Genomic DNA, 133,689 nt, shown 5'->3' on the forward strand with positions numbered 1-133,689 from the left:
ACCAATTTTCATTGGTTGTATGACATGTAATAACTGGACTATGATAATGAGTTAGTTTATGTGTGATAAAAAAGAACAACTTTATGTATAGTTAGAGATCGAATCTCAACTATTAGATCAAAAATGGAATGATGAGATTAAGAATACATAGGTTATTTTAAAATCGTTTTTAGTTCATAAGATGGGTATAAAGTTGTATGAACTAATTGTGTTATTAACTAAATCAATCTAAAATGACATAATTGGTATTTAAAAATGACTTTTGTGTTTGGTTATTCATGAGTTATGTACTATTAAGATTTGATTTTTTTAACAATTATATAAATTTTCCCATTTTGATTTAGGTAGTATAGATACATTACCAATGTACTTGTAAGGCTTACATAATAAATTCGTGGGATGTGATGTGCTCTAATTAGGTTAAGTTTTGTTTGTCAAATGGAATACTTTATTTTGGTAGTACAAACTCAATCACCACCACCCTTAGTGTAGCTGCACATGAATATAAGGTAATAACTCGAGTGCTGTTTGATTTGGTGGGCTCACACTAAGATTTTGCCTCGGGCCATAGTATCAAGAGTGAAGATTTTGTGTGCTACTTACCTTGACTAATTAAATTGAGAAATGCCCTTATTTTCCAAGTATTTCAAAGAAAAGAAGGATAAGAAAATATGAGAATTTTTTATAGTAGATATTTTAGTAATTTAGTACTACATATTTTTTAATTATCACACATTCTTTAGGGAGGAAATATGGAATAATGGAGAGAAATTATCCACTGCTCCTGAAATTTGTATATTTATCACCGCACTCGAGAAATTTTATGTATATATTCTACAGATGTTGAGAAAGAATAAAAGAAGAAGTGAAATACAAGCATTTTTAAGACACAGAGCAGTAAGATAAAGAGAGTTAGGGGAATAGATATGCAATAAATTGGGTTCAGTGTTAGTTAAAATTGGGTTAGGTTAAATTAATTATGGGCTGTATCTAATAAGATATCTGATACCATACGTGAATCGCTATCAAGTCCAATCTATTGAGCCAGATATTGTATTTATGGGCTGAGTTATTTTTCAGTTGAGCCTTACCATAAGTTTTTATTAATCTATTTCATCAAATAGTTGGGCCTTTTACAAACTTATTACTTTGTGTAAAGACTAAGATTAAATTGAGCTATTTAATCAGTATTCAGATTCTAGATTTGAATTGGATCAATTTATAAATTATCAGAATATATATGATTTTATTTATTAGAGTAACTAATTTTTATTTTAAATCATAAAAAAAATTTACTTTCATAAACAATAATTTTATTCCCAAGAACAATAGCATTTATTTAAAAATAATAATATTTATTCATAAAAATAAAAAAACTTTTATTTATAATAAAGATAACAAAAATTTTTTGTACATTAGAACTTTACTCTACTTCATAAATAATTTTTATTCACATGAAAAATAACTTTTGCACATTAGAATAATACAAAGTTTTATTCAAAGAATACTAATTCCATGCGTTAGAGTGATAAATTTTATTCATCAGAATATATTTGTATATACTTAACAATAGGGATGTCAATCAGGCAAACCCCGTTCAGGTTGGGCAGCCTCGGGTCACCGGGCTATTTGAGTGTGGGCCATTGGGTTATGAATTTTTTGGTCATAAATTTTAATACCCCAAACTCTTGGTAGTTTTGTAATCCATCAGGCTATTCGGCCTAAAGCTTTCGAAAATAATCTCTTGTATCAAAATTTTCTTCATAAAATGATTTTAAATTTTAGATACTCTTTTTCTTTTATTTTGGAATCATATAAAATCTTCAAATTTTTATAGTTTTCTTCAATAATACTTGAAAAAAGCCTTTCATCTTGATCAACTACAACATAAATTAAAGCTTGTGTTCGTGTCATTATTATGACATTGTTAAGTAACTAATTCTTTATGAAAATAAAAAAGCATATCTTATAAGAATCATTATTAAAATAAAAAATATATTGAGATTTTGATGGGTTAGTTCTTAATTTTGTCTTGATTTGTGATGGTAAGACACGATTAGTAGATGATGAGGCGGTGCAATAATGAGTTGAGGTGGAACTTGAAAGCTGATATTGTGGGATGGTGTAGAATGAAAATTGAATAAGACTAATAATTGTGTAGAACGAAGATTGAGGATTCAAAAATATAAAAAAACTCTTAAAACTTAATATTTTATAATTAAAACTCGCAACCCATCGGGTCGACCCAACTCGTTCGGACCAACCCGTTTAACCCGCCAACCCATTCGGGCCAACCGTTTAGCCCGTTTGTATTCGGGTAATTAAATTACAACCTAACCCACTCATTTTAGTTTCATTGACCCATTCAATTCGATTGAATTGACATCCCTACTTAACAATGATTTATTCACAATAAATGTAACTTTTATTCACATGCATAGTATTTTTATTCGATGACGAAGTGTAAAAATATTGTAGCATCAATCATTTATTCACAATAAATGTAAAGTTCTGGAATATTACTTTAAATGCTCAAATTAATCATACATACATTAAATTCTACGTACATAGTGCCCTTAAATTTTTAGTTTGACCGAACCGGTCTTATTTGAACGGTTATTATTAATCATCCAAATCCAGTATCGTACAACACGTTGGATCATCTTATTTAATTTAAAAGTTTTATTTAACGTCTTCTTCTTTCATTTACAAGTTTTGTTTCAAAAATTGTACTGTTAATTTTTAGTTTTGATATAGGAATACCAAGTTTATATCTTAATTTTTAATAAAAAGCATTAATTAATAATAGAGTTTCTTTTTGCAGCTCTCTTCTAAAACATAGTAATCTATAAAATATTGTTTCAACTTTTTTCCCATTAAATTCGCATAAACTTTCTAATCTTCAAAATTTAATTAAGGACTTAAAAAATTAAAAAATTTAGAAAATAAAGAATTAAAATTAAAATTAGAAAATTCTTAAAATTAAAGCCGTAAAATAAATTGATATTAATATATCATATATCAAATAACTACTTACATATATATTTTAGAAATAATAATAGAAAACATTAACTATATTACTTTTAAATATTTAGTTGAGTTAAAAACATGTGATAATTTTTTTTATCGAGGTTCGATGTAACGTTACAAAAAATCAAAAATTAAAATCAAAATTATGAAAATTTTAAAATTAAAACCGTAAAACAAGTACTATTATTATATATTACTCCCTCCGTTTCGCGGTAGTTAAAGTCATTTCATTTTCTGCACTCGTTTCGAAAAAATGATAATAAATAGTTTAAGTGGAGAGAGAGTAAAGTAAGTGAGAGAATAATGTAAATAACAATCTTATCTACATTATTCTCTCTCCTACTTTATTTTTTCTCCACTTTAACTATTTATTATCATTTTTCTAAAACAAGTGCAGAAAATGAAACGACTCAACTACCGTGGAACGGAGGAAGTATTAAATTTTAATTTGTTGCATGATATAGTGAATTGAGCTAATAACTCTAATATTTTATAAATTAATTGGGAAAAATATTAATTATATAGATTTAAGATATTAAATAGTAAGAGTTAAAGAACATGTGTATATATTTTCGACCGAGGTTCGACTATAATTTTCCAAGAATTAAAAATTTAAAGAAATAAAATATTTGGAAAATAATGAAAAAATTAAATTATAAAATTCTTAAAATCAACCGTAAACGCATTTAGTAGTAAAATACTACTCCTCATATATGAAATTTTAATTTGTTGCATGTTATAGGGAGACGAATGATATGCTATATATCCTATGTGAGCACCACTCTCGTTTGATGCACATTTAGTGTTGTTCGTTTCGATTTATATGTTTAGTTTGATTCTAATACATTAAAAAATGTTATTCTAATTTTTATTTCACAAAAATGTCTTGCAGAAGAAGCATTTTAAATTAATCTTGAAAGGCCGATTACTGAACAGATTCGGACCTTTGTTTTCTTCCTCCTCTCTTTTATGGATTGGTCTTTTGTCCTACAATATATCAAAATGAGTGCATTTTTCATCTAAAAATGTGTTTTAAAACAATACAATATAGGACTACAATTTGATTCACATCAACACGCTATCCCTCACTATACAAATAATATCATTAAGTTTTTATTGCCTATTCTTCTTCTTCTTCCTTACGACGACGTGGAAGCCGTTATTTGATATGCAAATTACATAAACTCAAATTCACTACACTACTAAAAAATTGGCCTTTAATCACACGTAAAATTGCCACTAGAAGACTATTGTTGTGGCACTTTGCCTATAATGGCACTTGATGCAAGTGTGGTGTCGGTGAATGTGATTACAGGTAACGTGTAAGGATACGTCTTGTGTTATGGCACTCAAAAAAGTGCGATGAAACATGGCGTGTGATGTCACTAGAAAGTGCCACAATATATTTTCTTAAACTATATTAACTTTTAGAAAAATTTACTATATACCCCAATAAATATATATTATTACAATTTTCCCTGCATTTTATTTAATTTACTTTTTTCACCTACAAATTTCTTTAATTTATATTTTTATCCTTCAAATATTTATAAATTAATTTTAATCCTTCAAATACTTATAATTTACGTACATTTTTTTATTTCCAATGTACAAAATTCACTAAATTATTACTAATCACACAAAATTTAATAAACTACTCACTCAAATAAAATGACAATTATTTGAATAATATTCAAACTATCAAATGATCTCACACAAAAATGTAACGTGTTTGAACACACAAACTAAACAATATTTAAGTATTGGTCATCTACTCATCTTTGACTTAAACTACACAAACAATACTAGAACTAAAAATTATGTAGTCCTAATCTATTTTAAAAGTGCGTAACATATTTGGAGTTGTTTCTTTAGAACGTGAGCCTCTCATGCCTGCTGAAAGAGCGAAGTACCTCTCCCACGCCACATGACCTACAACATTTTAGTTTAAAATTTCAAGTTAATAAAATAAATAACAACAATATATATGTATTAGGATAAAATAACAAAGGTTTGAGATAATACATCACACAAAGCTCAAATTGTGAATGACTTTACCAATACCATTTTCTTTACTTTGTTTTCAATGAATTTTAAATCACCAATGCAAGAAGAAACGAACCTTGCAAGTATTTATCCATAGACACATATAGAACCTGCATACTCACTTTAATACTCTTCTTACCTTTCTCCCCCATAAAGTATTGTGCAATATATAAAATAGATCAGGTTAAACATTAGTACTGGGTGCATTTCTCAGAAAAATTAAGTTTTCACTACCTTCTATTCATTGAATATCCGACAAACACACACACACATATATAGCAACAGGCATGACATAATGCAATTTGATCCGTGCTTTCACAGAAAGATAATGCAAAAAAAATTTGTTATAAAATCCAAAATTCAAAGCAGAATAATATAGCCATTGATAATTAGAAAATATGCATTATACAAGGCAATCATCAACAAAAAACATTATCAACTTAACAGCTTAGAGTGACAGAAGGGGGAAATGTTAAGCCTCTCTATTAACGTGAGACCCATTTAAAGAGTTCATTTTCATAGTAAAAGGAATCACTAATTAAAAGAGTTTGAATCTGCTCATGAAAATGGGCTAGAGTACCTTCTCAATCCCAGGAAGCTTAGCCACAAGCGAATCAGATCTTTTAAGGCGAACACTCGAAGCATGTAAGTCTGAGGAGCGAAGCCTGCATCTGCTTGATAGATATTCTTTATACATCAAATAAGGGAGAAATCATCATATCCGTAGATAATATATATAGAAAGTCGGAAATCAATAGAAAAGCATAAACCAAGATTGATCATACGAATAATATATTAAGGTTAAGATATTAATTAACTTTTTGATTCTAACTAATATTTCCATATTTGAAATCAATTTAGCTATCTCAACATACTGTATAATTGCATTCTAACTATACACAATCAAATATAAGTTCATAACTTGACTAATGAGTCACAATCAGTACCTAAGCATATATATTCATAAGGAACATTTACAAAGAAGAAATCCAGGAACATATATACAAGCAATATCCAATTAATTGAACAGAACATATATTATATCATTGTTTTGTAATTGCGCAGAAACTTGTGAAGATCCTTATTTTGTCACTAGAATTGAAAGATCGATTTGTATATGAAGTGAGGAGTCACCTTCTTAGAAGTAGTTTCAATTTGTGGAACCTAAAAACAACAGTTCCGGGGCGGTAGCGAAAGGGCTTCTTCACTTTGCCGGTGGTTGAATCTAATTTCCTTGCAGCCTTCACAAATTAAACACAATCGAAATGTTTAAACCTTAAAAAAAAATTGAGACAATCAAGCGAATATCTTTTGGAAGAACAACGGGCTTTACGTCTTGCTATTGCCATCTCTTGGAAGCAGATTGCAGTGTATAGAGAAGAGAAGAGAAGAGGCAAATTTCTCCGCAGATGTTTGAAATTTTTGTGCAAAATGAATTGAAAGGCTGAAAAGTTTGAAATTGAAAATTTGGGGGAAGAGTGGGCGGCAGTTTCATCTCATTTAGGTTTGCAGCTAGTTTGCCGTTTATTTCTAAGTAATTTCTGAAACCAGATATATTATTAAAATATAAAAACTAGTCCACAAAGTATTAATAAATGAAATAAAAGTCTATAAATGTGTATATTATATAATAAAATAACAATAACAGTATTTAATTTAATGCATAAAGATATCACTAGTTTACTAGTAAGTGTAGATTATATTTTACGAAATTAATAATTTTCAATTTTGAAAAAATTAAGTTTTCGATGACTTTCTTAATTATTCAAAGTTTTCTAAAAGTATTCGTAGTATGATACACTACTACTTAATTCTACTATATAATATAACTATCTTGCGTATAATTTAGAAGAATTATTATTTGTGTAAAATAAAATTCATAAATGAAAAGTACCAATGCAGTTTAGGTCAATATTATTTTTTAAGAATTTTATGTTAAAATATTAAATTTTGTTTTACTAACATGTTTCTTAATAATTTCTTTTTTAAGAATTACATACGAAATTAGTGACTTTACAATGATAGATTGTTAGGGACACGATAAGTGTGAGTAAAGGAAGATTATCTTGGCATTTTACTAGAGATGTAGTATTAATATATGATATAAATGCAGCAAAAGGATGGTGTGGTGATAGAGTATTTGTCATGGCACCTTTAGTAAATTGTCATAAGTAAAGTGTGAGGATAGGCCATTTTTCTAGTAGTGCTAATTTACTTTTTAATTTAAGTAGTTTGGTAAGGGATAAATGTAATTTTTGAAAATTTTGAAAGAAGAAAAAAAAGGAAAAATCTTTGGGTACCCTTCCCCACTCTCTATTGTTTCCGCCTTTGATTGAATTCATTTTGATTTTTGCAAATATGAAATAATGTGGGAGAGACTCATGAGATGAAGAAATGAGATATGAGAGATGAAATAATGTGGAAGATAAAAGATGAGATATGAGAGATGAAATAACGTGAATGAGAGGAAGAAAATCCAGACGTTCATATATATCAATTTGGAAGACATTGAGAGAGATAGGAGAGAGAAAGGAGAGATAATGTGTGATGAGAGAACACACGATGCTTATCTAAACCATCATATCTAATCTCAAAAGGTAAATATGTATTATGCTAATTGATTTAAAAATAATAAAAATATGAACTGATTTTAAACGTGAATTATCTATAATATTCAATTATGTACGTAGAAATGATGTACGTTTATCACTACTCATTTTAAAAATTGATTGTGGCCTGTTAGTACATATAAAAATTAAAATGGATCGAGTTGAAAACTTAGTCAGTTTCAAATATATTACCTTTGTGTTTGGCGGAGCACATATATACACACTATTGGCTTAGCGGCCTAAATATTAATCATGATTTTATAAATTAAAAAATAATACTACCTCTGTTCGCTGAAGATAATCCATATTTCTTTTTTATTTGCAAAGCTACATAAAATTTCATGACTTCCAAGAAAGAGGTCATCTTCCTTGAGACGGTGGGAGGAAGTAAAAAATATTCCTTACAATACAAACAACGAAACTTTTTAAAATAATGAACTTGGAAATCGTATTGTCTTTATGAACACTTCTCTCGGACTTAGTTTCGCTATCTTACATTTTATGGATAACTAGTATCACTCTCGTGCGTTGCACGACCATTCTATTTTCCTCAACTTATTTTACACAATAAAATAATTTTATTAAATGATAAACAATATCATCATACGGAATTTAAAAGCATAAAAATATGTAATAAAGATTCATTATATAAATATATAAAATAATATATATATATATATATATATTGCTTAGTAAATTCAGTAAAAATTCTCAATAAATAATATGATCAACAAATTAGAATTAATAAAAGAAAATATTCCTAATTAAGAATTATTCCGTCTCCATCTTCTCTTCTATTCCAGTATCCATCCTAACGTTTTTTATCCGCTTGTCTCTATCTCCAATAGCCTCACCTTTTCCAGTCATAATCTCCAGCACTTCATCTCCCCTTGCCGGTGTCATCTTTTCCAGTCAGATTGCCTCCATCTATGTAAGAACTTTAACAAAAAATAATAATAGTATTAAATTCGATGCTAAATTAGAAAATTGTTTGATGGGAACATGAACTTATGCCACAATACAATAGCAATGTATATATATTAAAAGCAAAAACAATATCGTTGAAAATTTAGAAAAATGCCTAAAACCAAGCAAAATTTTTGCAGAAAATAAAGCACCAAATGGGTGAATATTAAACTATCAACTATCATATATTTATAGTCCAAACAAATGAATTGGGGGATATTCTAAAACCTTTCAATTTCCTCCATTTATGATAAGGAATTTAATTTTTTAATGAATTCAAGTGGACAATGGACATGTAACGGCTCATGCAATTACGTCTAAATTCATTTTAGCAGTGGTATTATTTGGTCAAAATCGGAAGGATTTTCCACCGTAACTGCCTATGAACATGAATGACATTCATGTGTAAAGTTCATGCATTCTCACAATAAATAAATTATCATCATTATTAGAAAATTAAATTCATATCAATATTTGCATTTTTACATCCTATATTTATAAATATTCAAATCTATATTCAGAATTCACAAATTTTCAAAAATCTACAAATTTCATTTCTACTATAATGGAGTACAATAGGAACTCCCCCACCACAAGCGGAGGAAACACACCCACGTTTCCCACCAGAACGGAGGGAAACTTTGCGGGGATGAATCCCCAAATGGCGGGGATGGCGGGGATGGCGGGGATTACTCCCCAAATGTTCTACAATATGTACAATTGGATGAGTCAGATGGGTGGGATGATGCCCAGGGCAGCGGGGATGGGCGGTATGCCGCCAAATATGGCGGGGGTGGGGGGATGATGCCCGGGGCAGCGGGGATGGGCGGAACGCCGCCAAATATGGCGGTGGTGGGTGGGATGATGCTCGGGGTAGCGGGGATGGGCGGTACGCTGCCAAATATGGCGGGGTTGGGTGGGTCGATGCAGCACAGGAGCCCGAGGACGCCTAGGGAATCTGGCTATCGCCCATATATAGATTTGTTGGCCAATGATTCCCCTAGTACTGTTCCGGAGACTCAGTATGCCGGCATCGAGACTTTCTCTTTTGAGGAGCTGGGGCAGGAGTTGGGGCTATCGCCGATCCGTGAGACTCCCGATGAGGCGGAGCCTGCTGCAAGGGGCAGGGGCAAAGGCAAGGGCAAGGCCAGGGGCAGGGGTAGGGGCAAGGGCAAAGCCCCGAGCTCTTCCTCGCACACGGGGGCAGAGAAGGAGGAGGGTGAGGATGAGCGAGAGAAGAGGTCGATTTGGACCGTGTGGGAAAATGCCGTGCTTGCGAAGGCCTGGGTCGGTGTAGTCGAGGATCCCTATGTCGGGGCGACCAATATATATTGACCGATTGTGGCATCGCATTAGTGAGGGCTACCTCATAGTCAAACCGGCTGGGGCGAAGCCTCGCACTCTCGTGCAATGCCGGAAACAGTGGGATCGGTTGAGGCCTAAGCTCAGTAGTTTTGCCGGCCTCTACCAAAACAACATGCGCATGGCAACCAGCGGCATGTCTGAGGAGGATGTGAAGAAACGGGCCTTGTCCCAGTACCCCGACAAAGAATTGAAGTTCAAAGAGTTTGACCAATGGGAGGCCTTTCTCGTGGTTAGGGATTCACAAAAGTTTTGTACGGGTGTCGACTCGGGCTGGAAGCAGGCGAAGATCAACTCTTCCGGTGAGTACAGCAGCAGTGCTTGGTTCGCACGAGCTCCCCGAAGCCGAGGAAGTGTCCCCGCTACCACGATCAGACTCTCGCCGTCGTCGTCTCCCGATGGGGCAAAAGGCTGCGCAGCGGATGGCGAGGGGAAGCGGCAGTGGCAGCGGGTCCTACGAGGTCGAATAGGAGGCCTTTGAAGCCCCAGATGTACACGACCGTCTCGCCCGCGCGCAGCTAACGAAGACCCTGATGCAGAGCATGCATAGGTGGTTTAGCACGCACGATCCTGTGTACAAAAGGATGTGCAAGGATGTGATCGATGCATGTCGGCGCGATTTAGGAATGCCACCCATTGATGATTATGGCGTCGAGATTGGGGGCGGGGACGTCGGAGGCGGCAGCGGCACGGGCGACAGGGACGAGGACGAGGACAAGGAGGAGTGAGAGCCGAGGGTTGTGTTTCTCGACTTTTTATGATTATGTAATTTTTAAGTATTATGTAATTTTTTTTAAATTATGTAATTTTTTTAAGTATTATGTAATTTTTTTTTAATGAAGTATTCGAATTTTCCCGTATTCCGTGTAGACATTTTAATTCCGTAAATTTTAATTCCGTAAATTGAATAATTGTGAATTTTAAATTTAGTGCGGGAAGTCCTAGTGGATATCCTAGTGGGAAGTCTTAGTGCAGAGGAAGTCCTAGTGATGTGGCATTGGAATGAGAAGTCCTAGTGATAACGTGACAGAAAGTTTTTATGGGAAATTCTAATGGGAAGGGCGTCACTGAAGATGCTCTAAGTCTAACCCAACTAACACCTAAAGCTGCCCAATAAATTGGACTTATTCGAGCCTAGCCCTACACCGGTTTTATAAATTCCTTAATGTTGTTCGTGAGCAGGTTAGAATCTCACTAGATCTTAAGCGGATTATAAATTTCATAAATAAACTCTAAGATGATATTCAACTATTAACACTAAAATATCAAATTAAATAGTGATTTCACTTCAATCATTTACACTAAATTTAAAATTTAAAAATATTTTTATTTGGCCGGCCACTACCTACTTTTACTCACAAAAGTTGAAAAAGTGATTTGGATTTATATGTAAACTTAATAATATGTATATTTTGTTCAAAAATCTAAATAAAATTGATTTTAGTGTACCATTAGTAGAGCTGGGAAGAAGCACCAAAATATCGAAATACCGGTCTATCATACCAAAAAAATACCGAAAATATCAAATTTTTGGTATATCGTGATTTTCGGTACGGTATGATACAGTATGAATTTTGATATACAGCGGTATACTGAAATTCAGTGTATACACCGTAAAATATAAATATAATTATATATAAAATATGTTATATATACTTTGAAATTATAAAATCTATTATAAAATATAAATATAGTTATATATAATATATATTTAATATATTTTTAAATTATAAAATATAAATAATATTCTATTTGCATTGATGTTGAAAGTCAGGTATGCCGAATTACTGTATGGTATAAAAAAAGATGGAAATTCACTATATCAAAAATTCTGGTAAGATAAAAGTATGACATTTCACATACCGAATTTTCAGTAAGGTATACCGTACCTATCCGCCCCTTAATATTAGAGCTAATTGCCTACTCTAGATTATTTGAGCGGCTCTGTGAAACAATCCAAGTCCATGATAATGAGTTGGGGTTAATGGGCTTAGATAATTGCGTCTCATTGCTAAAAAAAGATTGGACGACAAATATCAACGCACACGTGAAGAGCGCAAAGAATCAAAAGATTATCGTATCTCGTATACCTAGACAAATAGTAGTTGAGCACTCCTATTATATATTAGAAGGATTAGGTTGGTGTGGGGTAATTGAATTAAATTTAGTTATTAAAAATTATAGTCAATTGTTTCCGTTTACGTTGTACAGGTATTTAATTTCTCTTTACTAAAATGAAGGACTGATCTTTTATAATTCAGCTACTATACAGCTTGCATTACAGTTCATTTCTTTTTAAAAATGAATTATATATATAACTTTATATATAGATCATATTTGTGCAGCATCCCAATTAGTGGATAATTTCGAAATGAATAAGTCTTCATCCAGAGGAAATTTCATCACTATTCTTAGCATTGATGGAGGAGGTGTTAGAGGAATCATCCCTGGAGTTATGCTTGCTTATCTAGAATCCCAGCTGCAGGTATACATTTTTTACATCTTCTTTTTCATCTATCTATGTTTTATCGTTAACTCTATTTATAATTAAATGCAAAGTTTTAACAACATAGCTTTATACATATATATGCATGCACAACTCATAAATTCATGTTTCCTTAATATTTTTGTTAAAAATGCTGAAATTTGAAACAATAATCCTGTATAAAGTTATAACGTGGTCAATCAAAATTTGCTCCTAAATATAAAAAAAAATTAATTGAATCACTTTTTTTAAATAGGAACTAGATGGTGAAGATGCAAGGATTGCAGATTACTTTGATGTTATAGCAGGGACGAGTACGGGCGGTCTTGTTACAACGATGCTAACCGCGCCTGATGCCAACAATCGGCCTCTTTATTCCGCCAAAGACATCGTCCCCTTTTATCTCGAGCATTGTCCCAAAATATTTCCTCAACCAACGTAATGTCTCTTTTTTAGTAGTTTCAAATTCAGCATATAATTGACAGTGTATGGAGTCTTAACTAACTTTTCTCGATGTGTCTTTGAAGGGGGGCATTTGCAGGGCTAATCGGAACGTTGAAGGGGTTTATAGGGCCAAAATACGACGGTAAATACATACGCAGTCTAACGAGGGATATTTTGGGGGATTTAAGGTTGCATCAAACCTTAACCAATGTTGTTCTTCCTACTTTTGACATCAAGAAACTTCAACCTGTCATCTTCAGTTCTTATACGGTATATTCAAAATTATTGTTGCTCCATCTTTTCCTTACGTTACTTAATTTTACCTAAATACTCAAATTCCCAATTCAATGAGATAAAAATAGTTGGGAAAAAATACATAAATATTTAACAATATAATACTTAGGAGTTTGATGCAAAATTAGAAGGTACTGTTCCAAACCTCTTAAGAAAGAGTAGTATTCTTTTTAGCTCGGACTTTAAAAAAATAATATTGTTAGGATTCTTGTATTTATCTAATAAGCGCAGCGGAAATAGCATACAAGAATAACAGATCTAGATTCTTAATTTGTTGTGTAGTTTGTATCCACGTTTGTTGAATCTTGCAAGTTTAATCCACTACTATCGACATCCATGTGTATTCTAATCCGTCGCAGAAACTATTCCCGATACAATTGCTCTGTAGAAGAAGGCTAGGAATTCTCATTTCTCTCTCTCGCGTTCTCCACAAAGGAGAGCATTAATAAGTGAATAGTGAAGTAGATGAAAGGGCCAAGTAGATGAATAGCCACTTGGGCTTTAGGATTGTACGTTTGGCTCATGAATTAATATAATTATAGTCCAACTATATTTATTTAATCCATATTAATCTAATTCTAATTCTTTTCATTGTTCACTAGCTTGATAGCCAAATCAAAAAATTGGCTAAACTAATTTATATGTCCTCAGTAAACATGTGCCTACATAACTACAATCTCTTTATAGTTAAAAAAAATGTGAATTACTAGTATTAATAGATTGTATTAGTTGTAGCAGGCACCACAGAACTCTGCAATGGATGGCTTATTATCAGACATATGCATTAGTACTTCAGCTGCACCAACTGCCCTTCCTCCCCATTATTTTGACAATCAAGGCCACACATTCAACCTCATTGACGGCGGCGTTGCTGCTAATAATCCGGTAACATCGATCGTCACATATCAACTTTAATTTAATCATATTATTTTTTTATCTTAACTACACCAAAATCAATAAATTCAAACACAATATGTTCAGACATTAGTTGCTATTTCGGAGGTAATAAGAGAGTTCTCGGAACACAATGTGGACGAGAGGATGGATTTAGGGCGCGTTCTGGTAATATCATTGGGGACGGGGGCCAGGAAGAATGAAGAAAAATATGATGCTAAGAGGGCTTCGGAGTGGGGGGTGGTGGGATGGCTGTATGTGAATCCAAGTCCATTGCTACAAGCTTATAACCAATCTAGTGGAGACATGGTTGATTTTCACAACGCTGTCGTTTTCGATGCGCTTCGTTCACAACATAACTACCTTCGCATTCAAGTATGTTCTTTTTTATGCATGTAGTTATATAATGCAAACTCTATACATTGTAAAAAATTCAAACTATGATCTGAACCGTTAGAATGTTGATAATGTGTTGACATTATTTGTTGTTATTTGTCAACTGTTAACATTTTCTAACGATTTAAATCATAATTTGGAGTTTTTACAATATTTAGAGTTTGCATTTGATTACATCTTTGTCAATGAAATAGTACTACAAAATTAATACAGTGAAAATAATTTATCCAAAAACAAATTAAATAGGATGAAAGTCTGGTTGGGGACATAGTGAATATGGATATGGCAACGAGGGAGAATTTGGAAAATTGTGTGAAGCTTGGAGAAGAGCTATTGAATAAGCCACTTTCAAGGATGAATTGTCGAAATGGAATCTATGAGCCTGTTGAGAATGGGGGAACCAATATGGACTCATTGAAAAGGTTAGTGTTTATTTTCTTCTTTTAATTATCCTTTTATTGTTGCGATTTAATTATATATGGATTATGCAAATGTGCTAGTACTACTTAATAACAAAATTGTGTTAATTTTGCAGGTTTGCGAAATTGCTCTCCGAAGAAAGAAAGTTAAGATTGTCAAATTCTAGCTGAGAAAAAAAGATTCGTTCAGTTGTGTGACAAAGAATTGCATTTTTTTTTGTTAATATTTTGAATGTTTCTGGTATTGTTTATTTGAATCGAAAGTATATGTATTATTATACCAAAATATATTTGTGTAATTTATGAATTGTGTAAGGTTTGAATATTTACATACCAATTGTTCATTGTAAATTTAAAAAATTGTTTGTTTTTATGAAAGACATTCCGAATTATTAATACCAATAAATACTTTTTAAGTCTTAATTATGCAAATTCATGTACTCCCTCCCAGTGGCGGATCCAGGATCCGAAAACGGAGGGGGCGGAATATATAGTAGTAGTTTGATTTAGTGCGGACATGGCTATTTTTTTCGCTGTTCGGGGCGACGCCGGAGACAAACGGAGGGGGCGGATATGGTAATTTTACTTCCCGGTAAGGGGAAAATAGTCGCACGGAGGGGGCGACTGCCCCCTCTTGCCCCCCCTAGATCCGCCACTGCTGATTTTATAAAATTATTTGGAATTGAAAGTGGTTGGAAAAAATAGTAGGATGTGAGTCCTATTATCATTGTCCACGTCACTAAGACCTAAAAAATTTAATTTAATGTTCAAAATCTCCTCCCTCCCCTCCTCAAGGTTTGCCGTCGGCAACTAACCTTTTTTTCTTGCCATATTGAGCAGGAGCGGAGCTAGGATTATAAATGAAAAGGGGCAAAATTATACTATGAGGAAAATTTAAGAATAAAAGAAGGGGCAAATATAAGGAAAATTGAAAATTTTTGCAAAATTAGACAATAGAATAGTATAGTTAAACCTATTTGAGGAGTGGCATTTGCCCCTGAAGGAACTGGCAGCGGAAGCGCGTTCGAATTTCATAATTAATCGAACAAATAAATCACATAATAATCAGATCTATTTAGCAGATTATTTAGACAAAATCTATTCGCGTAATTCTCACATGTATCATGCTCATAACTTGAATTGATCATGCTTTAAGTATATAGAAACCTAAAACATGATTTTCTACGGAGCAGAAATAATACTTTATTAATTCTCCAAAGAATTGATGATGGCTAGCGACTTCTCCACGTGATGCTTTGAATACTAGACCCCGGATCTTCTCTCTGGTTCCCGAACTGTATTCCAATATCAGTGTGGGCTGATCTCACCGGAATACTAGGACTTAAATAAAGAAGACAGAAGAAATCCTACTCTTAAGAGGAGAAAATTTCGATCCCTACTAAGAGAGGAAGACGAAAATTTGAGCAATAATTATTATTATTTTCTGTCTCCTTTATTCTCCTATTTATATTAAGTTCCTTTTGGGTCCAAGACAAGGATCTATAGAAGGTTTTGGATATGTGCTCATCCAATTTACTTTTTACTAATTAAATTGAACCCACAATTTAATATAAGTTTTAATTGGAATATTACGAGCAGCCACTACAGAAGTAATATTGAACTCTCCCCATCCAAATCCAAAATTATAAGTAATCCGGGTTTCCGTTTTAACTTTCATTTCTCACGCTTAAGATAAAAATGTCCATTAATTAATCAATGTCTGCTATGGACTTAATTAATTAATTTCTTTTTAATTCCAAGAGTGGACTTAGCATGAAACGCTTATTTATTATTCGTAGAGTTATCAAACTCAAACTATCTAGGTCCCGAATAATAAAACCTCATTTCGCGCTCTTCTTGATAACATTATCAAACGAGACCCACCTCGCGCACAATTCAATATAATAGCAATCCTAGCACCGCTAGATATTAATCACCACTACCCAATATATTATGATTATTGGGTTACGAAAAACCCGCACCATTTGATAAGTCAAAGTAATGCATAATCAATACCGTATGCTCAATGCTAACCTACATTGATTAAGAAACAAATATTTATCAAGACCTCGCCTTTCAGTAGATAGCACAAAGACAAATCTTGCTGTTAGATCCGTTCAGTGCTTTACCACACCAATGTCATCTTATTTCAGTAAGGCTTAGAAATATGCGGACTGACATTGCAACCTTTACGATGGATAGTCTAATTCCATGTAGGTCGTGAAATTCTTCTTTTTCTTTGTTTAAGACTAACCGTGTTACCTTAAAGTGGTCGCCCCACAACCGGTCTACTAAAACAAAGACTTAGACTTTGTTAAGTTAACTTGTACATTTAATCATGTAATTAACATCTATTAAATGTAAAACATAACAACATTATGACAAAAATAATTTGTTTTATTGCTTAGAAAATAAAATAAGAGTTTTACAGTATTCAATCACTCGAAACGTGATTTCTAGTATACAAACTCTAACAACCCCACCCTCTTATAAGGTGTCTCCGCCCCTGATATTGAGAACTACTAATGTTTTTTAACCATAAAAAGCCCAAACCAACAATCGATTAATTCAAATGGAGCAAGCATAAAAGTAGTGACACTACAACATAGGGGTGCATTATATTGCAAACTTTATAAGTTGTTAACTCTGCTAACTCAACAAAATTATGTATCGATATTCTAATTTCATCGTATTGACTTTTTTAATACACTGCTTTGATGAGTTAGCAAAATTAGCAATTTAAGTTAGCAATGGATCACACCTATACTTACTTATTTCCACCATCTAATTTTATACATATTTCCACCATCTAATTTTCTGCTGAGTGAATTACATTTTTAGGCTCTATACTTTCAGCGACGAACATTTGCGGTACCTATACTTGCAAAATATCATTTGTGGTATTCAGACTATACTACTTGCTCGTTTCAGGTGTTTTTTCACTTTTTGACCAATTTTTCAGACAAAAACACCCCCAAAGGCCTAGAGGGCATTTTTGTACATTACTTTAGGCGCCATTTAGCGAGTCTTTGATTTCCAAGATATTTAATTACTATGATTTAGGCAGGCATGTATGTTCTGTACTTAATGATTTGGCGTAAAAGTGGAGAAGAAGTTATGGGAGTGGAAAGGTAGAAGAAATAAGACTTTATAAATAAGAGAGAAAATTTAGGAAAGAGAAATGAAGAAATAAGATTTATATAGAAGAAGAAATATGGAGGAAAAAAGAATTCGTAGACATAATAGAAGACATAGGAATATGAGAGTGGAAAGGTAAAGAAATAAGACTTTATAAATAAGAAGAAAGAAAAATTAGGAAAGAGAAATGAAGAAATAAGATTTATAAAGAAGAAGAAAGATGGAGGAAAAAGAAGAACGAAAAATAAGACTTAATAATGAAGAAGAGACGAGAAAGAACAAAGGAAATAGAGGAAGTAGGAATTTGAAATAATATACACGTATTTCAATGTCAGTAAATGACGCCTACTTTTAAAGAGTAATGTACAAAAATGCTCTTTAGGCATTTGGGGCTGTTTTTGTCTGAAAAATTGGTCAAAAAGTGAAAAAACACTTGAAACGAGCAAGTAGTATTGTCTGGATATCGTAAATGATATTTTGCAAGTATAAGTACCGCAAATGTTCGTCGCTGAAAGTATAGAACCTAAAAATGTACCCTTTTCTGCTTAAATACAAGTCTACTTTTAACAAATTTATTTCTTGGAAGGCCCAATGGGTTAACTAGGCACCATTAATAGTTTGCAACTATGCCATTTAATTCATTTTATATCTTACCTATCGTGTAGTAATTTAATTCTTTTTGGTTTCTGGTACAATTACTCATACATCTAAATGATGAGTTGATGACAGCGCTGTAATAATGAATAATGATCACAACAATGTCGAGAGCATTGTTAAACCAGAAGTTAATTACTGTTCTCATCACAAAAACAATAAAAAAAAAATTGATAAAATAAATCTTAAGTCTGCAAAGACATTTGAATATAATTAAATCTAATTGCGTCCGTGATAATTCGTCAAATTGATTGCTTCTGATAGTTAAAGTCATACTAATAATTAACTATAATGGCACTAATACGAGTAATAATAATAATATAATACTCCACTAATAATAAATAATAATTGTGAGGATTATGGGATTCCAGTAGTAACGCGCACGCTATATGAGTAGAAAACCATCTTTTACTGTATGATTCATTACTCCACTATATTAATTAGTAGTAGTACTTTTTTCTTTAATTAGGATTCATTACTTACGTTTATGATTAGTATAAGCAAGCATCATTCTCAATCATTTGAAATTTTCACCTCGACGGATGTGGGCGTGTTTACTTTGATATAAAAAGGTTGAATTAACACACGTATTTTTAATTGTACTCCATTCTTTTCATATACTACTATCTAGGAGGATAGCTAATGTTTTAGGTAAGATTGAAAATTTAAGAAAATAATACTTACTTTTTTCCTCATTTTCACTCGATTCATAATACTATTGCGGATTTTGGTGAGATAAGATTTAACTTATTTCTTACCGTGTTCTCCTTAATTAAAGTCAACATAAAACATCAGATTATGTAGGTGAATAAATTGGTCAATGTTATAAATGACATCGCTTATAATGTGTGTAAACTGTAAACGGCGTTATTCTGTGTGTTATATAGGTTTAAATTTTCGCCAGAATTGTCGTAAAAATTCATTTCTAATTTTCCTAGAATTGTCGGAAAAATTCATTACAATGCATGAGTTTATAATTTGTTTGACCAAATTCTATATTCGTGGGAATACCAAATTCAGCAAATGTTTTTGATTTTAGGAATTAGTAGCCTAAATATTATAAGTACTCCTTTCGTCTCACCCAAGATGTCCATCTTTTCTTATAGTTTGTTCCACTTAAAATGTCAACTTTCTATACTTCTCCCTTCTCTCTTTATTAAAATATTCAATTACTATTTTAGTAATTTATTAGTACAAGATTTTGAAACTTTAAAAGAAACAAATTTCACTTTTAGTTGTTATTTCCTTTGTCTCACAATAAGAGTCACATTTTATCATTTCGGTTCGTCTCATAATAAGAACCACATTTTATTTTTACTAATTGTGCATTAATTCATATACCGTCTCAAATATCTATATTTTTGTGGAACGAGAGGAGGACTAGTATTAAGTTCAGATTCATGAGAATTAAGATGCATGCACTCCTAAATTGTTCAAGAGTATGCCATTGTTTATACCATAAATATTTGTAGTATAATAACCGTTCGAAATAAGCCAGGTCATCATGCATAAGAGCATCCACAGTGGTGGAAAGATCGTCTGTCCTAGTGGTCGCCACATCAGTATTTCTTAGTCCGGACCTCCCTTTTGCAGTGGTTTCGCCCTACTGTCCGCCCTATCAATTTAAACTCATTTTTCATTTAATTTTTAGTATTGTTTTTTTTTCGCATATTATAAATAGTAAAATTAAATATTAAATTTAATGCAAAATACATTACTTAATTTAACAAAAGATGTTAAAAATTTTATATTTTATATTTAATTTTAATTTTTTTGTTTTCAAATAATAAATAGCAAAATATAATATAGTACTATAAAACACAACAAATTTAAATAAAACACTTCCATTACTTAATTAAATTTACATTACCATAAAAATATAAACATGCTTATAGGAAAGAAAGTATAAACAAAAAAAAATTGAATAAAATGAGAAAAGTATATAATAAAAGTCAAAATATTACCAGAAAAATATAAACATGCTTATAGGAAAAAAAGTTAGTATTAAAATGAGAAAAATATAATAAAAGTCAAAAAATTTCAAGACACATCTACCACTAGGCTAAACATAAATTTCGTATTGAAATCAAACAAAGTTTTACATAAACCAACAAAAACTCTCTTTTTAAGTGTAAAACTAATTGTCCCACATAGAAATCACAAAAAAACTTGAAGTTAAAAACCTATCTATAAAACTACCATTTATCACATCGAAGTCACAATAAAAGTTGAAGTTAAGACTTATCTATAAAAGGTTTACTCAAGCAATGCACTTGTTCATCTAGTGTGAAGGATTATATTCTACAAAATATAATCTTTCACTAATTCACATCTTTCAATATAGATAATTGTTTATAGTTTATAGTTTTAATTAATTTAAAACTCAATTTTTATAACTAAAAATTATTTTTTATATAATAAATTAATTTTTTATCGTCGTTGTCCGTGCTTCTGCAATGGACGGATGAGGAAACGGAGGACGGTCAGGCACCCCTTTATTCGCGACCGAATTTTCAGTCGACTCACTCGTCCGACGAGCTGCAATGGTCGGATGATCATCCACCATTGTGGATGCTCTATATTTCATGCATGGAAGTGCCAACATGACACATCTTCCATACACATGGAAATATGGAAGTGGTTTGACGAATTGTTGGGGGTTAATGAATTTTTGATTTTATAGATAATTTTTTAATCAGATAGAGGAATTATTCGAAAATGCCCTAGTGTATTCACAGTAATATAAGTATGTAGTCCTATTTGAATTATAAAATTAGTAGATATTAATTCAAAAAGAGGGAGATTATAAAGTGGAGGTGGGGGGAGCAAATGGAGCAATAAATGAAAATGAATGGTAAAGATGAAACGATAGTCGCAAAGTGGAGAACCAAACAGCAGCACTCACCACCTTCCCGAAAACGACTTCTCCATAAAGTCCAGCTCCAGTGTGTGCTGTAAAGATGGAAGATTGAACAACCTTTCATTGACCATACCACATTACCACCCACCCAATTCCAAACAATCAGAATATTTCAAAATTCATCCATGACATAACCATTCCTCCTCTGACTATACTACTCCACTCCCTCCCTTCTTCTTCTTCAACAATTCTCCCCTCCTCAACAATGGTGATGGACGACGACGATCCCCACTTCACAATGCCCCCTCATTTCCGCTGCCCGATATCCCTCGACATCATGAAATCCCCTGTGAGCCTCTCCACCGGCGTCACCTACGACCGCGCCTGCATCCAGCGCTGGCTCGACGCCGGCAACAACACCTGCCCCGCCACCATGCAGCTCCTCCCCACCAGAGACCTCACCCCCAACCACACCCTCCAACGCCTCATCCAGATCTGGTCTGACTCCTCCAAGCCCCCGCAAACCATCTCCCCTGACCAAGCCAATCAGCTCCTCCACCGCCTCCACGCCCACCTCTCTCTCAAATCCTACTCTTTGCTCGCGCAAAGCCTCTCCTCCCTCACCTCCTTCGCCGCTCAATCGGAGGACAACGCCGCCTTCTTAGCCGCTGCCGCCGCCGGGATCCTGCCGGCGATGATTTCCCTCGCCGGGGAAGTTAGGGATTTGGTTGTTTTGGAGAGAATCGTTTCGTTTTGCAATATATTGCTCAAGCATCTCGATTCGGAAGGATTGAGGTCAAAAATTGATTTGGGGAATTTCGATTTAAAATTGGGGGTTTTGCTAGGGTTGAAGCAGGGGAGGGTGGGATTGAGGAATGCGCTGGTGAAATTCCTCGAATTTCTAGCGAAACACAAGTGCGTCGAGATCAATTCGAATTCGATTTCGGAAGACGATCATTTCCACCGCGAATTGCTCAAGTTGATCTCCACCAGCTCCGATTCCGAAGCTTCCGGCGCGGCGCTGAGCTTGCTCATCCGGTTGGCTCAATCGAAGAGGAACAGGGCGAGAATCGTGCGCGCGGGCGGGGTGGCGGCGGTGGCGGCGGCGATGGGGGAGAAGGAGAAGGAGATGGGCGCGGCGGCGATTGAGAAGGCGCTGAGGCTTCTGGAGATGTTGGCGGGGAGCAAGGAAGGGCGGAATGAGATCGGGAATTGCGTGGCGGAGGTGGTGAAGAAGCTGCTGAAGGTGTCGGGGGCGGCGACGGAGCACGCGGTGGCGGTGCTGTGGAGCCTGTGCTGCCTGCACGGGGACAAGAGGGCGGCGGCGGCGGTGGTGGAGGGGAATGGAATGGGGAAGGTGCTGGTGGTGATGCAGAGCGGTTGCTCGCCGGCGGTGAGAAGGATGTGCGCCGATTTGCTTAGGGTTTTACGGTGTGGATCAAAGACTTCTGGTATTTCTTGGTATGATACTAAGACTACTCATATTATGCCATTTTGAATGAGGGGTTTTCTTTTTTATTTTATATTAATTATTATTATTATTGTTGATGGGAAATATATAATGTAAATGTGTGCACAAATTTTGTTGACAAGGAAATAGATTTGATCATATGCTCGTATAGTTATAAAATTCATGCAGTATAAAATAAATAATGTTCATGGATTGCTCAAATTTTAATGCAAAGTTCATTAAGTAGAAAAAATACTATGAAAAAAATAATAATTAAAATATTATTGTTAGAGAATTAAATTTACTGAAAGAAAAAATTATCAAATATTAAAAGCGATAAATTTTATGGGATAAACTATATTGATGTAAAAAAATTCACCCAAAATAAGTGTTATCATTTACGCGTTATACGCCACGTGAAGAGAAGTAGCGACTACGTGCCTAAATTTTAAGATCAGATTTTTCATGACCCGCAATCAAACCAGATCCACCATATGACCTGTTAGAGGATAAAACAGCTAAGCCAAAGTTTGTAGTTTTTTTACCACATATATTACTCATGGGAAATAATCTGGGAAAGTTAATAATTTAGGGACAAAATCTAGAGATGGAATATTTTATATTGGTATAAAAATTTTGAAGTTTGAATAAATAGTCATAATTTCATTTACATTTAATATATTTTGTCATATATGTTTGGGAAATAATTTGGGAAAGTTAATAGTTTAGGTCATCCGCATCCATGTCTCTTATCAGTCTCTTAACCGTCAGCTCTTCACTATTCATGGGCTTCACTGTACTTTTCACCCCATCTATTAACTAAGAGACAACACATGCATCCCTCCATCTCTTAACCATCTCATCCCTTAATTATCATTCAATTTCATTTTTTATTTTTAATTCCAACAAATTCAATTAATAAAAACACACTTCATTAAATAAAATAAAAATTACAATTTAAAGGCCTAAAAAATTAAAAAATACATAATTAAAATCCTAAAAAAATTAAAAATACATAATTAAAATCATAAAAAAACAAAATAAAAACACACCATTAAAAAGATTTGAGTGAGAATAGAAAGTTTTTTATGGTGGATAATTTGTGGGAATGATTTGGTATTTATAGAAGTGATTGGAGGCTTTAAAAAAAATTTAAAAAAAATTACAAATTTGAAAAAAACGGCTATAAACGGTTAGTATAATTTTTGGAATTTTTTATATATATTTTTTTTAATTTTTGAATTTTTTCTGATTTAAAAAAAAAAAATCAATTTTAACGGATATAAACGACGCCCACTCGTGGGTCGGCGAGTAGGCGTCACGCAGAACCACAGCTCGCCACGTCGCCAAGGCGCGTGGCGAGACGTCTCGAGGCCGGCCTCTTCGGAAGGAGACACGGGGCGAGATGTCACGTCTCGTCGAGACGAGATGGAGGCTGCATCGCCGTCTCGATGCGGTCTCGTCTCTTCGAGACGTGATGCGGATGCTATTAGGGACAAAATCTAGTGACAGAGGGAATATTTTATATTGGTATAAAAATTTTGAAGTTTGAATAAATAGCATAGTTTCATTTACATTTAATATATTTTGTCACATATATTTAAACGTTGTAAGCTTTTTACCTAGTGAATACAAAACATGAAATAATAATGAAATTTTTTATACCAATGTGAAAAAATATTGAAACATTTTGTATCTCATGTGAGCATAATTTAATATTATTTAAATAAAATTGACTATAAATATTAGAAATGTGAATGAAACTGGTTGTACTATTATTATGCAAATCTTAAAATTTTGTATCAACATGAAATAATGATAAAATATTTTGTATGAATACTATGTTTATCTCTAAACAAGGATAGTGAATTGAGTTAGATAATGATGTGAAGAGTCAAATTAAGGTGTCGAAAGGGTTTGCTCATGACCAGCCAATGGGAAAATTAAGGGGCTAGGTTTGGTTGGATTGATTTTGGTTAATCCGTTTGTAACACACTATAATTAGGCCTTTTTTAACGCACAATGTGCATGAGCCCTAATTTGTTATAAACCCCGCCTAACCAAGGACCAGCGTTGACCCAAGATGACTCACTCAAAAAAAACTGTCATTTTATTTAAAGTAAATAGTCATTTGTAGAGGGAGTTATAACCGGAACCACTAGTTCTGATTCTGAAAGAGGGAAGCGTCCACTGTTTAGGAATCGCCAGTTCCAATTGTAAAGAGAGATCCGTAACTAGTAATATATTTGACGGTTTCGGTTTCGGTTCGAAATCGCCAATTTTTGGTGGTTTTTTTAAATGTTTTTAAAAATCATTTTGTACGTTCTAAATATGTAATTATAACTTATAAAATATATTTGAACAAGATAACATGCAAATTAAATTGAGTTGGAGTGGTACAATGTACAATTTACAAGTGTTAGACTACCAACATAGTTTTAAAAAAAAAACAAAATGGGGAAAAAAGAAAAAAAAATTAAAAGTATTTCAACTTAAACTTTTAAAGTTAGACTATTCAAATATAAGTTGAGTTGCCTCCGTATCCACAATTTAGAGGAATCAAAGCCTACAGAATTCTCGTATACCTGACTTACTTATTCGAATCAAATGTGTTCGCCGACAACTGCCTCACAGTCATTGTGTATCACGATCATCGTCATCGGGTCCTATCTAATCATCGTCATCGGTGAACTCTCTGTCATCATTCTCTGCGCGAGTGTCCCAATTTGGCTCTTGTTGTCTGCTTTCTCCCAATATCGAGTAACGTAGTACTTCCATGTTTTGTGCAGAGAGTCAGCTCCTTTTGCCATCTAAGACACAACCATCAATGCTAAAATCTTGCTCAACATTGACAGTGGAAGTGGGAACGTCAAAATCTCATTGGCCATTTTTGCGCGTATGTGAAACTCTTCCTCATACGTTGACCACCAATGAAAGACATTGATTTGTTGGTTAGGAAGACCTACATCTTAGAGAGCGCAAACATATCTAATTCACTAGTAGCTTTAGTTTTAGAGTTTTAGTAGTACTGTTTTATAGATCTTGTAATTATTTTGCTACATTGGATCTACCAAATAGTTATGTGGCGAATCCAATACATGAGAGCACAAGAGTCGAGACTATACTTTTTTTTTAATAGAAATAAAGATGTTTAATAAGTCCTAAACATGTAGCTTAACATGAAATTGCAGATCAAACCCGGAAAATAAGCACAAACATAAAAACCAAACAACTAAATGCGATCAAACCCTAAAATTATTGAAGCTTGGGCTTCTTTGAAGGAGCGCCATCGTCGTCATCTGCACCGCTGTTCTCGGCTTTCGCCGACGGGCCAGTCTCGCCACCATCCTTGACTTCCGGCAGGGCAGCCTCGTCTTCATCCTTCACCACCCCTGATGGGCCAGCATCCTTCACCACCCCTAATGGGCCAGCTCCAGCAGCGGGTGGCCCCATTCTCTGGTAGGAATTCCCATTGCATGTGCCTTCTCCTCCTTGTAGATAGACAAAAAGAGTCCTAAAGCCCTCTCCATGGCACCTTCTACGTAAAGATCCGGTGGGATATTGTTCATTTTTTTCCAAACCTAATCGAACCAAGTGTAGAAATTAGCGGCGGATGGATGATCTGGAGGCAAAGAGTTGGATGGGGCGCAGGTTGGCCATCTATGACCTCCTCCGCGTCCACGACCTCCACATTGTTGCTAGCCTGACCTTCGTCGGGGCCAACATGGCTGCCCTGATCGACAGCGGCCTTTCATTGTTACTAATCTGGCCGAAAAGGGGTGTTGGGACTACTGCAGGGGAAGACAAGGAAAACAAACAAATCCTTAACGGATCTATTTAGGTGATTATGCATTCGATTCCAATTTCATGCAATAAACATAGATCTATAGATATAACACATCAAAAACACATAATCATGCAATTCGATGTAGATTTGATCGTTATCTCTTGATCCGTCAAAGGATCGTAGTTGCTAGCTGCACCACCCGGAGATCCTTGGTTTATCGACCACGAATCTTCTGTACTATTCCATTGTCCTTGATCACTCATCCGTGTGGGCGGATCTTGAATAATCAATAATAGTCTTGAAGAGATCTAGGGAAAACCAATCACAAACTCGATATTGTCTTGATCTAATCCTATGAATTAGGATAGCACAAGAACAAAACAAAAACCCTAATTCTCCCACGTGCCAAGGCACAAAAATCAAGGCAAGGGGAGAGAGAGAGAGCCGGCGACGGCTACTAGGGTTTAGGGGGGAAGAGTGTTGTGTTGAATGGTGTGCTAGGCTTTTCCATACTCCTCACTATTTATAATAGACTTAATGGGCTATAAGGGGATCCATGGAATGATTTAAGTGTTGGGCTCACCCATTAAATAAATTACTAATTAAATCAAATGACTCATGATTTAATATATTATCAGTGAATATTATTTTGTTCCACTAAAGAATAATATTCCACTCCCACTTAAATCACCAAATTACAAATAACTTGGGTCCATTTTATTTTATAATATTTCCCGCGTTTAAGATTATCTTGATCCATCAATTTAATTCTTTCTTCTGCTATATGACTTGAATTAAATTAATTTTCCAATGAGTTTTCTAGTTTGAAACTTTATTTATTATTCGTGGAATAAATTCCAACTGCGCATATTTCAAAATAATAAATTCATTTTTCAAACACCTCTTTGGGGATCACCCTTTTAGGGATTTAATCATACCACACTGGGCAAGCGAATTCTATGAAATAATATTCCAATACCTTCATGTTATTCAATTACTACCACCCAAGATATCATGAACTTGTATTACATACGAACTCTCACATATTGATAAGTCAAAGTGGCGTATGATTGAATAAACAATATTGATATTAATACCATAGACTAGAAAATACTAAACTTTCTGAAATATATTCTTACAGTAGATAGCAATAAAGAATACATTTCGTATTAGATCCTTTTAGTGCTTTACCACACCGGTGTTACTAATCTCTTCTTAGGTAAGAGAGAATTATCACAAACACCGCAACCATACCAATAGGTAGCCAAAGCCTATCTAGGTTGTGAATACGTTTTTCTTCTTACTAGATCTGGCCAAGTCCCCTACTTGGAAAACTCATGAGGAGATTCATCGAATTTCCCTACTTGACCTTCTTAGTAAAAATCCTTAGACTTGTTTATCATATTTCAATAATAAACTATTATATTATATTATTTATTCTCATGATTAGGTAAACAAGTGGACGTGGCGTTTCTCGTATGCATGCACAAGCTGACTGTACAAAGGCATGTACACTCGAAGCATCTTTTAGTATACAAATCCCAACAAAGGGGCCTTGGTTGTTGCCCTGACAGAAGGCGGCAGCTGGGAGAAGACCGGAAGCGGCGTCAGATAAGAGGCCGGAGACAGTGGCAGGGAGGTGGCCGGGGACAGTGGCTGGGCTGAGGGAGTCGAGACTATACTTGGTGAAAACTATTATACCGAGTTTCATATTCCACAAAGAAAGTACTAAATGAGTTATCTAACCTATGTTCGCTTTCTACTAAGTTTGGGAGTCTTAGCTCGAAAATTTGGGGCGTGAGGGGTGGGGAAATATACAGAAACATCGGAATACCGGAAACATGGGCTTCTTTGAAGGAGCGCCATCGTCGTCATCTGCTGGAGCTGGCCCATTAGGGGTGGTGAAGGATGCTGGCCCATCAGGGGTGGTGAAGGATGAAGACGAGGCTGCCCTGCCGGAAGTCAAGGATGGTGCCGAGACTGGCCCGTCGGCGAAAGCCGAGGACAGCGGTGCAGATGACGACAATGGCGCTCCTTCAAAGAAGCCCAAGCTTCAGTAATTTTAGAGTTTGATCGTGTTTAGTTGTTTGGTTTTTATGTTTGTTCTTATTTTCCAAGTTTGATCTGCAATTTCATGTTAAGCTACATGTTTCCGGTATTCCGGTGTTTCGGTATAATAGATATAAAGATGCTTAATAAGTCCTAAACATGTAGCTTAACATGAAATTGTTCAGTAATTTTAGGGTTTGATCGTGTTTAGTTGTTTGGTTTTTATGTTTGTGCTCATTTTCCGGGTTTGATCTGCAATTTCATGTTAAGCTACATGTTTAGGACTTATTAATCATCTTTATTTCTATTAAACAAAAGCATCTTTATTTTCCGGGGACAGTGGCTGGGCTGAGGGAGTCGAGACTATACTTGGTGAAAACTATTATACCGAGTTTCATATTCCGCAAAGAAAGTACTAGATGAGTTATCTAACCTATGTTCGCTTTCTACTAAGTTTGGGAGTCTTAGCTCGAAAATTTGGGGCGTGAGGGGCGTGAGGGGTGGGGAATTATACCGAAACACCGGAATACCGGATTTATCGTATCGAAAAAATACCAAAAATACCGATTTTTCGATGTACCATAGTTTTTGGTACACAGTATTAGATTTCCTATACCGAATCATCGATATATACCGACGCTTCGATATTCCGCGGTATACCGATTGATTATTACATATATAAACATATATATAGGGGTGATGTATTCATTCTCAACAAGTGAAACACTTGCTATCTATTGGATCTTGTGATCTACTCCCTCCGTCCGCCATTAGGAGTCTCATTTATGGGCGGCACGGGTTTTAAGAAATGTTAAGAAAAGTGAATGAAAAAAAGTTAGTGGAATAGGGGTCCCACTTGCATATATTAGTTTTAAATTAAATGTGAATGGAATGTGTTAGTGAAAGGTGGGACCCTATTACCATTTATGGTAAAAGTGAATCGGGACTCTTATTCGCGGACGGACTAAAATGGAAAAACAGGACTCCTATTCGCGGACGGAAGGTAAAACAATGCCACATGTGGGGGGGAGGACGCATGTCTCACTGGCTCGCCCGATGAGCCAATGAGTTTTTTTCTCGCCTGTTGTGCATGCTCTAAATGGAATCACACTTCACGAACTCATTACACCCACATTTTTTAGTATAAAATTAATATATACTCGTACAAAATAGGATACACATTACACTAACTTTTTTACCCATTTTCTTCATAATGTGAAAGAATTTTTTAAAGTTTGTATCAAATCAAAGTATACCATTTATTCACGGAAGAAATGAAATATAAAGTATAATTAGACTATAAATTATTTAAATCAAAGAAAAGAAAAGAAACTTATTGGCTCGTGTCATGTGTTATACTCCCTCCGTTCATCATTAGGAGTCTCATTTCTTTGCGATACGGATTTTAAAAAATGTTAAGAAAAGTAAGTGGAAAAAAGTTAGTGGAATAAGAGTCCCACGTGTATATATTAGTTTTAAATGAAATGTGAGTGGAATGAGTTAGTGGAAGGTAACACCATATTACCATTTATGGTAAAAGTGAACCGGGACTCCTACTCGCGGACGGGGGAGTATGTATTTCTCTATTATCGAGAATGTGGGTACAAAATCATAACGTTATTATAGAGAATATACAAAGTTCTACATAATTTTCTCACCTTTCTAAAAAGTATGAATATTTTGGTCTAGCACTGTTTTTAGGTTTGACTAGTGGAGATACCTTCGAGCTAATGTATTGAGATAATACTACTCCCTTCATTCCTGAAAAGTATGAATATTTGGTTCGGTACGAGTTTTAATATATAGTTGGTAAAGTAAGATAGAGTGATAAATGACATTAATGGAGAATAGGCTCCACATCATTAGTAGTGCACTATAATAGGGATGTCAATTGGGCTAACCCGCTCGGGTTCGGGCCAATCCACTCGGATTATCGGGCTTCTTGGGTGCTGGTTATTTGGGTTGCAAATTTTTTGGGTTATAATTTTTCGGCCCTAATCTTAAATCTTCGGGTTTCGAGCTAACCCACGGGATATTCGAATCAAAAGTGATCATATGTGTTAGGAGTACTTTCTATCCAATCCAATATTCTAACTTATAAAAAAACAGATTATCGCAAATAGTAAAGTATTATCAAAGTGGTCAAGAGAAAAAAAATAATAATAATTGAAAATTGAAACAAAATACATAAACATATTGCTTAATTAGTAGCACACGTGAATCTGACTACAATTAAATGGAAATCTTGCATTTCAAAGGAGTTGAAATTATATACCACCTAAAAAATAAATTCTAAGTAGTTAACAAAAGATACTATCTCGTCTCATAAAAATACGAAAATGGAAATTGCACATATTTCTATGGGACGAATGGAGTAGTATATATAGTAGTATGTCAAAAAATAAACTCTATGGAGTTGAATGACATTCTACTACATCAATAGCTTTTGAAGCTTCAACTAGATCATTGTCTTCGAGAGGAAAGACATAATGTATCGTTTAATATGAGTATATATTAATAACATATATACCATATATACTTCATATCAATGCTACGTTTAATATTGATATTACCATATATACTTCATATAAGTATATATCCAAAATTTTAATTATATTTTTATTTTAAATGCTCAATCCATGCAGGGGCTAACCTGCAACCCACTCGGGCCAGCGCACATAACCCGCTGACCTGAACGGGTCAGCCCGTGTAACCCGATTCTGCATTTGGATTGCGATTTTTCGGGCCTAACCCTATGATTCTTTAATATTTATGTCACATTCATTTACAACTAATAATCATATTATTTTTCATTTTGACCTAACTAAAAAAAATTAGTCTTCTTCTATTTCTGATAATATGACACATTATTTTTTCGCATTCTCTTTCTTATTTTTTTCTGTATCCTATTTATTCACTTTCTGCCACTATTCAATCGTTTTTTCATATTGCTCATTATTATGATTATTGATGGTCGAATATGTTTCTAAAGTCTTGTATCCATTTTTTTCTACTTTTTTCCAAAACGTTGGTATTTATAAAACTTGATTGAATTTATTCATGTAAATATGACGGTGTGCTTTCCATTGAAAATTATGGACACGACAGTCAAAACAAAAAGGAAAAGAAGAAAGGGGAAAAATTATCACCTCTCTTAAAAGAGTTAAAGGTGAAGAGCGCCCACTAGCATATTAATAAGTGTCTCTTTTTGCTTTTTCTTGATTTATGATTGTGATAATATGATTATGTACTATAAATCGTGAACAATAAATAAGATTCCCATATTATGTGAAATCATTCACACTCAGATTATTATGAATACTCAAAATTCGTAAACTTTGTTGATTTAGTAGAGTATAATACTACTCCATATATTGGGCTATTTATTACGAGTGGACACGTACGCCAAAGATCTGATCAATTAATTAATTATCAGATATTCATATAGCACGGAATACATGAGTTAATTATGACTATTGGATAATTAGCGTACCAAAAATAATTAATTGTTTCGATAATTTGTTGCTCATTATCTGATAATGTTCATAAATTATTACTACTACTTAGTAGTATAATATTTATGACTTCAAAGCCAGGGGCCTCGGGCCACACGGCCCAGCGATTTAAAAAAGTTTGTAGAAATATTTTTGTAATTCAAGGGTGATAGTATAATATAAAATAATTTAATTATTTCTTTTCTCTTTTTTTATCTTACTAATAATATAATAAAACTCGTATTATTTTAAAAGTTTTGACTTAATGAATCGTTTTAAGAAATATTCCAATTTTATCAAAGTTTCATCTTTATCTGTTAATGGATCTATTCATGCAATCTCAATAATTATCCAAAATAAAAATGAAATTGATTTTCAAAAATCGAAGTAATATCAGTGAGTTCTTTAATTTTTTTTTTATTTTGAACTCTCTTTTTTAAGCATGTACTACTAGTACTATGCTACAGTTTAATTTCCGTGATTCTTGTTCACCTAATTCTGATTTTGTAAGTAAATGAACAATAAGAAAAAATATTACTATTTGAATAGCTATGTTAACATAGTTTCCAATACTATTGACATTTTGTTGCCCGGATTTCGTTATTTCCATTTTCAAGACTTCAGTCTGGAAAATTAATAAATTTTGTATTCCAAATGTAGGACTCCTATTTTCTACAAATATTGATTATAACTATAATATCTTTACCCTTTTAATTTCTCAAATTTTAAAACCAAAATAATGAACAAACACAAACACAATTCCTTTTTCTGCAATAAATTCCAACCCAAAAAAAAAAGAGTATGAGAAAAAGGCATTACGTGCACACACTGCAAAACAAGATTGCCACCTTACCTGCAATAAATTGCTGGAATCTGTCCTATGAATATATATGATGGAAATCAAAACTGTACAAAAAAATCCCAAATGATTGATCATGCCATATTGGCACAGTAAATCATCATGAGAAATAAAAGTAGTGGTCATAAAAAAGAGTATATTTTAATTTCATGTATATATAATGCCTTGTCCACATACACAATACGTACGCCTAGTATACAAAATATGTACATACATAGCAACAAAACTGGATCATCACTCAAAGTCAAAATTTATCCTACCGAATTAATTAATCAATTAACCATCGGCTTGCTTTGGATCCAAACAAAGAGACTCAAAATCATAACATTACTTCAACATATATAAAATAAATCCTAAGGTTCAAGAAAACCCTTGTAGACTTGTAGTGTATTGTAACCAAAGCTCCAAAAAAAGTTAATAATAAAAAAAAAAAGGAAGCATGTACATTAATAGGAGGCCTAATTTAGGGAGATCTCCAGCTTTGCAAGCCAAGATCATTGTGCTTTCTTGAAGGAGCAGAGGCAGGGATCCATCTCTTTGGCATGAAATTCAAGAAATGGCCGCTTGAATTTGGCTTCACTTTGAATGCATTCACTGATCTTGATGATGCGTTGCAATGGCCAAGTGCCAAGATCAACAACACTAGCACCCTCTTCCACCTATTCATTTTGATGAGATTTTTGGTTTGGGCTAATTGGGAGTTTCTATTTAACAAACATGGGTGGTTTGTTTGCACAATCTATGCATGTGTGTCTACTAGAGAGAGAGAGAGAGAGAGATAGGGATTGGTTTGAAGTTTGAATAAATGGAGAAAAAAGGAGTCCTTGTTTCTTGTAAAAGATAGAGAGAGTTGGAGAAAAGCTAGCTTTTTGAATGAGTCTAACTGGCTGATTACTACATGGAGGAAATAGGGGCATGAATGAAATGATTAAGAGAAATGGGAAGGTGATAGAAAATATATGAATTTGAAAAGGTCTTTTTAATTTTCTTTATCAAATAAAGAAAGGGAGGTATGGTATGTGACTATGTGTATGTGTTTGTGATGCTATGGTTAGGTATTTAGGGGTGTGTTATGTTTATGGTCCCAGTCATATTAATGGCCAACCAAGGTATTGGCCACTGTTGATTTAGGTCCCTATAATAGGGAAGATTGTCTCCCTTTTTTTTTCTCTCTTGCCACTTTTCAACTATTTATATTGTTTTTCTTTATTTGATAATCTATATGAATAGACATGATCCAGAGTGATCCTCTTTTATTATAGAATATTGCTTTGGACATGTAGTACAATTCTTGATTGCTTCAACATTAGTTGTTCCGAATGACCATTAAATACCACTACTCCATTATTCATACTATATTTTTTTATTTAATTAAATTAAATTATTGGATTATTGCATTTACGCATTCTCCCTGCCTTATGGCCCATTGGGCGCCTTTAACTCGGACTTGTGCTCACAGTCGTGTCCTCACTCAGACCACTCGATCCTCTGTTGGATGTGCTCTTTGACTGCTCTAATCCGGCCCGATCCTCGTTGTCCGGCCACTTTTCACAAGCATGCACCTTCAATTCACCCGAACTATGAGGGTTGAGGACCTTGAATGCCCATATGATATTTTGTACTGTAAATTTAATTGTATTGGGCAAATTAAAATCAAGATTTTAATACTTTGATTCTTAAAAAACCCGTGCATAGTCAAAATGGATTATTAATTCTGACCATTGCGATATCGCTTGTTGGTTTGGCTTTGAAAATATTGTTTTAAAAGTTTTATGTATTGAACGCATTAAATAGGTTAGTACTATAATGAAAGAAGTAGAATAGTGAGTGCATATATATTTATAGAGGATAGGGGGATGGTCAATAAACGTACAATTTTGAAAGGACTGCTTTGGGTTACATAGAAATACTATTGAAGTACTGCTGCAGAAGCCTCCCCTTTATATCAGGAAACAAGCTGCCCCATGCCCAAATTTTTCATTCCTGTGTTGCTGATGTTATGATTTATAAAATCTATGCAACCATAAACATGCAAAATCGTCACTTTCATAAAAATATGCATTATAGTAGTAAGTAGTATGTAGCCATGTTTGCATTAATGACCTACTCCTATTTTTAATTTCTTAGATGTGTACGTCTGTGCATTGTTATTTTTTTATTAGATCATTTTTCGTAGTGGTAAGTGTCAAGCAACATGTGGCCGGTGTTAGTCTCTAATAGGCATAGTTTAGAGATAACATGATTCTATTTTGAATTTTATGGTTAGTAAAGCTACAAAAGTATTGTAAATGGAAGCTGACTTAATCGCATTTAATTGATTTCTTTCTTATTGCTATTCTAAATTATCTGTTTTATTTTTCCTTCTTCTGCATTCTCCCTCAAATTTAGTAACGTGATCTTCGATACTCAACTTACAAAAGTATGGAATCTACTTCAGTAGACCGTCTACCTTTTAAATATTCCTTCTTTCCAAAGAACATCTCATATATAAATGCATCATTGAAGTATATCACATTTCGAAGAACATCTTCAAAATATTTTCTCATGTGTGCGACGCATATTATCTTTCTCTATCGGTCAATATTGCTCCTTCGTCAATTTTAGTCCATGATTCATCGCAATTGTTCGATAAGTTGTCTTAAAATTAAACATCTATGTCAAAACAAAGATGTAAAATCTATTCTTTTAGTAGAAATTTTTCTGTGTCATGATCCATTCATTACATACTCCCTCCGTCTCATAATAAGAATCACATTTGTCATTTTGGTCTGTCCCATAATAAGAGTCACACTTTATTTAGTTAGTATGTCCTACATTTCACCAACTCACTTCACTCCTATTTTATTATAAAATCAATATTAAAAAGTGGATCGCATATTCGACTAACTTTTACAACCTACTATTTTTCACATTTCTTCTCATGAAATCTTTGCCATAACAAGAGTGAGAAAACTAAAGCTAGAACAACAAATTACTTGTCAAAGATTAAAAAGCACATCATCATACCAACTCCAACATCAGATTAAATAAAAATAAACAACACATACAATTCGATCAAGAGCCTTGCCACCAAGGGTGATGGCCTAACACCTAACACCTAGTCTTATAAGCCTATAGACCACCCCCACCACACCCTCCCCTTCGATTTTTCAACATAAAAACAGCCCCCACTCCCCACCCCACCCACCTAACACCTACTCTAGCCTCTAGCTTCATTATTCCGTATCAAAAAAAATGCATGGTGATATCGCTGCATTGCATAACACTGTAGATTATATATGTCCCAAATGGCACATTTATAGCAAAGTTGGAAATATCAATTTTTCCTTACAGTGAGTTGGGGCGGATATTCACAATTTAATAGTGATGTGACGTGATAAATTAATACTCCATCCGTCCCTAGATAAGCGAGACGCTTGTTTTTCGCACTCATTTTGAGAAAATAATGTATAACATAGTTGGAGTGAAAAGAAAGTAAAATAAGAGAGAGAATTGTTGTTTATTTTTGTCATTTCAGTCCGTCCGTAAAATATTATCCACTTTGCTTTTTTTGCATTTTTGATAAATGGAGCTCAATTTCTATTAACTCATTACACTCACATTCTATTATAAAACTAATAGCGTTATATAAATATTGAACTCATATTTCACTAACTTTTCTACTCACTTTTCTTCACAGTTTTTAAAACCTGTGTTGAATCAAACACGGACAAATATTTTGCGGACAGAATGAGGAATAACGATAAACATTCAAATTAAAGTTTGAGGTGTTATTTCTTTGCTTTTAAGTTGTGTCATTTTATTAAGTATGATATTAATAGCAATTTTGGAGCGAATTATCACTATTCTTTATAAGTTGCTTAAAATACGATAGCTAATAGATCGTCACATATTTAAAACTATTAACTCCTAGTTCTTACCCACATTCTGACGTACTACTATATAAGTACTACAGTAGTAATTTTCCATTATCTGCATGCGAGATAGAAAACTATGAGAACCATCCTCTCACCTAAGTTCTAAAACGCTAGAAAATTATTTTCTTCTCAAAATGTTTAGAGTTGGCTAGCGCATACATTCTTCAATTAATAATTAGCATTTAATTTATTGAAACTCGAAAAAGTCATCAAATTGTGACAAAATTACTCTGCAAGCGCCACCCGGTCGGGTCGGGTCCAACTCACCCGATCGGGTCCAACGGCCTCCACCCGCTTACACTACCTAGACGGGTCATTCCTTCTGGCCCGCTGACACTTCCACCTGGATTACTCCAAACATTTTCCGAAGTCATAACCTACCAGAAAGGCTTATTGTTCTCGCCCTAATACGTGGTCATTTCTATCATTTCCGCTGCTTCACCATTGTTTTAATTATTTCTATTTACCCTATGGAAATAAACCCGAAGCAAAGTGTATTGCAGGATGCCTAGCTGCCTTCCCGCTTCTTTTCAATCTCCCAAAAAGCAACTGTTTTTTATTGGTTGCATGCAATTAGATCTTCATTCATATCCTCAGCATGGTTTCCTCTACGGCATACTTCATGGGTGGGAATCTTCGCTTCATCGGAAATTTGGATGTTATCGAAACCTAGGGGCATGGGCGGATCGAAATGGAAGGGACAAGGCATGAAATTAATCTTTAAACATTTTGCTATTGAAATTTATTGAACATAAATGATTGTAAAAATGCCCCTAAACTCATAACTGTATAAATATAAGATCAATGATCATGTGCTTGGAACCTTTAAGGTAACTACATACACTTCGAAAAATTGACTCTCAATTGAATATTCTCATACATATGAATCTGCCCATCTCAAATCTTTCTGCAGCAAGGCTTAATGCCACAGCACGTGCTTCCCTGCACTGAGTAATGGACCGTCTTTCCATCAACATGTCTCTGACTCAAACCAGCTCTAGTTCCTGAGGACCATGCTGAAAATAGAGCATCGCTGACTTCCTGAGAGAACCCGTTACCACTAAGATCCAATACTTTTAACGATCTTGCCATTTTAACAGAAGAAGAAAGCTGCTGCATGGGCCAACTTTCTTGATGAAGAATCATGTTTGGGGATGCGTGCTTGCTACTTTCTCCAGGACCAGATGATGTAGCTCGCGGCTCTTCTAGCCCATCTTCACTGTCAGCAACTTCGAGCTGGTTTTCGCTTGGGTCTAAGGCAGACATATCTTGAGGCAGAGCATCAACTAGCTCCGGTGAAGCAACATTCAACGGGTCGGGATCGGTTTTGGCTGCTGGTGAAGAGTTATACCCTTTTTCTGACGGTCTGCAGTTGATTGTTAGAGCTTCAGCTTCATTTGGATTGATATTGTCAGCCAGGTTGAGTTCTTCAAGAGTGCGATTCTCGGATAGGGCTTGAAGCATGTGAATGACACCTTCAAGACCTAGTTCACATTTGCAGACCACCAGAACCCTTAAACAAGACTGCGGATTGCGGAGTAAGGATGACAATTCATTGCTTCCCTGTGTTGGTCATTCACTCCAGAATCGTTAATACAAGAGGAGTAACCCAAATACTAAGAAAAACATATATTGTAGGAATGCTACAACTGTATATTAGTCAATCCATTTACATATGTTACAGAATATACACGAAGCTAATTTTCTTTCCTTGTAAATACATACAAAACTGCTTTATAACTTCAATAATACTCCTTACAAATGATTACACAAATATAGCTATAGAACAATTGCATCAAAACAACATCTTAGGAGCTTGCGTTAACAGTGAGTTTTATCAAAACTAGCTCTAAGATACACTAAAGCTTCAAAAAGTTGAACTGGGGAAAAGGCCAGGGGCAAGCTATCTAGATCATAAGAGCACTTTCCTAGGATTTTGTGGGGAATTTGTAGCAACATTTAAAAACCTAGGCATGTAAAGTATCCACCACCATCACAGAAGACAGGCAGATGGCCAAGGTCAGAAATAAAATACTTACAGAGGTCAGTTCATGTTGAACGAAAGTTGCGAATCCGGTAATCATTAAGTTTTATTCAAATTTCACAAGAGACAATGAGGTGCAAGAATGATATTAGCTGGTAATTTATCCAAGATTACCTTATTCACAAATAAAATTCAATGACAATACCTCTTTTCCTGATGTTTATGTCATTATGTGATCAGCTATTAAACATCAACTGGCATTCCGAAATAAACCCAAGCCAATAACTCAACTGAAAGGATACCTCTTTCATGATTGGATTTCCACCAAGATTCAATTCAAGAATACCACAAACCAAGGATGCTTCATCTTTGAGACCAACAATGTAGTCACAAGTAAGTGCACAATTTGATAGATCTAGCCTGACCAGTTCCTGAGTGTCCTTGGATAATGGTTTGATCAACTGTAATGCACCTTCCTGAAAGCATCCTCAAATTATTAGATTATGCATAAAGGTCAGTATCACAGTGAAACACCCATAAAAAATTATGGAATACTATTATGGCCTGCAGAAGGTTCAGTCTAGCAAATTAAACCTAGCCAAACTTCATTGATGACGAGGCAAAACAAATGGTCTAGGCAAGGATTACAGAGTTTGGTCACAAAGATAAAAGGTCAAAGAGATTTCTTTTAACTTTTATTACAGAGAGCAATTGCATAAATTTATAAAGATGCATTAATTGCGAAGCATGAAAACACATTAATTATAAAATTAATAAATGATAGTTCCTGTAACCTGACACATAAAATGGATGAGTAACTCACAGTTCCAATGTTAGTATGTCCCAGTAGCAACCCAGACAAGCAACAATCCATGGCAAGTTGGCAAAGGCTATCAACTACTGGCTTGCTGAGCTTTATCCCATTTAGACTGAGCACTTGAAACCTAAAAATACCATATCGTTTGTTATCTGCATCAGACAATTTATAAAATACAAGAAAGTGGGAATGAGTAGATAAGCAACGTACCAGTTGGTGGCACTGAGTTTTTTCAGAAGATTAATTACTGCATTGCCAGATACAGGGTGATTGTGTCCTGTTGAGCAATATAGAGTTTTCAAGTTTTTGTTCAGTTAAGTAAATCATAAAGGTGTCATGAAGCCATCAATTTCGTATATAGAACCTACCTATAAAGAGATGCGTAAGTGCCGATTCAGAATCCAAAGATTCAGCAACTTTTTGAATTGTTCTTGATGTAACAGAACAGTTCTCTATGTTCAAACTATAAAGAGCTGCAAAAACAGAATTCACGTATGACTAATGGAGGATATAAGAATCTCTACAAATCAGGCGAAATCTTTAGCATTCAGATTTAAGATATGTTTATTTGAGACATCAGAACTCAGGTATCTTCTCAAAACATGAAAACCCCAGTCAAAGACGATCTTACTATAATACTGATTTCACCTTTGCAGTTTCGGAGGATGGTTGAGATGTAAGAAGCACAAGCATCAGTCAAAGGGTTTCCAGATACATTGAGAACTTCCAGTCGTGCATAGAGCACGTGGCATTCACAAATCTGCGAAGGAAATGGGCAATAGGTTTAAGGGAAACACATAGAACTGATGAAATAGCCTGCCAACAACATAAAAAAAACTAGATTCCAACAAAACAATTCCATGGAGAATAATTTTCAGGTAAGGTTTAGCAGTAACATAGCTGATAGGATCCTAGCTTCGGTTATTTGGCAGCCAAAAGGACAGCACGTGGTCTCAGCTCAAGACAAGATCATGGCGCAAGAAGACCCTCGAGATTCGGATGATGCGGTCAAACTTATTGGCTACCTGAAGGCCGAAGTCGCAGCGTTATGAAGGTGAGATATTCTCGGAGGAATGAACAGGTGCAGACGTTCCGTTTGGAGAAATCTGGAATGGGTGAGGTGCACAGGGCCAAGGAGTATGTGTTGGCTGAGAGACATGACTGAAAAGTTTAGAAGCTTTGGAGTCTTATCTTATTTTGGTTTCTTTAATTTTTTAATTATAGCTTTTGTAAGTTTGTAATAAAGATGAGTATAAGTAGGACATATCTCCTTAAGATATCAGAGCTTGGAAGACCTTTGAGACTTGTTTTGTCTATAGATAGGCCTAGGTAATGTTTGAAGAGTAAAGTCCATTTCGATCCCTCTACATGGCAGGGTTTTTTTAAGTCCTAAACTATGTGTTATCATCGTTCGGGTCCTGTACAATATGACTCTGGTCATGTTAGGTCATTTTTAGACAGCCATTAAAATTTTAATGGTCTCATAGTTGCGGACCATAACCAATTTACACATATGTTTAGGAGCAAAAGTGGACTTTACTCATTGGTGGTCTCGCGCACCGCCTGAAACAACCGCAAACATACTGTTTAGGACACAAATCCAAAAAAAGGTCATATGTTGACGACCAAAAATAGACTCTAGTCATTTTTGAATTATATAAGTCTTTTATTTTTATAATATTTTATGCAAGTTCTTGAGTGTAACTCTTGAATTTTCTTTGTTATGATTCTTGTATAAAAGTGTTCAATTCATAATAATTTTATCAACTTATTAAACGAACTTTCATCGCTCACCGCCACCATTTCCCCCCTTGTTCATTGCCATCCGAAGCTCCAAGACGTTAAGTTATCAGTTCAACGTTTCCTGGCTGAGTGCAGAAGCTTCCAGCCCGTATTCCGTTACGCAGGCTGACTGTTCGTAGATAGAACACGCCCACCGTTCAATCAAATTCCAGTTTGTATATGTTGGTTTTAAACCTCAGAAATCAGCTTTCATTGTTCACCCGACCTGCCATGAGGAAGATTCTTGGGCTACATTCCTAGTCTCCTAACGAGGATTGTGATCAATTGCTGTAAGATGATTACATCAAATCAAGTGCTTCTAACAGTAGCCTATAACAATGTCTAGGAATTTTGAAGTATAAGCATTCTGAAATGACTTTTCCTTTTTGTTTAAAAGAGTAAGAGGCAGCTTTAAAGAAAGGTGACAGGTTTTGGTGCATGAGCATACAGATGTGTTCGCTAAACCATTTGAAATACGTAAAAAATCCTGAATATTTGTTTGATAGTAAGAAATTCAAGACCTGAAACAAAGCAGCTGGACCAAGACAATTGTTGTGCAGATTCAATATAAGACCACCATAATTTTGTCCTGATGACATGAACACTTGTCTGAGGTTCTCAACAGTGAGATTTCCTGCAAAGGTATATTTCCAATTACAGTAAAACATAAGTTTTTTAACAAAAATATTTTCAGTGCCCAACAACGTGCATCATAACATTTTTTTGGCACTTTATTTATAAAAATGAAGATCAGGTATTCTTTTGGCAATGTCCAAAGATTATAGATCAAGCACAGATCTCATTTACCTAATAGATTATGAGACAGGTCCAAGCCTGCAAGTGTTTTGTGCATTTGCAGAGCATTCAACAACGGTGCTACTGATACATCTCGCAATTGGCAATCAGACACTAAAATTTCATCCTCCGATACCTAATAAAGAGTTAATAAAGAAACTGGTAATATTGGCTTATTTGTTTAATTTTATCTAGATCAGCAAAATCAAATGCTCATTTCATCAACCCGCCCCCGCCTCCGCCCCCCTTTATTTGAAAAAAAATGAATGTAAAGGTTACCTCTAAGTTGTACAATCTCCGCAGCACTTCCAGATTAGGCTGTTCAGATAGTAACTCACAGCAGTCTATGTACAGTTTCATCACAATTTTTGGTACCATAACTGATTAAAATGGGATGGGACATAAAAGATCAGACACTTGTTATAGCACTAAGACAATTACAAAAGGATGAGAACTTTTGTCTAAGGTTCGGTTTAAAACTATTCTGTGCACATTAGACCATGCAAAAGCATTCAAATGATTTATTCGAGTCACAAGATACTAGCACCAATTGTGCACTATGATATTTACTATCAGATACAATCTGTAAGGAGTTCTGAATTAGAATTTAGAACAAGCTCGAGCAAGCTCTTATCGTGGTCAGGATGAACTTTAAACCCATATTAGGTGAGCAAATGAGGTGTATTAGGTAACACCTATACTTTTTTCCTATTAATAAGGACATGATTATAATCTGATTATTGGACCATCGGCATAATGGCATATATGTATCTATGAGTAATGGTCATGCTCTAAGATGTATAATTGTTTAAACTCTTTCCAATTTAATTAGGCTTGCAATGCATAGCAACATTTGATCCAGACAAGGAATATGTGAGGGCAATAGATGAATGAAATGAAAAGGAACCAGACAAAATGCAGGAAACAGTTATTTTGAGCCTAAAGATTTACCACCAACAGAAACCTCGACACAGATCTTCTCTGGAGCAAGGTTGTTAAAGTTGTATAATGTTTCCATAGATCCAAGAATTTTCTCACCACACTGCATATGTTGAATTACTGGCACCAGTCCTGCTGATATGAAACCAAACAGGATATAAGCAGCCTATTTAAGCGAATCCTCAACCTATGGAACAAAAACTGTGATATAGCAATAATTATTTCAACAACTGCACACATAAAAGTTGGTTATGCGAGTAGTAAAATGGTTCTCATGCACAGGCTTATAGTATTGTCCTTTCTGACAATTAGAACCTTCATCTTTCTGGATAATTGGCATAAAATTTTCAAACATCAAAGATTTCAGATAATAAGTACATTTATCGAACAAGCTGTGCCTTTGACTGGATGACATACAAAGAAGTTACTAACATAAAGCAGGATCAAAAGACAGGGCTTTCGCTTACCATAGACCCAACATTATAATATATGGTCATACAGAAAATGTAAGAAATTAAACTAAAATCAAACCAAGATTTTGTCTGTACCTCTTGACCTCTTTTCTTGTGAGAGCTGTAAATAATAAAAGCATGCCAAATCAACCTTCATCTGCTCTATGTTGAGTTTACCATCAATTAGATACATGTTTGGGTCCATGTATACCAATTCTTGATCAATTTTAAACAAGATATGCTGCTGCAACACAGTATCCAAGTGACAACAATTAGTTAGAAGGATGCATTTGTAACACTCCAAGAACAGCTCATTGTTATAATCAACAACCTAACCCTCTAGACATAACATTCACCAATTACGCATTACATGTACATTTATTAATGGTCCTCTCATGAGATACAAAAACGCCATTTGCTATGAGAATCCGGAATTTTGAAATTCAGTCTAGGTCCATAATTTTAAACATTGAAAACGTAAAAAAGATGTAACTGTTTATTATCACAAATTTACAGCCAAAAAACATGGAGTGAGTATAGAAAAAAAGGAAAATAAGCAAATTTCACATTTTTCTTAGGATACTCACACAAGATTCATCAGAACAAACATGTCGACCCTTGGAGATTTCATTTTGCAATAAGTTGGAGGAACCAATGGAGAAGCTGTTTATGTTTCTGTGAGTTTTTGAATCGCCTACATCAGCACAGGATCCAGTTATTCTAGAATCATTGGCGTGGTTGGATTTAGAACCATTGGATTTGTGTGAGGAGGTGCTATGCTGAAGATTGGCAGGAATAGATTCATCAACTGTACATCTCGAAGCAACAGGTGAAACATCCTATAGAACACCAGAACTAATATTTGAGGTTTGATCAACTGAGAGAACGAAGATATTGATTCAGTTGTAAGAGTTTATTACCTGGACTTGAAGAGAGGGAGCATCCTTTTTGTTCACTGCAACCGAAGGGACAAGATAAATATTTTTTCTCGAATAGATGACTTAAGATTAAAATAAACATGACCACTCCACGAGGCTTACGTTCATCAGAAGTTGCAATGCCTTCCACGAAACACCTGCTACTTATTCTGTCTGAGCGAATGTTATCATCATTTTCTCCTTCATCGTCAGACAGAATGATGCGTACACGCTTTCGGTTAACTGTAAGACTACCAGAGGATCTGGATAAGCTCCTTGCAGGAGATCCACATGGAATGGAAGAAGCAACAGGTGTACTTCCACAAGTGGGTTTTTTCTTTCTCTTGCCTTTTGTAGATCTAAGTAGGGACATCAAAGTAATATCTTCCTCCGATTCATCGCAAGTGTCATAAGATTTTACTTCATGAGCATTGGCTTTATGTTCCTTTGGTGAAAAGCTACCATCAGACCCATCATCTGCTGATAGGTTATCCAACTCTGTTTGTGTCTCGGAACAGAAATCACCTGGAGAACCTCCTGGATGGATCTCAGCATCTTTGGATTGCTTTAATTTGTCAATTAAAATTTTTGCCGACCTGGAAACAAGCCATAGATTATTGAACACTCACATATTAGCTGAAGAGAAGGTTGCATTTGCAATAGGCAATCTTAAATACACATCAAGGCATAGCATATTCCCAGTGAAGTTTTTTCTAACGCTGACTAGGACTTGTGTCCAAAGTTGCAAAATAGGTAGCAGAACAATTTACCTTGCCTCGTCAGCATCATCAAAGCGAATCATGTGGCTGTAGTGCATATTTTCTAGGGCAGACAGCTGCAATGAAGATAAGTTTCCTTTAACAGCAATCCTGTCATAAAGAATAACAATCTTCAGCAGAAATGAAAGATTTACCTTTTAGTTACAAATCTTTCATTGTTAGGTGGAAATATTGTAACCAAAATATTTCGAATATTCTGTTCAGCCTGCTAAACATGTCAAGGACATTTAGTTCCGATATGTAAAAGCACGCCAGCGAAAATGTGAAAAATAAGGCTAGCTACCAAAGGAGAATGAAGCAATTGCAAGTAACTGATTGCTTTGGTGAGGCTACAATTGTCAGCAGCTTAAATCCAGTAAATTAATAGGTAACACCTCACAACTAGATATCTCCAAAGGCAATAGGGAATTTTTCTTTAAGATAATTACCTGTAACCCTCTCTACATGCGTCCAAAGCACCTGAGTAATCCCCAGTGCAGTCCAAAACATCCCCGATGTTTATCTTTGCCAGTGCTTGCCCCTGATGGCAATATTGTTTTGAGAACAAGTGCCAAAAGACATTTCAATTAGGTTGCTCTAGTTATTCAGATTCAGTAAAAGCTTCATTCATGTACTAATCATTAGAATCAAAACCTAATTCACAATCATTGTGCAATAAAAGAATGGAAGAATTGCAAGTTTAGTTTGCAGACTCCACACTGGAAAAATGAAGCTACTAATTCATAGGCATCACAAATCAAATCACCTCCAAGTTTCCAATCAAACGGTAAGATTCCCAGGCTTTTTGATACCATTTAAGAGCTTTACTGAATCTCCGGAGCTTCTGGTATGACTCCCCAACAACCAGAAATGAATCACTAAGTTTCTCCTTGTCACAAAGGTCATTTGCTATCCTCTTCTTCCTTTTACCATATTCACCAAGCTAAGAACAATTAAACATTTAAATATTAAAGACAGAACTATATATTAAGGATTATTGCTAGGATGAAAAAATTGAGAAGTAAAGGCAATATCCCTTTCACTGTTTATTTCAATAAAGGTTATTTTTCTCCACTCTGAAAAAGCTTCTGTTTTCAAGTAGGCTACAATGTTGTAACACAATCAGGACTAAAAGGTGATCATACTATTCGTTATGAAAACATTTGATGCATAAATGATGACAGTGAATTAAGAGTGACCATAGCAACATACTTTTAGCCAAGCAAAGATCATCCTGGATTTCTCGACAAGGCAATCAAGGGAAGAATTCTGTTTCAGTAGAAATTTCCGTTCGCTCTCTGTTCCTCTGGCCATTTCTGTATTCCTTTCGAGCTTCTTAAGGTTTAACTCTTCAGTTCTTATTTCACTCATCACTCGCATTGCTTCTCTTACAGTTGTGATATTTTGATGTATTTGTTCAGTCAGCGCAACCTCATCTTCCAATGTCCTTGCCAGTTCAAGCGCCTTTTTATAAGATGCAAGGGCTTCTTCATAACTTTGATTTCTGTAATGCAGCTCCCCGTGATTAATATAACCTTTCGCTTCCCCTTGACAGTGTCCAATCCGCTTGCAGATAACAATATCCTTTTTAATGTGATCACGTGCTTTTTCCCATTTCCTCAGCTCCATGTAAACATTTCCGAGGTTGTGGTGGAGCCTACTGCGTGTAGCATCACCCTCAGGGACTTCTTCTTCCTGACATATCTCCAATCCTTCTGTAAGAATCTTCTCTGCTGCATTCAAGTTGTCAAGATCAATTTCAAGCATTCCAAGGTTATTATGGGCATCAATGTACTCCTTTACAAAAGAAACTTTCTCGGAATTCGACTTCTTCTTTATAGTTTGTGCAAGTTCCATGGATAGTTCAAAATACTTCTTGGCATTCCGAATAGACAAGTGGTCATCGTCGGACTTCAAAAACATTTCATGGTAAGTTCGTCCGAGCTGCGTGCTAGCTCTTTGTTGCTCAATGAGGTCATCTTCATCCTTGGCAAGATCGAAATGCTTTTTCTGCCAAAATAGTAAGAAGAAAACCAAAATTATACTATCACCTAATTCTAATGTCAAATAACAGATTAAAATTAATCCCCGTTAGAAAATGCCCAAAATCAAAAGCGAGATATACAAGCAAACCATCACTTGTATAAACACCATTCAACAAGAAGCAAACTCAGAAAAATTAAACAAGGCAAAAAAGGAATTTTGCATCGCTCTTGAAATACCTGGAATTTTAGGGCTTCTTCGTAATCGCCGAGACGGAGGTGGAGCTCGCCGAGGGACTGACACGTGGCGAGCAGCTGCTTATGGGGCAGGTACCTAATGGAGACCTCGTAGTCCTTGCGCAGCCACCGGAGAGCCTCCACGTACTCGCCGCGATTCTTGTGCAAGTCGCCGATGAAGTTCGCCCAACGCGCCTCCTCCTGGCGATTCCCCTCCGCCTCCGCCGCCTTGTAAGCCCGCTTCGCAACAATCAGCTGCTGCTGCTGGCTCGACTCCTCTTTTCGACGCATTTTGCTGGAGAATCGTGATCAATGACTTGTATTCTGATTGCCAATTCGGTCGGCGGATTTTATTCTAGAGTATTTGTCAAGTGAAATTTTCCCGCCAACTATTTTTAGATTTTTGTTTCTGTGGTAATTGTGGTTTGGAGGTTGGAATTCGAGCAATACAACTGTGTATGTGCCCCAATGAGAAAATCTTACTCCCTGCAACCCCCAAAAAATTATGAACTTTGAATTCAACACGAATTTGAATAAGTAAAGAAAAAAAGTAAGAGAAAAAAAGATAGTGAAAATAATGTTAGTGGGAAGTGTGGTCCACATTATTATACTATCTCCGTCCTATAAAAGATGTCACACTTTCCTTTTTAGTTTATCCCACAAAAGATGTCACACTTCTATTTTTGGAAAAAGTTTTCTCTCACATTAATATAAAAATTATATTTTCTCTCTTCATATAACACACAAAACAAAACCTTCTAAAATTCTGTGTTATCCCACAAGTGTGACATCTTTTGTGGGACAGAGGAAGTAATAGTCGTCAAAGAGTATGGACTTTAGATTCGGCACGAATTTTAATAAAGAAAGAAAAAAGTGAGAGAGAAAAATGGTAGTGGAAATAATGTTAGTGGAGAGTGTGGTCCACATTATTATAATGGTATAAGTGTCGATGGTAATAATATAAGTTGTAAATAAAATGATTTGCATAGGTAGTATGTGGTTTGAATTTTTCTAAACTAGAAAGTTCATACTCTTTAGGGACGGACGAAAAAGGAAATAGTTCATATTTTTTGTGGATGGAAGGAGTATTAGTTTATTCTAAAGAGATAATTATATGATAATTAGTTATAATTATTCTTTTTAATTAAAATAATCTTATAATTCAATTTAAGATTATATTTTTGATATTTTTTCATCCATGAAACTGAACACCACCTAAATGTATTATTCATCTCGTCTTTGAAAAGTATGAACTATTTCTTTGTTAGTCTTGAAAAATATGAATTTTTTAATTTTGAAATAGTTAAATAACATATTACCCTTGCACATCATTTTATTTACAACTTATATCATTACACCATTTTATTAATGATGTGGAGTCCACTCTCTACTAACACTATTTACATTACCATTTATCTCTCTCTTACTTTACTAATTATATATACAAACTTGTGCCACAGTAAATATTCATACATTTTAGCGACAGAGGGAGTACAAACTTTGAGAATCGGCTTTAATACAACATTGATAAAATAAAAAGACAAATAAAAAGAAAAAAATTGGAGTGTTGTGAGTGAATAGTGAAACCAAACTAATATAAAAAAAAGGACTTTTATTTTGAGACGGTGGGAGTAAAAAATAAAAGAGTTAAATAAAATTGTGCATGTGTATTTATTATGGCTTGTTTGATTGGAGTGAAGACTGATAATTTTGGCACGACACGAAAATCCATTACGAACACGCACAAAATTAATAGATTTTGGTAAAATTTTATTGAAATCATATCTGTATCGGGTTGAGTCATTTGGAATTTGATAATTTTGGGATAGGTTTGAGTAACCCATTCAAAAGTAATGCTCCCTCCATTCACCAAAAATAGTTCCATTTGTGGATAGCACTGATTTTAATACAAAATTGGTGAAGTATGAGAGAGATTGAGATAAAATGGGTAAATTAGGAGAGAGAAAATGAAAATAAGGATAGAGTAAGAAAAATAAAGATAAAAAGTGAGTAATAAATTGAAGGTAATTTCTAATTTTAGTATGAGACTAATTTTGATTGACGGACAAAAATGGAAAGAGGAGACCATTTTTGGTGGACAAAAGGAGTATTATTGCTTTCTTTCTTTTTTATAAAAATATACTTTAGTTTTATTCTTTATATTTGAGTAAATTTGGTTTAATCGTGTAAATCATGATCAAAATATTATATTGTGTCGCGTATGAATCGTATTCAGGTTTGAAGTTAGCAGGTTGGGTTCGTGTTCGGATTGAAAATTTCTTCAACAGGTCGAGTTTGGGTTAATGCTTATTGGATTAGGTCATTACCTAGTGATGCTTATTTTAGAGTACCTGGACCAGTGCATGCAAATTATCAAGTTTAATTAATTAACTCTAATAATACTACAATACTACAATTACAATGTCGTAGCAGTGTTTCAAGTGTCGATCCACAGGGAGGTGAAAGATTGTTTACACTTAAAAGCATACAAAAACATGTGAAGATTTGATTTTTGATTTTGAAAGTTGTTGACAAAATAAAGCTACAAGTTAGGTAAAGAAAAGACTTTCAAACGGGAAAACACGCCACTCCAAGTTGCTCACTAGATTTGTATTGTTCTACACCTTTAACAATTAAACATATGAAAGGATTACAACATCAACCTAATCATATACATTGAACATGTACACGATGAGTAGTTCACAATTAGCTAAATACATAACCTATGAACCAATTTTCAATGTCTATAAACTCCTGCGGAAGCGCGGAAAAAATAAACACCTACTATAATCACCTATTTAATCCACTATCAAATTATCCTTTGAACAATTCTAATTCAGTAGCATACCAACAACCGAACATTCTTGAACTATGTTAAAGAGACAATAGCAAAGGAAAGAACAACACTACATTATTAGCCAAAAACGTAGTGAATAAACATTAAGCACATTGTTGGTAACAAGCATATGAATTCAATGGTGTAAAAACATCGATACAAAGCCTAGATTACAACTTGGAGAAACATAGAGAGTTTAGCCTAAAAACATGGTGGAATGCAACAAAAATCGTAGAAAGCATGCTCTCGTTGAGTGGAATTGGGATTTGGAGACGGATCGTCGGAATGTTGGCCATAATTTCTTCATTTTCTTCTTCCTCCTCTCTTTCTCTCCTTTCATCTAAGGGTGGGAAATTATACCGAAATACCGGAATACCAGACTTACCGTACCAAAAAAATACGGAAAATATTGATTTTTTGGTATACCGTAGTTTTCGGTACGATAACGGTATTAGATTTCCTATACCGTGGTATACCGAATCTTCGGTATGCCGGTATATAAGCATACCGAATCGGCAATATATACCAACGCTTCGGTAAAGTTCGGCTCTTTCGAGCCTCCTCGCCTCAGGCACGACTGCGTCTGCTTGTTGGATGGTGACCAACTGAGCTATACGAGCTTGTATGAATGCCCCCGTCATGCCAATACTCAAAATTGGTCAAAATCACGTTCCGCACCTTCAACTTTTCAACGACGTCACTCGTGCCTGTGATACCTCTAATACAATCGACTATGTGCGTGGTGTCGATGATCATCCCGACAACAACCTTGATCATCCTTCAACTTTTCAACGACGTCACTCGTGCCCGTGATACCTCTAATGCAATCGGCTATGTGCGTGGTGTCGATGATCATCCCGACAACAACCTTGATCCCAACATCCTCTAAAACACTTGAATGTAGAAATGTGCATTGGATGTTACACAACTCGTAGTACTTCACTCGGCAATCTAGATGTACTTCTCCGTTGATTGATTCGTCAGCAACGAGGATGTTGTAATCTTCGAAATAAACAAAATATTCCCTCCGTCCCAGATTAAGAGTCACTTTTTGCCATAAAATTTCGTCCCAATTTAAGAGTCATTTTTAAAATTTTCCATATTTGGTCATACAATTTTACCCCATTCTTCATCAAAATTACATAAAAATGCCATTATTTATATTAAAATAAATCAAAACAAAAATCAAAAGTCAAAAGGAGCCCACCTTCAACCAACTTCACCATCTCACTTCATTTATTACACACTATACCATCTCACTTCATTTATTACACACTCCATCATCTCACTTCATTTATTACACACTTCAACTTTTTCTTAAAAATCGAGCCATAACAATAAGTGACTCCAAATGTGGGACGGAGGGAGTAACAATTAAGTGATAGCTTTTGGATGAAACACACTGAATTAGTAAGAGTACCTTCTTGGACTAGATTGTGTCTCACAATGTACACCTTTGAGAAAGAAAAAACAAAGAGTTAGATTTGAGTTCGTGCAATTCAGAAAACAATAAATGGAAACAAACCTTAAACTTGCAGAGATCAATAAGTTAAAAAACTAAGTAATCTTGTTCCAACAATGCATGTGAAGTCGAAAAGGCTCTCCATCCTGCTCCACTTAGAGAACTAGTATCCAACGTGTAACTCGTTTCGTACTGATCGACATTGTCATCCACCAAGACTACTTGGCTATTGTGATTATGGGTGGAGACTTATACCGGAATACTGGACTTAACGTACCGGTATTTTTGGTATTTTTTCGTAACGGTATTAGATTTCCTATACTGTGGTATACTGAATCTTCGGTATACCGGTATTTATGCCAGTATATACCGGCATAACGAGTCGTCGATATATACCGATGCTTCGGTATACCGTGGTATACCGAAAGTTTGGCTCTTTCGAGCCTCCTCGCCTCATGCACGACTGCGTCTGCTTGTTGGATGGTGACCAACTGAGCTATACGAACTTGTATGAATGCCACCACCATGCCAATACTCAAAATTGGTCAAAATCACGTCCCACACCTTCAACTTTTCAACGACGTCACTCGTGCCCGTGATACCTCTAATGCAATCGGCTATGTGCGTGGTGTCGATGATCATCCCGACAACAACCTTGATCATCCTTCAACTTTTCAACGACGTCACTCGTGCCCGTGATACCTCTAATGCAATCGGCTATGTGCGTGGTGTCGATGATCATCCCGACAACAACCTTGATCATCCTTCAACTTTTCAACGACGTCACTCGTGCCCATGATACCTCTAATGCAATCGGCTATGTGCGTGGTGTCGATGATTATCCTGACAACAACCTTGATCCCAACATCCTCTAAAACACTTGAATGTAGAAATGTGCCTTGGATGTTACACAGCTCGTAGTACTTCACTCGGCAATCTAGATGTACTTCTCCGTTGATTGATTCGCCAACAACGAGGATGCTGTAATCTTCGAAATAAACAAAATAACAATTAAGTTATAGTTTTTGGATGAAACACACTGAATTAGTAAGAGTACCTTATTGGACTAGATTGTGTCTCACAATGTACACCTTTGAAAAGGAAAAAACAAAGAGTTAGATTTGAGTTCGTGCAATTCAAAAAACAATAAATGGAAACAAACCTTAAACTTGTAGAGATCAATAAGTTAAAAAACTAAGTAATCTTGTTACAACAATGCATGTGAAGTTGAGAAGGCTCTCCATCCTGCTCCACTTAGAGAACTAGTATCCAACTTATAACTCGTTTCGTACTGATCGTCATTGTCATCCACCAAGACTACTTGGCTATTCTAGTTTCATCTCTCTTTTTTCGTCCATGGATGTCTGAAAAATCCCCAAAATTGCATTCCAATTATTTGAAAACTGAAAATCAGCGGTTACTGCGTCAACGCACCCGACCACGTGAATTATTGAGCATAAAATTCACCCGACCGCGTGGCTCATTTTCGGCCTCTCCTGTTTCTTAATCACCCGGCCGTGTGAAGGTCTCTGAAATTGTAGGAACGCCTCAAAGCTTGTTTCCATGTTCATTTTCACCATCAATTCCGCTTCATACACCAAAAACACACTTTTTGCAAGCATCCCGAATTCAATTCTTACTATAATTGGCATAGCACATTTGGTATAACCAACACATATATGCATCATTACATAAAACCAAAACAATTTATGGCAAGACAATATCATTTGCATAGATAAATATTATCTCAAAATATTCCATACTTTTCATTTGTATATAAGTTCGAAAGTTCACCTTAGGTCCTTGCAACTTTGATTCAAAAATACCTCCTCCTTAGGGTATTACTTCCTTGCGAATGCCTTATCTCAAGAAAAATTAATAACAACTATTTAGCTTCAAGATAAGTAAAAGTAGATGCCATGCACCTAGGATCATATCACGTCTCATTCCTTAAAAGACATCAACTTAAACCATTCAACTAGGAGAATTAATTCTTTTGCAAGGAATACATTAATCGGGAGATTACATGACTAATATAACCATAAATTACTTTACTCCAATTTTGCTAGAGCACATATTAATCTAAGGCACGTAATCTCTAAAACTACTCTTCAACATAGCTTACTAGTTAAATAATTCAAATCTCAAGAATTAATTATGCTCATCAAATAAGTTGGACTAGACCAATTCTAATATTTAAAGAAAGACTTGAGCTCTACTAATTTGATTTAAAAAGGATCCATTCCATGTAGTAGAGAGTAAATAAAAGAGGCCCAAACTTAATTAATTCAAGGTCCAATCTTTTAGCCCAACAAGGAAAATAAAACATGAAACCCTACTCACTTTATACTCCCTCTGCGCCTCTCCCCTCCCCCAACGTCTCTCTTTCTCAACTTTCTCTCGCTACTGCCTGAAAACGGCGGCCACCACCGGTTGCGCAGGCGCTGCTCCGGCCACCGCCGTTGCCATTGCTCGGAAGGTAAGTTTATCTCATTTTTGAATTTTGTAAAACAAGATTCTAAATTTTAAATCTTTGCTTACAATTTCCATAAATTAAGAGGAATTGAAAACTCATTAAAAAGGACCGAGGAGTGCCGCCCCTTTGCCGGATTTCGCCACCGTCGCCAGGCTGCCGCCGCCGCCGCGGGTCTGCTGGAGAGCAGAATTCCAGCCAAGGTATGTTTATTTCATTTCTTTAGTTAAATTCCTACTTGGGTGGCTTCATATATTTGTGATTTAAGAGGCTACGATTTTTCCTATTTATGCATAAAAGTTGAGATTTTGAAGAAGTACTAAGCATGCTTGTATTTTGAGTTTTGGGATAGAGATATGTACTAAATAATGGCATGCTTTAAAGAAAGAATTTGGTAGGGAACTTACTTAGATAATGAGAAAACTTGGTGAGTGAACAAAATGCAACTTTCCTTTACTTGCTAGCTAAGCTCTTGAAGCACCTTCCTCTAAGCTTGAATGTGTGGAAACATGGATTTTTGTGGGTGGAAAAGATACATTTATGCAATGAAGCTGATGAGAGATTGTGATGGGAAAAAGGTTGAGAGAGATGTTCTATTTATAGTGAATTTCTTACCATGTGATCTTGAATGTGACTACAAGAAACATAAAGCTATTCTCCTCAAATTCATCATACTCATCATGATGTTGGAGACTTTATTCCTCTGATTCTAATCAACTTACTATGCTAATTAATTCATTGTTGGAGCATGCATGGGGAAGGGTCTATTCTTGCAAGATTTTGAAAGATGGTAACGCGTGTGTGCTTTGGTGTCACCATCAATAGAATGATGTCAAAGTTGTTCTTTCATGGACTGTTTACTCTTTGACTAAATAAGGAAGTAGAGTGTAGAAGTGCTTTGTCTTCTAGTATGACAAACTTATTTTCCTTTGACTACATGACATGGTTTGAAGAGAAATAGTGGGCATTCAAGAAGAAGGAATGGCTATTCGAGAAATTGTAGAGTACTAATACTAGAGAGTTGATAATTATATTCACATGTATTGCTACTGTATTACTCATGTTAAAGAGCATTATCTCATATATGTACATGGACACTTAATATTCTTCTACTATACTTGCTCTTGCATAAATCATTCCTCGGCTTGTATTTATCATTCTAGCAAGCTTCCTTTCTCACATCTTAGTAATTAATTGTTCTTAACATAGGTAAAAATGCAAAGCAAGAAAATGTAGTAGTTTAAAGTACTACTCTACTTTATGGTATCATTCACTTTCTATATGAAACTATTATTAGCATTAAAATAAATGTGGGATGTTACAACTAGTGTCGTTTATTTCTTAAGGTAAGGAAACATGTGAATTGGTGCTGCAACATTTCATGATAGGTAGTCAAAGTCTACCTAGGCTGTGAAATTTTATATCTTTTCTACAAAGATCCGACTGTGTCACATCATGTGAACGTCGTTCGCGACCAGTTTACTATGCAGAAGAATTAAACTTGTTTGCTTCTTATACACTTAAATTTTGAGAAACATCTTACAAATGTATAAGCAAACACCAGTGCGATAAAATTACTTATTTTTCATCTTGGGTTAAAAGTGGATTGTAGATTTATTGTATACATGTATATGTATCCATGGAACATGCTTGAAACATGCTTTTCAGTATACCAATCATGATATAAAATTCCTTGATTAGTGATTAGCTGCGGGAGAGTGTAAAATCAACACGATCCCTAAAAGTATTTGAAAAGTAATTATGAAATACGAGTCATGTGGAAATCAACCCGAACCAAATTACAAGTAATTTTTCCTCTTTATTGTGTTAATCTCAAGTCTTACCTTCTTGAACTGTTTGGTCTTTTTTTTTATTCAAAATTCAAAATCAAACAAATTTATTGCTTTTTAGTAGTTTTAAATCGCTTTAACAATAAATCTCCTCTGTGATTCAATACCTTTTGTACTATATTCCACGTCTGTATACCTACAGAAGCAATATTTTTAGAGATTTATTGCTTGTATTTTGAATCTAAATTACGCCATGAAAATGGCAACAAACCATATTTCATATTTTCATCTTCATTCCATCACCTAAGCTATGATTGATGCAAGAGAAACCGTAGACTTCAAGATTCAACTTGATTGGTTCTTTCTAGTTATTTATTCTTATTTAGTACACCCCTTGTTCCATAGTAGTAGTGATACGATCATGAAATCCATGCATCAAAGCTTATACTTGCAGCTAGCTTCAATCAGAATTCTGCCCATCGAGATGACATCCAAAAGCTCCGAAACTACCACCAATATCTTCATCTTCGAGAGAGCTTCGCGTGAGTATTTTACACTCCCCAATCAGAGCCCGGAGGAGGGAGTTATGGCAGTTTTACTGAAGCCGCACAGTGCAGAATGCGCTACCCGGGGGGGTGACTTTAAGCCGAGCGGGTGGATGCCCGAAGGCATAGTTGAGGCAGAAAGTTCCACCCGGCCGGGTGGCTTTTGGCCACCAAATTCCACCCTGGCGGGTGGCCACCCGGAAGGCACAATTGAGGCAGCGACGTCCACCCGGGCGGGTGGTACTTGGACGGCTAAGCTATCTGGGCGGGTGGCCCACGCAGAGACTAGACTTTTTGGGCCTTTTTCTTGGAATTTGGCCTCCAACTATAAATAGGACTTTATCTCATTTTCTTCTTAGATTGTGATTGAATTAAGATATCTCCTTTGTGAGTTTTTCCTCTTTGAGGAATGTATCTAATTTCTTCTTTGAAGGTTGTTTGTTTACATCATTGATTGATTCGAGTAAAGGTATGCATAAATTGGGTGTATCCATTGAGTAGTGGAGCAAAGGGGTGATAGAGCTATTGAAAGTTGCCTAGGGTTGTTTCCATTCTTTTGGCCAAGGTCCTATGGTCATAACTCTTTTATCTCATCATTATACACATGCTTTCCATTCCTAATCTTCCATTGATTCTTGTTTAGATTCAATTTTTGTGGTTGGATCTCTATTTATATCTTTATTGTTCTTGATAAATTAAAAATCAATCTCACAAAAATATCTAGATCAATCATCATAAATGGGTAATTCATTGGGAAATGGAACATAAATTACATGGATCCTTATCAAGTAGGAGTCATTTTTTCCATTTTGGTACGTTATACAGTAGTGGACTCATTTCTCCTTTTAGTAAAAGTCAACACATTTCTTCTCACTTACTTTACTCATTCTTATTTGATTCTCTCTTCTTCTCTATACCTTTTTTCATTTTCTACTTTATTCTATCTTCGTCTCCCTACATCTTACTTCATTCTTCCTTAGTTAAATCACTTAACATATTTTTTCGTAAATCGCGTGCCGAAAAGAAACGACTCCACTACCATGGAATGGAGAGAGTGATACTTTTCTTTTTATAATTGCTACATTGTCTATAAGTAGCTAAATAATACTCCCTCCATTGCAAGTAGGTGAAACATATTCCTCTTTAGTACGTCCCAACTTAAGTATGACGTTTTCTTTTTTTTTGCAATTTGACTTACATTTTTCTCCTACTTTATCATCTTATTTCTCTTATTTTATCATCTCTCTTATTTTATTTTATTTTTCTTACTTTAATCTCCCCTTCTCTTTTTACTTTATTTTCCATTTGCATTTAATTGAGTATTTTTTACTTTATTTTCCATTTGCATTTAATTGAGTATGATATGTGAGTTGAATTATTGTGTACATTGCGCCTCTTTGGTATCGCAGTATGACCACAAATCCACTGCCGCTGGATGAGCAATTAGTGAGTATATTCACGTACGTTTCAAGCTTAAGAGTTTTATAGTAGCATGCTTAGCCAAGAAAATAAATAATTATTCTATGGTCGGAATATATTGCATCTTGATAACATCAAAATATTCCATCCATTTTCTTTCCAAAGATGGGAACTAGTCGGAGGGAGGTTTGAGCGAGAAATTTACGAATATAGGTCTCAATTTGCTGATATTTTGAGATTTGAGATTAAATTTGCCGACTTTTCAGAATATTAGATCGAGACATACAAATTTTTTACAATAAGGGTTTTTTAGTTTTTTTAAAAATCTTTGTTCTCTTCTTTTTTGTTATTCCCTTCCAACATTTATCAATTGACAAAATTACCCACTTATAACCAATTTCTGAAAATTTTATTGCAATTTCTACCGCCCCTACATTTTTAAAATTCCACTCATCTTCACTCTCTCCATATATTTTGTTTTGTAAGCATACAAATCTCTCCATATACTCCTTCATCCGCCATTAGGGCGTGTTCACCTTGTTTGATAGAGGAAGATGAGAATTAAAACATGATAGATTTCTGGCTGAGGGGCCCACATGATTAATATCTATAACTAATGTTCAGTATACAAGATATATGTCATGTTTAGATTTATGAAAAAATTAATGATTATTATCTCCTTTATGAGTGGATCAAAAAGCCCACACTGCATTTGTTCAGTTGGATCTCGTCAAAGCAGGTCTGAGATCGAGAAGAAAGAAGAGTACGAGCTCAACTCAACTGAAAACGGGAGCTCAATCAACTGCTCGATGAGGGATGGTCAACACGGCAGTCCTCGACGATTTCTTGATGGTCATTTTCGCCGGGTTTGTGATTGCCGACGTTCTCATATTCGCTAGAGTTTCCGTGGTAGAGAGAAGATGGCTGCTGTTGCATCAGATTCTCCATTTCTTCCCACCATCTACTATCCATATGCCTCTTTCCTTCAACCCAATTTTTTTTCACCTTCCAAGAAAATAAATTAAATTAAATTAAAACAACAATCAACATTCAACACTTTTCTGACTATCAATTTGTTGAACTAACAAGCAAAATAGTTCTTGAATCCACCAACATCTACCACTGTGGACCTGCTGCAACTTCTGTGAAGACGATTGATGGCTTTTTGCTATTTTTGCCCTAATAAAAAATCTCAGTGCAAATTAAAAGAGGGGCGAAATCAAAATTGACTGGTAAAAAATATAATCTTTACTCCATTTCTGGGTTTGTGGGCCCAGGCAAGCTTCAAAAACCACCTCTTTAGCAAGATTTTTTTTTCCGGCTATTTCGAAGATGAACAGTGAGGGCCCAACCCATTTCTAGGGCCTTCAACAATTGAGTGAATGAAACTGAACGGTGGATTTAGCTCAGATATGAACCCTTTTCTTGGCATATCTAATAAACTGAACAGGCCCTTAGGATTCTCATTTCTTGGCGGCACGAGTTTTAAGAAATGTTAAGAAAAGTGGATGGAATAAAGTTAGTGGAATATGAGTTCCACTTGTATTTATTAGTTTTACATGAAATGCGAGTGGAATGACTTAGGGAAAGGTGAGACGCTAATACCATTTATGGTAAAAGTGAATAGAGACTTCTATTTGCAGACGGATTAAAATGAAAAAATGAGACTCATATTCGCGGACGAAAGGAGTACATACAAAAAAACTAAAATTCAAAATTAAAATTCATTTTAAAGATATCATAAGTATATAAATTAGGTATTGTTTCAATTATTAATGTTTAACTATTGTTTGTTATACTTGATAACATATTTAATTTGATATTACGCATTAGGCATAATATTAGTTTAAAATTAAAGAATTTTTTTATCATTTCTTAGACTAAAATACACTAATTCTTAATATTAAAAATTAAAAGCTACCAAATTATGTAATTTACTAAAGCATAACTAATCAATATTAGTACTTAATAGGCAAAACTAATTCGTATCATACTTGTTAACTTAGAAAAAAACGTGTGTAGTACTTTTAACTAATCAATAAATGTGTATAATATTAATATGGGCCAAGCCACTAATTAGTTATTACCACTAATCAAATATCAATAGAAATCAAATTAGGTTATTTTACTGTTTTGCAGTACTGTTGCGAAAAAGGCAGAAAAAAAAAATAAAAAATTAATAGAAATCAAATTAGGTTATTTTACTGTTTTGCAGTACTGTTGCGAAAAAGGCAGAAAAAAAAAATAAAAAATTAATAGAAATCAAATTAGGTTATTTTACTGTTTTGCAGTACTGTTGCGAAAAAGGCAGAAAAAAAAAAAAAAAAAAAGTACAAGCGAAACAATTGTGGTTTTCTCCTGCGATACACAACAGCTGCATAAATTTGGTCCTTCTACTGCGCTGCTTTGTGACTGCGCAATGGTGGCGAAGAAAGGGAGCAGGGGAGGAACGGTAGGCGATGATGCAGGTGAGGAACTGTCACGCGATCCTCTGCAGGCCATCCTCTTGGCCGATAGCTTCGCCACTCTCTTCCGCCCTATCACTCTCGAACGCCCTAAGGTAATCCCCCTTTTCTATCGGTAGTCTCTTCTACGCTTTGATTATTGATTTTTCCGCGATTCGTACCTGAGCATACCTCAATTGAAAAGTTACCGTGCATAGGGTTTGAGATGGAAGACATTGTTCGGTTTGAATTCGTGTTGCCACCTCTAGGGTCTTCGTTTCAGTGACTTTTGAGGATAGAGAGATGAATCTGTTTTACTAGCTCGTAATGCGAAATATTGTTTGTAAGCACTAGGAGTTAATGTGTTTTTGCAGTTGTGTTGGGGTAGGATAATACTTGAGTCGCCTTTGCTTCTGTCTTTTGTTGATTTTTTATGTATGTTCTAAGGTACTGCTACCACTGGTGAATGCGCCTATGATTGAGTACACCTTGGCGTGGCTTGAGTCGGCTGGAGTTGAGGAGGTTTTTGTGTTTTGCTGTGCTCATTCCAAGCAAGTGATTGAATATTTGGAAAAGTCCAACTGGCTCAATCAGCCAAACTTTTCGGTTTCTACAATAGAGTCTTACAATGCCATGAGTGCTGGAGATGCTCTACGGTTGATATATGAGAAGAATGTGGTATGTTGTGCCTACTACTTGTAAACTTTAGTGATTGCTTCATATTGGCTCTATTAATAGCTTGTGAATGGACAGAAATGTACTTTCATTTATGATGCAAATTATAATTCTTACAACTTGTCCTTTATAATTTTACTTGGTTTGGAATCTGTCTAAAATGGAGTTATTTGAAATGATTTTCTGAAGATTAAGTCTCACTTCCTTCTCTAAGAAAAAGGGTCTAAATCCCCCAGGTAAAAAATTTAGTTTAGTCTAACTCTAACATGGATCACTTTTATATCGATGCATGGGCCTTATTTAAATAGGAAAAGGTTGCTTCACGTTTTTACAGTGTATTTCTGTCTTTAAGTTTGAAATAATCTAGTTTATTATGTTTGGTTCTCTTTGAAGGTACATGGAGATTTTGTTCTTGTAACTGGGGATACTGTGAGCAACATGCCACTAACCCAGGCGCTTAAAGAACACAAAGAGAGAAAGAAAAGAGATAGCAATGCAGTAATGACTATGGTAATCAAACAGTCAAAGCCGTCTCCAATAACACATCAATCTCGTCTTGGAACAGAGGAGCTGTTTATGGCAATTGACCCTGAAACGAAAGAGCTCTTATATTATGAGGATAAGTCTGATACTTCAAAAGGGACTCTCACTCTGGACAGGACTATGTTGCTCGATCGTTCTTCTATATCTCTTCACAATGATAAGCAGGTTCATATCTTTCTTTAAACAACTGTTTGTTTCCACTTTAAACCTTATTTACTGCAGAACCTAAAAGTAACTAAAAGAAAGGTATGAAAGGATGTTTATCCTATGTATTAGAATAAATGACTAGTAAATAAACAATAAGCTCCGTCTTTGAGATAATTACACGGTTACACCTATCTCTAGTTCTCTGCTGTTTTCAATTTCCTGCACATCCTTACTGATGCTTATAATAATCACACCTATCTCCATGACTAGTCAATCACCGACGCTTATAATTATTATATTGGAGCACATTCGGACATGGCCGCTCAGAAAGTTTGTCAACTGACCGGAGACATAGTTATGCTATTTCTCTTGGATTTCGTCTTTGTTTGCCTCACCTTCAATGTAGGATATATAGATACTCCTAAGCACAATATCACTGGATTTCCGTGTTTACAAATTGCAAGTTATTTCATTTTAACTCTCTTCTTATGGTAATATCAGTGCTACCCATCTAAGTCTAATTGGTGAGAGTTTCTAATTGAATATTAAGTGAAACACGTGGAAAATTGGTGCAATAAAGAAAGTTTATAGGTATTTCCTTTCCAGGGATGAGAGCTCCAATATGTTGAACCTAGCATTGATTGGGATTCAGTGCCAATTATGGGGAATCTGTGAAAACATTCACTAAATTAGGTAATGAGTGATCAAAGAAGAGGTCAACTAAAGAGAAAAGGATAGGCTAAGGCTACATTCTACGTTTTCTACTGAAATATGTTATATAGAATTTATTTTGGCGATTCCAAATGAATTAAGGAATTAAAAGATAACTTAAGTTTAAAACATCAAGTAATGAACAATATCAATCTATAATGGGATTAAATCGAAATTATCAAATTAAATGAAAGGATTGTAGTGACATGCATGCTATATTGCTATGAACTTTTGAATACTATTATATATTATAAATTGCATGAAAGCCTGAAAGGTTTCTGCTAGCTAGAACACTGGGACTTAATGTTTGCTTAGTTGTGTTTTCTGTCAAACTCTTAACTAAAACCCTTTCAAGATGTTTGAGAAGAACTATGTAGATATTCGAGTCTAACTGTTGTCAATTAATTTTCTTTGCAGGATTGCTATATTGACATATGTTCTCCAGAGGTTCTGAGTCTTTTCACTGACAATTTTGACTACCAGCATTTACGCCGTCATTTTGTCAAGGGGTTACTTGTTGATGATGTAAGTATTAATTAATACATGAAGAACACACTTTTGTTCTTGCGGTGGAAGTCCTCACTTAATATTTATCCTGACACTCAAAACTCCAGTATGAAGTAAGCTGTAAACTTCCCTGATTAACAAAGGGACATGTGTATGTGTATATGATTTTTTTTTGCATACTCACTAATTGTTTGGGCATGTTCTCAACAATACTGATTATTGTATTTTTATTTTTTATCACAAACAAAAATACAAAATGATGTGAAGATGTGATAAAGATCAGCGTGCCAAAGGTGTTATAATCAGACATTGTGCTATTTTAGAATGTGAAGTGGCTTATACTCATTGGTTAGTGTGTTTCTTTTCAACGAGTCTTTTATTCTGTTTCCTACAATATGGTACTCTTAAAAGTAAGGGATTTCTTAATGTTGCTAGCAACAGGAAGGAGTTCATCTCATAGATGGTCAAGATGAAGTAGGAGATAGGTTCTTCTCATGGTTGTTTGTGCTTAATAAGTTTCTCACATGCGATGTGTTGTAAAGTTGTTTCTGGTACACCCCGTTTCACCTAACTAGAATGCCAGGATTCAACCTCAGGACCCAGTTCATGTTTTGTTTAGTTATTTTTATGCCGGTCCCTTTCCCATAGTTTATGGAATGGAGTGTTGATGGAATTGGCATATATTGGATTTAGCATTAATGGCTCATTCAATGATATGCTGTCAAATATTAGCAGTTTATAGGCACAAGGGCGGGATTCCCTGAAGTTGTTAGTAAAATAATGCTTTCTTGCACCAAGTTCTGTGACAAGGGCGTGAGTCCCTGAAGTTGTTAGTAAAATAATTCTTTCTTGTAGCCTTATACTGGCATCACTCTTGTAGCCTTTTTTCCCTCTTCTGGTTGGTTATCTGTGGTGTAAGCATCAAGGGTACAACCAACATTTATCTTAAGAAAGTTTAACAAATGAGACTCTCATTGAGTTTCTATAGTCAGTTTTTGTTTTCTTTCTTTGGATTTACTTGATCCATTGATTTTATGTTGTTTTAATTTTCACCTTTGTGTTTAGTGACTTTAGACTGTAAATTATAATTATGTTATTGCACTCTGTATGTTTGCGCAAGTGTGAAGGTGTTTTCTGTTGAGCTTCTAAAGCTTGCTAAATCTAAATACTTGGCACTATTCAGCTACTAAAAGTATGAAAGCAAGATAAACTTCAGAGTCTGATAATGGGTTAAGCTAAGAAACATGTATTTGTTAGGCTTGCATTGCTTAAGTTATTTTGGCAGTTAATTGCCTTGTATCATAGTTTTATAGTTGTCATATTCATATTAGCTATCTTGTCTTGGTTGTTTCATTGGGCTGTTTCAATTATTGTTTCTGTACGTGTTGGCTATCAGCTATCTTATACTTTCTCCGTCCCATATATGTGACACATTTTGTTTGGGCACATATTTTTAGGTAGTGGTGTTTAGTGGTTAAATGAAGAGAGAATAAAGTAAGAGGGAGAAAAAAGTAGAGAGAAAAAGTAGGAGAGAGGATAAAGTAAGAGGGAGATTGAGTGTTGCTTTTTTGCAGTAAAAGAAAATGCCTCACTTAAGGTGGGACGGAGGGAGTAATTTTGGTCACCAGCAGCTCAAATGTGTCTGTGCTGCATAAGTGAAATTCATTTTGGTGCCTGGGGTTGGTCCATGGTAATTTAATACTAGTAGTTTGTTCATTGTTTATGATTGACGTATTATCATAGTTTTATCATCTTTGTTAATCTATTCGTGTACTAATCTCTTTATATGCACCCTTGACTGATATATTATTAAGTTTTTTTTTCTCTGTGTCTTTATAAACCTTCAAGGCTTCAAGCCAATGTCATGCTGCATCTTGTGGCATAGCCGCATAGTGGCAATTACGTTTTCTTTTTTACCCTTTTGGCATTTCCCAGAGGCTGAACTGAATTGCATTATAGTCAGCTTTATGAAATAATGTTAGAAGGCCTTTAATCTTTGTTCTAATTTTCTTCTCTTTTTTGCTCAGCTTATGGGTTACAAAATTTTCACCCATGAAATTCATTCAAGTTATGCCGCAAGGGTGGAGAACTATAGGAGCTATGATACTATTAGTAAAGATATAATACAGAGGTGGACTTACCCCTTGGTTCCTGACATTCAGTTTCTTCAGAATAGTCTGACAAAACTTGAAAGACGTGGAACTTATCGTGCTTCAGGTAAAATAAAATCCTGAAATTCCCTTCTTATTTCCTGTAGTCGTGTCAATTGTAAAAATTTGACTTTTTCTCCAGAATTATAACCGTCCATTGCAAATAATTATGTTCTAGGTTTAGGTAAATACTCAACTCCTTAATAGGGTCCCATTGGTATGCATTCAGTAAGAATCGGACCTTTTAATTTTCCAATTATGCTTGCTAAATTGGTTTCTTCTTATTCTTTTACCTTCAATTTCAAATTCTGAAGATGCAGTGGTTGAGTGTGGGGCGAATAGGTTCTTTCCCTTGAAAACAGTACCACATTAGCAAATTAGCACACACTTATTTTCTGTGTGATCAAATTCCAACTGCGCCACAATTTTATTTATTTGTTATAGTGTTTTATCTGTATTCTGTTGAATAGTTCTCAATGTTGTAAGAATCTGACTCTTGCAGAATTTCACGTCACTGGTGTGCAAATTTGACAGAACCGACTAACCTAGCACTTTTCTCTTGCAAAGGAACTTGTTTGAATAATATAAGAAGATTTTTGCTTCTATGATCATGCATACATGATAAAGTCATTTGACAAAAATCATAAAAAATTGACGAATGTATATAAGTTCTCCAAAACCATGAATTTGTGAGAACATGAGAAGTGCACTGTACCTATAAGTAACTTTCACTGGACTCGTATCATGAAGTCTAAGTGGCATGCTCTTTTGCCAGCTGAACAGTAAGCATTATTTTTTCTAATAATTATAGCATATCTTGCCTTCATGTTATGTACGCAAACACAACACTGGGTTTGAAATAATGGTATTTGGCTATATAGCAATTATTTAAATGTTCATCTTATCTGCTCTTTAGAATTATGGATATAAGTTTGTATGATGGGGTTTGTTGAGAAACTCTTGGCGATCCCTTTCATGATTTCTCTTGACTTTCCGCATGATGAACATTAATTTTACAGATGTAGGTCTCTCACGTTCTGCCAAAATGGGCCCCTTTACTGTTATTGGAAGTCGCACCACTATTGGAAAGCACTCAGAAGTTTCCAATTCTGTCATTGGTGAGGACTGTGTAATTGGATCAAATGTTTCAATTGATGGATGTTACATATGGAATAAGGTGAACATTGAGGATGGCTGTAGATTAAAGCATGCAATAGTGTGTGATGGGGTGACCATGAAGTCTGGAGCGGTCCTTGAAGCTGGTGTTGTATTATCTTTCAAGGTACACTTTGAAGTGCCTAACCTTTTTGGAGCCTCTATTCATTGTTTGTTGCATTGTTTACCTCTGACTTAACTTGCAATCTTGCATAGAAGTTTAAGCTGTGACTATTGGTGACTTAGTGTTAAGAGTCAATGCTGGATAAGTTTCACATACAAAATTTTTGTTTCACGATGACATCTAGTGAGAAGTCCTTAGTTTCTTCGTGTTGAAGTTACTCATTTTAATGGGATCCTAATTGCATCGGATCAGAATCGAGAAGCCTTCTAAAGAAACTCTAAAATGACTTGTGAAGGAATATCTCTGTTGATTGTATTGTAAAGGAATAAGTCTGTTGATTATATCCAAAACCATTAAGAACTCATTTCTGCTTTCCTGTCAAAAGTGGCAAAACACTTTTACTCCACTTCTGAAGAGGGAAAGGTGAATGCATTGCATTATCTGCAACTTTCATTGTTTTGGTGTCGCTTTTATTTGTTTTGATGTGCTGGACCATGTAGTGTATTTAGATTAAATGTGCACTAACCATTGTTTTGGCGGAACTTTTATTTGTTTTGATATGCAGAAGCATCAGAACCATGTGATGTAATTAGATTAAATGTGCTTGAGGGTATTTTAGGTTGCGGCCACAATTCATCTATATGTTTCCTGTCAAACTTATAACCAATTTGTGGGAGGAGTCTTACGAGGGACGAGCATTGTTGAAATTGTGCTTACAGAAACACCTAGCATGAAGAATATGATTGATTCAATCTTAAGATGTACTCCCTCCGTTCCATAAAAACATGCACGCTTTCCTTTTTCGTTCGTTCCAGAAAAACCTGAACGATTCTTTCTTTTCTTTTTTGTACACCTCCTGACCACAAATTGTTATAATAGTACCCTTACTATTACATTTATTTACTATCACTTTACACAACAATACCCCTAAGAGGGACTCTTTCTCCACTCACAATATAAACACTAAAGTGGGATCTTTCTCTACTCATAATACAAACAACACTAGATTTGTTAAAACCCGTCCCCAAATATTTGTTCGTATTTTTATGTGACGGAGAGAGAGCAATATTCTGTGTTTGAGACTAGTCCGATCATCTAACGCACTTGTGCTGTGTAGGTCATAATTGGGCAAAATTTTGTTGTGCCTGCTTACTCTAAGGTTTCTCTACTCCAACAGCCTGTCAGACAAGACAGTGATGAAGAGCTGGAATATGCTGATAATAGTAGTGGGAACATAGAAATCACATGTAACTTCTGGAACCTTTTATAATCTGTCATCATTATTAGTTAAAACCCTACAGATTTTAGAAGCTATTTTACTTGGTTGTTACATAATGTATGATTAGAAATCATTCCTTTTATCAGCAATTATGTATTTTAACCTCTATTATTCATATAAACTGGAGTGTATTTGGCAAGTTTGAGCTGTAAAATAATAGTAAGAAATGCATTTGTGCACATATAGCATCATATTGATAGGCTAGTGCATCTACTTTAACTATGGATATTTTCTATATGCAGCAGTACCTAATACTACTGATGTGTTGGAGGAGGAGTTGAGGACTGAGGTATCTGATTTGCAAATTCAGGCTGCATCTGAGGTCCAAATTTTCTTTGCTGTTAATTTTTCTTCTTTCTACTTTCTAGTTTTAAAGTAGCTAAAGTGGCACGCAACTTATTGCTTTAAGAAAAGCTTGATGGCTCTAAATTCATTTCTTTCCTTTATTCTTGATTTTTTCCCTTAAGGATTTCTGCAATTTTGTCTAAACATATAGAACCATCTAAAACATGTAAAGTAAAAGAGGAAGATTTCTAGGAAATCAATTGGAAATAGAGTTGAATTTAGCATATTGATGTCCTGGATGAATAGACAACGAAAGTATTGTTGCACTGAAGATTCACTTGACCAGTCAATTACTAGAATATCATTTCCCATGAACTTAGAGGTAACTCTCTTGTCATTTTATGATATACTCCCTCCGTCTCAAGATAAGCGAGTCATATTCCTTTTTGGATGTCCCACTGTAATTGAGTCATTTCCCTTGTGCCCAAAAGAAATGCTTCGCTTATCTTGGGATGGAGGGGGGAGTACTACATGACTTTCTGTGGTTTTGAAAGCTTTAGAATTTTTGCGGCTTTCTAGAATTATGTTTTAGCACCACTTTTACTAGGTTTTATGAGAGAACCATTAATACCCAGTCAATACCCAATACAGGTGGTAAACTTAGAAATACAGATTATGATGCTTTCGCAAGCCGGTAATATCTAGGAGCATTATGAGCTGCCAACATACAAATTATGCATCCAAGAACTGCTTAAATCAAATTATATTATGCTCTCATCACTCAAACATCCTTGCATATATTGTTGTTAATTTGTTATTAAGAATTGAGTGCTTGCATATGTCAAAGACTGATCTTCATTAAATGTTACAAACTACATGCATTATTTTAACTTGTTTAGAGGGATGCAAAATGTATTTGTTTTCGGAAAATAAATTGTTTGTTAGGGCTGTGTGCTTTAAGATTAAGACTATCCCATGTGATGAAAAATATTTAACTGATTTCATGATGTGCGTCTGTATAGCTAGATTGCTGCATGTAAGCTTTCTAACCAATATTATGCCACCAGGTTGGTGGGGCTGGTTTCATCTGGTCAGTTGGTGAAAAAGGCCTTGAAGAAGAATGGAGGCATTCAGTGGCGCCGATTTCTGCAGATCGACTTCTTGAAATAATCAAATCTGCGACCAATGAACTGGATACATCAAACGAAGAAAGCAACATTCTTCCACCTTCAGGAGAATTGGGACTTGATTCTGGTAATGAATCTGATGATGGTAGAGATGATCATGCTCATTTTGAAAAAGAGGTACCTGCTGACAATGATTCTTGTCATACTTGGATGGTGTTTGAAATTCTAATGTTGTTTCTGTTTGCTAATTGCAGGTTGAAGCAACGTTTCTAAGGGCTATAGATGAAAATGTAGAAGAAGACCATATAATAATAGAAGTTAACTCGCTGAGGTATGATGCAACCTTTCTCTACCTTTTTATTTTGTAACCTTGTAGTCGAAGAAATTTCATTCATGGTTTCATACTCGTAAAATTACCTTTTTTTAATCTAATAAGTTGCATGGATCTGAAAAATAATAGTATTGGAATGTTGACATAGTAAATGTTTAGTCTGCATATCCACCAATTGAATGCTGTTACAGGTAAGTAGTAATTTTTGTTGCTTGATGCGATCCTCTCTTTCCATCGAAGCACTTTAATATTTTCATTACTGGTATTGGATGAATTTATTCTGTGCAAAATCTACATTCATTATGTGGGTCCTGTAATTTGAGTCCTATCTTGCAACAATAGAGATACAAGGTAGAACTTATCTAATTCAGCCATTCTCTGTGGCACCTATAACAAATTTTGTCTTTGCAACTTTTGGTGTCTCAGGCTGTCATACAATATGGCTTCTACTGATTGTGCTGGCGCTTTGTTCTATGCTATAATGAAGTATGCCGTGGACACTCCACATGATTCTGCAGGTCATTTCTCGTTTCAGTGGATGGAATTATATAATCTGTGAAACATGTACTTTGATGGTAAATATTAATTATTCCATTACCAAAATGCTGGTTTACATACATGCATAAAAGTTATTTCACGGGTTCCAATTTAAACCATGGTAACATATGTGATATAGAGTGATCTTAGGATAGGTATTCACAATCACATCTTCAAAACGTTGTCAATGTTAAGGTAGATCTATTATACAGTCAATGCACTAGCTTGAATGCATGTATTCATTGCACATGCTTCTAATAGTTTCTTACCATCAATCCTCATTCATTATACTTTTCAAATAAAGTATGTGACTGGAATTATATGTGCTGGATGCCGAATAGTAAGCATGCATATATCATTGTTTAGTAAGAATATATTCATATGTATTTGATCTGTGTGTTTATGAAACTTTCTTCTTTCCACACAAGTAGTTTTGGTATGTCGTCATTCACTTCACACTGTTTTATGAAAATCAATTGTATTTTTACTGTATTAATTCTACACAGTCATTATAAGGCTATAAATCTTTGAAAGATGGCTTTCAGAACAAATAGTTGAAATATTATGAAAATTCATATGTGAAGATATGCTTGGGCAGGAATCCTATGATGTTGAGTAAAGGTGAAGAGACACAGACACTTACTAGTTACTACTCACAATCCTTGTGAACCATGTTGTTACAGGACTAGCTAATTGAAAATGGCAAAGTTACTAATCTTTAGAATGCTCCCTCACTAAGTTTTTCTGTCCCAAGTCTGTGAAGGTGAACTGGGTGCTTTTGGACCATATAAAAAGGAATAAAACTGGGTTGATCTATTCACGAAATATTTGTAAAACAGTGGCACCTGCGTGCAGATGGAGAATCAAGATTTATCCGAGCCTGCATATGTGCTTTGGGAACTGAATCAAATAAATTCTTGAGAATTAGATAGCTCGTTGCTGGAAAAATATTAGTAGAAGTTTTGTGATCAACCTTAAGTAACTTCATTTGAGCCTTATCCTGTCTCCAGCATCGATGCTGCAGAAACTTCAGGTGGTTGCTGATTTGGCAGCTTTTATGTGAACCAGAAAACAGGACTGGATTCAATTATCCACATTCTTACTTTACGAATGAATGAATTAATTCTAAAGAACTTGTTAGCTCTACCGGGTATAATATTAGAATTTCTTTAGTCAACCTCAAAAACTTTGCACGACCCATGTCACCGGCATTGTTGGTGTTTATTTGGGATTTGATATTTATTGATCTTGCTGCAGAAACTCGTAAGCATTATTGATTTGGCAGCCTATAGGTGGGCCAGATAATAATAGTTAATAAATTCATGCACAATATGATGGACAGGGTGGATCATTAAAATCTATAGGATAGTTTAAGCAGGGTGAATCATAATAGTTTAAAATCTATAGAGTTTACAAAGAGGTCAAGTGCTAGAAGTTGTCAAGCTTAACTGCTTAATCTATGTTATGATTCACACTAGTGAAATGTAGTTACTCAAATTGGACAATCTTTTGTGCAGATCATTAATCATTTACCCTCGTTATTATTTAAGTATTTATAAATACCCATTGTATGCTGTACTCTTTGGCATTGTGGAACAGAGCTATTCAGTTCATTATTCTATGGTGTGCATGGATAACTCAACTGTTTTTTTGCAGGAGAACTACTTAAAATTACTAATGGTGTGATTGGAAAATGGGAAAAGCTTTTGAAGTACTATCTGCCAAGCTTAGATGAAGAGGTTGGTACATTAAAATCTTTTGACTTCTTACTTATTGTTATAAGCTACTTTATCAGTCTGCTTTTGCCTATTTTGGCCACATGATTTTATGTGGGGACTAAAATTCCACAATTTTGAACTCTAAAACCATATTTGGCAGCCTTAAATCAGACTTTGTTTCCTCATGTTGATTTGCTACTATATCCTGGAAATGCTTCTCTCTGTCTTATTGAGCGATGTATAATTCTTAATCACACGAATGTCTTTGGTCATAACTACTTTAGACATAATCACCAAGTTCATGTTGAAGTGGATAATTCTATTCTTCAGGTTGTGCACAAATTTTGGTATTTCTCTAGGTGTTAAGTTAAACATAGTGCTTTCATCAGTAGTTTTATCAACAACTTTTTCTCGAGTTGGGGTTAAGGGAGCAGTGGGTATCTTTATCAGCATATTAATATTTTTTGATGATGAGTTCAAGAAAACTTTTTGCGTCCTTTGTATCAAATTCTCTTCAATTAAGAATATCTTTTGATATATTGCATTCCTTGCAGATTGAGGTGATACTGAAATTTGAAGAAATGTGTTTAGAGTCTACAAAAGAATATGCAAATCTATTTTCCCAGGTAACTCGTTTCTGTTGGGTTTTTTTGTACAAATTATAGTTTCACTTCTGAGATTTCAATGCCTTGCCTCTTCTTGTTTCATGCTATAGTCTTGACATGTCGCACTTTCTACTAGCAAATAACGATATACTAGTATTGACATGCTATAGTCTTGACATCTCGCACTTTCTACTAGCAAGTAATATGTGGCTAAGAGACAAAATTAGAAATTAACATTACATAAGATTCACACTTAACAGAACAACTCGCAAGTATTAATCTTTCAATAATAAGTTAATGTTTTAGTGGCCAATGTCTTGATCTGAGAATCCTGTACTGAATCCATTGTTTTCGTATTTTTGTGTAATCTGGGTCTATCTTTAGATTTTGCATCTTCTCTACGACAAAGACATTTTGCAAGAAGATGGTATACTACGCTGGGAATCGGAAAAGGAACAGGCTGATGAGTCCGATAAGGTTTTCGTGAAGAAGGCAGAGAAATTTTTACAGGTAATAACCATATCCACTATCTAGATAATAATGAATTTTATTAAGAAAAATAAGTATATTTTGCAAAATTTTGAAGACAACCGCTGAAGCTTGCACAAACAAATGTCTACACATTCTAATGCACTTATTTGATGCAGTGGCTTAAGGATGCATCGGAAGAAGAAGACTGAGGGTAGGTAGAGTTGGCAACGCATTTTTGCTCGTTGATAGCTTAGGTGCAATGGAAATTGAGCTCGATCTTCTGAAATGAAGATCTGAGAGGTTTTTCGTGTGTTTCCCCTAAGCCTATCAGTTGAAACTATATACTAACAGTTTTTTCTCAAGATTGTCGACTATATTGTTACTTGGTTTTAGGTATAATTGCAAGTATACATATGTTTATTCTATGCTTCATGTAAAGGTTTCATTGTGATATATTTTCACCTTTCGGAATATTTATAACGTTATTCTCTAAATAATTATACAAACCCAAAACCACAAAAAATCAATTAAAGAAGAAAGAAACATATATTTTGTCAGTAAAAAATGAACAAAAGAAAACATTAGAGAAGGGCTGGCTGGCGGAGGGGATACATAAATTTCTAGAATTTTTTAATAGTAATGCTTAATAATAGTAGTAACAATAAAATAAAACAAAATAAAATAGAGTAAATTTGTATCCCACTCTTCGTCTGTGATTGTACATAAATTTTGAAAGTTACCATAAAAGATGGAGTACCTTTTTAGATATTATTTGTGATTTTGTAACTCCCCATAAATAGAGTTAGAATAATTTACTAATTTGATAAAAAAAATAAACAATTTTTAAAATATACTCTCTCCGTCTGCGAATAGGAGTCTTGTTTTTCCATTTTAGTCTATCTACGAATAAGATTGCATTGTTCACTTTTATCATAAATGATAATAGGGTCTCACATTCCACTAACTTATTCCACTGACATTTTATTTAAAACTAATATATACAAGTGAGACTCATATTTAAAATCCGTACCGCCAAGAAATTAGGCTCCTAATAGCGGACGGATGTCAGTGTCAGAATTGAAGAGAAGGGGTCAGGCATACAATGATGAGAAGGGGTTAGACATACTATAATGTCAATATATTTTGGATAAAAATTGAGGGGAATGACATGAATGATGAGAAGGGGTTAGACATACTATAATGTCAATATATTTTGGATAAAAATTGAGGGGAATGACATGAATGACTCGAAATAGTAAAAAAGTATTTGATATTATATTATACTAATACGTAGAGGCTTATAATGCCTTTCTTTTTTCTTCAAATATGGGTATCTCTAGCGTTTACTTAATATATGTAGAGACTAATTTTGTAGTTGACTTAAATTTTATTTCCTTCTAAAAAAATTATAGCTAATGTGACAAATTGTTTTTATTAAAATTCAGAAATAATAAGTTTTAGTCTTGCAAACTATTTTTCGTCCTTTTTGGATGGAGTTGTCAAGTAAATAGCCAAGATTAAAATAATTTATTTATTATGTTGATAAACAAATAAAACATCCAAACATTTTATAAAAAATATAATACATTCTTGACATTCTTTATTTAAGATGATCTTGAAACATTTGAACTAAACCAATTTTAGTTACTGGCGATTTTTGTTGCAATGTCCAATGACAGTTGGTTTCCACGCTGCGAGTTCTTTGTTAATTATTGGGTTACGAAAAAGCCGTAGAATCTTGATCAATCTTGATCAATCATGAGACTACTACTAATTCAGTGTTCAAGTCAATTTTGGGTTTGCGACATCAGCTCTATCCTATTGTTGTCTATGATGAGCTTTAGTGCCAATTTGATGTCGCTCAATGATTGATAGTCAGCGACAAAATCGTCGTTGAAGAAATTGGGGAGATTGTTATAGCATAATTAAGAAACCGTGTTAGCTGAATCAACGCCACGTCTCTCATAAATATTAACTCAAACACGATAATCCTTGTTTATTTAAGTTAAGGGCATGCTCGATCATACAGTAATGGCTCGAAATAGCCTCAAATCGGGCCATTAATGGTTGTTCGGTGTGTGTGCTTCATTTATGGAGGGCCCTCGAAGGTCTGATACCATAACTCTATCTCGTCAAACTAATACAAACACACGAATCACCTCGCTTTTCATTTCTCCGATTCTTATTTTTCGTTATCACACATGTCATACAAAATTTGCACAAGTATAGTCTATCTCTCCGTGTAGTCTATCTCTCCGTGTGGCCTTTTTGAGCACCGCCAATGACAGCGGTGGCGGTCGCAACCGCAGTCGCTATTGTAGCAACCACTTTTCTGCCGATGGTGCGCAGCGGCGCCGGAATTGAAAGAGTGCTCAAATGAAGATGATGAGGGCTTGGCAAACACTAGCAGCATATGAAATGTGCAATGAAACCCATTTCTGGATGCACATCATGGAGAATGAACAACCGGTATTAACATCAAATTAGTGGACCTCACTGCCATCATTTCTCTCAAGTTTTATTTTTTTCATTTTCACTCTGAGAAGGCGAATACGACCTAAGTGTTCTTGCATCTTGAAACTATGTTGCAATTGTATCGTCAATTTCTTCTAAAATTTTGCAACTCCTGCCATAACATCCTTCCCAACTACTCTGCATGCTTAAATCTCTCAATTAGAACAAAAGGTTACAAAATAAAGCAAGAATAACTGAAATATGATTAACCTATTCTAAGGACTACCTATGATATTAAAATTTATTAGAAATTGAAAAAGCTAGAAGACCTAATTTATAGTACTACTAGTTCACTGTCTCATTTATCGAGTTACATTTGATAAGTTTTTATACTCCATTTGTTAATTATTTTATGTGTTATAGAGTAATTTTTATCTCTATATATGATTTCTTATGCAAGTATGCCTTAACCTCACCATAATTTAATTGTATAGATGTAACCAACAAATCAAAATATATATAATCAAACAATTTAAAAAGTTCAAAAAATAAACACACTTGACTTTCTCAGTCCCAAAATCAAAATCAAGATAAACCACTTCATTGTCTCTGTCTCTCTCTCTCTCTCTCTCTCTCTCTCTCTCTCTCATCTGAACTCTAACATACACAGCGACTTCAACGGACGGAAATACCCTCAAACCCCTCTTTTGAAGCAATCCCCATTGAAGCAGTCCACGATCACTCCTCGGCCGCCGTCACGGTTCATCTCTGTTTCTGTTATCTTATGTTTCGATATTAGTATTTGATTCCGTGAAGTTGTTTTTAGGTTTAATTGGGGATTTTCTGTTAAAATATCAATGGCTTCTTCTCACGGGAACACTCATTCGGAGCGAGCCAAAATGGAACAGATTATCACCGAGTTTTTCGCCAAAAGCCTCCACATAATTCTCGAATCGCGCTGCCCTTATGTCTCCTCTCGCAATTACAGCGGGGAGCAGGTTTTGTCCTCGCTGTCTCCCTCCTCTTCTTCCTCGTCTTCTTCCAGTTTTAGGCCTCGGGATAAGTGGTTTAATTTAGCACTTAGGGATTGCCCTGCTGCCTTAGAGAACATAGACTTTTGGCGCCAGAGTAACCTTGAGCCTATGATCGTTGATGTTATACTAATGCAGAGGCCTATTGATTGGGATCCTTTGAATTTCTCCCCGAAAACGGGGTTTGTGTCGGGGAAGGAGAGGCACTACTATGGCTCGGATAATGAGGAGTTTGGGTGTGAAGGGAAGAATGAGAGGATTATTGAGAGATGGGTTTTGCAATATGAGAGTAAGAAGAATGGTGGCTCTACTGGGAGTAAGAAGAGGTCGAATTGTACGAGCTCTCATGCTTTGTATAAGAAGTCTATACTGTTGTTGAGGTCTCTGTATGCCACAGTTAGGCTTTTGCCAGCTTATAAGCTGTTTCGGGATCTCACTTCATCGGCTCATATTAGGATGTATAATCTTGCCCATCGTGTTTCGTCTTTTGTTGAGCCGTTCACCCGCAGAGAAGAGGCAGATATGCAGCGATTTGTATTTACTCCGGTTGACACTTCTTGTGGCAGGCTTTGCCTCTCAGTATTGTATCGGTCATCTGTAGTGGATATGGGTTTGGATCCTTCGACTCCTATATCACCGCAGTTCATTCCAGAATATGTTGGGAGTCCCATGGCGGAACCACTGAAAAGGTTTCCTTCTGGTTTTGTATCACAGAGCTCCCCATCTTCGTCTCCATTTGGAAGGAGGCATAGTTGGAGTTATGACTTGTATCGAGCATCCCCACCTTCAGCTAACCCCTCGCCTTCACCTTCGCCAACATACTCCGATTCCCATGCCTCTTTAGCAAAACAGCGCTGCCGTCGTCTCCCACCACCATCCTTGCCTCATCATGTACCTGATGAAACACTTGTCGCTTACATGAAGACTCCAAGTTATGATGAGTATTGGCCTTCCCCTGTGTTTTCACCATCTCCATCTCCATCACCACCCACCTATGTTCCCAATAGTCATATATCTAAAGCTCTTTTGCGGTGTGAAAGTGCTCCTGTTAGCATACCTGTGACAAGACTTTCTAGCATGCCTTCACTGCCAAACAAACAATTGATGCCCCCTTCACCTCCCATGAAAGCTACTCTACTATCAGCTGCTGAGAACATTGCACATGTGAGGCCAACCTCAACAGCTGACAAGGCATGTAGTTTGATTATAGTGTAGATTATAATTTTTTCAGTTTGTGACAAATGCTTTACTAAGTAGTGCTTCATGCTGCAGTTACTCTCGTTCAGCAAGGATAGACCACACCAGATACCTGGGGCAAGACCATCAGTGAATAGCTCACCATCTAAATCATTTTCCAGTAGGTTATCATTTCAGGATGATTATGATGATGGACCATTTGTTGTCGAGGATGACGAAATACTCGATCCAAGTTCCAGGTAATTGTGCAACCTTGTACAGTACTTTAATTTTCCCAATTGCACAAATAGAACATGCTTCTCCATGTTTAGATATTTTGGTGTTATACATCTGAGATATGTGTGATTAGCCTACTGAATGCATCAGCAACCTGGAGTTCCTTGAAGGGGGAAGATATATTTGTGCCTAGGATTAGCACCTCTTTGGAATTAGGAATAGTAATTATTTCTAGCAAACTTAAGATTCTGAAGAATTTTCTTTTTCAAAAGCTGCATATGTAAATTATTTTAAAGTACTTTAATCTCTTCTCATCCTATTTAAAAGTTCTGGTTAGGGAGACAGAAACTAAGTTTGCTAGTGAAGTTACTATATGGTATGCTTTCAGATATATTGTACACCTCACTCTACTAGCTCCCCCAAATTGTTTGGTCCTAGATGTTACTTTGTGAGATTCTCATGACATTCTTTGGAAAGAAAATTGATTAAGCTATTGTTTTGTTTTCATCACCAGGATTGGTCTTTGATGTTCATTATTCATAACTCTGCAAAAGATGAAGCATTAACTAGTGTTTGTATAACTCATGTTGCCATAAGTTTGCTTGCTCTAATCAAAACCTCACGTTTCCTCAACTGTTCTCGGCATAGACACTCTTCTGGTTGTTTAAGTAATATACTTCTGATTTCTGAATTCTAAAGTGTAAATTAAAAAATATCCAGTCATTATATATCAACCAAAGATCACGTGCAATTAACCACCTCTGCACTGTATTAATTTGCTCATTGATAGCATAAAAGGTGCTAGGCGACCACAATGAGAACTTAGTATTTAATTCAAATGTGGCCTACTCTTGCACCTTTATGCTAGAACTTAGATAAACCTTTTTCCTGAGCTACCACCACCATAATGTTTGTAGAACACCATCTGACATGCCTCCTACAACCCAATCATTTCAGGAATTGCACTTTCATATACGCAATGTGTTAATCACTTAATCTCCAGTTCATGATTTGCATTTTGTAAGGGTTCATGAATTACACATTCACATCATAGTTGCATACTCTTGTGGACAATATAAAGGTTATTAACTGTACTCCCAATCATAAGATTAATTGAAAATCTACAACATATTGCTAACAGGACTTTCAGCTAACTTTCAAGTTTTAACCAGTCCTCAAAATTCTCACATATGTTAGTCCCAGTGCACAAGCACAATCTCCATGATATGTACATTATATAGTACAGCCTTTTTCAGCCTGTTAATGAAAAAATAATCATTACAAATCATTCAAGATTGTAGCGTCCTAATGACTATATCCATTCAACTACTTCAATATCAATTGAATAATGATAGGCCAATAATCACTGGCCGTCAATTCTATATCTGGAAATGTGAGGAAGATAACATACTTTGATGTATGATCCTTCTCTTTTTTATGCGCTTGCATATGCTACTGATCTGAAGAAAAAATGTTTGATCCTGTCACAACTACTGTTTTTAATATTAATTGAAAAGGTGAAGTTCAGTCTTTTGTATAATGTAGTAAAGCTGATTACTAATTACTGGGGCATGCTTTAGACCAAACTGTTCAAATATTATGTGCTGAATTTTGTTGGCTTGGATGTCGATTACATTTTGAGGTTGTAGTGTTGTTTTGCCATTTCTACTAATGTGAACAAACTAGCCAGATATACATTCAGTCTGCACCAAGACAATTAATTTGTGCCTTATTCTAAGTTCAAGTTTGATCTTCATGACCTGAAATAGGATGTAGTACTTAAATGGCTGCTTGAAATGAACTTGAACTAACCAGTCCTGGATGGTTCTGACAGGTCAGGTTTGTTTGAGCTGCCAGGACATCCGAATGAGCCCGGGGGTAATTTATTTGTTAAAAGATCACAAGATGCTGCTGTCGGTGCTCTTGTTCGTATGCTGAAGAAAGCACCACCTCTCCACCAAGATCTACAGGGCTCCACGCTTCAGACACCGACCAACAGTATCAAGGACACAACTGAAATATCTGAAGAGCCAAGAGTCCAGCAGTCTTCTGCTTCAAATAGTGTGTCATCTGGGCTTGGGCTCGTGACATCCAAGACTACAGCTAATGCTCTGGAGGAGCTCCATGGCTACAGAAAAATGAAAGATTCGTTGCTTAAATTGAAGTAAATCCTGAGGTCTCAGCTCTGCTAAGCGGGTTCATGCAAGTATAAGTTAAGGTCATCCCTATAGTAAAGATCTATCTGTACAGAATGTGTTTGCCATGGTTCGTTTAATTTTGTTTCAAGATCTTGGTGAAATCGTCCATTTTCTGTGTACATATATGATTTTGACAGTGAGGCCAGATTTGGCGTCTGATCTAACTACGAAAGTTGGGCATAAAACTTATTGTAAAGGTTGGTTAAGTTATGTAAATAAAGCTGTGTATATAGAGTTGTATAATTGCAGTTGAGAAGAATGTTGCTATGAGAAGATGGTGATATTTCTTTTGCTTTATGGATGGAATCTAAGCAGGAAATAGCACCCCATTAATCTTCAACTTTGGATTGGAATTTTGTCATCCAAAATGCTATTTATAGTTTCCACTGTGTTTCATTTAGGGTCTCCATATCTTATTCTCATACGATAGAAGGCCGAATTACTCTTTAAAGACAAAACTGTGCAGATAAATAAGAAGCCTTAATCCATGACTCTTCACTAATCTCCAATTATTACTCGTTGAGGATATTGAAGGTACAAATGAACAGAACATTTTACAGAAGGAATAATAATAGTACATGGCCTCAACGAGTTGATAACATTCCGTTCTTCAACAGTCCAGTCGCAAGCCGCCCTCAGCCTGAGCCTGTGATACCTTCTGATATGGTCAAATCAGAGCTCAGATGAGATTAAAACCACCGTGGACTGAACAAGCAGAAATCATGGATCCATTGTTCAGGTAAAAACACCAAGAGAGTTACTTTCATGTAACATCATCCCTCTTCATGTGGTGGCATTATGATTATTATCACAGTGACACCTCAGCCCATAAACGTATCTTGAGTATGTCGCAAAGGTCAATTGGAAAAGGTGTCACAGGTAGCTCAAGCAGATGGGCGTTTGTTCTTGATATCAATAAGCCGGTGCAGCTTTTACTTGCTATGCTTGAAATAACTGAACATGCTATGATTATGGCAATGACAGCAGATTACAACGGTACCTGATGATTATCAAGCTCGTCAACATATGTATGATAAGACAAATAGAAATTCCTAGTAAGAAAATACAGCTTTAAGCTTTTACTTACTTCATCAGTTGGGAAACTACTCCAACTTCAATGATTTAAGAAGTTGTGTTGATAAAATTCCTCGAATGATAGACGACCATCTGCAAAGAAAGCTCATATTGTGACTCGCTATACTCGAACTGTTTCAGTTTGTATAGAGCTTAGACCTGGACTAATAGATAGCAACCGCGAACACAAGTCAACACAATCAGGATGCAACTGTGGAAGAATTAAAGGAGCGAATGGAAGAGAGGTAGACTTCTTGATATTCTGCAGAAGCTGGATAACACTTTACTTAAGAGAGAGACTATATTTAAGAAAAAATGTAGTAATACTATTAAAATGAACACAATCTCAAAAGTGTTAGTCTATATTAGAGAGAGCTGAAGTCTGCCAGTTGAAATGATTTCACATGCTACCTGAACCCTACTCCTGCCATGAAAAGGGGGGTAACCATTAAGAAGTTCGAAAAGAATTGCACCAACACTCCACATATCGACCTATCAAGAAGCTTAGATCATTAGTCTTTCATAATACTATAATCTAGTCAAGAAATATAACAAACCTTGTGATTGTATCTCTGGAACTGTAGAATTTCTGGAGCCATGTAAAATACAGATCCACACACTGTCTGTGCAGAATCATCAGGTAGTAATATCCTGAGCCCCAAACGAAAAAAACCAAGTTAAACTGATAATAGATGGCCTCTTAGTAGTAATTAGCATATTTGCGTCTAGATCTTTTAGCAGTATTACCTTGATAGTCCAAAATCAGCAATTTTTAGAACCGGGTCATACTCAGAGCCAGACAAGAGTATATTCTGAGATGGTTGCAGGGAAGAGACACGTTGTTGAGTTGTCTGAACATGATGGGCAAATAATAACAGTTGAGCTTGAAATAGGGACATACCTCAGGCTTGAGATCACGGTGAACAATATGATTCTGTTTCAACACTTGGAGGCCATTACCTGATACTCTAAGTTTATATCAAATAAGTAATATATATACTTACGTTTAGCGGTTGAACAAAATTTTACCTAGCTGCTGCATGAATCTTTTGGCTAGACACTGTTGAACTCTGCCGTGGAGTCGGATGAAAGAAGCTAAATTCCCCCCCTCGCAAAACTCCATGACAAGGATAACATAATCCTGATACTGTTCAGTTTGCAAGATTTTTAGTTCACGAGATTGAATCTCACAACTTAATCCTCGATGGATAATCATGTGATAATTAGTCATAGCCACCCTCTCACACTAAAATAATCTCACAACTCAATTCTAGATGGATAATCACGTGATATTTAGTCATGGCAATCGAATGGCACGTCGGCACCTAAATGAAGTAAAAAGTAGTAAAACCCTTGGAGGCTGGAGCTCACAAGTTCAAAACACAAGGGCTGAGCCTGAGAACTGAAAGTCTATCTATCTGTAGGAAGCCAGATTTCTTACAACTCTCTAAATCAGAATCTGGTGTTCAAATCATGACAAATTATTAAGGTGAGCTTGAGCCTATCTGATCACTCTCAAGTTAAATATAGAAACTTCTACATAAAATACATGTTATTGCATAAAAAGTTCAAAATAGGTGAATTAATTACAAAAATTCATAGCAAAATTGACAATTTGTAAGCAACGAAAGGGAAGAGGTTACTGTGAAGATATGGAGGAGGCGGATTATGTTGGGGTGGTTAACGGAGGACAAGAAGGCGAGCTCGCAGTCGAGGCAATTCCTGAGGTGTGACGTCAGCTTGGTGGCCGCTATTTGCTTCAGAGCCACCGCATCACCGCTGCTTCTGTGGTTCGCTTTCCACACCTTCGACACCACACTCTCTCCGATTTTCTCCCTCAAAATGTAATCTCCTAAAATCTCTAAACCCTCCCCCATTTTTCCTATCATCCAGTTTTGAATAATAATTTAATCTTTTTATTACTACTAGTATTAAATAGTTCAAATAATAAAATTCAATTAAAATACGGGCCAAAATGAATTTCAAAAGCAAGCGCAGAGCCCATTTAAGCCCAAAGCGAAGCCCATTTGACTTCTCTGTATATCAAAAGAGAATCATTTGTTTTGAAGAAAGTAGTATCTTTATTTACAAAGTTGGAAGCTTAAAACCCACGCACAGAAAAAACGCAGACTCAGAGATGGCGGTGAGCAAGGAGCAAGTTGAATCAACCTTGAAGTCCAAGCTCAATCCTTCTCATCTTGTAATTTCTATATTCATTTATCACTCTTCTCTTTGCCTTCCCCATCCATTTTATTACTGCTGAATGATTAGTTTCTGGAATGTTACTATTTAATGTGTGATTCTCTTAATTTTGGGGGAATAACGACTGTGGCAGGTGTGAGTTGGTCAAATCTCGTTTCTATTTCGGGGATAATGATTAGAATTTTACAGTTTTAGATTTGAATTTGATCTTCCCTTTGATCAATGAACATGTCACTGGGAGTATTTGTATGGATTGAGTTATATATCTATAGACTAGGTTCTAGGGTTCTCTATTTTGAGTTCGTTGCTGTTGAGCCTGGGAAAAAATATTGAGAGTCATTCCACAACCTGATTGAGGATTAAATATGGTTTGATGTAGCATTAACTGAAATCACTCACTGTTTACACAACCATGAAATCATTCAGCTATATATGAGCTTAGTGCTCAATAGTTTCTAGTAGCACAAGGGATTTTTTTTATCAAGCTCTGGCTATGAGGGGAGGGGGTTGTGAGGTATTTCATTGATATGTATAATTGTACTTGTATCTTCTCAAAGCTTCCTCATCAACGAGTTATACCGAGCTGGAGTGTAACAATGTCTTCAAATTTTGTAAGTGGCTTACATATGTGGGGAGATGTCATCAAAACTATGCATCGGATTCTAATGGATTCGTGCAGTTTGAGGTTTTTTAATGAGTCCGAGGCAAGAGGTTGTGTTTGTATGCGTGTCTGGGGTCGAAGGGCTTTACTTAAACTTGTAGTCGGGGGAGGATGGAGGACAACCATGCTATGCTGTTATCTTTTGAAACTATTACTTTTTTTGTGCTTTCAAAATTCATTGCATTTCATTGACGTTATTGTCTTCCTTGGAATTCTTACCTTTGTTTTCATCTGTTCTAATTTCAGGATGTTATCGACACATCTGGGGGGTAAGCACACATGCAAATACATCTGAACTTTCTATAATGATTTGTAGTGTAATAATCCATGTATTTACCCAACTTTATGTTTGTTGCTAGTTGTGGTGCAAGTTACAGCATTGAGATTGTATCACAAGAATTTGAAGGAAAAAGACTGCTGGAGAGGCACCGGCTGGTGAATGCTGCGTTGGCGGAAGAGATGAAACATATTCACGCTCTCTCCATAACAAAGGCTGTGACCCCTGATAAATGGAAAGAGCAGGAGGCCAAAAAGTCTCAACAAGATGCCTGAAATATGCGGGTACACCTATTATACTAGTAGCATGTCTAGCTGGAAATGTGCCAAACTTACTCTCGTCTATCCATTCCATGGCTTTGTAACAGAAGAACGCTAACATGAGAGCGTTGGGAGCCTGTTAATACCTTATGGGAAGTACTGTTGCTTAGAATAATTTGGCTTAATATTGGCATTTCTAGCTTGAGCTTGCTCAAGTATATCAAGCTATTCACTAGATTTCCTAACTGTTACATTCTGTTATGGAGTAGAATAATTTGGCATGTGTGCTGCTGCTGACTAATTTTTCTGTTCAAAATTTCAAAATCCTTGTGTCAAAATTTTAACTACCCCTTCAATTGTTGTTTTTATATCGTCGTTGTCAAGCAGGAATACGTGCAAATGCATTTTTTGGTGATTTTTTTTGTCGGGGTGAGCATAAATTTTGAAATTCATAAACGACTGAAATATTGAATTTAGATTGGTTTTCTCAGATTTTGCCTTCGGATTAGAGTTTTTCTCTTTCAAAATTCGTTTTTCTGGATCTGTCTATGACTGATTGACTGTTGTATGATAAAAAAAATAATTATGTTTTAATTTTTTGGATTTTTTTACCGATCATTCAATTCAGTTTTGATTATTATTTCTAATGTTACAAATTTTTATCTCGATTTTATAACTGTTGTTTTTCATTAGATCTCTTTAAACGACCGAAATATTGAATTTAGATTGGTTTTCTCAGATTTTGCCTTCGGATTAGAGTTCTCTCTCTTTCAAAATTCGTTTTTCTGTATCTGTCTATGACTGATTGACTTTTGTATGAAAAAATAATTAGGTTTAATTTTTTGGATTTTTTTTACTGATAATTCAATTCAGTTTTGATTATTATTTCTAATGTTACAAATTTTTATCTCAATTTTATAACTGTTGTTTTTCATTAGATCTCTTTAAAAATAAAATTACAAACTCTTTTTTTTTGTTTTAGCAAAAATCAAGTTTAAAAACGAATGCTCAGCCTTGTACATTTTTCATGGTTGTAGGTGTGCATGGCGTTGTGCAACAATGCACAACACAACATTTTTTGGGTATTGTTTCAACTTGATCGTCTGCTACACGTAGTGATGTCAATATAGCCCGCAATTCGTGGGCCGGCCCGAATAGCCCGCCAAATTTACAGGGTTAGGGCTGAAAATTTCTAGCCCGATAAAATTACAGCCCGACTAGCCCGCACCCGATTAACCCGCAACCCATTAGGGCTAGACCGGAAAATCCGATGGGCTGGCCCGAAAATCCGATAAAATTTCTATTGTTCTATTTTTTTACTCTAATTTGACACTTTATTAGTTATTTTATAATATAGATTGCTAAAAAAATAACTTTCAATTTTATATATTAAATTTTTATTAACATAATAATAGATATATAAATTAGAAACTTCAAATTCACTAAAAAAATATATTTAAATTTCTAAAACATATTTTAAAATTTCTTAATGTTTATGTTTTATTTTGCATAAATCTCAAAGATTAGTATTTGATCATGTTTATGTTTGAGTTTAAGCATATATCTCAAATTTATCATAATTAAATATTTTACATTTTATAAATATAGCTAATTTTCACCATTATTTATTGGATTGAACGCATGTTAATTTTATCGGTAGCAACCCGATTAGCCCGCTGGGCTAGCCCGAAACCCAAGCTTTTAGGGTTAGGGTTGAACTCTTATAACCCGAAAAAATCACAGCCCGATTAGCCCGCACCCGATTGACCCGCAACCTGAATAGGGTTGGCGCGAAACCCGGTGGGCTGGCCCGATTGACATCCCTAGCTACACGTATGTGCGGATCCACTTTTATTCATTTTTTACTCCTTGCTCTTAGGCAAGAGCACAACATCCACATTCATGCCCTTCTACAAGGACAAACTTAAGGGTCCCACCATTCCATTATTCAATTTAAATAAAAATATTTTCACAATATTAAAATGCATTAAAATACACGAAAATTTGAAGTATAATTTGATGTAAAGAATGGATGATGAATGTGAGTATTTAAAAATAATTTTGGGATAAATTTTTTTTAAAATCAAAAAAATTTGGAAAAAATGGTAAAGAAACAGCTATATTTTTGGGAATCCGAAAATATTTTTTATTCTTTTTTTTTCGGATTATTTTTTTATTTTTTTACGAATTTTTTTTTAAAAAATAAATTTATCGAAATAAAAACGAGCCAATCATGCAACGCTACATCGCCCTGCTCAGCGGCACAGACGTGCTTTTATTATCGAGCAGCGCCCTACCGTCGGCACGGACAGCTACGCAACGGCGGACAGCGCATGACGCACTGTCGGCACAGACGACGTCCGTATTACGGACAACCGCTGCGGATGCTCTTAGTGATATTCTATAAAAGTTCAAATTTTCAATCTCTTAGATCCGTTAGGTACCATAAAACTAAATTATAATAATAATTTTATGAAATTTATTAATTCAATTTTAAATTTTTTGAATGGCGAACTTAAATACTAATTCCTCCGTCCTGGCTATGATGACAACACATTTCTTAGTTGACACGAGATTTTAAAAATTATTAGTTAATATAGTTAATTGGAGAGAGAAAAAAGAGTCACTTATATAACGTATTCATAGTTACATGATGAAACTTGAAATATTTTCTAATATAAATATTCCTTCCTCCATTTTTTAAATATATGAACTTTTGATATAGCAAGAGATTTAGTATAAAATTGATAAAATAAGAGAAATATAAAGAAGAGTGTGTTATTAAAAAATAGGTCTTATCTCATAGAGATTTTTTTTAAAAAAATATATTAAGTTTCTACTTTTATAATACAGACCAGAATAGAAGGAGTTTCTATTTTTTAGAAACCGGTGTAACAATATAAAGTTCAGCTTACACCATATAAAGTTCAGCTTGAAATTATAGGATGCATTCATATCATATAAATGCAAAGTGTGGTACATGTGCTTAATTTAAATTTTTTTTGTAGTTGGGTGCTTAGTTTGGAATTTGTTATTAATTTCCAATAGTTTGGATAAATGAAAGTACACAAATATCTTACATAGCTAGTGAGACATTTAAGTTTGAAATTTATTTTAAAAAAATGTGAAATGACTAAAAACATGCGAGCATCAAAGGCCATGAACCGCAAATGATATTTTTAAATTTTAGGGACTGCATATATGCAAAGTCCAAAAACTATTTTTATACTTCACTCATTAATTTATTGTGACTTTTGTACCTTTTGTTATTTTATTTTTACCACATGCATAATAATCATCTAAAAATTAACCATCATAATATAGTACAATATCAAATATACTCTGAAATTAAGTACTCAAAAGTTATTAGCATTTCAATAATAAATTTCTTCAGAATTTAAATTGTGTACGAAAAATTGCAAAAGATACGAAAATGGTCTAATTTAATACTTTGAAGGTTATAAGATTATCTGGAACTTAATAAAAAAAAATTATAATACTAACTTAGATGAAAATTTTTAGTTTCATTAATACAAAAAATAAAATAAAAGATTCACATGTGGCTATTATTGATCAAATTTAAATTGAAAGGGCAGAAAATTCATAAATTGGAAACGCTGGAGACTGAAGTGTAATTTTCCTAAAGATTGTTCACATGTCAATTTCATGTATTAAATGAAAATATGCGATAGTGCAAGTGATTGTAATGCAATAATAAAACATCTTCTTTGTAGTATTAAATGCCATATATATTTAATATGTAAATTTGAATTATTTTTTGTGAAAACAATAGTGCATATCGTAAAAGTCAAATACATTTGAAATTGTAGAATTTCACCTTTTCAAACCAATGAAATTCCGACATATTGACTACGATTCCATACCACAACGCCGCTCTCTTATCCTCACAGATAAAACAAAGCAAACCCTACTTCTTCACCACCCCTTTTTTGTGCTTAATTTTGAAAATTTGCCAGAAAAGATAATAATTGAAGCCAGTAAATCTGAGGAGAAGATAATAATTTCCCAGAAAATTCAAACAAGATCGAGTAATTTTTACCTTAACTGCTCAAGCAAAAATTCACCCGATTAAAAAAGCTTGTCTCAAATTTGGGGAGGAAAGCATGCTGGAGAGCTCTATTTTCGTCGAAAACAATGGCGGCTCAGCTCCAGTCGCCGCCAGGATTAACGACGAAGACGGCGACGGCGAGCGGAGCTCAGGCGGACCGCGGTGGCCGCGCGAGGAGACATTGTCGTTGCTCAAAGTAAGGTCTGAAATGGACACAGCATTTCGTGACTCCCCGCTTAAAGGTCCTCTTTGGGATGAAGTTTCCAGGTAGGCAGCTCTCATTTCCAATTTTAGTGCTTCGTAATTTGCCCCAATTCCCTTCTCTAGCTCTGTTTCTTCATCGAATTGAATCAATTTAGGTTTTTGCTGCAAGTTTATGTTGTTTGGATTGGATATTTGCTGATTGATTGATTCAATTTGTGGTTTTGCCCTTTATCGAGCTGTGAAATGGATGTGTGAACTGTTTTTGCATAATTAATTGCTGGTTTATGGAATTGGGCGAATTTTTAGGGTTTTGGAGTTTATGATTTATGGAATTAGGCGAATTTGTAGGGTTTTGGAGTTTATGATTTCTGTTGCTATCAGGAAATTAGGTGAGCTTGGATACAATCGAAGCGCCAAGAAATGCAAAGAGAAGTTTGAAAACATTTATAAATATCACAGAAGGACCAAAGATGGCCGATCCAGTCGGCACAACGGCAAAAACTATAGATTCTTCGAGCAATTAGAGTTTCTCGACGCCCAATTCTCGATGCCATCCACTCCATTGAACCAGATTGCTTCCTACGCAGTCGATGCCACGGCTGCAATGGCCAAGGGCGGCGTCACTTTCAGTCAGGACTTCTCCGTGTTACCTTGTTCAAGCCAAGACCCTGATGCTGAGTTCCTGTCGGCCTCCACGTCCACTGCATCATCGTGTGGGAAAGACTCCGAGGGGAGTGTGAAGAGGAATAGGAAGCTGGCAGACTACTTGGAGAGGTTGATGAAGGATGTCTTGCAGAAGCAAGAGGATTTGCTCAACAAGTTCGTTGAAGCTATAGAGAAATGCGAGAAGGATCGGATAGCTAGGGAGGAAGCATGGAAGGCACAAGAAACGGCCAGGATAAAGAGGGAGCAGGAGTTTCTGGCTCAAGAAAGAGCAATTGCAGCAGCTAAGGATGCGGCTGTGCTTGCCTTCTTGCAGAAGATCGCTCAGCAGATGCCTTCACTGCACGTCCCAGAAATCCTCGGTCCATTGTTTGAGAAAGCTTCTGGGAAACAAGAGAATGAGTTGGAGAAGGTTAGCTACTTACTAGAGAATGGTGGAGGTGAGACTTCCACTCACACTGGCAAGCATGATCACAGTGGAGGGGAGAACACCATTCAGGGGAGCTCCTCAAGGTGGCCGAAGGCGGAAGTAGAAGCTTTGATATCGCTCAAAACTGATCTTGATTTGAAGTACCAAGACAGTGGGCCGAAAGGGCCTCTGTGGGAGGAGATCTCGGCTTGCATGAAGAAGATGGGGCACGACAGAAATGCAAAGAGGTGTAAAGAGAAATGGGAGAATATAAACAAGTACTACAAGAGAGTGAAAGAGAGCAACAAGAGGAGGCCGGAGGATTCGAAAACATGCCCTTATTTTAGTATGCTGGATTCTCTGTATGCCAAAAAGTCGAAGAAATTGCAACATAATTTGAACAACTTGAAGCCTGAGCAAATCTTGATGCAGATGATGGGCCAACAGCCACCGCCCCAGCAGCATGGATCAGATCCGTTGCTTGGGGAATACGATGACATCAGCCACCAGGATCAAGAAGACGATGCAGAGAGCGGTGATGGTTATCAGATCGTTGCCAACAATCTGTCCTCGGTGACCACTCTGGGGTGATTGGGAAGTTCGGATGAACAAATCATGGAACTTACTGAGATTTTGCCATGTAAACATGGGAATTCATCTCTTGTTAAACCGTGTAGTTATATGTGAGTTGGTTTGTAATATGGTAATGAGTAATTTTGTCGCAATAAAGGATGAATTAATTTCGGTTTTTTTTTCTACCTCTTGAGTGAATTTTCGGTACCTAGAGCTTGCTTTACCAAGTGTAGTTTGAGGAAGGATGGCTTTGGTGATTTGGAGATTTTAAGATGTTTATGCTCTATCCAATAGATCGGGAATTTGAGTCATTACGTGGTTCATAATTAGCAATAGTTATTCTGTGTGTCAACATTGTTATATGATTTGTCGGGCGTATTTTAGTTTTATAGAAAATTATAGTAGTGCTATAGTAATCCAATTCTCATAGGGGTAGTATATGAATATGTGATTTTAGCCGTTATTTATTTATTTATTTATTTATTTATATACTACATTTATTATACACATGTTTGTCTATTCATATAACAAGTAAATATTAAAAGCACCATGCAATTCATACTGCTCCCTCCATCCTATTATAAGGGAGGCGTGTTTTCTTTTAGACCATCCCATCATATATGAGATATTTTTTTTTATGACAAAAATTATATCTTCATTCCTGCTTTATTTTCTCTTTTTTTCACTTCTAAAACCTTTGCTCAAAAGATACATAGAATAGAGAGAGTACCACTACTAGATAATTTTGTTTTCCGTCTCTATCTAAATTTGGTAAATTTTTCTCTTTTAAGAGATCAAGACCATTTTTTTACTCTAATTAAAACTTGTGTCCAAGACCATTTTTTTACTCTAATTAAAACGTGTAGCCCCTTATAAAAACTACTCGTTGATGAAAACATTTTATACAGCGGTAGAAGTACTCCCTTCATCCCAAAAAAAATTAGTCATATTTTTTCTTAATCCGTTCCAATAAAGTTGAATTATTTCCTTTTTTTAACAAAAGACAAAACATAATCACTTTTTTTTTATTCCATCATTTACCTTATTCTCTATTATTTTTCCTACTTTTTTCATCTCTCCTATTTATTTAATACTCCCTTCGTTTCATCATAGTTGAGTCATTTTTCTATTTCAGGAAGTTTCTTCATAGTTGAGTTATTTCTATGTATGATAACTTTTTTCTCTTTCTTACTTTGCTCCTCTTACTTTATTCTCTCTACTCTATTCACTTTATACTTTATTCTCTCTACCTTTTTCTCTCTTTTACTTTTTTATCTATTTATTTAACACACTCAACATTCATTTCTAAAACTCCGTACCGAAAAGTTCTGCCTCAACTATAAAGAAATGGAGGAAGTATAAATTTTTAATCTCCATCCTCAAAAATTTTGTCTTAATTCTTGTAAGACGGAGGGAGTACTTAGTTCGGTGAATAACTGAATATATTCATTCTAGTGACTATGTTTTCAAAATGGGTATAACTAAAAAATATTCAGCATTACCAAACGGTCCAAACGTATGCAGTCAAAACACGCACCCGTCATCATTACTTTGAATCTAAAGCCGAGTTCATTTCAGTGTAACATGACTAATTTAATTTCTTGCTAGTTAATTCCGAAGGGCAGAGTTGCAATTAAATTTTGTTTGTTTTGCTAGAGTAAGTAATCAAATTAGCAAAGAGTAGTAGAGCAGGAAGAAAGATCCCCAAATGAAATGGAATCCGAATCCGAATCCTAATAACAGAGCATTACAACGGAAGAGGAAACCATAAATCCATAAATGAAGATCAAGAAGCCGAAATGCAGCGCCCAGTTCCTCTTAAACTTACCAAAATAGCTCTCCGGCGGCTCCTGGTAGTGGATCTCCAGCTCCTCAATCTCATCCACCGCGCCGGCCTCCTTGAGCCGGCGGAGGCGATCGGTGGCGACGCCGAGGGTGAGCTTGTGGCAGCGGCGCTGGTACTTGAAGCCGTTGATGCAGCGGAGCGTCTGGGCGACGGAGACGTAGAAGATGAGGTGGGCCAGGGAGAGGAGGCCGATGGGGACCCAGCAGTGGCGGCACTGGAGGCGCGGGGAGGCCTGGGCCTGGGCCGCGAACACCAGGCCCAGGAACAGGAAGAAGAGGTGGAACAGCTTCCACAGCTCCTTCTTCTGGAGATCCACGGCCCGCTTCTTCTCCAGGGTTTTCTCGAAGTGGAGCTGGATTATGGTGTTGAGGGCTTGGAGGGCCGTTTCTTTCGGGATCATGTGCTGCTGCTGCTGCTGCTGTTGCTGCTCGTAGTCTGCCATTCATTCAGATTTGGTGTTTAGAGAGAGAAACAGAGACTGTGGCAGACTGATTTTTATTTTTGTTTTTGTATTGGTTTTGAATGGACTGTAGTAGCTACTGCTGATTCAAAAAACAAACGGGAGAATACATACAATCGAATTGGGTCTCTTTACAATTAAATCATATTTTAAATTCTAAATCACTAATATAATCCTCTATAATTAAATGTTGCGGAGTATTTAAAATCCTACACCCTCCCCCACAAAGATTGTCCCATTTTTTTTATTTCAGTCCGTCCCACAAAGATTGTCCCATTTCATTTTTTACCATGTTTGGTAGTGGACCTCATATTCAACTAACTCATTTCTACTCACATTTTATTATAAAACAAATACTCCCTTCGTCCCAATTAAGATTGACACGTTTTCCTTTTTAGTTTGTCCCAACTAAGATGACACATTTCCTTTTTTGGAAACTTTCTCTCTCCAATTAATACACTAAACCATTTTTTCTCACTTTTATTAAAATATCCATCTTTCTTTATCTCTCTACTTTAATACTTACACCCATTTTTTCTGTCTCCAATTAAACACTTTAACCAATAACTCCTAAAACCCCGTGCCGGCTAAGCAATGTGTCATCTTAGCCGGGACGGAGGGAGTATGTAAAAGTAGAACTCACATTCTACTAACTTTTTTAACTCACTTTTTATTACATTTCTTAAAACTCGTGCCCAGTCAAAATGAGACAATCTTTATGGGACGAGGGGAATAATTTACTTTTGAACTACTCGATATATAAGATATAGGATAAATGATCTTTGTCTTATTATTTGAGATATTAACTAAAGAAATATCCCAATCTTTTAAGTAAAATTGATAGTAGTATTATTTTACTTTTTGGAATATAAGTGTACCGCAAAAAATTATGGAAATAGAAACATTGTTGTGAGAATTAAAGTAACAAAGTCATTTATTTATGTACTCTCTTAGTTAGTGGTGGGAATACGGGTATCCGTGGATACCCGATCTGAAAAAAACAGATATCCAAATCCAAAAATCATCTACATGTCTATCCAAAACCCGACCCGATATATTTTCGGGTATTCATATCCGATGTATCGGGTACCCAAATTCCCGACTCTTTACATGTGTTAATAACTAAAAAAAATTTAAATTTTATATATTAAAATAAATATAGAAATATTTAAATTGACTAATATCTTTAGTGTTGCATTTGTTTTGTAGTATTATAAAAGGGGTTCACTTTTATTTTAAAGTATATGATTATATTTACGGGGATTGGTTATGCAATATGTAAGTAAAATAATACTAAAAGTTATGCATTTAAATAAACCGTAGAAACAACCAATAAATTAATTCAAAAGTCGAAATAATTAACTAAAATATAAAAACCACATGAGTTGGTACTGCAAGACGTAAAACTTGAGAGTTTGGAGAAACCGTGACCTAGAGTAAGAGAAATTGACTTATTTATCTAAGATTTAACGTAGTAAGTTGTAATTAGTAAATAAATTAGCCTAGCTCTTGAAGCCTAAATTGCTAAACCTAATTTAAAAAATGCTTTAAATAATAAATTGGATATTCGGGTAATATCCGATACTCATTCGGGTTACCCAATACCCGATTTATCTTAAATTTCAATACACAATCCCATAAAATTGGATATTGGGTATCCAATACCCGACGGATATCGGGTCGGGTACGGGTAAACCCAATACCCAATATCCGTATTCCCACCCCTACTCTTAGTTCAGGTTAAAATGGCATATTTTTTAGTTGGCATAAGGTTTAAGAGTTGTTGGTTAATATGGCTAATTGGAGAGAGAAATAGTAGGTGTAAGAAGTACTCCCTCAGTCTTACAAGAATATGCATTTTTTTCCTTTTTAGTTTGTCCCACAAAAATATGCACTTTCTATCTTTAGAAATTATTTTCTCTCTAATAAGGCTAGACTAGGCCTACTTAATCGGTTCTCCGGTTCTTGAATACCCGGAATCGGAATCGGAACCGACCAGATAATTGCTAGTTCCGGTTCTAATAGGGGTGAGCATTCGGGTTTCGGTTCGATTTTTTGCCAAAACCGATAACCGAACTTAAAAAATCGAACAAAACCAAAATTTAAAAAAAAAAAAACGAAAAACCAAAAAAAAATAGTACTATATATTACTAATATATATAATTTAATTTATTTTATATATACTAATAGAATATAAATATATATTATATAAAATCAATAGAATATATATAATACATATTATATAAAATATATTAAAAGAATATATGATATAATATATTAAATTAATAGAATAAATATATATAATATTATATTTAAAATATAATTTGGTTTTCGGTTTTTCGGTTATTTTTTTTGCACGAACCGAACCGAACCGAAATTGAAAAAACCTAACCGAATTTCAAAATTTCGGTTTGGTTCAGTTCGGATATTCGGTTTTTTTGCTCACCCCTAGGTTCTAATGTTCTCAACAATTCCGGTTCTACCTGGAACCGAATAATAAATCAATTTTAGATTTTCAATTTTAGATTTGATAAGATATTAATTAGTATCCAATTATCTTATAGGGCTGTGTGCGCGTTAAGGTGTTGTGTGTGTGTATGGTGCTGCATGTGTTTAGGTGTATATACTTGTTAGTATTTTATTGTGTGTTTATTTAAATTTTAGGTGTTATACTTTTTAGGTATTTATTGAATTATTGTTTTTAAGTATTGGAATATTGGATGTTGAATTATTCAATAAAATAAAAATTAAAACTACAAATCGGATCTGGTTTGTAACCGGAATCGACCGGGTAAGAACCAGTCAGTTTCGAGCCGGAACCGGTGGGATCCAGTTCCGATTCCGGAATTCATGAAAATTTGTAACCGGGTACCCGGTCAAACCCGACCGAATAGAACCGGAACCGGCCGGTTAAGCAAGCCTAGGCGAGACTATTCTCCACTAACAATACTTTCACTTTTTCTTTCTATTTCTCTCTTACTTTACTAATTATGCATTAAAATTGTACTCAAACAAAAGTGTATATTCTTATGGGATGGAAGGAGTATTAAATAGAGAGAGAAAGTTATAAAAAATATAAATATGTCATATTTGTTGGAACAAACTAAAAAGAAAATTGTGTCATATTAGTAGGGACATATGAAGTACTCCCTCCGTTCCCTCATAGTTGAGGCAGAACTTTTCGGCACGGAGTTTAAGAAATGAATGTTGAGTGTGTTAAATAAATAAATAAAAAAGTAAGAAAGAGAAAAAAGGTAGAGAGAATAAAGTAAAAAGTAAATAAAGTAAAGAGAATAAAGTAAGAGAGAGTAAAAAGTTACTATATATGGAAATGACTCAACTATGAGGGAACTTCCCGAAATGGAAAAATGACTCAACTATGAAGGAACGGAGGGAATACTTATATTATAAAAGTGGATATCTAACGTTTCACCTATAGAAGTGTTAGCTTACTCAATTTTGTACTGCCAATTAAAGTTATATGTCACGTATTCATGTGGCGGTGAACTGGTAGAATAATTAATTACCAAAAATACCGGAAAAAAGAACATAAATGGTAGAGCGGAATCATACATTGATCCATATTGTATTGAACTGTAGAATTACTTTACAACGGTTATGGATCTTCCAGACGATATGATGTTCCAGACGATAAGAGAAGTTCTTCATAATAGTATGTAGAGAGAATATACCGAATCATTCTTCTGATGTTTGACTACCATAGATAAAAATTTCCTTTGAGTTAAATTGAATTTAATACATTTTTCTTGAATTTTGCATGTTAAATTAAATAAAAAACTTTATTTAAATTGAAATTATAATTTTTGAAATAAATAAATTGATAAAAGAAATGATGAATTGTGGATGATGTAAGAATGAACCGGTGGACAACGCAAAATAACAATAAATGATGAGGAAAGCAAATTCTGGTAAAGCTCAATAGAGAGAGAATGCTGAGAGAGACAGAACGTGGCGATAATCCTCAAAAGGAAAGGAAGAAATACCCAAAAGGGGTTTTTTTTTTCCCTCTCTCTCTCTTACTTTACCAATTCTACATTAAAACCCGTGTCATTCACAAAGTGCCCTATTTTTCATGGATGGAGGGAGTATATTATACTAAAAAAAAAAGAGAAAATGTGTGCATTGTCCTCGTCCGCTGTCCTGCAATGGGCGGACGAGGCGAAGGGCGAGAGTCGGGCGACACCTTCGTCTGGGACCGAACTTTCAGTCGTACCGCTCATCGGCCGACCTAATCGCAGACGATGGCGCGGACGAAGGATCGTCCGGATGAAAAAGAACCACTGTGGATGCTCTAAGATCACTTTGACGAGTATGAGGGTTGACTTGCTGGGTTATTGACGCAAGTTTTATTACTCTTTATAACATAATACTCCTGTTATTATACTTGAGTTATATTATTATTTTTTTTGAATTTTTTTGTTATAATTGAATTAACTTTTTTTGGTAAAAATAATACTCCTCATATTACTTTATTCTATCTTCATTTCCATTTTATTCTCCCATATAGTACATTCTTCTTAAATTCCATTCTAAAAAAACTGTTTCACTATATACAAACGAAAGGTGTATATTATTTGGGCCCAATAATATCACAACAATTATCCAACAAGTCATGTCGGTGCTAACATTAGTATTCCCTCGTTCACCAATAAACAATTCATTTTGCTATTTTCATCCGTCCACTAATAAATGTCTCATTTATTTTACTACTTTTGATAATAGACCTCACATTACACTAACTTTATTTCACTTCAATCCCATTTCATTAAACCAATACATAGAAGTAGGTCTCACATTCCACTAATAACTCTTTTCATTCGATTTATATTACATTTCATAAAACATGTGCTCAAATGTGACTTTGTATTGGTTGACGGAGAGAGCGTGGAACTTTGCAAAATCAAACCAAAACAGAAAATAGATAATTAACAAGTACTATATTATTAAATTTATATGCAAAATAAAAGTTCAGTATAAGTTTTGTAATTTATGGATAAATAATCCTTCTTTTCACACCTACATGTTCCCCCATTAATTCAACCGGCTATAAAGAGTCACTAATGTTTAGATTTGATCCAATTTTTAATCTATTTTATTTAAATTCCATTTAATAGCTTGTGGTATAATGCACACAATATTAGGTACTGTACAATTTATAGCAAATTAGACCGTTCTATTTTAGTATAGTTTCATGGTTGAGATCTATGTACAAACTGTAAATTTGGTTCTAAACTGAGACAGATTAGAATTTGGGTTAAATACTTGAATTTGCAACAATGCTCGATATGTAATGATTAATTGCTCAACGTCTTAATAGTATGAATATAGCTGGAAACACCAAATATATACATGTAATTGTCATCGGCCAAACATAAGTAGCTAAAATAAGCAAGAAATGAAAGCTCATATTTTATATAGTTAACAAATATAATACTCCATATTTGTTCACAAGAATTGTATAAATCCCATTGGAGTTGAGAGGGTGGGACGTTTATTTATTAAATATGCAAATCCCAATATCAGAATGATCAGAGGTTGAGAGCAAGTTTGGAGGTGTCTCTTCTTCTCTCCGCAGAAGCAGTTCCATTTGTGAATCACTGTGGTATTCATCCCCATGGCTTAGCTGCGACGCCACAAATTTGTCGAGATCTCTCCAGTCCATTACTTTTTTCGAACATCTATCTTCGTCTTCAATGATATTATTGCTGCTCTTTAGTTGCGGGAGTTGCGCAAACTGTAGGCTTTCTGTCTCCTGTTTGCACAACAAGTTTTGGGGCACAAATTTTGCTTCATCGTAGTAGTATGCTGCTGGGTCCCACCCTTCATTGCTGCTCTTTGATTGGCTAGTCGGCCGCTTTTTGAAAGCACGACATACCACCCATCCTTCTTCCTGCAACCCTTATTCTATTAGTACGAAGACTTTAGAGTGTTCCAGAAAAGCAAAACTGTGAGGGCTTAGTTTAAAACGGAGATTACTATACTAATATGGAGTTTGAGTATGCATTACTGAACCCTTCACAGTATGAATAATAGACTGGCACTCTATATTTGTAGAATATAATTAATGTTGAACAAATGGAGCTAAAAGTAGGTGTAATGGAGGACACATTCATTGTTTTGAAAGTTATGGGTTTTGTGACTTTAGGGGCATAAGCATGAATAGTGAAAGGGATTGCATGTAGAGGAAATGTGATAAAAGGTTTGCATGCCTTTGAATAAAAATGGGCCCTATATTACTATAGGGATAGACAAACCTTTAATTAATTAATGGAACGCATGAATCGGGAAATTAAAACAACAACACAATTTAAGTTGAATATATAGCAAATTGTAAAAATTTGATGCACCATTTAAATCACCTAATGATGGAAAGGAAGGAACATGCATTCACTAATGTAAACCTTCATATTCTGCGTGCATGTCTTTTTCCTACTATAGTATTTTTCCCTTTGAAATTTTGTCTCATAGATTTTAACGAGGTCCGACCTTAGTATATGGGTTTGACTCATGGGCTCGAAGGCTTTATGTTTCAACCTACTTTTCTTTACAATTTTTAGAACTAGTGCCAAGTCAACCTTGGACTCATATTGCTGGACAGAGGGAGTACTTCACTTCACTATATGACCATTTCTTAATTTAAGAATTCTATTTATTTATATAGAAAAGAAATGAAGGGATGACGGAAAGAAACATGCCTGAGGAGGAGAATTGAGGTCAGAGTCAAGCCTATACTCATGCATGATCCAATCGGTTTTCTGGCCATTAGGAGCCCTTCCTTTGTAGAAAACAAGGGTTTTTCTCATTCCGATGAGCTTTGACCGGTCGTACACTGCCTTATCCCGCCCAGTCGCCTTCCAAAACCCGGCCATTGTTGCCCGGTTGGTCCTCGTCCCACTTGGGTACTTCTTATCTTTGTGACTGAAGAAATACCACTCCTTCTGCTCTTCGTATCCAATTCCACATTTTTCTGTCCACAATTACATATCATGTCATTCATTTACATTCCCTCATATTAGTCTAGTTGGATTAATTAACATTTCAGTGAAATATCGTTTATACTATCACAACAACAAAATAATCCGGGAAAACAATTTTTGAACAAGTGTCACCCAAAAAATTGTCACAAAATAAAATCGTGATATGTTGTGAAAGGTATGCGTATCATAAATGTATCAATTTACTCAAATAAAAAAAATTCAGTTACACTTTTATATATATAGCAAAAACATATGTGACCAAATTTTGTTCATGATTGTATTAAAACGATTCGTATATAACTGTAACTTTTGAAGATTGGTCACAATAAATGTCACATAATAAAATTTACTAATATTTTGTAATACTTACAAATGAATGTAAATGCATATATAGATGTAGAAAGTGGTTCAGTTGAGAACGAACTCGAGAACTTATCAAGTACAGAATATATCAATTGATGACACAAACCATATCAGTTGCTAACTGATATCAGTGGGCAATACAAAAAGATGATATATTTTGTACGGCCAACCGATAAGTTCTCAATCTCTCATGATCTTTAAGATAGATAGTTCTGAAATGAATCATTTCCTAATAGATGTAATCAAAATTTGTTACACAAAAGATGTAGCAAAATTTTTGACACTATATCTTGAAATAGACCATATTTTTGTAGTGTGTATTTGGATTCAAATTTTGAACTGAAGTAATAAACCACTGAAAACCCTAATACACACATACCTTGAAGATCCCATGGCTCGATTCTATAAAGATCAATATCTCTTATAACATCGAGATCGATCTTCTGCGACGCCACCTTCTTCCGGAGGTAGTACCCGACGAGCTCCTCATCGGTTGGGTGGAAGCGGAAGCCCGGCGGAACGCAACATTCTGCGGCCGCATCCATCATTCTGCATAGAATTCACCACCACTTATATGTAGGTAATTAAGTCAACGACTATTCTCAATTATCTCTGAATCATCATCATCATACATAACTCGATGAATTCAGATAAAGGGCCAAGAAGAAGAGGCATATATGTATGTATGTACAGAGATAGATGAGAGAGAGAGAGAGAATTGGAGATGATAATGAGGACTACATATAAAAAGGTGACAAGTGGTAGTAAGGTATAATGATCAGCTCATTTGCTGGTGACATTTTATCTCTAAAAAGGTAATCAACGCGTGGTCTATGGGAAATGGTTTTCTATTTTGTTTTTGTGAAAACTTTGATGAGAAAACACCTCAAATAATGATGAGGCCTTCCCAAGACAGACCGAACAACTAATAATGTTGTCTTGTGTACTGTGGCCACCACATAGCTAGGTTTAATTATTTACTAATTCATTTCATTTCACTCTCCAATGTATCTCTAGGGGATAAAATATTTTTACTTATTTGATTTAACTTACATTAAATTACTCACTTAACACTATATATTTAGTGATTTTAATAGACCTAACAAATACTAATTAGTACTCCCTTTGTCCCATTCAAGAGGTCTACATTCTTGAGTGACACGAGATTTTAGAATAAGCCGTTAGGTGGAGTTAATTAGTAGAGAGAAAAATATAGTTGAATATTTTGATAAGGAAAGAGGAGATGAGGATTTATTTCTAAATATAGAAAGTGGACATCTTGAGTGAGAAAAACTAAAAAGGAAAGGTAGACATGTTGAGTGGGACGGAGGGAGTATATGACAATCCTTTGGCATATAAACTGATTTTGGCATAAAATATTGCCCTTAATTAACAAATAATGTGCAATATGTTTATATGTGTTCTTTAGTGGAAAGCACAGGCTATAAACATCTTTTACAATACAAACTACGAACCATAAAATTTTTATGAATCTACTGCGAAGATGAATATATGTATGAATATAAAAATTAGAATTTTCATCTCTATTGGATTCTAATCCAATATCACAATATTTCATTCAATAAAGCAATGAATCTATTGTAGATCTTCACGATCTAAATAATCAAAATGGTTTAGTTCCTATCTTTTAATTTTAAACCGAAATTTTTATCCGTAAACTTGCAATATCATTTCTCCATCTCAAATTATTATTTCAATCATATAGTTTAATATGAAAAGAATGACATCAACTGAAATCACATTTCCCATATGATCCTTTTTTCTAAATTGGGAAACAAAACATGACACCATTTCAAAACACTGAACTAAAGCACCATTTACTTTGGAAGAAGAAATAAAGAATATGTTGTCTTGTTATCAAAATAAAAATATGTTGAAATGGTGTTAATTAGTTTAGTGGGAAAAACAAAAGGGACAAAGTTTGATGACGTGAATGAAATATGAGCACGCGCTTGTTATGGAAGAAAGTTGAAAAGGCAAAAAAAGGGTAAGAGAAGAAAAGGAGATAAGTGAGAGTGCAGGCTTCAAAAGGAAGCACACAACCTAAAGGAACATTCTGAAGGCATTTTTCAGGTTTATGTGTCCATTTTTGAGATAACACTCTGACTTATTTGTCTACTTGTCTCCTCCCTCTTTAACCCTACCTATCATATTCATATTCATATTCAACCAAGAATGGTTAGGAATTTCCTTCATCAAAAGAGACGGGGTTTACCACCGCGATAGGGATTCATACACGAACAAACGAGATTTATCCAATTTGCAACGAAGATAGTGACCACATAAGCAAGGCAAGGCAATATATTTCGTTTAATCTATTCGAGTGAGTAAAGAAATACATATATTTCTCCAAACATGGCAAGAAAAAAACAAAAAAACACATTAGCTTCACTTAATATATTGCCAAGGTTAGAGAGATTTCAAATTTGGATTTTCCATTGATAGAACTAGCTTGTTCCATTAGGGTTCCATTTAGGGCTCACCTGCACTGGCGCGCAAGCTATAGTTACCGAGGAGAAGAGTAGATGAGGACGAGAAAGAAGGAGAAGATGAGGATATGATATAAAATGCTATGTATGTTAGCATATAATGTGAGGGAAGAAGTAAAGAGAAGGGAGTGAATAAAAAGGGAATAGGTGAGAGAGATGGCATGAGGGACCGCTCAATTGCGCATGGTTTTGATGGATGTCCCAAATTCTTGATGTCACTCTCTTTCTTGCTAGACAAACCCTCTATTCCTCTCCTTTTACTCATGTTTTTCACCATTTGTTGTTTGATTATTGGATTGATCTTGTGAGGCTAAGCTACGCGGTTTCAATACATCTTTTATGAATGTCTATGTTAACCCTTAATTAAGTGCATGTTTGGTCCTATGAATACTTGACACCATGTATACATACATGATATATAGGTATGTGCCAACTTTTAGTTTCTTAGATTTATTTCACATTTTACTAAAATATCGGAGGGTTTGAGTTGTTCAGCATAGAACTGTAACTGAAAAGGTAAAATTACTTACATTTTGAAATTCTACAAGACTATACCACTAATTATTTTAGTATACGGCTCAAGCTACATTATTAGTTAAGTACTTTTTTGGTTAATATATGTATGTTTTTAGTATAATAAAACAACATAATTAGAAACTACATTAATAATATAGAAAACATCCCTTCTTGAAATGAAAAAACACAATTAATTAAAAATAATAAGTTATAATGCAAAAAAGAAACGAAAATAATTTTCATGCTCTTTTTAATTATTATTATTTGGTTCTATGATTTAATCTTATTTTAAATTTTTTTACTATGGATCCAAAAATAATGTATAACTATGTTCATAAAAATCAAAATTTATAATACATGAACATTGAATAATGAAACTAATAGTAGTACACATATGAGATATCGAATTGAGACGACAATTAGTTTTAAGTTTATAAAATGGTTATTGCGCGCATCTTATGAAGATATGATTAATTGAAGACTTGTTCAACAAAAGGCTGGGGTTAGGACATAATAAATTATTACTTAGTAAGCTAGCTTAAGCCTGATTACATTACATTAAAACATTTGACATTAATGGGTATAGATAGTGTTATACAGTATGGAATGATTTCGTCGACAAGTATTTCGGGGAAGAAAGACATACGCACCCAAGTCAGAGAAACTCCTAATTAAATGCCACCTGTCATCCACTTATTGGGTGCGCCAATTGGGTGCTTTACGTAGAAGGGAGTCGAAAGACTAAACTAAACCAACTACCCAAAGAAGAGAAAAACAAATAAATAAATATAGTATTGAGTCAAAATGAGACTATAAATAGTGGAAGGAGATAATATTTTATTTAAAGAAACCTTAAGATTTTTTTATGTATTATGTAAACATAAATAAATAGAGTTTTCATAAAATAAAATAAAAAATCATAAAAACAGAAAAAAAGTTTTAATTTTAAATAAAAGATTGTATTTATTCATAAATATGATTTTGTAGAAATGTAAATAATACTTTCTCGGTTCAATAAATAAAATTCTTATGATTCATATAACTTAAATTTTAATAAAATCAATTTAGGAGTATCTCAAAAGAAAATAAAACTTTTTTATTAATTTTTTTCTCTTGCATGAAATTTTACTTAGACCTAAATAAGAGTTTTAAAAAACAGCCTAGTGTAAGCCAACCATTTCTGCAACTTCTATATATGAATATTCAAAGTTTTATTTTCATTTTCAATAAAATTATTAATAGAGCATATTATAATTATTACTGTTGTCATTATTAATTTATTACAATTGTATGTTTTGTTTCACTTTTTGCAACTTCTATATACGAGTATTCGAGGTTTTTTTTTAATTACTCAAACCCCAAATCTATTAGTGAGTAAGCGTCTTACTCAGGGGCGAAGCTACTTGAGAGGGCCTCCTCAACATATTTTTTTTATATATTTTTGTTCTTCAATTTTTTCAATTTTCTCTATAAATGCCCCACCTCAAGTTATTAAAAGATCTTTTATAAATATTTTTGCTCCTACTGAGTTTGATTTTTTTTTATAAATATTTTTGCTCCTTCTGAGTTGAATTCCTGGATCCATGGTCTTACTCTACCGAGTGAAGTGCCTTCATTATCTAATGTTTTGCTAGTTCACTGAGACTGATATTTTTGGGTGTAAATCGATGGCGGTGGAGGGCAATGATGGTGGCGGCAATGCCATGGTACAGAGCCGTCATTTTGCCATGGAATTTAGATTGAAATATCTGTGTAGAGTATGGAGTATTTTTTCCTTCTTTTTACTAATATTATAATCCTGCTTCAAAATATACGTATACATGAATATGTTATTTAAGTATGGAAGAGGTCACCGATATAATCTTGAATGATACTTTAAAACCTAAAATAAAGTAGAAAATATTTCAATTGTACTCCAAAATGAAATTAACTTATTTTAGATTCTTGAGTAAGATACTTCCTTTTTTTTCTCACAAAGTTTGTTCCATTTTATCATTTTTGGCTGTTCCACTTGGAATCTTACTAAAAACAGAATATTAAATACATCTCTCAATCTCCTCACTGTGAGACTCTTATTCCACTACACACCTCCATTTAATACAAAGCCAAACAACTTATTAAAACCCGCGCCGAGTAAAATTGCGACAAATGTTGTGGGACCGAGGAAATACCTATTTTTTCGATTTTTACGGTAACAAATTCAAATCTTTTTGTGAGTGTAAAAGGTAAATGAATAGAAAATATTCTTTTAAATTTTAATTTGGATCAAATAGTTAGTAAAATTATAATTAAATAGTAGTATAACATTTATATTAAAATAAATTTGAGATTAATATATATGATCGGAAATGCTCTGAATATGAATTTGAAGGCTTCTAAAAAAATATGAAGAGATAGTTACTATGAGAATAAAAAAAAAGGGAGAATGGAATTTACGGAAATCCAAATCATAATAAGTTTTTATTTGGAACGAGATTTTATACCGTTTTGAGTTTAGTGGAAAGTATAAAATAGGGAGAGTAATATTTCTATTTTTAAAATTGAACTTATTATTTTGAATAGAATATTTCAAAAAAAAATATGTGAGTTTAGTAACTAATTAATCACTAATTCAGATTACAAGTAGGATTAGAACGAAAAAGTCTAATAAGGAGAATTTTATAGTGTTTCAACGTTGTCACTTGTATCATATAGTTAAATGTTTGAGAATTTGATGATTTAATTCACAGTCACTACAATTTTTTAACATTTTGATATTGACTTTTCTCCAAACAATCATGCACCACCTTCAGCAAAAATAACACACCTATTATAATTCAAAGTTAGTTGGAAATTTGATGTATGTTTCATATGATTGTTGTTTAATATATAAATCGCGATAAACGTCACCACCCTCTTCTAATCAATTGCTTTCTACTCCTTCCGTCCCATTGTAATAGTCCCGAACACTTTTGCACACCTACTTTATAAAAAGAATAAATAGTTAAAATGAAGAAATTATAAAATAAGAAAGAGAATAATGTAGAGAAGAAGACATTTCATTTTTCACACGTATTTTGTAAAAATGATAATAAATACTTCATCCGTTTCAAGATAAGTGAACACTAACTTTTCGACACGGGATGTAAGGAAATGAGGTTTTGTTAGTAAAGTTGAAAGTGAATAAAATAGTAGAGTTAATAAAATAAAGAGAAAAAGTAAGAGAGATAATACCAAAAAAGGAAATGACTCACTTATCTTGGGACGTTCCCAAAAAAGAATGTGAGTTGCTTATCTTGAATGAAGGGAGTATTTAAAATGAAAAGAAAGTAAAATAAGAGAGAGAATAACGTAAAAGGAGAAAGAATAATGTAAAAGAGTAATTGCATCGTCTTTATATCACAATTGAACTAATTTTTTGAATGAACACATGCGTTCTCTCATTTGCATACACATATTAAGGTGTAAGAAGCAAGCTTCTCTTTGAGGGTGGCTTTCAATATCATTGCTTTCTTAGTGGAGACCAATTTAATCACTTTTTGGTGTTCTTCCAGAATACTTTCAATTCATTACCACATAAAATGAGATTCATGTGTGTACATTAATACCCTTTTAGGCCGACATAATTAGTAATCGCGTAATGCCTCATTTTTGTCGCATTTTTTTGGCAAAACGGGATTTGTTATCTCCTAATTGATATGATCATGTAACTTAATAGTTATATATGCTATAATGATTGACCATCATGCTATATTAGAGTGGATGCCCTTGTCGATAATCAAACAATCATTAACCCGGCCAATATATAGTAGTAACTAATTTTGAGAGGAAAGACAAACAAGGACAAAAATTTGATCGATTCAACATTCGCAATCAAAATTAAATCGAAATACTATGATTCAAATCCGAATTTAGATGTTTATGTATTCTATTTTATGTATTCTATGAGTATTTAATACAAATACTAAATTATGATATTCGATTTAGTATTCTTAACAAATTCATAGTTGAATACTGAATTTTATTTATGTACTTATTATACTACTCCTTACTAGTATTATGTTATCTATTGTAGCTTTGTGTGTGTGAAATTTAATGTATCGGATGACTCTCATCTTATTTGAAATATGGAGTATTTTACAGGCTTTCTACTCCATATAATTTGGAAATGATTCGGATGCTCTAAATTAGTAAGACAAAGCATTTTAAAAAAAATCAAATAATATTGTTTGCAATATTACTCCAAGAAAAGCAAATATCAATTGAAATCGAATATGAATTTTTAGACTTACTATTTGGAAGATGTTCAATTACTAGCATATATCAAGTAGATTATTCGAATTGCATGTTGGTATAAATTCGGTTTGGATTCGTTTACACTCCAAATCTGTATATGTACATTTTGGTCCAGTGATGCCATTATCTTATCAAGAAGCAAAGAATCTTCTTTAACTTCAATTTTACTTATTCAATAGATCGAAATTAAGGGCATCCGCAGCGCGGAGGCGTCCGTCCGTGCCAGCGGCAGGGACGCCGTTCGTCCGCCGATGGGAGGCGTCCGTCCTTTTCTATGATTTTAATTATGTATTTTTATTTTTTAGGATTTTAATTATGTAATTTTTATTTTTTAGGATTTTAATTATGTAATTTTTATTTTTTAATGTATTTTTATAATGTAGGAATGTATTTAGTAATTGAAGTATTTAAATTGAATAATAGAATGGTGGGACCCTTGAGCTTGTCCTTAGTTAAGAGTACGGATGTAAGTGTTGTGCTCTTAGCTAAGGATTAGGAGTAAAAATGAGTACGGATGAGAATGTCAATATTTCTTTCTGTATTTCTATTGAAAGTCCCAATTCAGTTACGATCTCATAAAACATCTTAATAGATTTAGGAGGGATTCGCTATAAGGTGGACTCAGAAATATATACAAATTAAAAATGTTTAAATTCAAAACAAATTACATCATTCAATTGTAAGTCTACAGTCCATACCATTATTAATTTATTATTTCTATAATGGATATCTATAGAGTTTATAGATTTAATTGACATATTTATCTGATAACGAGTTAGAGCATCCTCAATGTGGCATTCCATAGCTAATGAATGTCATATAGCTCCACACCATTTCTATCCATTTTTAAATCCATTCCCTAACTAGAGAACAACACTTTCAATTATCCATTTTATTATTGGCGTGGCCCTACTATTTCATACTCCGTATCTTATTTATTACTTATATTTTTCTCAAATTTATTATCAGTTAAACATTATAATAAAAATGTCATTATATTGAACATGAAATAAAATATCAATCAAAATTACATAATTTAAATGCTAAAATTACTATACTATTTATTAAAAACGTTATACTCCCTCGTCCCGACTAAGATGACACATTCCTTAGCCGGCACGGGATTTTAGGAGTTATTGGTTAATGTGTTCAATTGGAGAGAGAAAAGGTGGGTGGAAGTATTAAAATAGAGAGAGAAAGAAAGATGAATATTTTAATAGAGGTGGGAAAAAGTGGTTGAGTGTATTAATTGGAGAGAGAAAGTTTCCAAAAAAGGAAATGTGTCATCTTAGTTGGGACAAATAAAAAAGGAAAACGTGTCATCTTAAGTGGGACGGAGGGAGTAATACATAATTTTCATTCGTCAAAACGGCTACTCATTGAACCAATTTTCCGCATCCGGTCCTTCGTCTTCAACTATCACGACGTGCATAATAATACACCCATAGATATGGTCGGTTAGATTGTTTACATACCACATCTAACCCGGGGCCTTGACAATGTTGAATCGTGCTTGAAGAACCCTGAACGCTCGCTAGAATCTTTCCGAGCCACATCTTATCGCTGTGTAAAAAGAATATGTTTGGGTTCTTTTTGGCATGTAGAGCGTTTTCACGAGCGTCGGCCACTTCGGATTAGATACCATCTGCGAGATAGTAACCCATATTGTATTGATGATCGTTGGCCGTGAATGACATCGTCTATGATCTTGTAAAAGCTCGTTAAAGACGTCGGATGAGTTCAGCACGCTGATATCGTTGTTCGATCCAGCAAAACAAATATGCATGCCAAATCCATAGACGGTAGTCGGCGACCGCCTCTAGAATGAGCGTCTGGTGGGTGCCTTTGTGGCCGCTTAAGTATTGCCTCCTCCATGTTTGGGACAATTCTTACATCAGTGTTACCAAACATTATGGGAAGCCATAGCATGCTTCGTGAAGAAGAAACAACTTTTGGCAATCGCTGGTGGTGGGTTTCTGAAGGTATTCCGCACCAAAGGCTTCGCGAATTCCTTTGCAAAACATTTTCAAGCATTCGCCTCTAGTGGTTTCCACAACATTCAAGTACTCGTCGAACATATCCGACGTTTTCTCAGTAGCAAGTTGTCAGATGGCTGACTTACACTTTTGCAATCGTAAGACCTTGTCGACCAGTTGCATCGAGTCGTTCTTTGAAGAACTTTTCACGGACCGCCAATGTATTTAGTAGTGCATGCGGAAACGACGTCGGGGGTAATCGTCCATGAACTGTGGTTCGTCGCAAAAATAATCACAAACGAGCCTTGTGTCGGCTTCCTCCCGATCATGATGGATGTAGCGCCGGGGTCTCTGCGGCGGGTTCGTGGTGGTGATACGCTCAGATTTTGCATTTTAAGGTCTTTATTTGGTCCATTTTGTGTGTCGAAGTTACATTACAGATGCATTATTTATACATTTTGTCTATTATGGTATTTTGACGTGTTTTGTGATAAATGTGCAAAATAGAGCTTAAAAAGATACTCCCTCCGTCCCACTTTAGGAGTCCCGATTGAGTTCGGCACGGGTTTTAAGAAATATAAAGGAAAGTCGGTGAAAAAAGATAGTGGAATGTGAGTCCTACTTTTTTATATTAGTTTTATAATAAAATGTGAGTGGAAAAATGTTAGTGGACTGTGAGACTTAATACCATTTATGGAATATTCCAACCGGGACTCCTAAAGTGGGACGGAGGAAGTAGTAAATTCGAATTAGAAGTCTGGAGTATTCGAGCCAGCCAGCGGCCGCCGGAGCCCATCAATCGCTTGAGTTACAACGGTCAACCTCGGAAATTGTGCCTGAAAGAAGAACACGCCCAGCGACCGTTGAGACGTGTGCAACGATCCGCTGAGAATTATGCAATGGTCCACTGAAAAATGGGTTGCTCATGATTTTACCTAATTTCCCTCAGACTTACCTAACTGGGATAAAAGATTTGTCATATTGAGGGACACGACCTGAAAGCTAACCAGAGTATTAAAGCTATGACTAAACAAGTAGGCGTATATTTTAGATTTAGAGGGAACTTCTTTTTTGGTCCACGAACTTTGCCAAAGTATCATTTTAGGTCCGTGAATTTTGAAAATATCATTTGAGGTCCATCAACTATGGGATAATATCATTTGAAGTACTTTTTTACTATTTCCAAGTTTTTCTGAACGAAAATACCCTCAATACCTTAAAGGGTATATATTTTTAATAAACTTATCATATACTCATATTTTTTATAAATATCTTTACAATATATTTTTGACGATTTTTCTAAATATAATTTGACCTTCAATATTATCACTTAATTTTGTGACATGCAAGTTAAATTGCTTCTTCAATTATTTATATTAAAGAATTTTAAAATTGAATATAAAACTTCTTTAAGAATAAAAAAATTGAATAAGGATTATTTCTTGCATGTCACAAAATTAAGTGATAATATTGAAGGTCAAATTATATTTAGAAAATTCATCAAAAATATATAGTAAAGATATTTATAAAAAATATGAGTATATGATAAGTTTATTAAAAATATATACCCTTAAAAATATTGAGGGTATTTTCGTCCAAAAAAATTGGAAATAGTAAAAAAATACTTCAAATGATATTACTCCATAGTTGATGGACCTCAAATGATATTTTCAAAGTTTACGGACCTAAAATGATACTTTGACAAAGTTCGTGGACCAAAAATGACGTTCCCTCTTAGATTTATACTACAAAGTAGGATAAATATACATATCACATATCAGGGCTGACCCATGTGTTAGTGTGGAGGAGCTAAAGCCCTCAATAAAATTACTTTTTTCAAACCTTTTCCTTTTATTATGTTTGAAAATTATTCACTTTTAATGCAAATTATAATGCAAAAAATCCTTCAATTAAAGCACCCAAATGCTATTTGAAACAAAATTTTGAAATCACAGCCGTTATCGGTATTTATTTTTGCGTCCATCTCTATTTTTTTTTTTCTCTTGAGCTAGCAAATATGGTTTTAACGCATCAAAGCCAACCAAGAATATATAGCCCTCTTTATACTGAAATAATGATATAGGCTCATTTTCATCGCAATGGATTTTCTCGTGTCATTCACTGGGCAACAAGACTTTCTCGATAATTCCACTGAAAAATGGGATCATTGGTCTTTTACATTTTCAATTTTTGCTATAAAGGTTTTGATGAATGTGAAGCTTGTGCTTTTCAGGGTTTCTACGTTCTTTTTTGTTTGTTTTGTGAATTTTGTCTTCTTCTATAAGCTCTTTCCTCTCATGCTAAAATAAATCATACTATAAATTAATTAGAATAAGATATAAAAATATAAGAAAAAAGTGCGACTAAGAATAAAAAAAAAAAAAGAATATATAATTTAAATAAATGAATATATAGTTTAACAAGTTTGATCAACAAAACATAGATATTAATAAATTAGAAAAAAAAGTAGAAAAATAACAACAAAAATAATATTATATCATATAACTTTTCCTTCTACAATTTTGCCACTTACAAATATGAATATCTTAAATGGAAATGAGTAACTGAAATAAGTTCGATAAGGCCAAATGGATTAGCAGAATGCATTGCAAATCCATTAATTAAAAAATAGAAATGTCAAGCTCTCTTTTGATACACGACAGCAAAATTGCAATATTAGAGCATCTCCAGTGCCGGCTAGCCAACCGGCTAGCCGAACCATTGCAACAGGCCAGCCCAAAATCGGTGAAAAAAGTGGTGTGGGCTAGCCGATCGCGTGGCGCTGGCCGATGCGCTGGCCGCCATTGTGGCGTGCCGATCGGCCAGCGCCCTATTTCGATTTTTTTTAAAAAAAAAAACCTATATAAACGCGATTTTAGTTTCATTTCATTTGCATCACTTGTTTTAACGAGTTTTCTCTCTCTCTAAATTTCTGTGTCGTAAATTTTCCCGTATCTGTGTACTTTTTTTTAATGAAATGAATTAATTTTACCGTATCTGTGTCGTAAATTTAATTTCGTAATTTAATCGTAATTTTAATTCCGTAAATGTAGTATTTTTTGAATTAATTTTATTGCGGTTGGCCTATGGCTGACCTAAATCTGATGTGGCAGATGAATTTTTAGTGCTGCCGACGTGGCAGGGAGAGAGAGTGGCTGACCTATAGCTGACTTATTTGCATTGGAGACGCTCTTATATCGATTTCTTACTTTCGCAAATCGAGAAAGTTGCACCGATTCACATATTTCTATCTAGTTATGGATCAAATTTGGATAGACCTCTAAAATCCAAATTCTTCCTTATTTCTTCTTCAAATCTAGGAAAACTTCCGCCTCAATTCTTAAAAAAAAAATAAAAAATAAATAAATAAACCAACACGACAACGTCGAAGTAGAGAAAAATGATTAAATACTCACTCAAAATAAATGAAAGAGAGTACATATTTTATATTTCCTCCGTCCAATTTTAGGAGTCTCGATTGACCATTTTTAGATGTCACACTTAAATTGTCTCGGTTTAATATTCCAATAAATGTTAATATGATTCACATTTTATTATAAAACTAATTCAGTATACAGTTTAAAGTAGAACTCACATTCAACTACCTCTTTTCACTCATTTTTCTTCACATTTCTTAAAATTCGTGACGAACTCAAATGAGACTCCTAAGATGGAACGGATGAAGTAGATCCTTTTTTTTTTACTAAAAAAAGACAATTGGGGATGGATATAGAATATGGATGCTTGGAGCTCAATTCTACTCCAAAAATGTTAGATTTTGCTTTGCTTTGCAATTTGGGATGAGAGAGAAGACTTTGCTTTGCAAATTGTTGTACTCTCTCTATCTCAATTAAATTGAGTCAAATTTTTTGGACACAAAGAATAAGAAATTATATTGAAAATTGGGAGAAAGGAATAAAATGGAAAAGATAAAAGAGAGAATAAAGTAAGTAATTAGATATTTCATTTTTGTCAAAAAAGAAAATGACTTAACTTAGTTGAGAGTACCAAAAAAGAATATGACTCAACTTAGTTGGAACGAAGAAAATAGTTAATAGGCATCTCATGACCGATTGCTTTTTTTTTCTTAATTAATATCTCTGTAAAGATAAGTCTCAAGATTGTTGTGTACACACTATTTTTCATTTTGCCTTTAGTAAAATTGTCATTTCAAACAACTGCCAGAATAATAGTACTAGTATAGATTTCTTTTGTTACAACCATATATTGTCAGTCCAACTCACCTTTCGTCTACTAGAGTTCAAGATACTCTATTCGTTCCAGATAATTTGATCCAGTTTTTAGCCAACCCCTACAATGGTTTCTCCCTTATTTCTCCCTTATTTCTCCCTAACTCAACATTTCATTTTTACATCATCACTAATTTAATTGTTTTATTTTTATATATAATAAAGCTAGCTTATTTAATTTATAAAGATAAATCAAATAAATAGTAATAAAGTTCGTTGTATTAAACACGGGTACACATTACAACGAAGAAAATTAAAAAAAAAAAAAGTACACGAATGGAAATAAAAAATCAAAAAAAAAATTCAAAGAAAAAAAAATTCAAGGGCGGTGGGCGCGGTTTCTATTTGCCCACAATTCTTCGATGATATCGTGTTGTAGTGCTTGATGGGCCTCCTTCTGGTGTATGTCCATGAACGCCTGGAACCGTTCATGTTCGTTGTGCGGTACACCCTGGCGGGCGGACTCGGTTGAGACACCGTGACTCGATGATGCAACACTTGGGTCGTTGGTGACGTCGAGGACGCCTTCGTGTTCATCTTCGATGATCATGTTATGCATGATGATGCACGCATACATGATATCGGCAATATCCCCCTGGTAGAAAAAGCGCGTCGGACCCTTTACCAGTGCAAATCGCGATTGGAGCACCCCAAATGCCCTCTCCACATCCTTGCGCGCAGACTCTTGCGCTCGGGCAAAATACCTTCTTCTATCTCCGAGTGGGCATCTGATCGTCTTCAGAAACACGGGCCATTGCGGATAGATGCCGTCAGCCAGGTAGTACCCCATGTTATGCACATTGCCATTGGCCGTGAAGTCGATGGAGGGGCCTAATCCGTTGATCCGCTCGTTGAAAAGGGGCGAGGAATTGAGAACATTTAGGTCGTTGTTCGACCCGGCTATACCAAAATAAGCATGCCAAATCCAAAGCCGTTGGTCGGCAACGGCTTCAAGAATGATGGTGGGATGCGTACCTTTGTAGCCGGTAGTTTGCCGGTGCATACGGTCGATGCTGCCGAGCATCCCAGGAAAGCCGATGGGTCCTCCGAGTGCGAATCCCGTAAAGGAACTGGCAGTCAGCTTGCGTCCGTGCGCCCGAAGGTAGTGCTCCCCGAATATCTACTCGCACGCCACTGACGAGAAATTCTTCGAGGCACTCGTTGCCGATCGTCTCGCCGCAGTGAGGAATACTCATCGAACATGTCGGCGGACCCTCAGCTATGCCAAGTTGCCGGATAGCAACGGTGCATTTACGTAAGGGAGCGATAGTCCGGGCTTCCACTGCTGCGTCTGCGGCTGGCCCGGAACTCGGGGGTAACGAGCGGGCCAGCAGCATTAGCAGATGCGCGGGAAAGGGGAAGCGGCGCATTACTGCAGACCGGCGACCGAAATGCATGCTGCCGGATAACGTGGTTCCTCAGCGAAATAATCGGCGGAACAACCTTGATGCGTGCGTCGCATACCAGCGTGAATTTAACGGGGATGTATCGTCACTTTCCATTAGATTTTTTAAAATCCGTGTCGAGTCAAAATGTCCCAAATTATCTGGGTAGGAGGGAGTAGATAATTAAGGCTATTCATAATCGTATTAATAATATATTAATTGTATTTAAGATAATAAAATGTGGTACTAATATGGTAATTATTAAAAATTGAGATATTTAATATGGTGGTACGTTTTATTTGCAGTAGTAATATTTATTCTTGTATAAAATTAAATGTTGGGTTGCAAACTCGTTCCAATTTACAATGTTTTGGAAGTGGCATGAAAAACAAATTTGTATGAGCATTGTCCAAAATGAGTTTCCATCAAACTAAACTAATGTGAAGTCCAAAATTAAAGTTGAGCATTTTTTATGAGATAAAAATAATAAATATATATTCACCGACACCAATACCCCATATTTCAAAGTTGCAGTTTTATATGGTCTTGTAACTATAAATTATCCTTTAAAATAGTGATATATTGTTAAGCAGTAACTAACTAATCGTAGTAAAAATATAATAAATAAGAAATCGAAAATTGAAAAAAAAGTTACAACTATGCGAAATATTTAATGTGATTGCATATGTATGAGCTTTTCATATCACCCCTCTTTATTTTACTTTCTAAAGTTAAGTAATGTGATTTTAAGATAGAGACAAATTAATGGGCCATGCTACAAAAATGAAATAAAATCCATTTTTATGGACTAATTAAAATAGAGAAATAATACTATTAATTGTGGTATGAATTAGCTTCACATGTGTTATTATCTCATTGCCATCGAATTGATTTGCAATCAATACTAATTGAAATTTGCCTTTATTAATTATGGAATAGATTTATAACCGAAAAATAGAATAAATAACTAACGTACACCTCAAATCTTAAATATTTCATTTTTTTATTTTTATTTTTTTTAATTTTCAAACTATATCAAATCCAGTGAAATTAGAGTGATGGGTGTTCATCTTTAGACGAGGATATATTTATTTATTTAATTAAATAATGATTTATTGAATAAAATAATAAAGTCCAATTTAATTACGCAACTGCAGTCGATAAAATCGGTATCATCTTCCTCCCTTTCTCCTCCGATTCATTTTTCTCTACACAGTCAGACTAAGAGTCCTCAAAAAGCAAAATTTATCCAGAAAATGGCGGCTGCTCTCCGCGCTCTCATGCTCTCTCACTCCCCTCCACTTGACGCTTTGGTCGTTCCTTCCGAGGATTATCACCAGGTCGAACACACTTCTACGTTCTGATTTGGTTATTGATTCATGTATCTCTCTGTTTATCATGCGCAATTAACTGGATGATCAATTTTCCGCTGATACGATTTCGACGTTGACTGTATAACATGATTGGCAGAGCGAATACGTATCCGCGAGGGACAAACGGCGCGAATTCGTGTCTGGTTTCACCGGAAGCGCTGGTATGATACTGTTTTGGATATGTTCTTATCGGTTATTGCCTCCTTGAGACTTGAGTTTTCCTCAATTTGAAATACATAGTTCTGTTTTCAATTTGGATTTCTTCATTTTGTGGTCTACCTTGTGCATTTGGTTTGATGAGGATGATTCTTCATACCTGATTATTAAACTGATTGTTATTGCTTTTCACCAAATACAACACAAGCTTTTAATCCGCTGTGATTGTTCTCAATTTCCGTCAATTATGTGTACAAGTACTTTCTTGGATTTGAACTAAGTACTGATCAGGATCGATTTGGTATTTTAGAACATTGCTGTTTTAGGTAAGAATATCGGCAGATGGTACTATTATTTTGTGCCATAATTAGTAGCACATGCCAGTTGTGTATTTATTTGCATATTATTATTGTTTGTTTGGTTCTAACAAAGTACTACATGTATACAGGATTGGCACTTATAACAGCAAATGAGGCTTTACTTTGGACAGATGGAAGGTATTTTTTGCAGGCAGAGCAGGAGCTTACAAATGAGTGGAAGCTCATGCGTTCAGGAGAAGACCCAGCTGTTGATGTCTGGATGGCTGATGTGAGACTCTGTGTGATTTGTTGATTTGATAAATTTGTTTTAGTATGATATCCATGTTTGATGTGAGAGTTGAAATCACATTCCTATATGATTCCATCAAGCAAGCACATTTTGTAGCACAATAATCTGAATGATCTTATCTTAACCATTTTGTAATACATAAAAGGAAGAATATCTATGCTTCAAAACTCATCTTCAGAACTGCCAGTCCACAACAGGAGGGCATTGGGAAGTATTTTCCCAATCATCACGAAATATATGGACACTGCATTTTTGGCCATTTTACTGAATTTGTAATGTTTTGTTTTGTTTTTCTTTTTAATTGGTAATAGATCATTATACTAATTGACTATTTTCTGTTAATTATGTGACGGATACTTTATTGCATTTTCTGCTCCTTTTTTGTTTGTTTATCATCCTCATTGATCCAAATAACTGAACCTTGATATGCTGTACTAGAATCTGCCAACTGATGCTGCTATTGGTATTGATCCTTGGTGCATATCGGTTGATACTGCACATAAGTGGGAGCGTGCTTTTGCTAAGAAGCAACAAAAATTGATCCAGACGACTACTAACTTGGTAGATGAAGTTTGGACTAGTCGACCCCCACCCGAGGCAAATCCTGTTGTTGTGCACCCAATTAAGTTTTCTGGTTGTTCTGTTGAAGATAAGCTGAAGCAGTTGAGGGAAGAGCTTCTGCAAGAAAAAGCCCGTGCTATTGTACTTTCTGCATTGGATGAGGCAAGCTCATGCAGTTTGGCCATATTGGGTGTTCGGCATTTACTTTTATTCTATGTACTGTTAGAATCACATGTTTCTAATTTTTCTGTAATTATGTAGGTAGCATGGCTGTTCAATGTTCGTGGGTCTGATGTTTCCTATTCTCCTGTTGTTCATGCATTTGCTATAGTCACATCAACTGCAGCTTTCTTTTACGTTGACAAACGAAAGGTGTCTTCTGAGGTTAGAATGCATACAGTTCGAGTAATACTTCGTCCCCTTCATATTTAGTTATCTTGGCCTCAAGTTCTTGAGAAATGTCATCTGCAGGTGGGGTCTTATTTGGAGAAAAATGGTATTGAGTTGCGTGATTACAGTGAAGTGAGCTCCGATGCAGTGTTACTTGCATCTGACCAGCTTATGTCTGCCAAGAAAGCTAAAGAAATGGTAAGCGATGCCACAGAGACAGCATCTGGTGGTATCAATAATTCTGCAGAAGAGAAAAGCAATGACCTCATATGGGTTGACCCTGGGACGTGTTGCTTTGCTTTGTATTCAAAACTGAACCAGGATAAGGTTTTCCTGCAATCCTCTCCTTTGGCCCTTGCGAAATCCCTTAAGGTATTTTGTCTCTCTGAGATACACAAGCTTTTATTACCTTCCAGTAATTTCCCCATTAGTACCAGTTATGCGGTATGCTGTGTTATCTTTTCTACAGAATGCATGTAATATCTTTAGCTCCATTGTTCACTGTTCATCATACTTTCGTCTCCCAGAGTCATTTCTAAAGAATTAACTATCCATGTGTATAAGCTGATTATTATATGTTCACAATTTGAGATACTTGCAATTAATAGTTGAATGATTGTCACCAACCATCATTCGGCTGTTCAGTTCACAATTATAAATTTAAACGATGGGATATGCAATGTTAATGCAGATTTAGATATCTACTTTCCCAGTTACTCAGTTGTTCTCCCTGATATTTTATTTTTCTTGGAATAGCATTTTGCCTCATTTGACCTATTTTTGCTCATAGGTTAGTGGTAGTTAAGAATCCTTTAGAGCTTGAGGTTTAGTTGTGCGAAGAAACTATTCTTTATATACCATGCACCTTAATAAGTTTCTGAAAGTCTGAACCTTTTTGTGTGTAAAATTATGTGAGAAAAACATTATCTGTCTTCATTTACTTAACCGAATTGTTGTATGAAGCTTTGTCCCCATGAATCTACTTATTGGAATTCTTATTCATGCAGAATCCTGTTGAGATACAAGGACTGAAGAATGCACATGTACGTGATGGGGCAGCTGTGGTACAATATCTTATTTGGCTGGATAAACAGGTACAAAAATTACTACGTGAAACTGGATATCAAGACTATTTCATTTCTTTCTGGATTCATTCTACTTTTTAGTTTCACTTTAGCTAAACGCCCTCCAAGTGTCTAGTTTCAAAATTGGGAATGATAATAGAATCTTTATATGGTTACTAGCCCTTGATAAAATCTTTCCCGAAGCTCTTTATCTAGATGATATTTGTTTAAGCAGACTCTGGTAATCTTTATTGTGTTCTCAGTTGTGTCAGAAATCAGAATCACTTCTTTGAATATGTATCTCCTTTATTCAATTAATGGATTGGAATATATCTTTAAGAATTATGTTTTGACAGGCAACATCAGTTTTACTTTTCTTTACACTTAGATGCAGGAAATTTATGGAGCATCCGGTTACTTTATTGACAGCGAGGTCAACGATAAGGTTCAACTGTAAGTTTTATACGTACTGTTTATTTCCCTATTGAATATAAAAAAATGGATTTTTCACATGTATTTGCACCTTTGCATATCTCACATGGTAAATGATATGGTCTTCCTCTTCTGATATACTATACTGTTGAAATTGTTTCCCTCAAGTCATCTCTCTAGTAATTAGTGTTATTCTAAGTACGTTTTCTCAAACCTTATTTGACTCTAAAAAATTGGCTGAGTGTCACGAAATTCACCTATGGAAACTCTCAGTGACTGACCTTTTAATGCCCAATATTCAATAATCATGAAGCTGGTAATCTTAATTTGAACTATGATAGGAGCATAGGAGTGTATAACTAAACTGAAAAGAATCCTAGCACATTTTAAGCCCAAGCTAGAGCTTGAGTGGAATAAACTAGCTGTAGTACTACCTTTAGCTGTATGTGGTGAGCTCAAGATGGAGTTATGCTCCACACAGCTTGGTAATGTCATCTATAGAAAGCCTTCTTGTTTAGAAGGCAACAAAGAGGAATAATATGATAAGATTAATTATCATGTATCATACACAATAAAATTTATCTATATTATGGGGATTAAATTGTTCTCGTGTTTATTTTCTACATTCCTAAGTAATATCATCTTTTTTCCGCATACGTCTATAAAAAAACATGAAATATCTGATCAAAAGTTATCTTTATTGCAAAATTTGTTGCATTCTTAGCAGAATATAACTGAATTATGAGAGTTTCGTCTCAGGTTCAGGATCTACTAACTTTTTCTTGGAATATATACATTTAGAACTGCATAGACACTTAACTTTTCATCATAATAACTATTCTTTTGAATTATGTTATTATCTTGATGAAGGAGGACAACAAAACTCACTGAGGTGTCTGTAAGTGATAAACTCGAGGAATTCCGTGCATCTAAAGAGGTATGATTAACTATCTTTTAAGAAGGCATGATTAATGAATCTTTCAGTATAATTTCTTTGCTCAAAAAAATAGAAACTTTTGAAATGACACGGGTTTTAATGCACAATTGGTAAAGTAAGAAAAAAGAATTAGTAAAGTAAGAGAAATGAAGAGAAAAATGGATAAAGTAAGAGAGAGGAAGAAAAAAAGTAATGGAAGTGGTCTTAGTGGATTGTGGAGTCCACATCCTAAAATAAAAAGTTTAGAATGTTTCTATATACAAGGGACTGTCCAAAATGGAAATAGTTTCTATTTTTAAGGGACGGAGGTAGTATAATATTGTGTATACTTTACATATATTCTAGAAATATAGTCAGGATAAAAAAGTGAAAAGTCGAAAGGCGTGGGCTTCGAGTCCCACTAGTAAGTTGTTTGAATACAAGAAAAATAGATGAAGAGATGGATAAAGCGGGAGTAATATCTAGATACAGTATCTTGTACAAACAAAGATATGGATCCAAAATATGTAAATGGGATTTTAGTCACATAAATCATAATAAATATACTACTATACTTATTTGCAAAAGTCATCAAAAACTGATTAGTTATCCTGATACCAATTTTAATAGTTTCTACAAGTTGAGAATCTGAATAACTTTCCTCAGTAACTGCATTTGTATTTAATTGACAGCATTTTAGGGGGCTGAGTTTTCCAACTATCTCATCAGTTGGCCCAAATGGTGCAATCATCCATTATAATCCAGAGCCGGAAACATGTGCCGAACTAGACCCCAATCAGATGTACCTTTGTGATTCAGGAGCACAGGTGCATTACCTGCCTTCTCAGTTTCTTATGCTTTTCTTTTAGTCCTTTCTACATCTTTATTTACTAACACTTATCTCTGATTCTCCTCTTTTTTGATACATATACTAATATCGGTCTTATTCGTATTTAAAGTATCTAGATGGAACAACTGACATTACACGGACTGTCCATTTTGGAAAACCTACTTCACATGAGAAAGCCTGTTATACCGCGGTATGCAGTGTGCTCCTTCATAAACCCTCATGTACTTTAAGAACAAATTAGTTTGGATTTCCTGGTGTTCACATGTTTGTGGTGGATTGAGGTAATAATATTCCTTGTAGAATGCAGACTAAATATGTACTGCCTCTCTGTTCAGTACTTTGTGACGAAATTGAGTGATTGGTGAATCATAGGTGTTAAGCAAGAAAGTTAAGTTTGAGCAATATTTTTAGGGAACTAAAATTATCTGCATGAAGTTAATCATATATGAGTAGAGGTACAACTGTACTCGCTTAGAAAATTCATAAGTCTATATAATTGGGAATCCTAGAATACTATGTGTTCTTAAAAATAAGAGAAGAAAAGGTTCATAATGTTTTGTCATTGGTATTGGAAAACCCACAACCGATGATAGCTTTAGCTCAGTTTTTAATGAATTACACATACAGAAATTTTGCTATTATATTGAACAATACTATTTTGAATTCTCTTTTTGCTCTTTAATAATTGTAGGTTCTTAAGGGACACATTGGCCTGGGAAATGCTCGATTTCCAAGCGGAACCACTGGTAAATATTGTATTCATTTGCTATACATTTTTGTTGTTTATCTTGTTTTGAATAATACCTGTGATCTTCACGATGTTTGGATTGGACTAGGATAGTTACTTATGGACTGTTATGAGATACAAATTCAATATTTGAGTTGCTTTTGGCTTTGGTGAAATTATGACAAGAACTCAGGATGTTTGGATTGGACTATGATTCTTGATTTTGATCTGTCATGAGATACAAATTCAATCTTTGAGTTGCTTTTGGCTTTGGTGAAATTATGACAAGAACTCTTTATGTTGCTGTTATTTTTTCCAGGTCATGTACTTGATGTTCTTGCACGTGTTCCTTTGTGGAAGTATGGTCTTGACTACAGGCATGGCACTGGTCATGGGATAGGCTCTTACCTAAATGTTCATGAAGGTACGTTCAAGAATCTGTATCATGTCCCATTTAATAGAGATACTAAATTCTCTCTAAAACCTGCATCTTTATGACTTTCTCAAAATGGACGCACACATAGCAAATGTGCAGTTGTAATCTTGTAGATAGAATTTTCATCATCTAAAAATCAACAAGCGTATAATGACGATATTTCTTCTTTCGAATAAAACATGGGTCTTTGGAAGATGTATTAGTCTTATAACTAGTGTACATTTAATCAGTTATGCACAGTCCCACTAAAGATCCATAACTTTGTATCATTGAGATATTATGGAGTAATATACAGTACTTATAAAGCCTACCTAAAATTATATGAATACGCTTCCTGGAATTTTTGCAAAACTGGTTAATCGTCAGTAATATAGTTACTAGATGACTCATTGTTCATGAGTGTTCATGGAACAAACTTTTTATCACATTGAATAACTATGTTTTCAAAATATAATACTCCCTCTATTCCCCAAAAGTATAGGAAAATTACTATATTTGGTGTCACCCAAAAGTAGAGCACTTTCATTTAAGAATATGACACCACACTTAACTTTATATTTCATTGTTCCAAATACCTCTTATTACCAAAAGAACCACTGTTTTTCTACATAGTAGGACTCTTAGGTCCTTTTTGGTATGATGGAATGACATGAGGGTGGAATGGAATGAACATATAATTGAAATGAGAAGTCCTTTGCATTTCCATTCCATCACAAGAGCATTCCATTCCATTATACCAAGTAAAGAAATGAATGAAAGTAGGATTCACCATTCCACTCCCTCATCCGTTCCATCATACCAAGAAGGGTCTCAGTAATACTCTCTATCCACTCAAACCACATCTACCAACCATTTTTCGTATGACCTGTGCAAATCAAATGTGCTGTACTTTTGGGGGATGGAGTGAGTAACATATTATGACGGATGGTTTGGTTATAAGATAATTTGATTCCGTTTCTTCATTTTATTACTACTAATTATACTTATTCTATCTATTTTAGTACTTCTAATATCCTTCTTTGGTATTAATCATTCTTTTATCTCACATCATCATTCTGTTCAACTATAACTACTCTTGCGTACCGACCGCTTATATGTCTCATACCTTAAGGTGTGCAAATAAATGCATTTTGTAATGTGATGATATTGGACTAATCGTATGACAACTCTGGAAATGTTCCCCCCTGTTTTGTTAACAATGTAGATAAAGAAACTCTCAGACTTTTCTGTTGTTACTTTACAAACCTAGCTGTACTTTATTTTTCAATATTCACGAGCCTGATGCATTTTTCATAGAACTTGATGTAATTTAAAACATTCCTATATACCTGCGTACATTGTACAATTAACTAAAATACAGTTGTGCATCAATTGGTATTAAAAGTACTAAAATAAAGATTCGATTATATCTTGTAACCTAATTCACCAATTTTTCTTTATGTAGGTCCTCATCAAATCAGTTTCAGGCCACCTGCTCGGCATGTGCCATTACAATCTTCAATGACTGTGACAGATGGTATTTTCTCGATAACGAGCTTTATCAATTTTTCTAAAAATGTCTGGATCTAAAAAAGTCATTTTCTTTTGTTGACTTTTAACTTGGTTTTGCAGAACCCGGTTATTATGAGGATGGAAACTTTGGCATAAGGTTGGAGAACGTTCTTCTAGTAAAAGAAGCAGATACAAAATTCAATTTTGGTGACAAGGGTTACTTGTCTTTTGAGCATATTACATGGGTAAGTTTCCATCTACATATACCAGATAAACTTCGATGCATCTGAACTCTGTTTAAACTCATGAAAGCTAGGAATGTGGTCAATGTAGTGCTAAGAGAGGTTTGTCCATACACCAATTAGAAGTTACAGTTTGTTGATTGAAGAAAAACGCGGTGATAGACTAAATCTATGTCTTTATGCGGAGATACTATAAGAAAATAAACACACAACAATCGTTGTAGCCTACCTCGACTATAGCAAGTCCATCCTAGTCCCAATATTTAGCACATAGTCCTTGTTTGCCTCTGGTTTGCCTCCTCTAGTTTGCCTATTTCATTCTAAAGCAACTTCGCTCATAGTAGAGAGAAGATTTAATCTTCTAAAATTGTTTTAGGATGTGTGTCCCAATTGACAAAAAGTTAAGAAGGAAGTGAATTGAGTTAGGCTCTAGGGATCCTGCTTAAAGTTGTTAATGTAAATTCTTTGCCGAATCTTGTGTTCCTGGTTGGCTATACTGACAAATGATACCTTATTGAATCAGGCACCATATCAAACGAAGTTGATCGATACAAGCCTCCTCGTGCCTGAAGAAGTCGAATGGCTGAACAGCTACCACATTAGATGCAGGGAAATCCTTGCTCCACATTTGAATACTCCTGAGATGAAATGGCTGGAGAAAGCTACTGAACCGATCAGTGCTTGAGTTGAGATCGTTTCAATATTTATTCTTAGCATTAGAATATTGGAACGATGTAGTTTCTTTTTTCTTAAGTTATAAATTGTGATTGTTGAATCTACAAAGGCATGGATGGTTTCATATTTGATTCTGGACCCGATTTCGATTTCGAATTCGATTTCGAATTCGATTTCGGATTATATGTTTAGAGGTGAGTTTGGAACTGAATAGAAAAAGTAATACTTATTGGCAATTTGTTTGAAAAAGGTGGGATACAAGTAACAAAATAGTAGAGGCGGGCTTGGAGAGCAAAGTAGTTGAGGATTATAGGCAAGGGGTGCATTAAGGTCCTTACACCCCTTTAGTATCACAAAATAATGTGTAGCAGTTTTAAAACTGTTCTGAGATTTCAGTGGAATTAATTTGAGCGACGATTTCACAATCCAATCTCTCTCCTCTCTTTTCGTCAATTTCATCCCTCATTCATTCTCTCTTTCCCCAATTCATTCTCTCTACCCCCAACCCTTCTCCAAACCCTAGGCGCCGCCAAATCTAGTCGCGAAGTCGAAATCATGCCTGTTTTTCACCGTCAACAAGGTGAAAATTATACTTTATTCCATCGTACGACAACTTTTCATCATTAGAAGACTGATTTCAGTGATTTCAGCGTCGGGGAACAACAAACTCACGATTTGCAGGTATTCATAAATTGTTAGGTTTTTGCAAATGGTTTTTTGTTCATTAGTGATTGTTTTGGTTTTTGGTTAATATCAATTCCAATCGTTTGTGTTTCTGTTCATTATTGATATTTTAGTTTTATGTTAATTATAGATTCCAATTTTATGGGTTTGAGTTCCATATGGCTATTGATTCTGTTCATTAGACTGAATCGTTTGTGCTTCGTCTCCCTCATTGTCAAAATTGATTCTTGATAGTGTAAATTTAGTCATTTTGTAGTGAGTAATTGTGTATTTGTACTTAATACGGAAAATGCTGAAGAAAGGACGCCCTTCCAATATTCAAGCAAGTCAAAAGACATGTGGGTGAACTATATGTTACAACACATTTTTATACATTATTGAAACTAATGTGTACATTACCACTGGTTTGCTACAATATCTTGTGGTATAGTATGATCTGTGTTACATTATCTGCTTAATATGGTCTTTTGTACTGATGGACTACACTAATTCTGTGTTATGGTATGATTTGTTACAATTTAAATGTTTAGAGTTACATTATATGCTTCATAAAAATACTTGCTTACAGTAGACTGTGATACATTATTTAGGCATATGTTTATATTATTATATACTAATTTGTTATATTATTGTTTTTTTTTGTTTGCTTTATTATATTAATATGTTTATTGAGTTACATTGTATGCTTCTTAAGGGTTTTATATTTCCTTATAATATGTTTTGATACATTATTTAAGCATATATTAATTTACATTATTTTAAACTATTGTTCAACATTATTGTGTGTTAAACTATGGTATGTTACATTAATTTAGCCTGAAGAAATGTTTGTTTGCTTACATTAGGTTGTGATACATTATTTAGGCAAATGTTTACCTTATTTTGACTATGGTATATTACCAACACTTTCCTGTAATTTATGTTTTTACTTTTGTTATTTTGGTTTCATACAAAAATTGATGTACGAATAAGGTTTGTTAATGTATAAATTCCACACATTAATGTGAGGAAATGACTGAATAATGTAGTAGAACATGATGTACAGATATAGCAACCAAATGTATATGACTTTTTTAGTAATGTACGAAAGTAGTATTTTAATGTCATACACCACTTAGTTTTCTATAAATTTTAAATTCATACTCTTTGGGTTTAGCAATCCATAAGGCTAGGTTGTAGTACCCACTGATTAATGAAAACTTCATCAATGGTAGGGTGATGAATCTATTCCCCTAGGGTTTAACAATCCATTTGACTAGGGCACATTAACATCACTTTTCTGTAATTTATGTTTTTATTTTTCTATTTTTGGTTTCATACAGATATTGATGTACGGATACGGTATTTTAACGTATAAATCTCACACATTAATGTAAGGAACTGACTAAATAATGTAATAGAACATGATGTAGATATATTGCTTCATCATGTAACAGTGAAAGATATTATGAAGTCATGTACACTTATGTTTGTATAATGTACCACGGGTTAATATATTAATGTACAGAATTTAACCTGTTGTATTTTTTTTTATTATTTATAGTTTTGAAAATAAATTTGGGTTGATACTATGCCCTAGCCTCATGGATAGCTTAACTCTAGGGGATGAGATCTAAATTGGGGCCATTGGATTTCCCTATGGGAATTTGTGGGTACTATACCCTAGCCCAATGGATAAGATAATTCTAAGGGAATGACTCTAACTTCCATCCCCTTAGTCAACGTTGTTTTACTGGGTCGGTACTACACCCTAGTCCTATGGACTACTAAACCCTTGGGGAATGGATTTAACTTTCGACCTACAACGAGCAAATAAAAATCTAAATTACTCAATAAGAGACATATACATTAACCAACTATATTCATACATTAGAATCAATATGAATCCAGTGAACATTATGTCAAACACAAACTTTGATGTTTGGGTTGGTACTATGTCCTGGCCCTAGGGATAGCTTAACCCTAAGGGATGAGAACTAAGTTCGAACTATTGGGTTTCCCTACGGAAAGTTGTGAGTACTATACCCTAACCCAATGGATAAGTTAACCCTAGGGGAATGTCTCTAACTTCCTGCCCTTTGTGAATGATTATTTTACTAGGTTGGTACTATACCCTAAGGTTTAATAAACATCATACACAGTTGAAGTATTCGGGAGAAATGTCGTGTTTGAATGTTGGGAAACCAAAGTGTCCCATTTACATTCCCGTTGAGGTTTGTACATGGTGCAACTGAATTTATATTCTTGGTATCAAATTAATGATCTAAGTTCTCTTTTCTTCCTATAGCTATGCTCCTTGGTATCCCTTCAACGCTATACTAAGGCTTTGTCCAATTATCAAAGAGCTGCACTCGTAGAAAAGTCTAGGCAAAAGCCTCTTAAGAGGATGATAGCATTGAAAAATGTGAGTTCAGTTCTTCAACTAATCTCTCCTCTTACTTTTATGTTTAGCATTGTAATTTCTAACAATTGTTTGCTACATTAATTTGTAGGGCCTGGCCAAAAGCAACTATGCTGCTGAACCTCTTCTTCGATCTGCTAGAGTTACAATCAGCACTGAATTCACTCTACTCAGGGTCGTGTCTTGGCACCACCTAAGGTGTTTCATTGCAACAAACTCAGATTGAATTTTCCAATTTCAATTGCACAAGATACATACACTATTTTTAAATATACTACTTCTGTAAAGATCATACTTTCTTTTCTATCACAGTTAAGAGTTAGAAATGGAGAGGAGTTTGCGCCACGTAATGGAAGGTAGAACTTCAACCACAAGGTATAGTATGATTCTTTTAAAAAATTATATGAGAGTTAGATCTGAATCTCAAGTTTTGTATGCCAGAGGCTGGTTGAGCCAGTGAAAATTGAAAGATGGAATGTTGTTAACTTCTCTGATGATTGCAATATGAACAAACCTAGGGTTTAAAATCCATTCCCAAAGGTTTAATAGTCCATGGGGTTAAGGTACAGTACCAACCTAGTAAAATATCATTCACAAAGGGCATGAAGTTAGAAACGTTCTGTTGGAAATAAGGCTGGTTTTGATGACCAAGAATCGGCCACATCCAAGAAGCTTCAAGTCCTTGTGAGCAGAAACGGTTAAGGGGAATTAGTTATGAGAAGGGGGCCTCTCATCGGGTAAACAGAGCAGAGAGTTCAAGAGAAAAAGATTCATCAAGAGAAGTTGAGTTTCTTCTTTGAGTGAGTTGAGAGATTGAGAGAAACACTTGTATCATCTAGCTGAAATTGCATCTTTCTTGTTGAGTTTTCATAAAATAGATTGCGTGAGGTTTAGCTAGTGTTGGTGAGAGTGTTCAGCTCGTTCTTGAGCTTGATTGTTGTCTTGTAATTGTTCAAAAGTCGTGATCTATACAACCTCCATCTTCCTCCTGTGGACGTAGGTTCGAAAGAGCCGAACCACGTAAAATCCCTGAGTCTCTGTTTTTGTTCATTTATCTGTTGCATTGAAGGTGTTTGTTGGTTTGTCCGAGAGAGCGTTATTCTTGCAGTAGTAATCGCGAATCAAATCCCCACAATTGACGCCATCTGTTGGGAATCTCAGCCCACGACGATGACTGCGGCTAAGTTTGATTTGGAAAAGTCCACGTGTTAAAACGACTTTGGGCTATGGAGGCTCAAAATGAAGGTCGTGATGATGCAGCAAGGTTTATGGGACATCTTGAAAGAAGAGAAAGAAGAGGCAGATGAGAAGGAAGGAGTCAAGAAGCAAGATCTTCAAGATAAGGCGTATTCTACTCTGATCCTCAGCCTGAGTGATCGAGTTTTGAGAGAGGTTTCAAAGGAAGAAACTGCAGCTGCTGTTTGGAAAAAGCTTGAGTCATTGTACATGACTAAGTCCCTCACCAACAGACTTCTCTTGAAGCAGAATCTGTTCACATTTAAGTTCTCTGAATCAAGAAGTATTGGAGAACAACTTGAAGAATTTTCCAAATGTGTAGATGATTTGGAGAACATTGATGAGGCCATCAAAGATGAAGATAAGGCCCTCATGCTCCTCAATGCCCTTCCAAAGAGTTTTGAGCAGTTTAAGGATGTCATCCTGCTCGGCAGAGACTCGAAGGTAACATATGAAGAAGTGTACTCTGCACTGAAAATGAAGGAGTTCCAGAAGACTACTTCAAAGCCTAATGATCAGATAGCAGATAGCCTGAATGTGAAGTTCGAAACCAAGAAGAAAAAGAAGATTGGCAAGAAGAAATTCACAACTGAAAAGGTTGTAGAGGGAAAGGAGACAAGATCTTGCCATTACTGCAAGAAGTCCGGGTACTTAAAGAAAAACTGTTTTTCTTGGAAAAGGAAGCAACAAGGAGAAGAAAAGGAGACCAATATAGCTGAAGTGAATGAGCCAGTACAGACTGCAGAGGCTCTGAATGTTCTTGAGGGTGATATCAGCAATTTTTGGATCATGGATTGTGGCTGCAGCTTTCATATGTGTCCACACAGAGATTGGTTTCAAGATGTTCAAGCAACAACTGGTAATGTGTTGCTGGGTAACAATCAAATATGCAAAGTGAAGGGGATTGGGAGCATCAAGCTTTCTGACTTTTATTGATGATTTTTCTGGGAAGATTTGACTATATATTATGAGAGAGAAATTAGAAACATTCAGTAAGAGTGGTGTACTGAGGTGGAAGTTGAGAAAGGAACTTCTTTGAAGTGTTTGAGAACAGACAACGGGATGGAGTTTCTTCCTCAGGAGTTTGATGGTTTCTGTAAGCTTAAGGGTATAAAACGGCACAGAACGGTTGCTAATCATCCACAACAAAATGGAGTGGCAGAGAGGGCAAATAGGACAATACTAGAAAGGGTCAGGTGCATGCTCTCAAGCTTAGGGTTAGAAATGAAGTTCTGGGGTGAGGCTGCTGCCACAACTGTTCACTTGTTGAACAAGTGTCCTTCATTAGCAATTAACATGGGTAAACCTGATTTCAGATGGTATGGGTCACATGGAGATTATTTGAGGCTGAAGCCTTTTGGCTGCAGAGCTTACTCATACATCAGAAGAGGAAAGCTCGAAGCAAGGGCAGTGAAATGCATTATGCTCGGTTACCAAAAGGGTGTTAAGGGCTATAGGCTATGGTCTCTGGAACTTGGGAATCATAAAGTTGTGATAAGCAGAGACATAACATTTAGAGAAGTTGAGATGCCTTGCCTGAAAGATAAATCTCAGAGTGAGGAAAGTGACTAGAACACTTCAGTCAAGGTGGAGCTATTGGAAGATCAACAACGAGAGAATTCTAAGGAAGATGGAGATGATCCTGAAATCATTGAAGTTGAAGATAAAATGAAGCTGAAAATAATCAGAATGACCTAAGGGACTATCAACTGGCTAGAGACAGAGTCAGGAGAACAAGTATCACTCCACCAGCCAGATACAGTAACTCAAGTTTGGTCTACTATGCACTATGTGTAGCAGAGGGAATTGATAGCTTAGAACCAGCAAATTTCAGAGAAGCCATGGAATCTAGAGAAAGGCAAAGATGGATGAAAGCTATGCAAGAGGAAATAGATTCCTTGATCAGAAACAAGACCTGGATATTGGTGACAAGAGAGAGTTTTCAGAAATTGGTTGGATGTAAATGGATTTTCAAAAAGAAAGTTGAAGCATCTGAAAATGATAGAATAAGGTTCAAAGCAAGGCCTGTAGCTAAAGGCTATACTCAGAAAGAGGGAATAGACTACAATGAAGTCTTTTCTCCGGTAGTAAAGCACAACTCAATCAGAATTTTGATGGCATTGGTAGCACACAATGACTGGGAGTTAGAGCAGATGGATGTGAAGACAGCTTTTCTGAATGGAGAACTGATTGAAAAGATATACATGGAGCAGCCTCCTAGTTTTATCAAGAAGGGAGATGAGAACAAGGTATGCCAACTAAAGAGAAGCTTATATGGCCTGAAGCAGAATAGCAGTGAAGAGACGATAAGTCAGCGAGATGTGTTTGAATTAAAATCTCCCGATGCAGAGAATCCACTAGACACCGGGTCTAGGAACTCAGAGAATCCTTGGGTTACCTGTCGTTGGGCACACAATCACTTCCTTCGCCTTTCAAAACCCTCAACCCGCTATGCTAAAAAGGTTAGTACAGGGAAACAGGGATCGAATCCACAGAGACAGATGCGTAAATAAACATGCTCAATGATCTGGAAGCTTTTTTTTTTTTGCTGCTGCCACGCAATTTCTGGGTTGAGATTTAATTCCCAGACTTGGGAAATGAAATCCTCTATTCTAACAGCTAGATCTAGGCGGAGACATGCATAATGACTAAAAGTATTTGAAACAACTACTGGACTGGGTAAACGACTTCCTAAGCTAGCCTAGACAGAGGAAAAATGAAACGTGGGGACCATTTCCTTAAACGGCATAGTACGACTGAAAAAGGGCTGCAGATTAATCAACTAAAGGACTAACTAACAGCGACATCATCTTCTCTAACTTTTATCACGAAATAACGGATGAAAAACAGAGCAAGCAAGGATCGGAACAGGACAAACAAAATTAAACTGGTAAACACAATTAACTACCGAAACTAAAACAGATCTACGATTACTAGACGAGGCAACGAGTAAACAATTCTCAAATTATCACGACCATGCAAACGCGAACAGATCTACACGTCGGATGCTTCACCCACTCCGGATCCAAGCAATCCACAACAATTAAACACCGTTTCCATCTTCGATCTTCTCAGATTTCACTAGATTCACCGATCAACTACAAATCTCCATGCAATTCAAACTCCAAACTCAGATCAACCAACAATATCCACCAAAACAAACAGATAACACGACAAGAACATAACTGAAACCAAAATAGCAATTTCCATAGCAAAATACGAAGTATCCAACGAGAGAATAACAAACACGACCGAGCTTCGAACAGCGAAGACTCGGGAGATACGAAATGTAAACAGAAAGCAATAAAGGATTGTATCTTTGCCTCCATAGAGACGGTGTTACACCATAACTGAACCAGAAACATGAACCCCCAAATGATCCCCCTTAGTGTGTGTGCAGAGAAAATGGAAAAGCTAAGCTAAGAGCCGATGTTGCGAAAAAGAGATATCTTCATGTTGAACGCGTGCTCTTATTTATAGTAGTTAGAGCTTCTTGACTATTCTTGTGATTCCCATTTTGCCCTCAGTTTGGATGCTCCTTCGTCTAGCAACTATTCCATCTTCTGCTCACTTCTCCCGCCAACTTCTTCCTCCAGGTAATCTTGGTCTTTTCCCTCGGACTGGCGGTTTCTCTACACATCTGGCTTATAAAATCTTGTTAGACCCAGGAAATCACAGAATTTATCCCCATAACCAATGCATGAAATTAGCCTTATCAAGTAGGCAGTGGAATCTGGAGTTTGATAAGCATATGATGAATATTGGTTTTGAAAGGTCAAGCTTTGATTCCTGTGTATACCTGAAGAAAAGGGCATGCTCCTATATGTTGATGATATGCTTATAGCTGGACCAAGTATGATTGAAATAAATGAAGTAAAAGGAGACCTCAGTTCCAGATTTGAAATGAAGGATCTAGGGGCAGCAAAAAGGATACTTGGTATGGACATTGTGAGGGACAGAAGGAAGAAGAATTTGTGGCTCACTCAACAAGAGTACATCAGAAAAGTGATAAAAAAGTTTCAGATGGCTGACTCAAGATCTGTTACAACTCCTATGGGGCAGCATTTCAAGCTAAGTGTGAAGCCTCAAGATGATAAGGAAAGTAAAGAGATGGCTGATATCCTTATGCAAATATAGTTGGGAGTGTGATGTACACAATGGTGTGTACAAGGCCTAACATTGCTCATGCCATCAGCACAGTGAGCAGGTATATGGCAGATACTGGTAAG

The 133,689-nt window shown here is 35.1% G+C and overlaps 12 protein-coding genes across 17 annotated transcripts; 8 read left to right on the top strand and 4 right to left on the bottom strand.

Annotated features, from left to right (window-relative positions):
- The first annotated feature begins 12,370 nt into the window (after nucleotides 1–12,370).
- LOC125215522 (patatin-like protein 1) lies at nucleotides 12,371–15,274 on the top strand. Its single transcript, XM_048116963.1, has 7 exons — nucleotides 12,371–12,498; nucleotides 12,755–12,936; nucleotides 13,026–13,212; nucleotides 13,975–14,121; nucleotides 14,218–14,505; nucleotides 14,773–14,948; nucleotides 15,062–15,274. The coding sequence occupies exons 1-7, from the start codon at nucleotides 12,385–12,387 to the stop codon at nucleotides 15,114–15,116; spliced, it is 1,149 nt and encodes a 382-aa protein (XP_047972920.1). The 5' UTR covers nucleotides 12,371–12,384; the 3' UTR covers nucleotides 15,117–15,274.
- A 6,276-nt stretch (nucleotides 15,275–21,550) lies between these two features.
- Nucleotides 21,551–23,206, top strand: LOC125217132 (U-box domain-containing protein 27-like). The gene has a single exon (XM_048118963.1). It carries the CDS (start codon nucleotides 21,863–21,865, stop codon nucleotides 23,093–23,095), a length of 1,233 nt encoding a protein of 410 aa, XP_047974920.1. The 5' UTR covers nucleotides 21,551–21,862; the 3' UTR covers nucleotides 23,096–23,206.
- A 14,660-nt stretch (nucleotides 23,207–37,866) lies between these two features.
- LOC125215429 (protein TONSOKU) lies at nucleotides 37,867–48,250 on the bottom strand. 4 transcript variants are annotated; one of them, XM_048116847.1, is made up of 19 exons: nucleotides 47,820–48,250; nucleotides 46,810–47,607; nucleotides 46,364–46,540; nucleotides 46,047–46,138; nucleotides 45,610–45,708; nucleotides 44,963–45,435; nucleotides 44,843–44,877; nucleotides 44,510–44,761; nucleotides 44,019–44,163; nucleotides 43,483–43,605; nucleotides 42,811–42,911; nucleotides 42,544–42,667; nucleotides 42,258–42,370; nucleotides 40,603–40,714; nucleotides 40,323–40,427; nucleotides 40,165–40,231; nucleotides 39,961–40,081; nucleotides 39,440–39,613; nucleotides 37,867–38,716 (listed from the first exon to the last, which is right to left on the bottom strand). In XM_048116847.1, exons 1-19 carry the CDS (start codon nucleotides 48,105–48,107, stop codon nucleotides 38,051–38,053), a joined length of 4,065 nt encoding a protein of 1,354 aa, XP_047972804.1. In that variant the 5' UTR covers nucleotides 48,108–48,250; the 3' UTR covers nucleotides 37,867–38,050. The 4 variants fall into 4 exon arrangements, with proteins under 4 accessions (XP_047972804.1, XP_047972803.1, XP_047972801.1 ...); XM_048116846.1 differs by having other exon boundaries at nucleotides 43,483–43,602; nucleotides 44,019–44,166; nucleotides 47,820–48,249; XM_048116844.1 differs by having other exon boundaries at nucleotides 44,019–44,166; nucleotides 47,820–48,249.
- A 6,227-nt stretch (nucleotides 48,251–54,477) lies between these two features.
- Nucleotides 54,478–57,543, top strand: LOC125216169. Its single transcript, XM_048117810.1, has 3 exons — nucleotides 54,478–54,593; nucleotides 54,665–54,790; nucleotides 56,832–57,543. Exon 3 carries the CDS (start codon nucleotides 56,862–56,864, stop codon nucleotides 57,255–57,257), a length of 396 nt encoding a protein of 131 aa, XP_047973767.1. The 5' UTR covers nucleotides 54,478–54,593; nucleotides 54,665–54,790; nucleotides 56,832–56,861; the 3' UTR covers nucleotides 57,258–57,543.
- A 3,116-nt stretch (nucleotides 57,544–60,659) lies between these two features.
- LOC125213737 (translation initiation factor eIF-2B subunit epsilon) lies at nucleotides 60,660–73,575 on the top strand. 2 transcript variants are annotated; one of them, XM_048114445.1, is made up of 15 exons: nucleotides 60,660–60,901; nucleotides 61,233–61,463; nucleotides 61,854–62,168; nucleotides 63,279–63,386; nucleotides 65,396–65,585; nucleotides 66,538–66,800; nucleotides 67,915–68,044; nucleotides 68,319–68,398; nucleotides 69,429–69,665; nucleotides 69,743–69,819; nucleotides 70,246–70,337; nucleotides 72,013–72,095; nucleotides 72,629–72,700; nucleotides 73,064–73,189; nucleotides 73,327–73,575. In XM_048114445.1, exons 1-15 carry the CDS (start codon nucleotides 60,761–60,763, stop codon nucleotides 73,357–73,359), a joined length of 2,178 nt encoding a protein of 725 aa, XP_047970402.1. In that variant the 5' UTR covers nucleotides 60,660–60,760; the 3' UTR covers nucleotides 73,360–73,575. The 2 variants fall into 2 exon arrangements, with proteins under 2 accessions (XP_047970402.1, XP_047970403.1); XM_048114446.1 differs by having other exon boundaries at nucleotides 68,322–68,398.
- Nucleotides 73,576–76,191: 2,616 nt separating this feature from the next.
- On the top strand, nucleotides 76,192–80,489 carry LOC125215011 (autophagy-related protein 13b). Of its 2 annotated transcripts, XM_048116289.1 has the most exons (4): nucleotides 76,192–76,364; nucleotides 76,431–77,826; nucleotides 77,908–78,071; nucleotides 79,883–80,489. In XM_048116289.1, exons 2-4 carry the CDS (start codon nucleotides 76,462–76,464, stop codon nucleotides 80,214–80,216), a joined length of 1,863 nt encoding a protein of 620 aa, XP_047972246.1. In that variant the 5' UTR covers nucleotides 76,192–76,364; nucleotides 76,431–76,461; the 3' UTR covers nucleotides 80,217–80,489. The 2 variants fall into 2 exon arrangements, with proteins under 2 accessions (XP_047972246.1, XP_047972245.1); XM_048116288.1 differs by having other exon boundaries at nucleotides 76,192–77,826.
- Nucleotides 80,490–80,738: 249 nt separating this feature from the next.
- Nucleotides 80,739–83,222, bottom strand: LOC125215012 (serine/threonine-protein kinase ATG1t). Its single transcript, XM_048116290.1, has 9 exons — nucleotides 82,964–83,222; nucleotides 82,350–82,467; nucleotides 82,222–82,280; nucleotides 82,068–82,132; nucleotides 81,878–81,971; nucleotides 81,732–81,812; nucleotides 81,480–81,591; nucleotides 81,334–81,413; nucleotides 80,739–81,246 (listed from the first exon to the last, which is right to left on the bottom strand). Exons 1-8 carry the CDS (start codon nucleotides 83,207–83,209, stop codon nucleotides 81,361–81,363), a joined length of 828 nt encoding a protein of 275 aa, XP_047972247.1. The 5' UTR covers nucleotides 83,210–83,222; the 3' UTR covers nucleotides 80,739–81,246; nucleotides 81,334–81,360.
- A 155-nt stretch (nucleotides 83,223–83,377) lies between these two features.
- On the top strand, nucleotides 83,378–84,965 carry LOC125215013 (protein BOLA2). Its single transcript, XM_048116291.1, has 3 exons — nucleotides 83,378–83,520; nucleotides 84,430–84,452; nucleotides 84,543–84,965. Exons 1-3 carry the CDS (start codon nucleotides 83,458–83,460, stop codon nucleotides 84,733–84,735), a joined length of 279 nt encoding a protein of 92 aa, XP_047972248.1. The 5' UTR covers nucleotides 83,378–83,457; the 3' UTR covers nucleotides 84,736–84,965.
- A 3,654-nt stretch (nucleotides 84,966–88,619) lies between these two features.
- LOC125215121 (trihelix transcription factor DF1-like) lies at nucleotides 88,620–90,823 on the top strand. The gene is made up of 2 exons (XM_048116442.1): nucleotides 88,620–89,056; nucleotides 89,375–90,823. Exons 1-2 carry the CDS (start codon nucleotides 88,845–88,847, stop codon nucleotides 90,654–90,656), a joined length of 1,494 nt encoding a protein of 497 aa, XP_047972399.1. The 5' UTR covers nucleotides 88,620–88,844; the 3' UTR covers nucleotides 90,657–90,823.
- A 1,477-nt stretch (nucleotides 90,824–92,300) lies between these two features.
- LOC125216136 lies at nucleotides 92,301–92,988 on the bottom strand. Its single transcript, XM_048117770.1, has one exon. The coding sequence runs from the start codon at nucleotides 92,924–92,926 to the stop codon at nucleotides 92,372–92,374; it is 555 nt and encodes a 184-aa protein (XP_047973727.1). The 5' UTR covers nucleotides 92,927–92,988; the 3' UTR covers nucleotides 92,301–92,371.
- Nucleotides 92,989–98,350: 5,362 nt separating this feature from the next.
- On the bottom strand, nucleotides 98,351–102,899 carry LOC125212721 (NAC domain-containing protein 37-like). The gene is made up of 4 exons (XM_048112958.1): nucleotides 102,810–102,899; nucleotides 100,685–100,854; nucleotides 99,661–99,932; nucleotides 98,351–98,855 (listed from the first exon to the last, which is right to left on the bottom strand). Exons 2-4 carry the CDS (start codon nucleotides 100,851–100,853, stop codon nucleotides 98,457–98,459), a joined length of 840 nt encoding a protein of 279 aa, XP_047968915.1. The 5' UTR covers nucleotide 100,854; nucleotides 102,810–102,899; the 3' UTR covers nucleotides 98,351–98,456.
- A 13,499-nt stretch (nucleotides 102,900–116,398) lies between these two features.
- On the top strand, nucleotides 116,399–125,295 carry LOC125213300 (aminopeptidase P1). Its single transcript, XM_048113762.1, has 16 exons — nucleotides 116,399–116,557; nucleotides 116,688–116,751; nucleotides 117,195–117,334; nucleotides 117,794–118,078; nucleotides 118,178–118,300; nucleotides 118,388–118,678; nucleotides 119,314–119,400; nucleotides 119,759–119,823; nucleotides 120,673–120,739; nucleotides 121,411–121,545; nucleotides 121,678–121,758; nucleotides 122,260–122,314; nucleotides 122,615–122,719; nucleotides 124,176–124,247; nucleotides 124,343–124,467; nucleotides 124,988–125,295. The coding sequence occupies exons 1-16, from the start codon at nucleotides 116,474–116,476 to the stop codon at nucleotides 125,147–125,149; spliced, it is 1,941 nt and encodes a 646-aa protein (XP_047969719.1). The 5' UTR covers nucleotides 116,399–116,473; the 3' UTR covers nucleotides 125,150–125,295.
- The last annotated feature ends 8,394 nt before the right edge of the window (nucleotides 125,296–133,689 follow it).

This window comes from Salvia hispanica, chromosome 3 (genome assembly GCF_023119035.1).
Source record: "Salvia hispanica cultivar TCC Black 2014 chromosome 3, UniMelb_Shisp_WGS_1.0, whole genome shotgun sequence".
Classification (NCBI taxonomy): Eukaryota; Viridiplantae; Streptophyta; class Magnoliopsida; order Lamiales; family Lamiaceae; genus Salvia; species Salvia hispanica.

Bases quoted from the DNA above. Each gene is read 5' to 3' on its own strand.
- LOC125212721 (XM_048112958.1), bottom strand. From the start codon at position 100,853: ATGATGGATGCGGCCGCAGAATGTTGCGTTCCGCCGGGCTTCCGCTTC. The intron at 99,933-100,684 runs GTATGTGTGTAT...AATTGTGGACAG, and splicing joins CGAGCCATGGGATCTTCAAG to AAAAATGTGGAATTGGATAC. The intron at 98,856-99,660 runs GCATGTTTCTTT...TAAGGGTTGCAG, and splicing joins ACCTCAATTCTCCTCCTCAG to GAAGAAGGATGGGTGGTATG.
- LOC125215429 (XM_048116844.1), bottom strand. From the start codon at position 48,107: ATGCGTCGAAAAGAGGAGTCGAGCCAGCAGCAGCAGCTGATTGTTGCG. The intron at 42,668-42,810 runs GTAACCTTTACA...ACTCTTTATTAG, and splicing joins GGAGATTGTACAACTTAGAG to GTATCGGAGGATGAAATTTT. The intron at 40,232-40,322 runs GTAGGTTCTATA...ATTGCTCAACAG, and splicing joins ACTTACGCATCTCTTTATAG to GACACAATCACCCTGTATCT.
- LOC125217132 (XM_048118963.1), top strand. From the start codon at position 21,863: ATGGTGATGGACGACGACGATCCCCACTTCACAATGCCCCCTCATTTC.
- LOC125215522 (XM_048116963.1), top strand. From the start codon at position 12,385: ATGAATAAGTCTTCATCCAGAGGAAATTTCATCACTATTCTTAGCATT. The intron at 13,213-13,974 runs GTATATTCAAAA...TAGTTGTAGCAG, and splicing joins TCATCTTCAGTTCTTATACG to GCACCACAGAACTCTGCAAT. The intron at 14,506-14,772 runs GTATGTTCTTTT...CAAATTAAATAG, and splicing joins ATAACTACCTTCGCATTCAA to GATGAAAGTCTGGTTGGGGA.
- LOC125215121 (XM_048116442.1), top strand. From the start codon at position 88,845: ATGCTGGAGAGCTCTATTTTCGTCGAAAACAATGGCGGCTCAGCTCCA. The intron at 89,057-89,374 runs GTAGGCAGCTCT...TGTTGCTATCAG, and splicing joins CTTTGGGATGAAGTTTCCAG to GAAATTAGGTGAGCTTGGAT.
- LOC125216169 (XM_048117810.1), top strand. From the start codon at position 56,862: ATGACATCCAAAAGCTCCGAAACTACCACCAATATCTTCATCTTCGAG.
- LOC125215012 (XM_048116290.1), bottom strand. From the start codon at position 83,209: ATGATAGGAAAAATGGGGGAGGGTTTAGAGATTTTAGGAGATTACATT. The intron at 82,133-82,221 runs GTATGTCCCTAT...CAACCATCTCAG, and splicing joins ACCGTGATCTCAAGCCTGAG to AATATACTCTTGTCTGGCTC. The intron at 81,972-82,067 runs GTAATACTGCTA...TTTGGGGCTCAG, and splicing joins GCTGATTTTGGACTATCAAG to GATATTACTACCTGATGATT.
- LOC125215011 (XM_048116288.1), top strand. From the start codon at position 76,462: ATGGCTTCTTCTCACGGGAACACTCATTCGGAGCGAGCCAAAATGGAA. The intron at 77,827-77,907 runs GCATGTAGTTTG...TTCATGCTGCAG, and splicing joins CAACCTCAACAGCTGACAAG to TTACTCTCGTTCAGCAAGGA. The intron at 78,072-79,882 runs GTAATTGTGCAA...TGGTTCTGACAG, and splicing joins ATACTCGATCCAAGTTCCAG to GTCAGGTTTGTTTGAGCTGC.
- LOC125213737 (XM_048114445.1), top strand. From the start codon at position 60,761: ATGGTGGCGAAGAAAGGGAGCAGGGGAGGAACGGTAGGCGATGATGCA. The intron at 65,586-66,537 runs GTAAAATAAAAT...TTAATTTTACAG, and splicing joins TGGAACTTATCGTGCTTCAG to ATGTAGGTCTCTCACGTTCT. The intron at 68,399-69,428 runs GTCCAAATTTTC...TTATGCCACCAG, and splicing joins AAATTCAGGCTGCATCTGAG to GTTGGTGGGGCTGGTTTCAT.
- LOC125215013 (XM_048116291.1), top strand. From the start codon at position 83,458: ATGGCGGTGAGCAAGGAGCAAGTTGAATCAACCTTGAAGTCCAAGCTC. The intron at 83,521-84,429 runs GTAATTTCTATA...TTCTAATTTCAG, and splicing joins AGCTCAATCCTTCTCATCTT to GATGTTATCGACACATCTGG. The intron at 84,453-84,542 runs GTAAGCACACAT...GTTTGTTGCTAG, and splicing joins GTTATCGACACATCTGGGGG to TTGTGGTGCAAGTTACAGCA.
- LOC125213300 (XM_048113762.1), top strand. From the start codon at position 116,474: ATGGCGGCTGCTCTCCGCGCTCTCATGCTCTCTCACTCCCCTCCACTT. The intron at 119,401-119,758 runs GTACAAAAATTA...CTTTACACTTAG, and splicing joins TTATTTGGCTGGATAAACAG to ATGCAGGAAATTTATGGAGC. The intron at 124,248-124,342 runs GTATTTTCTCGA...TTGGTTTTGCAG, and splicing joins TTCAATGACTGTGACAGATG to AACCCGGTTATTATGAGGAT.
- LOC125216136 (XM_048117770.1), bottom strand. From the start codon at position 92,926: ATGGCAGACTACGAGCAGCAACAGCAGCAGCAGCAGCAGCACATGATC.